At 45.2% G+C, this 144,179-nt stretch overlaps 2 protein-coding genes and 2 long non-coding RNA genes across 4 annotated transcripts; 2 read left to right on the top strand and 2 right to left on the bottom strand.

Annotated features, from left to right (window-relative positions):
* Positions 1-25,733: 25,733 nt before the first annotated feature.
* On the top strand, positions 25,734-29,900 carry LOC129826791 (uncharacterized). The gene is made up of 2 exons (XR_008755082.1): positions 25,734-28,209; positions 28,621-29,900. It is a non-coding gene; the product is annotated as an uncharacterized LOC129826791 (long non-coding RNA).
* Positions 29,901-65,631: 35,731 nt separating this feature from the next.
* On the bottom strand, positions 65,632-114,290 carry ndufs4 (NADH:ubiquinone oxidoreductase subunit S4). Its single transcript, XM_055887865.1, has 5 exons — positions 114,165-114,290; positions 102,409-102,487; positions 66,375-66,547; positions 66,106-66,179; positions 65,632-65,827 (listed from the first exon to the last, which is right to left on the bottom strand). The coding sequence occupies exons 1-5, from the start codon at positions 114,245-114,247 to the stop codon at positions 65,724-65,726; spliced, it is 513 nt and encodes a 170-aa protein (XP_055743840.1). The 5' UTR covers positions 114,248-114,290; the 3' UTR covers positions 65,632-65,723.
* Positions 104,525-108,241, top strand: LOC129826790 (uncharacterized). Its single transcript, XR_008755081.1, has 3 exons — positions 104,525-104,708; positions 105,508-105,608; positions 106,638-108,241. It is a non-coding gene; the product is annotated as an uncharacterized LOC129826790 (long non-coding RNA).
* An 11,909-nt stretch (positions 114,291-126,199) lies between the features above and the next one.
* On the bottom strand, positions 126,200-138,407 carry LOC129826788 (follistatin-A-like). The gene is made up of 6 exons (XM_055887864.1): positions 138,184-138,407; positions 136,766-136,957; positions 136,070-136,288; positions 135,149-135,373; positions 130,250-130,480; positions 126,200-127,804 (listed from the first exon to the last, which is right to left on the bottom strand). Exons 1-6 carry the CDS (start codon positions 138,275-138,277, stop codon positions 127,713-127,715), a joined length of 1,053 nt encoding a protein of 350 aa, XP_055743839.1. The 5' UTR covers positions 138,278-138,407; the 3' UTR covers positions 126,200-127,712.
* Positions 138,408-144,179: the final 5,772 nt, after the last annotated feature.

Raw genomic sequence — 144,179 nt, 5'->3', positions numbered from 1 at the left:
GATAGTTCTGATGTAGTAGTTCTGATGTAGTAGTTCTGATGTAGTAGTTCTGATGTAGTAGTTCTGATGTAGTAGTTCTGATAGTTCTGATGTAGTAGTTCTGGTGTAGTAGTTCTGATGTAGTAGTTCTGATAGTTCTGATGTAGTAGTTCTGGTGTAGTAGTTCTGATGTAGTAGTTCTGATGTAGTAGTTCTGATGTAGTAGTTCTGATAGTTCTGATGTAGTAGTTCTGGTGTAGTAGTTCTGATGTAGTAGTTCTGATGTAGTAGTTCTGATAGTTCTGATGTAGTAGTTCTGATGTAGTAGTTCTGATAGTTCTGATAGTTCTGATGTAGTAGTTCTGATGCAGTATTTCTGATAGTTCTGATGCAGTAGTTCTGATGTAGTAGTTCTGGTGTAGTAGTTCTGATGTAGTAGTTCTGATAGTTCTGATGTAGTAGTTCTGATAGTTCTGATGTAGTAGTTCTGATGTAGTAGTTCTGATAGTTCTGATAGTTCTGATGTAGTAGTTCTGATGTAGTAGTTCTGATGTAGTAGTTCTGATGTAGTAGTTCTGATGCAGTAGTTCTGATAGTTCTGATGTAGTAGTTCTGATGTAGTAGTTCTGATAGTTCTGATGCAGTAGTTCTGATAGTTCTGATGTAGTAGTTCTGATAGTTCTGATGTAGTAGTTCTGATGTAGTAGTTCTGGTGTAGTAGTTCTGATGTAGTAGTTCTGATAGTTCTGATGTAGTAGTTATGAAGTAGTAGTTCTGATGTAGTGGTTCTGATAGTTCTGATAGTTCTGATAGTTCTGATGTAGTAGTTCTGATGTAGTAGTTCTGATAGTTCTGATGCAGTAGTTCTGATGTAGTAGTTCTGATAACTCTGATGCAGTAGTTCTGATAGTTCTGATGCAGTAGTTCTGATGTAGTGGTTCTGATGTAGTAGTTCTGATGTAGTAGTTCTGATGTAGTAGTTCTGATGTAGTAGTTCTGATAGTTCTGATGTAGTAGTTCTGATAGTTCTGATGTAGTAGTTCTGATAGTTCTGATGCAGTAGTTCTGATAGTTCTGATGTAGTAGTTCTGATGTAGTAGTTCTGATGTAGTAGTTCTGATGTAGTAGTTCTGATAGTTCTGATGTAGTAGTTCTGATGCAGTAGTTCTGATGTAGTAGTTCTGATGTAGTAGTTCTGATGTAGTAGTTCTGATAGTTCTGATGTAGTAGTTCTGATAGTTCTGATGTAGTAGTTCTGATGTAGTAGTTCTGATAGTTCTGATGCAGTAGTTCTGATGTAGTAGTTCTGATACAGTAGTTCTGATGTAGTAGTTCTGATAGTTCTGATGTAGTAGTTCTGATGCAGTAGTTCTGATGTAGTAGTTCTGATGTAGTATTTCTGATGTAGTAGTTCTGATAGTTCTGATGCAGTAGTTATGATGTAGTAGTTCTGATAGTTCTGATGTAGTAGTTCTGATGCAGTAGTTCTGATAGTTCTGATGTAGTAGTTCTGATGTAGTAGTTCTGATAGTTCTGATGTAGTAGTTCTGATGTAGTAGTTCTGATAGTTCTGATGTAGTAGTTCTGATAGTTCTGATGTAGTAGTTCTGATGTAGTAGTTCTGATGTAGTAGTTCTGATAGTTCTGATGTAGTAGTTCTGATAGTTCTGATGTAGTAGTTCTGATGTAGTAGTTCTGATAGTTCTGATGTAGTAGTTCTGATAGTTCTGATAGTTCTGATGAAGTAGTTCTGATAGTTCTGATGTAGTAGTTCTGATGTAGTAGTTCTGATGCAGTAGTTCTGATGTAGTAGTTCTGATGTAGTAGTTCTGATAGTTCTGATGCAGTAGTTCTGATGCAGTAGTTCTGATGCAGTAGTTCTGATGTAGTAGTTCTGATAGTTCTGATAGTTCTGATGTAGTAGTTATGAAGTAGTAGTTCTGGTGTAGTAGTTCTGATGGTTCTGATGTAGTAGTTCTGATAGTTCTGGTGTAGTAGTTCTGATGTAGTAGTTCTGATGTAGTAGTTCTGATAGTTCTGGTGTAGTAGTTCTGATGTAGTAGTTCTGATAGTTCTGATGTAGTAGTTCTGATAGTTCTGGTGTAGTAGTTCTGATGTAGTAGTTCTGATAGTTCTGGTGTAGTAGTTCTGATGTAGTAGTTCTGATAGTTCTGATGTAGTAGTTCTGATGCAGTAGTTCTGATGCAGTAGTTCTGATGTAGTAGTTCTGATGCAGTAGTTCTGATAGTTCTGATGTAGTAGTTCTGATAGTTCTGATGCAGTAGTTCTGATGTAGTAGTTCTGATGCAGTAGTTCTGATGTAGTAGTTCTGATGTAGTAGTTCTGATAGTTCTGATGTAGTAGTTCTGATAGTTCTGATGCAGTAGTTCTGATGTAGTAGTTCTGATAGTTCTGGTGTAGTAGTTCTGATGTAGTAGTTCTGATAGTTCTGATGTAGGAGTTCTGATGCAGTAGTTCTGATAGTTCTGATGTAGTAGTTCTGATAGTTCTGATGTAGTAGTTATGATGTAGTAGTTCTGATGTAGTAGTTCTGATAGTTCTGGTGTAGTAGTTCTGATGTAGTAGTTCTGATAGTTCTGATGTAGTAGTTCTGATGCAGTAGTTCTGATAGTTCTGATGTAGTAGTTCTGATGTAGTAGTTCTGATAGTTCTGATGTAGTAGTTCTGATAGTTCTGATGTAGTAGTTCTGATAGTTCTGATGCAGTAGTTCTGATGTAGTAGTTCTGATGTAGTAGTTCTGATAGTTCTGATGTAGTAGTTCTGATAGTTCTGATGCAGTAGTTCTGATGTAGTAGTTCTGATGTAGTAGTTCTGATAGTTCTGATGTAGTAGTTCTGATAGTTCTGATGTAGTAGTTCTGATGCAGTATTTCTGATAGTTCTGATGCAGTAGTTCTGATGTAGTAGTTCTGATAGTTCTGATGTAGTAGTTCTGATGTAGTAGTTCTGATAGTTCTGATGTAGTAGTTCTGATAGTTCTGATGCAGTAGTTCTGATGTAGTAGTTCTGATGTAGTAGTTCTGATAGTTCTGATGTAGTAGTTCTGATAGTTCTGATGTAGTAGTTCTGATAGTTCTGATGTAGTAGTTCTGATAGTTCTGATGCAGTAGTTCTGATGTAGTAGTTCTGATGTAGTAGTTCTGATGTAGTAGTTCTGATAGTTCTGATGTAGTAGTTCTGATAGTTCTGATGTAGTAGTTCTGATGTAGTAGTTCTGATGTAGTAGTTCTGATGTAGTAGTTCTGATAGTTCTGATGTAGTAGTTCTGATAGTTCTGATGTAGTAGTTCTGATGTAGTAGTTCTGATGTAGTAGTTCTGATGTAGTAGTTCTGATGTAGTAGTTCTGATAGTTCTGATGTAGTAGTTCTGGTGTAGTAGTTCTGATGTAGTAGTTCTGATAGTTCTGATGTAGTAGTTCTGGTGTAGTAGTTCTGATGTAGTAGTTCTGATGTAGTAGTTCTGATGTAGTAGTTCTGATAGTTCTGATGTAGTAGTTCTGGTGTAGTAGTTCTGATGTAGTAGTTCTGATGTAGTAGTTCTGATAGTTCTGATGTAGTAGTTCTGATGTAGTAGTTCTGATAGTTCTGATAGTTCTGATGTAGTAGTTCTGATGCAGTATTTCTGATAGTTCTGATGCAGTAGTTCTGATGTAGTAGTTCTGGTGTAGTAGTTCTGATGTAGTAGTTCTGATAGTTCTGATGTAGTAGTTCTGATAGTTCTGATGTAGTAGTTCTGATGTAGTAGTTCTGATAGTTCTGATAGTTCTGATGTAGTAGTTCTGATGTAGTAGTTCTGATGTAGTAGTTCTGATGTAGTAGTTCTGATGCAGTAGTTCTGATAGTTCTGATGTAGTAGTTCTGATGTAGTAGTTCTGATAGTTCTGATGCAGTAGTTCTGATAGTTCTGATGTAGTAGTTCTGATAGTTCTGATGTAGTAGTTCTGATGTAGTAGTTCTGGTGTAGTAGTTCTGATGTAGTAGTTCTGATAGTTCTGATGTAGTAGTTATGAAGTAGTAGTTCTGATGTAGTGGTTCTGATAGTTCTGATAGTTCTGATAGTTCTGATGTAGTAGTTCTGATGTAGTAGTTCTGATAGTTCTGATGCAGTAGTTCTGATGTAGTAGTTCTGATAACTCTGATGCAGTAGTTCTGATAGTTCTGATGCAGTAGTTCTGATGTAGTGGTTCTGATGTAGTAGTTCTGATGTAGTAGTTCTGATGTAGTAGTTCTGATGTAGTAGTTCTGATAGTTCTGATGTAGTAGTTCTGATAGTTCTGATGTAGTAGTTCTGATAGTTCTGATGCAGTAGTTCTGATAGTTCTGATGTAGTAGTTCTGATGTAGTAGTTCTGATGTAGTAGTTCTGATGTAGTAGTTCTGATAGTTCTGATGTAGTAGTTCTGATGCAGTAGTTCTGATGTAGTAGTTCTGATGTAGTAGTTCTGATGTAGTAGTTCTGATGTAGTAGTTCTGATAGTTCTGATGTAGTAGTTCTGATAGTTCTGATGTAGTAGTTCTGATGCAGTAGTTCTGATAGTTCTGATGTAGTAGTTCTGATAGTTCTGATGCAGTAGTTCTGATAGTTCTGATGTAGTAGTTCTGATGTAGTAGTTCTGATGTAGTAGTTCTGATGTAGTAGTTCTGATAGTTCTGATGTAGTAGTTCTGATGCAGTAGTTCTGATGTAGTAGTTCTGATGTAGTAGTTCTGATGTAGTAGTTCTGATGTAGTAGTTCTGATAGTTCTGATGTAGTAGTTCTGATAGTTCTGATGTAGTAGTTCTGATAGTTCTGATGTAGTAGTTCTGATGTAGTAGTTCTGATGTAGTAGTTCTGATGTAGTAGTTCTGATGTAGTAGTTCTGATGTAGTAGTTCTGATAGTTCTGATGTAGTAGTTCTGATGCAGTAGTTCTGATGTAGTAGTTCTGATGTAGTAGTTCTGATGTAGTAGTTCTGATGTAGTAGTTCTGATAGTTCTGATGTAGTAGTTCTGATAGTTCTGATGTAGTAGTTCTGATAGTTCTGATGTAGTAGTTCTGATGTAGTAGTTCTGATGAAGTAGTTCTGATAGTTCTGATGTAGTAGTTCTGATAGTTCTGATGTAGTAGTTCTGATGTAGTAGTTCTGATGTAGTAGTTCTGATGTAGTAGTTCTGATGAAGTAGTTCTGATAGTTCTGATGTAGTAGTTCTGATAGTTCTGATGTAGTAGTTCTGATGTAGTAGTTCTGATGTAGTAGTTCTGATGTAGTAGTTCTGATAGTTCTGATGTAGTAGTTCTGATGCAGTAGTTCTGATAGTTCTGATGTAGTAGTTCTGATGAAGTAGTTCTGATAGTTCTGATGCAGTAGTTCTGATAGTTCTGATGTAGTAGTTCTGATAGTTCTGGTGTAGTAGTTCTGATGTAGTAGTTCTGATGTAGTAGTTCTGATAGTTCTGATGCAGTAGTTCTGATGTAGTAGTTCTGATAGTTCTGATGCAGTAGTTCTGATGTAGTAGTTCTGATAGTTCTGATGCAGTAGTTCTGATGTAGTAGTTCTGATGCAGTATTTCTGAAGTAGTAGTTCTTACTCTTCAAGAGGTGATCATATTAAACCCCAATAATTGTGACATTTATATATGTACCGGTACCCCCTGTATTTAACCTCATAATTGTTATTTAATTGTTACTTTCTTTTTCAATTAAGTAAATATTTTCTAAACTCTATTTTCTTAAAACTGCATTGTTGGTGAAGTATAAAGTATTAAGTAAGTATTGTTGTTGTAAGTTAGCATTTCACGGCGCTTGTGATAAATACAATTTGATTTGAATTTATTTGACAATCCCTTGAAAACCTCACATAGTTTTCAATGGTTTTAGCAGAACTTGTGGCAAATCAAACGTTCTGCACCGTTATTGTGATGTTCATGGATAAGATCCTCTTCTAGGCATTCAGTTACATAGCATTATTTAAATATTCCCTATTTTTATTTTTCAAATTTTATTTCACCTTTATTTAACCAGGTAGGCCAGTTGAAAACAAGTTCTCATTTACAACTGCGACCTGGCCAAGATAAAGCAAAGCAGTGTGACACAAACAGCAACACAGAGTTACACATGGAATAAACAAACATACAGGTCAATAATACAATATAAAAAGTCTATATACAGTGTGTACAAATGAGGTAAGATAAGGGAGGTAAGGCAATAAATATGTCACGATCTTTCAAGATCGAACCCAGAAGCAGACCAGGACAAGGAGCGTAGGAAGAAGGTGAGTATTTATTTACAATTAAATGTGAAAAGGTAGATATATCCAGATGGCGTAGCGGGCAGTGGTGGAGAATTGATGAGAGGAAATAGGTGAATCCAATGGAGTAGTTGAGTCAACCAGGCGGGAATGGAGAGAATGATCCAGGTGAGTAACTGAAGGCAAAACAAACAGAGGTAAGTTCAAGGCAAGCAATAAGTAAACGAAAACAACAAAACAAATACTATCCAACTGGAGTCTGATACTAAGGCACAACATACTGTTCATGGCTAACGATCCGGCAGGGAATGGAAGTCAGGTCAGAGCTTTTGAAGGGAAGAGATGATGATCAGGACAGGTGTGCAGATTACTGATGGGAAACAGGTGCGGGTGAACATCAATCTCCCAACGAGCTAATTCGCCCGGCAACCAGACAGGGTGCGTTCCAGGACACCTGAAACACACTCCAGGACAGACACACAGGCAAACCCAGACTCAGGAAGCGGGATTCGTGACAAAATAGGCCGGTGTGGTGAAATAATTACAATATAGCAATTTAACACTGGAGTGATAGATGTGCAGAAGATGAGTATGTAAGTAGAGATACTGGGGTGCAAAGGAGAGAAAAAAATTAAATAACAATATGGGGATGAGGTAGTTGGATGGGCTATTTACAGATGGGCTATGTACAGGTGCAGTGATCTGTGAGCTGCTCTGACAGCTGGTGCTTAAAGTTAGTGAGGGAGATATGAGTCTCCAGCTTCAGTGATTTTGCAGTTCGTTCCAGTCATTGGCAGCAGAGAACTGGAAGGAAAGGCGGCCAAAGTAGGAATTGGCTTTGGGGATGACCAGTGAGATATACCTGCTGGAGCGCGTGCTACGGGTGGGTGTTGCTATGGTGACCAGTGAGCTGAGATAAGGTGGGGCTTTACCTAGAAAATACTTATAGATGACCTGGAGCCAGTGGGTTTGGCGACGAATATGAAGCGAGGGCCAGCCAACGAGAGCATACAGGTCGCAGTGGTGGGTAGTATATGGGGCTTTGGTGACAAAACGGATGGCACTTTGATAGACTGCATCCAATTTGCTGAGTAGAGTGTTGAAGGCTATTTTGCAAATGCCATCGCCGAAGTCAAGGATCGGTAGGATAATCAGTTTTACGAGGGTATGTTTGGCAGTATTTTTTATTTTTATTTTTGCCAATTGGCCTGGACCCGTTTAGTACACGGAACCCTGCTGATCCATCACGACTGGTAACTGCACGAGGGGGCTACAACAGATTTCATCTCTCTCTCCTTTCTCTCTCACTCTCTCTCATCTGCATCTCTCCCTCTCTCCTCTCTCTCCTCTTCATCTCTCTCCTCTGTCTCTCTGTCCCTCTCCTCTCTCTCTCTCCCTCTCTCTCCTCTTCATCTCTCTCACTCTCTCTCATCTGCATCTCTCCCTCTCTCCTCTCTCCCTCTCTCTCCTCTTCATCTCTCTCCTCTGTCTCTCTGTCCCTCTCCTTTCTCTCTCTCCCTCTCTCTCTTCTGCATCTCTCTCCTCTGTCTCTCTGTCCCTCTCCTCTCTCTCTCTGTCCCTCTCCTCTCTCTCCTCTGTCTCTCTGTCCCTCTCCTCTCTCTCTCCTCTGTCTCTATGCCCCTCTCCTCTTTCTCCCTCTCTCTCTCTTCATCTCTCTCCTATATGGAAAGTCCATTATCGCGGCCTGAGGCCTTAAGTGCTGTAGCGTTGTTCCACGCCTTCAAACTTTTCGCAGCAGCTAGTGTCCCTGTGCCGTCAGTAGCTAGTGTCCCTGTGCCGTCAGTCAGCTAGTGTCCCTGTGCCGTCAGTCAGCTAGTGTTCCTGTGCCGTCAGTCAGCTAGTGTCCCTGTGCCGTCAGTCAGCTAGTGTCCCTGTGCCGTCAGTTAGCTAGTGTCCCTGTGCCGTCAGTTAGCTAGTGTCCCTGTGCCGTCAGTAGCTAGTGTCCCTGTGCCGTCAGTCAGCTAGTGTCCTTATGCCGTCAGTTAGCTAGTGTCCCTGTCCCATCAGTTAGCTAGTGTCCCTGTGCCGTCAGTTAGCTAGTGTCCCTGTGCCGTCAGTTAGCTAGTGTCCCTGTGCCGTCAGTTAGCTAGTGTCCCTGTGCCGTCAGTCAGCTAGTGTCCCTGTGCCGTCAGCAGCTAGTGTCCCTGTGCCGTCAGTTAGCTAGTGTCCCTGTGCCGTCAGTCAGCTAGTGTCCCTGTGCCGTCAGTCAGCTAGTGTCCCTGTGCCGTCAGTTAGCTAGTGTCCCTGTGCCGTCAGTCAGCTAGTGTCCCTGTGCCGTCAGTTAGCTAGTGTCCCTGTGCCGTCAGTTAGCTAGTGTCCCTGTGCCGTCAGTTAGCTAGTGTCCCTGTGCCGTCAGCAGCTAGTGTCCCTGTGCCGTCAGTTAGCTAGTGTCCCTGTGCCGTCAGTTAGCTAGTGTCCCTGTGCCGTCAGTTAGCTAGTGTCCCTGTGCCGTCATTCAGCTAGTGTCCCTGTGCCGTCAGTCAGCTAGTGTCCCTGTGCCGTCAGTTAGCTAGTGTCCCTGTGCCGTCAGTTAGCTAGTGTCCCTGTTCCGTCAGTTAGCTAGTGTCCCTGTGCCGTCAGTTAGCTAGTGTCCCTGTTCCGTCAGTTAGCTAGTGTCCCTGTGCCGTCAGTTAGCTAGTGTCCCTGTGCCGTCAGTTAGCTATTGTCCCTGTGCCGTCAGTTAGCAATTTATGATGCTGTTCTGGCCAGCACTCTGTTGACTAGCTTTGGAGGAGAGGCACGGAACAGTGTACAGACCAGAGAATCACTTTGAACCTGCACAGAGCTGGGGATTTGGGGAGCTCCGAACTCCCTTCAACGTTCCTCTCTCACTCCTCTTTCCCCCTCTGAGGCTGAGCATGACAGTAAATCTGAGATCTATAGGCAAAGGCGGTGGTGGGAGGGTGGCTCTGAAGTCTTCATTTTTTGGCTAGCACAGGTTCAGATTTTTCACCTAGTCGGCTCTGGGATTCGAACCAGCGACCTTTCAGTTACTGGCCCAACTCTCTTAACAGCTAGGCTTCCTGACTCCCCTTTGAATATACAGTACCAGTCAAAAGTTTAGACACACCTACTCATTCCAGGGTTTTTCTTTATTTTTCTATTTTCTACATTGTAGAATAATAGTGAAGACATCAGAACTATGAAATAACACATATGGAATCATGTAGTAACCAAACAAGTATTAAACAAATCAAAATATATTTTAGATTTTAGATTCTTCAAAGTAGCCACCTTTTGCCTTGATAACAGCTTTGCACACTCTTGGCATTCTCTCAACCAGCTTCATGAGGTAGTCACCTGGAATGAAACCAGCTTTGCACTGTAGGGTGCCATTTGGGGCACACACAATGTCTTCTGGGACCTCCGTTGGAAGTCCCTCTCTCTGGGACATCTAGGCCTATCATATCTTCTGGGACCTCCGTTGGAAGTCCCTCTCTCTGGGACATCTAGGCCTATCATATCTTCTGGGACCTCTAGGCCTCTCATATCTTCTAGGACCTCTGTTGGAAGTCCCTCTCTCTGGGACCTCTAGGCCTCTCATATCTTCTGGGACCTCTGTTGGAAGTCCCTCTCTCTGGGACCTCTAGGCCTCTCATATCTTCTGGGACCTATGTTGGAAGTCCCTCTCTCTGGGACCTCTAGGCCTCTCATATCTTCTAGGACCTCTGTTGGAAGTCCCTCTCTCTGGGACCTCTAGGCCTCTCATATCTTCTAGGACCTCTGTTGGAAGTCCCTCTCTCTGGGACCTCTAGGCCTCTCATATCTTCTAGGACCTCTGTTGGAAGTCCCCCTCTCTGGGACCTCTAGGCCTCTCATACCCCCACCCCCCCCCCCTTTGCTATTATAGCAGCAAAGTGGGAACCAACTCCATATTAATGCCCATGATTTTGGAATGAGATGTTCGACGAGGGAGGTGTCCACATAATCTGGTCCATGTAGTGTATCTATTATAGATAGGGTAAGTGCTCCTCTCATTACCCTGGGGCCACTTTACAGGCAACTGGTATGTTCACTACCTTGGCAAACAAGGCTAGGGGGACTCTGATATTTGAGGAGATGACTTTCCCGTGTTAGCTAACCTTAACGCCTTAATGCTTCCTTCCAGTGGGAGCGGGGTGGGACGGGATGCCCCTCCATCCCTTTCCACCGAACCCTAACCCCCGCTCCCTCTCTCTCTCTCTCTGTTGTCAGTGCAGTGAAGGGTGGCGTGTAAACCACCTCAAATGGGATATGGGGTTATGTGGTTGTGTGGGGTCATAAGACGGTGCTGAGAGAGAGAGAGAGAGAGAGAGAGAGACAGAGAGACAGAGAGACAGAGAGACAGAGAGAGACAGAGAGAGAGACACACATAGAGAGACAGAGAGAGAGAGAGAGAGAGAGAGAGAGAGAGAGAGAGAGAGAGAGAGAGACAGAGAGAGACAGAGAGAGACAGAGAGACAGAGAACACGTGTTTATTTATCCAGGTTGGTCTCAGTGAGATCAAAATGTATTTTTCAAGACAATACAGGTAACTGCCAGAATAAAGGAAACCCTTGAGTAAATGAGGGATACAAAGTATACTTAAAGCAGGTGCTTCCACACAGGTGTGGCACCTGAGTTAATTAAGCAATTAACATCCCATCATGCTTAGAATCATGCTGGGCAGGCCATTATTTCGGCTACCATGGTTATGCCCCCATAGGATGACAATGCTCCCATCCACAGGGCACGAGTGATCACGGAATGGTTTGATGAGCATGAAAACCATGTAAACCATATGCCCTGGGCCGTCTCAGTCACCAGATCTCAACCCAATTCAACACTTTACGGGGAGATTCTGGAGCGGCACTTGAGACAGCGTTGTCCACCATTATCAAGAAAACACAAAACAAAATGATGAAATTTCTCAAATAGAGTTCCAGACACCATAAGGTGCATTGAAGCTGTTCTGATTGGTGGAGGCCCAACGCCCTATTAATACACTTTATGTTGGTGTTTTTTCTTTTACTTTGTCACCGTATCGAGTTACCGTAGTTACCGGTATCTGACTAGTAATGCACCCTCGCCGTGGCCGGTTTCTCCCTAGCTGGTCACAGGTCAGTTCCTGCGTTACTCACTCAACAGCCAGTAGTTCTCTCCTTCTTCCCCAGCTACAAATGATCTGCCTGAAAGATTATGGAGAAAAAACTGGAGGAAAGAGAGACGCCTTGTTCTAATGAGTTGATTGAATAGAGCCGTTGTTATTCTGGAGTGTAGTTGTAATGTTAGCCTGGAGGTGGGAGGGCGATGGTGTTGGTGTAGTAAAATACTATAAAAATGAAAATTGCTCTTGACACTCTCTCGACCAATCAGAAGGACGCGAATGTATAAGGCAGAGATAAAACAGAGGACAAGGTGTTTTTCTCCATAATTTGCCAGCGACATCAACAACAACAGCAACAAAAAAAGTCTGATTTTCACCATAATACAACAGGTTGTTGTTTGTGAAAGGTTTTCGGATGAGTGTTTTATATTGGATCTGTGTCAGGTCTGGACTATTCACCGCAGGCCAAAACGACCCTCAGGCCACCGGGAAATGTCCCGGTGCTCCCGACAGCCAGGCCGCCATTGGATCCGTCTCAGGTCTTGTGGAAACTCTGTTAGGTGCATGCGTGTAATTGCTATTTGACGTGGGGACAACAGCAAACCACTGTCAGGGCAGCCAGGAGGGCTGAATGTACGGCGCCAGTAGGTCAACGCACCATTATAAAAACTACTTTCAAAACTTTGTTGTTTTATTAAATTAAGTCTTTCAAATGTCATAGTATATCCTTATAGGTAAAAAAAAAAATGTCACAAGGATAGTTTCATTTAATTTTACACAAATATTTTTCATTGTTAAATTAGGCCTATCCAAAAACGAACTCTCACTCAAATAATTAAATAATAACTTCCTTTTCTGACATCCGGATATTCGATTAACTGTGCCCATCTCTAGTGTGTGTGTGTGTGTGTGTAGGTGCGTGTGTGTGTGAGTACGAGAGGCCAACAGACGCTGCTTTTAGGAGTGTTTCGTCATATTCTGGCTGTGGGGCGGACTACTCAAGGGCAACGCTTCCTTCACCCACTTACATAATGTTTACATCTTATTGCCGAAACAGGAAGAGATTGTTAGCATTTTTTTTGATATTATTGAATTTACTTTGGATGTTTTTGTCAGACACTGTGAACCTGAAGGCTGGTTTAAAGTACCAGACTCGACAGAGACATGTACCTTCTAACAGAAACTGAGAATTGACAGCTCAGGTTATTGAATCTGTTTCTTTACGCTAGTGAACTGAATCTGTTTCTTTACGATAGTGATCTGAATCTGTTTCTTTACGACAGTGATATGAATCTGTTTCTTTACGATAGTGATATGAATCTGTTTCTTTACGATAGTGATCTGAATCTGTTTCTTTACGATAGTGATATGAATCTGTTTCTTTACGACAGTGATCTGAATCTGTTTCTTTACGACAGTGATCTGAATCTGTTTCTTTACGATAGTGATAGGAATCTGTTTCTTTACAGTAGTGATCTGAATCTGTTTCTTTACGATAGTGATAGGAATCTGTTTCTTTACGACAGTGATCTGAATCTGTTTCTTTACGATAATGATCTGAATCTGTTTCTTTACGACAGTGATCTGCTTCAGGAATATATCTGATATTGGTAACACTAGTCTTCTGTCTGGCTCTGCTTTTAACCTCCTGATAGAATGAGTCCCTGTTTAAGAACTCACTTGTATTTCCCAAAACATTCACAGTACGCAGCGCAGCAGAGTTCAACCGCAGCCTCCAAATCTGTGTGTGTGTGTGAGTGTGTGTATGCCAGCGCATGTGTGTGTGTGCGCACCAGCCTCTGTGTACACAATTTTTATGGGAAAGATAACCTATGGGAAAGATCCCTGGCATGGCCTGTTGACCCTGCAGCTGGCAGAGTGTGCCTGGCTCTCTGTCTGCCATACTGAGAACGAACGTGAACTTCGACCACACCACGGGAGGCTGGTGGCGCTTTAATTTGGGAGGACGGCTCATAGTAATGACTGGAACGGAATAAATGGAATGTTATTGAACTCATACAATTCCATTCCAGCCATTATTATGAGCTGTCTTCCCTTCACCAGCCTCCTGTGGCACATACACAAACACACACACATGAATGAGACTAAGATGAGGGCACACTTAAAAAAAAAAAAAAAATCCCTTAATTATTACTTTGTTTACTCAGAATGTAATGTTCTGACTGACAAACACGTCTGGATGCTGACTGTAATGTCCTTGCTGACAAACACTGTATCCTGAATGTACCTGAGCAGAAACCAGATTGCATACCAGAGAGAATACTATAGACATCAAGAAAGCCAGTCAGTTGATTATTGACAAGTATTTTTCCAACACTTTTGATAAACAGGGCAAAATAGAAATAGGCCTATAACAGTTAGGATCAACTTGATCTCCCCCTTTAAATAAAGGACCCATCGTGGCTGCCTTCCAAGCAATGGGAACCTCCCCAGAGAGGAGAGACAGGTTATAAAGGTCAGAGATATGCCCTGGTGATGATAGTGGCAGCAAACTTAAAGAAGAAAGGGTCTAAACCATCTGACCCGGATGTCTTTTTTAGGGTCAATTTTAAGGACTTATTTTAGCACATCAGACTCAGTGACGTCTGCAGGGAGAAGCGGGGCAGTGGGAAATAGAGAGAGGAGCATCATTAGAAAGAGGTTAGGAGATGAGGAAGTGTTGGATGGGCAAGGAGGCGTGGCCGAGTCAAGTAGGAATCCTGACTTATTGAAGTGGGTGATTAAAGAGCTCAGCCAATGCGCTCCTTGTCAGTGACAACCACATCATCATTAAGGGACATGGGCGGAGGGTTAATTCTCCAGGTCTTTCACTGTTTTTCCAGAACTTCTCAAAACTGACTTAATGGCCAAAATTATCCTTTTTACTCTTTGTAGTCAATTTTGACACTAGAATGAATGTTTCTGACCCCACATAGGCTGTTTCAAGGGTCAGTTGACCTTTAATTAGAACAAGCTACAACAAAAAATCAAATATAAAGATGAAATAATCTGAATAAGGAGCTGTCACCTGCTACGAAACCAAACTCTGGAACTAGAACGATCCCAGCAACACCTTGTCTTTATACCACAGCATCAAATTAAAAGCTCTGGAACTAGAACGATCCCAGCAACACCTTCTCTATATACCACAGCATCAAATTAAAAGCTCTGGAACTAGAACGATCCCAGCAACACCTTGTCTTTATACCACAGCATCAAATTAAAAGTCCTCCAATTACGGTCTAAGGTTTGTTTTTTTCGTAACAGTGTGGAGGTCTGGACGGGTCTGTCACAGCTGACAGCCTCTGAGCTAAAGCTTTAGGTTTCAGGAAGCTGTTCTGTTCTGGTTGTCTGGAGCTAAACAGCTTTTACCGTCAGGGGTCAGGTGAACCACCGAACACTCCTTTTAGTTGGTGGTCGGACAGGTAAAAGGTTTCTGTTTTGTAGGATTCGACTTCTACCCCCCCCCCCCCCCCCTTGAATGTTGGCAAACAGTTACATTTCATCAGCATACTTCCTTGAGTGCACTTTGCTCAGAGATTTCTACGCTCGGGTTTTCAAAAGGCTGAATTTGAAACGCTGACAACTTGACGCTGGTACAACAACACACAGGTGTTAATAAGGAAAGTGTTCAACAACACACAGGTGTTAATAAGGAAAGTGTTCAACAACACACAGGTGTTAATAAGGAAAGTGTTTTTTTAAATGTTAAAAGGCGGGAATAACAGAGATCATCATGGTGGCTGTGGTCTCACCGTTGGTGGCCTGTCACGTCATCCGTTGGCTTTCCTGTGCTTGGCCCAAGACGTCCTGTTTAAGGAACACCTTTGCAGGAGGCAACATGTCTTAAGGCCAAATGAATGAACCGTGCAATTAAAGAGTGGTCGTCCCTAAAGTAGAGATTTATTGTTTATATAAAGTAGATCTTTATTGTTTATATAAAGTAGAGCTTTATTGTTTATATAAAGTAGAGCTTTATTGTTTATATAAAGTAGAGCTTAATTGTTTATATAAAGTAGAGCTTTATTGTTTATATAAAGTAGAGCTTAAATGTTTATATAAAGTAGAGCTTTATTGTTTATATAAAGTAGAGCTTAATTGTTTATATAAAGTAGAGCTTTATTGTTCTGTAACGATTTACATGACATACAACTTGTATGTGTTGTTCATAAAGCACATCTAAACATGCCATACAGTTACAAAGAGCATTATTAAAGCCTGATAACATTTTACAGAACATTTTTACTTTGCTAATCAGTCTAATGTTAGCTAGCTAACATTGAACCTGGTTGGTTAGCTCCAAGCAGATTCATGCAAGCGTAGTAACGACATGATTTGGCACTATGTTCATTGTTGTTCAACTAGCTAGGTTCATTGGTTAGCTAGCTAGCTACATGTCTTAAGCTAAAGTGTACATCACGCGTTGAATATGGCCGGTGTCAGTAAACGTCGGCAAAAAAAAGCGGAATGTAATTGTTGCCAGCAGAGCTTGTTAGGCTGTTTTCATGTTATCCAGAGGTAAACAAATCATCAGCCAGAGCGTCAAATGTGCGTTCTGAACGCGCTGAGAGCGAAATGAGATGGGTGGGGCTAAAGCGTAAGAGGGTGGAGACAAAGAAGAGCTCTCCAGTAGGTACCAAAACGATTCGAAGGCCATTTTCTCAAAAGTGAGTTTACAAGTTGATTAACTTTCAAAGCAGAATTACTTTCCGATTGTTCCTCAAAAAATGCAGTGTATGATATACCATTTTGTAGCTCTTGGTCTCTACTTTTATCCACTGTAAAAATAAAAAAATATTCAAATGTTGCTACATAAGACCAAATCCAGGTCGCGAGTCATATTTTTGTTCAGTGCACATACATTAATCAAAGGGCAGTACAGATTCACAGAATACAGCCAATGTCAAAGCTAAACAAATCATTTTCTACCTTCAATCGTGTTTCTACTAAAGCTCCAGATCTAACTGGGTGATCAATAAATCATGGAATGTTTGTAAGTTGCTAGGTCTTAGCAGGTGAATGGTTCATTTTCTAATGGTTATGCTATCTATTTATGGCTCCATACAGAATCAAGCTAGCTAGCTAGCTAGCTTAAAAATAGCTTGCAAAATTATTTTACCTAGTCTATTTTGGTACTACAAATGATGTTCACAACTCATCAGTTACACGTTTGAGAATGTGTTTACAACTACAGATTATTCTTTCATGTTCACAACTCATCAGTTAGACACTTCCAATTTGTGTTTACAACTACAAATCTATTCTGCACGCTCAAATCATTGTTAATGATTTACCTTCATAGATGACATGTCCTCTGTTACTCCCCAACCATAGGGTAACGACTATCGTACTGCAGTGATCGTTATCTTAACCCTAAGGACACACTGTCATATTTGGTCTGTCTGTCTGTCTCTGTGTGTGTGTGTGTGTTTGTGTGTGTATGTGCGTGTGTGAGTAGACAGCCTTTGCTACAGACAACCCGACAGACAGACAGACAGACAGACAGACAGACAGACGAACAAACAGGCAAGACAGGCAGCCAGCCATGTCAGCAGGCCAGGGCTGGTGTGGAGGTTAGAACTGGGAGGGCTGAGCCAAGGCTGGTGTGGGGGTTAGAGCTGGAAGGGCTGGGCCAGGGCTGGTGTGGAGGTTAGAACTGGGAGGGCTGAGCCAAGGCTGGTGTGGGGGTTAGAGCTGGAAGGGCTGGGCCAGCGCTGGTGGGGAGGTTAGAGCTGGGAGGGCTGGGTCAAGGCTGGTGGGGAGGTTAGAGCTGGGAGGGCTGGGCCAAGGCTGGTGTGGGGGTTAGAGCTGGAAGGGCTGGGCCAGGGCTGGTGTGGAGGTTAGAACTGGGAGGGCTGGGCCAGGGCTGGGCCAGGGCTGGTGTGGAGGTTAGAGCTGGGAGGGCTGGGCCAGGGCTGGTGTGGAGGTTAGAACTGGAAGCGCTGGACCAAGGCTGGTGGGGAGGTTAGAGCTGGGAGGGCTGGGCCAGGGCTGGTGGGGAGGTTAGAGCTGGGAGGGCTGGGCCAGGGCTGGTGGGGAGATTAGAGCTGGGAGGGCTGGGCAAAGGCTGGTGTGGGGGTTAGAGCTGGAAGGGCTGGGCCAGGGCTGGTGGGGAGGTTAGAGCTGGAAGGGCTGGGCCAGGGCTGGTGGGGAGGTTAGAGCTGGGAGGGCTGGGCCAGGGCTGGTGTGGGGGTTAGAGCTGGGAGGGCTGGGCCAGGGCTGGTGGGGAGGTTAGAGCTGGGAGGGCTTGGAGTCTGGAGAGTCTGGCCCAATGCAGCTCAGGTCACCCCAGACTGATTTATTCACGGTGTTTGGGTCCGCTCGGCTTTCCACCCAGGCCCCGGGCCAGCCTGCCAGGCTGAGGAGAGCAGAGGAGAGGAGACTTAATGTGTTGTTAAACTAACGTTCTACTTGGACAGACTTGTCAACTCGGAGGACATAGACATAGACACAGACATAGACACAGACACAGTCACGGACACAGACTACCATTGACTTGGCAGGGTAGCAGGCACACAGACAGGCAGATAGACAGGAAGGCAGATCGACAGAGACAGGCAGACAGAGGCAGAGAGGGAGGCAGACACAGCAGGTAGACAGGCAGGCAGGTCGACAGAGACAGGCAGAGAGGGAGGCAGGCAGACAGAGGTAGAGAGGCAGGCAAACACAGCAGGAAGACAGGCAGGCAGACAGAGGGAGGCAGGCAGACAGAGGCAGAGAGGGAGGCAGCCAGAGGCAGACAGACAGAGGCAGAGAGGGAGGCAGACAGACAGAGGCAGAGAGGGAGGCATGCAGAGAGGGAGGCAGGCAGACAGAGGCAGAGAGGGAGGCAGAGAGGGAGGCAGACAGACAGACAATTGTTAAAAATTGACAGGTTTGTAATGATCCTGTTTCTCTTATTGTGGACATTTTTCTTCACAGTGATGTATCTATGTGATGAATGCTGGTTTTCCAGAAATCGTGGTTGAAAGATTATTGGAATTAGGAGGGAAATCCGGAAATTCTCCTACCGGGGTTTCTGGAAAAACTTGTAATTTTTGGAAAGTTACTAGAATTTTGCAACCCATGTACTGTATGTAATTTCCTCTTTAATATATCAGCTGCTGAACATAGCACCTGGTCTATGTCCTAACCAGGAGGAACAGCGTTGGTCAGGACCTCTCATTTGATTGAAATAGATACACTTTGATATATCAGCTGTTTGTTTTAGCAAATACAGAAGTGATAAGGAGACAGGACGGCTTCTCCAATCTCTTTTGCATAACTTCTATTTATACAGGTTTGTCTCACTGAGATAAACAAATCTTTTTGGAAGAGAGACCTGTTCAAAATAGCAGCAGTGGGCAGGAAGTGAGGAAATCTTTGTTGTGGCCAGGATGTTTTGAAGGTTGTGGCTAGATGGTGTACAGCTACGGACGGGAGTGACTTTTCATAGCAGGTTAGGACAGCATTTTAGCTAAGCCTAAACCCTTTTCCTAACCTTAACCTTTTACTGCAGTGGGCTAAATCAGGGTCACACAGGGTTTCTTGGTAGCCTTAAACAAATCTACTTTGAAACTAAAGTATACACCTCACACACACATGGTTATGGGCTTAAAAAAAGAAGACACCTGTACCATGTCAGATATAGAGTGGACATGCATTACATGTTGAGTTAGCATCCCAATTTTACACTTTATATACTTTATATACTTCACAGAAGCCTGAAATATATAAACCGTTTGACATAGGATCACAGGATTTTCGGTAGCTCTTTTAAAATAATGTTAATCAATTATGAAATTATGAAATTATGAAAAATATTATCATTCCACCCATGAGGACACTAGAGGGCGATTTGACCATTTGACTGAAGGAAAGGTGGGGGTAACCCAATTCTCCTAACCACTGTCCTAACCTTAGCCTCATTAACCTCATTCTCCACACCTGCTGCGTAAGTTCTCCTAACCTGCTACGAAAAGTAATTTCCGTCCATAGCTGTATACCATCTAGTCAAAACTATGTTTGAATGGCCATGCTTTAAGTAACACGTTATGTCCACAACATGATCATAACTAAACTATAAGTTATCAGAGAATACAAGTTTTTTTTTGCTGTTTGCTTTGAATCTATATCAGCAACATCTGTGGGATGGGATATTGTTCTATTCATGTCTCATCAAGGAACATTTCCCTCAGTAGATGAAGGGATAAGATGAAACAGTAGCTATTAGGTAGGTATTGTCGACAGACATGATCCATTTCTCTCCGATAACTGTTTTTCACAGTGGAATCTTTTGTCACAATGAAAGGTGTTTTATTGCATCCATATCAGGTAATTGCCTCAATAGTAAGAGGCAACAACAACAAAAAAATGTATTTTTTTTGTTTTGTTACGGAAGGGCAGATGAGGGAACTAGCTAGCAGATTCCAGTGGGCATTCATTACGCTACAAATCACTCGCACTACTGTAAGGTTGAAAACATCCACAATAACTAATAATGCAACTTCTCGTGCCTTCAGAAGGTTCAAGCATTGCCCCCCCCCCCTCACCCCCAAACACACACACACACACATATGATCCTGATAATCAAACATTACCAACAGCCAAGCCCACGCCAACAATCCGCATTACTAGTTTTCCCAGAGATCAGACTAACATATTTTCTTGGGGAACGCCTGGGTATGTGGCTTTGCGGCTGCTAAGCTTTTTGTTTTAGGCAGGACTTAAGCTGTTTGAGTTGACTTTGGTTTAATGCCTTTTCCCCCCCTTTTTCCCCCCCCCTCGTTCTGTCTTCCAGATAAAGAAATACTTTGAGCTGGAGCCTTTAGCCAGGGGGAAGCGTTGGATCCTGGAGGGCAGTACGACAAACAACATGGTGGCCGTGAAGGAGAACTTCATCCAGCTAATCAGACTACTGGAGGACACGGACACAGGGCTACCCGCAAGGATATGATGCTAATGCTACATTAGACACAGGGCTACCCGCAAGGATATGATGCTAATGCTACATTAGACACAGGGCTACCCGCAAGGATATGATGCTAATGCTACATTAGACACAGGGCTACCCGCAAGGATATGATGCTAATGCTACATTAGCATCTTATAGCAAAGGACATCACAGCTTACAATTCTAGGGAGAGAGAACGTTTTTGTAATGTTACCCGTAATGTTCCCATAATGTTTGAATGTCCAGTTTTCCGTTAGTTAGGGGAACATACTTTGTTAGCAAAAAAAACTTCTGAGAACCTTTTTAGCATGTCTTGTTGTTAAAGTTAGGAAAATATTCCCTTAATGTCAAGCAGAACTTATCTCGAACGTGGTCACAATGTTCTCAGAATATAGAACATTAATGTTCTAGACACGTTTTAAAGGACGTTGCAAGAACATTCCTGTGTACAGTTTTCTGAGGGTTAGGAGAATATTCTTGCAACGTTCCCATGAAACTTGTCTAGAACATTTATAATCTTATATTCTGAAAACATGGTAACCATGGTAACCATGGTAACCATGTTCTGGGTAAGGTCTACTTGACATTAAGGGAATGGTCTCTTGAAAACATTCCTTGCGCATCACGGGAACGTTCCTATGAAAACTCTAAAGGGAACATTCTCTAAAGTTGCGGGAACATTTGTTGTTAGCTGGGATGGTGATAATGATGGTGATATTAATATTAAAGCTAATGTTAGCATGTTGAGTCAAAGGATTGTATGATGTTAATGCTAACATTATTATGTTGAGTCGAAGGATGGTATGACATTAATGCTAATGTTAGCATGTTGAGTCAAAGGATGGTATGACATTAATGCTAACATTAGCATGTTGAGTCGAAGGATGGTATGATGTTAATGCTAACGTTAGCATGTTGAGTCGAAAGATGGTATGATGCTAATGCTAACGTTAGCATGTTGAGTCGAAAGATAGTATGATGCTAATGCTAACGTTAGCATGTTGTGTCGAAGGATGGTACGACGTTAATGCTAACGTTAGCATGTTGAGTCAAAGGATGCTATGACGTCAATGCTAATGTTAGCATGTTGAGTCAAAGGATGGTATGACGTTAATGCTAACGTTAGCATGTTGAGTCAAAGGATGGTATGATGCTAATGCTAACGTTAGCATGTTGAGTCGAAGGATGGTATGACGTCAATGTTAGCATGTGAGTGGAAGGACAACCACAGCAAGACCTGCCAGTGTCCACAGACACACAATAACATGTTGATGTAGTTGATTTTGAAAGTTGTGTTTTGTTCTCACAGACTCTTGTCTCGCCCAGTTTTGGAAGCGGGATTAAGTAAATGGGCGGCAGCACAGCACAGAACAGCTACCTACACAACAAATTCATCTGTAAGCATTCAACAGAGCAGCTACACAACACATCCTCCTATCCAAAAAAAAAACTCAGTTCCATTCAACCCCACCCACCCAACTGATGCAGTGGTTCTGTAATGAAGGAAACTCCTTGAACTTTCTCAGTAATGAAAGCTGCTTGTTTACTACTATGTAATGTGTGCCATGTTAAAGAACCCCCCCCCCGCGCCCGCAGCGTCATTCACAGCGTACGACATTCCTCGAGTCGTCATCATGAACACACTGCAGTGACTGCAGCTCATCTGTAAATATGTTTAACATTTGGGATAATTGCTTTACCGTATGTCCATCTGAGCAGCACATATGCCTGAAATTAGCCAGAAAAGTGCCAGTTGTTCAGTCCTGATAACTAACAATGTTCTGGGGTTCAAGGAAAGAGGTCTGAAGCCTTCTGTTGTGTGTTAACATACTTTTGTTACAGAGAAGTGGGTAGTTCAAACCACAGCCAGACAGGTAGGCAGGCAGACAGACAACATCCCCCTTTGAGTCTTAATGTCCCTAGGAAGGTCCCATACTAGTCTCTAGGTCCATAATAGGATATTATTATGCAGAATAATCTGTATGGCAAGAGAGAAGCACTGTAGAACATGGTATGAAGGGGTAGGGGTGGGGTGGAATACAAACTCTATCAATCGCCGTCGGCGACAGCTGCGTCTGACACGGTTTTGTCCTGCCTGCCAACCTAATGCCTTCCAACTGTCTGTCTGTGAAGACCCCTCCCTGTCTAACACCCTAGGACCCCCCAACACATCCCGTACGGGCTCGGGAGAGACGAAGGTCGAAAGCCATGCGTCCTCCGAAGCACAACCCAACCAGCCGTACTGCTTCTTAACACAGCGCGCCTCCAACCCGGAAGCCAGCCGCACCAATGTGTCGGAGCGCGAACCCAGAGACTCTGGTGGCGCAGTTAGCACTGCGATGCAGTGCCCTAGACCACTGCGCCACCCGGGAGGCCCTCGTTTTATGAACATTTGACAGAGGTTCCCAGGGATGTTGCTCTGAAATGGCTGTAATATTATAAACACAGTGGTGTAAAGTACTTCAGTAAAAATACTTTAAAGTACTACTTAAGTAGTTTTTAAAAAATATATCTTTACTTTACTATTTATATTTTGGAAAACTTTAACTTCACTACATTCCAAAAGAAAAGTATGTACTTTTTAACTGCAGACATTTTCCTTGACATCCAAAAGTACTAGTTACATTTCGAATGCTTAGCAGGACTGGAAATTGGTCCTATTCATCCCTACTGCTGATCTGGTGAAGTCACTAAACACAAATGCTTCATCTGTAAAGTATGTCTGAGTGTTGGAGTGTGCTTTGGAGTGTGCCTGGCTATCTGTAAAAAAGTAAAGAACATGAAAAGCATTTGGTCTGCTTTGCTTAATTTAAAAAATATTTAGATATTTTACCTTTATTTAACTTGGCAAGTCAGTTAAGAACAAATTCTTATTTACAATGACAGCCTAGGAACAGTGGGTTAACTGCCTTGTTCAGGGGGCAGAACGACAGATTTTTACCTTGTCAGCTCGGGGATTCGATCTAGCAACCTTTACGGTTACAGGCCCAACGCTCTAACCACTAGGCTACACGCCAGCCAATATATTCCTTAATATAAGGAATTAAAAATGATTTATTATTTTACTTTTGATACTTAAAAGTATATTTTAGCAATTACATTTACATTTTATACTTAAGTATATTTAAAACCAAATAGTTTTAGACTTTTACTTAAGTAGTATTTTACTGGGTGACTTTTACTTGAGTCATTTTCTATTAAGGTATCTTAACTTTTACTCAAGTATGACAATTGGGTACTTTTTCCACCACTGCAACCCCAGACTCCCCATTTGTACCCTACCCAAGCCCCCTACCCACCCCATCCCAGAACCCTAGTCCACTGCCATCTCCACTCCCTATTCCAGTACTTTCTAGGTGTGGTATTTACAATACCCCCCCCGCCCCCCTCCCGACACACCCCTCGTCCCAGGTGCAAATTTAGAAGTGGGCCCGGCAGAGATCACTGTAGCACGGTCTTCATTTTTCATGCCTCGAAAGGAAGCAGGAGGTCAGTTAGACAATTTGGGAATTAAAATATGTCTGTGTCCCGTAGATTAGGTTACATGGAAACAGTCGTCTTTCTGTTTTTTTTTGTAGACTAAGCATTAGCCAATCTATTGTATTAAAAGCAGCTCTTTGTCGTACCATTCACAAACTCGCATCATTCACTACTACTTTGTGTGTAAATAAATATTGATCAGCCATATTTGTCTCTGTCTGCAAATCGTCGCTCTCCTGTTAAGGTAGGCTATATTATTCAAAACAATAGCTCAAGGGGAGGTGCAAGTACCTGTTTTTTTGGGCTTCATGCTGTTCTCTGACAGAGCGTTCCCGACTGTAGGTTATGCTGTAGGTTAATGGGCTACATCCACAGATCATAGAAAGCGAATCTCATTTTAGTTCTGTGAGAGATACTGGTCTCACGCGGCCACACGTTGGGTCTCAAACATAGGTTAAAATTTTGCACAAACCATAAGTCCGGGTCGGCCCAACCCGAATCAACTCTTAGTATATCAGACCTGGGCTGAAAATCAACTTTTTCACATATTTTTTTTTTGGGGGGGGGGGGGGGGGGCAACTCAAATTAACTTTGATTTATTTTCTTAAAATGCTTACACTGTAAAAGGTTTGAATGGTTTTTCATGACAGGAGTGGTACCAGATCCGGTCAAATAGGTTCCGGAAAGAAACAGAGAGGTGACTCCTCCTCATAGATGGGCAGCCTCCCCATAGATCCCTCTCCTCGACCCTGATGGGGGCAGCCTCACCATAGACCCCTCTCCTCGACCCTGATGGGGGCAGCCTCCCCATAGACCCCTCTCCTTGACCCTGATGGGGGGGCAGCCTCCCCATAGACCCCTCTCCTCGACCCTGATGGGGGGGCAGCCTCCCCATAGACCACTCTCCTCGACCCTGATTGGGGGGCAGCCTCCCCAAAGATCCCTCTCCTCGACCCTGATGGGGGGACAGCCTCCCCATAGATCCCTCTCCTCGACCCTGATGGGGGGGCAGCCTCCCCATAGACCCCTCTCCTTGACCCTGATGGGGGGGCAGCCTCCCCATAGACCACTCTCCTCAACCCTGACGGGGCGCGGCCTCCCCATAGACCCCTCTCCTCGACCCTGTTGGGGGGCAGCCTCCCCATAGACCACTCTCCTCAACCCTGACGGGGCGCGGCCTCCCCATAGACCCCTCTCCTCGACCCTGTTGGGGGGGCAGCCTCCCCATAGACCACTCTCCTCAACCCTGACGGGGGGGCAGCCTCCCCATAGACCCCTCTCCTCGACCCTGATGGGGGGGCAGCCTCCCCATAGACCCCTCTCCTCGACCCTGATGGGGGCAGCCTCCCCATAGATCCCTCTCCTCAACCCTGATGGAGGCAGCCCCCCCATAGATCCCTCTCCTCAACCCTGATGGGGGCAGCCTCCCCATATATCCCTCTCCTCGACCCTGATGGGGGGGGCAGCCTCCCCATAGACCCCTCTCCTCGACCCTGATGGGGGGGCAGCCTCCCCATAGACCACTCTCCTCGACCCTGATGGGGGGGCAGCCTCCCCATAGATCCCTCTCCTCAACCCTGATGGGGGTCAGCCTCCCCATAGACCCCTCTCCTCGACCCTGATGGGGGGGCAGCCTCCCCATAGATCCCTCTCCTCCACCCTGATGGGGGGGGCAGCCTCCCCATAGACCACTCTCCTCAACCCTGATGGGGGGGCAGCCTCCCCATAGACCACTCTCCTCGACCCTGTTGGGGGGGCAGCCTCCCCATAGACCACTCTCCTCGACCCTGATGGGGGGGCAGCCTCCCCATAGACCACTCTCCTCAACCCTGTTGGGGGGGCAGCCTCCCCATAGACCACTCTCCTCGACCCTGATGGGGGGGCAGCCTCCCCATAGACCCCTCTCCTCGACCGTGATGGGGTGGCAGCCTCCCCATAGACCACTCTCCTTGACCCTGATGGGGGGGGCAGCCACCCCATAGACCCCTCTCCTCGACCCTGACGGGGGGGGGGGGGGGCAGCCTCCCCATAGACCCCTCTCCTCAACCCTGATGTCCCAGGAGGACATGCTCTCGGCGGGATTAAAGATAAACAGCGACTCGGCTTCCCCGAGAGGATACCATAAACACAAGCCCTGCGGTGACGCACCACAAACGCATCGGCAGGCCACCATACGACACCTATCAATTTCGACTGTTCTGTTGTTGTTGTCCCTGTGACGGGGTGATACCAGGAAACCAAGAGGAGAATTGTGGATAATGGGGAGGGGTTTCCTCTCTATGCATGTCAACACCCACCACCACCTTCCAACGCAAACAAACACACACACACACACACACACACACACACACACACACACACACACACACACACACACACACACACACACACACACACACACACACACACACACACACACACACACCCCTTTTGGAAAACAAACACAACGTAAACAGACCAGATAATTAGAGCTCAATTTCAGCCAAATGATTGTCCAAGCATTTCTCCACATGGCTAAGCTAAATAACACATTTAGATTGATGCTTTGATGCTCCATTTCAGGATAATGCCAGATGGGTTGGTCCATTTTTTACTTGGGATTTTTGTGCAAAATGATCATATCTGACTAATAACGGAGGCCTAAAGGAATAAAATGGGCCGTTCTGGGACTCTCAGGAAAACATTGGGTTGGTGTGTTAGAAATGCCAGATTCTGGTCCCAGTCCACCCCTGCTCCTAATATTGTATCTCTCCAACCCTAGCTCCACCCCTGCTCCTAATATTGTATCTCTCCATCCCTAGCTCCACCCCTGCTCCTAATATGGTATCTTTTCAACCCTAGCTCCACCCCTGCTCCTAATATTGTATCTCTCCATCCCTAGCTCCACCCCTGCTCCTAATATTGTATCTATCCAACCCTAGCTCCACCCCTGCTCCTAATATGGTATCTCCCCATCCCTAGCTCCACCCCTGCTCCTAATATTGTATCTATCCAACCCTAGCTCCACCCCTGCTCCTAATATGGTATCTCCCCATCCCTAGCTCCACCCCTGCTCCTAATATGGTATCTATCCATCCCTAGCTCCACCCCTTCTCTTAATACTGTATCTCTCCATCCCTAGCTCCACCCCTTCTCTTAATACTGTATCTATCCATCCCTAGCTCCACCCCTGCTCCTAATATGGTATCGCTCCAACCCTAGCTCCACCCCTGCTCCCAATATTGTATCTCTCTACCCCTAGCTCCACCCCTGCTCCTAATATGGTATCTATCCATCCCTAGCCCCACCCCTGCTCCTAATATTGTATCTCTCCACCCCTAGCCCCACCCCTGCTCCTAATATTGTATCTCTCCACCCCTAGCCCCACCCCTGCTCCTAATATTGTATCTCTCCATCCCTAGCTCCACCCCTGCTCCTAATATTGTATCTCTCCATCCCTAGCCCCACCCCTGCTCCTAATATTGTATCTCTCCATCCCTAGCCCCACCCCTGCTCCTAATATGGTATCTATCCATCCCTAGCTCCACCCCTGATCCTACTACTGTATCTCTCCATCCCTAGCTCCACCCCTGCTCCTAATATTGTATCTCTCCATCCCTAGCCCCACCCCTGCTCCTAATATGTTATCTATCCATCCCTAGCTCCACCCCTGCTCCTAATATTGTATCTCTCCAACCCTAGCTCCACCCCTAGCTCCACCCCTGCTCCTAATATAGTATCTATCCACCCCTAGCTCCACCCCTGTTTCAGGAAGACTCTTAGGCCAGACATGTCCAATTTGTAAGTCGCTCTGGATAAGAGCGTCTGCTAAATGACATAAATGTAAATGTAAATGTTATAGACGTGTTTAGAGAATCCCTAAATAGAAGATCAGTGATAGATGAGAAATGAGATCTAATGACGCATTTATTTACAGTACGGTTCCCAGCTCTGTTAACTGACACACACACACACACACACACACACACACACACACACACACACACACACACACACACACACACACACACACACACACACACACAGACAAAATAGAGAGATTCCATGAGCCTTGCATAAGTATCTTTCGAGGGGAGTTGTGATCGAGGTGTGAAGACAGAACGGCACATTCTTGAGTTCATCTTTATGAATTAGACCCTGCCAAACGATAAGGGCTTGAATCGCTTTGATGCGATGCACCAAATGATCTTGCTAATGATTGTGTGTGTGTGTGTGTGTGTGTGTGTTCTTTGAGTTCTTATCTTAACATATTTAATCCCATCGGTCACAATAGTGACCGTAAAAAACGTTTTCAGTTATAAGGCTCTAAAAATGTTACTGAATGATCTATCAATGTATTTCCAGCAAATATTGAAATAATAAAGGGTCTCAATGAAAGATGTGCAGTGTCACATGTTTAGTGTGAATTGTCACATGACCAGAGCTGTTTACTTCCTGGTTGCACCATGAGAAGAGGATGACTGCATCAAAGCTCCCAAACAAAAGGTTAGTAAAGTATGTTAACATAAAGTTAGGACAAATATTTTTGGTACACATCATCTTTAAGGTGTCTAGTATTGATACATTCATTTGCAATTACTCAACTTTGTTCAGTGTGGTCATAGAATGTGTAAACATGTTGACGGCAACAATAGTGACCGGCGGGATAACACAGTGCATCTAGGTATACACATAGTTATATACATTTACATTTAAGTCATTTAGCAGACGCTCTTATCCAGAGCGACTTACAAATTGGTGCATTCACCTTATGATATCCAGTGGAACAGCCACTTTACAATAGTGCATCTAAATCTTTTAAGGGGGGGGGGGGGGGGGGGGGGGGTTAGAAGGATTACTTTATATACACACATAGTTCTGGTTTTACGTAACTTTCTACTCTGTTCTTTCTTTTAGTTTCACTTTGAGTCAAGATCTGGACATGTTTGATCTAGGTGACTGCCCAGACAAGGCATGCAACATTGCAGTTATCCCTCAAAATGAGAAAGATGCTGTCCTCAGTGATTGTGATAGCGATGGGTCAGATATGGAGTATGGACCGGCCATTTGCCAGCCAGGCTGTTGAATGCATATCCTGAACATATGCAAACAGATCATGACAGGAACAACGTTATCAGTGATGATGACCTACCCCTCATCCCCCCCATCCACAACCTCCCCCACCCCCCTCCATTGTTGATAATGAAGAGCCAAGGGCCTCTACCCGCCAGAGGGTCCAGTCAGAAGAGCCAAGGGCCTCTACAAGCCATAGGGGTCAGCCAGAAGAGCCAAGGGAAAAGCTGCAGGTGGTCAAAAATAAAGATTGAGTGTTCAAACAATCGAAGAGGCCTGCCACTGATGTGATTCCAAAACACATAGTATACAACCCAAATATGCAAAAGTTTGGCACGAAACCACTGAGCCACGGAAGGAGATCTTTACTGACTGCTACTGTTGAAGATCAGGCAAGATATGACAAAACTTCTCACTGGCCAATCAAGACGATGCACCGGTTCCAGAGAAGTCGTCATTGTGACAAACGTACTACCTATGCATGTGAGAAATGCAAAACGCCACTGCACATTGAGTGCTTCAAGATATACCATGGACAGTAGAAAACGAGATAAGATCGAATGAAAAAGGGCTGAAAAAGACAACAAAAGAAAAATTGAAAAGTCGATAAAGGGTGAGGAGAAGCAGTACAACGGACTCTAGGAAGAAAAGAAAAGTCGACGAAAAAGACAATCAAAATGACTGAAATGTTTTTGGAAAAGGTCAATTGATTCAAGACATACTGTATGACAGTAGGAATAGTAGGAAAATAGTGATGCACAAACTAATTTTGCTCTTGGTTCTGAAGCCTAACTCTATGATATACTGTATATATATATAAGCACTCATTGTGCAGTGGTGCTTTTTAAATATATATATATATACATATAATTGTATTTTGTTCAGTGTAGGCCTCTACTTGAATGCATATTCTACAGGCTACCTCTATCCTAAATGTTACCTTTATGTTCAGTGGGAATGAATCACACGACTGCTATACATTTGTTAGTGAATGTTGCTCTAAAATGTCACAATGACAATGTTACAATGAATATTGCACTAAAGTACAAGTTCAAATGTTACAATAAAGTTACAATATTAATGTTTCAATACATGTTACAATAAAGTAACAATGTTGAAATACATCGATGGTTGTTTTTTTGTCTTTGCTCTCAGTATTCAAATCGATGTAGTGTAATGGTTTTTGATGTGTAAAACAGTCACACTAGAATGTGACGGGGCATTCTAGTGGCAATGCTGGGGACTGCTAGTGACAGAGTTTTAAATGTGTTAATAACTGGGTTGGGATATATAAGAACTTTGATAACTGCATAGGAGAAATATGTTAATTCAGTATACGTAACATTATCCCACCGGTCACAATTGTGACCGACCATAAAACACACTTTTTCACCTACTTTTCCATTAAAATTTCAAAAAATAATGATTGATTACTTCAAAGGGTTACTAATGGCACTTGATTTGGATATTTTCATGTCTGGGAAAAATTTGGGATTAAATGGGTTAATGTTTAAAACTGATTTACTTGATAAATTATACATGCAGCCATAAAGCCTTTTATAACAGCTAAATAACACATACCATTTGTCATTGTTATAGCATCTGGTATGTACTGTAGCATCTTATGTAGCATGTAATAGCATGTGTCATTGTTATAGCATCTGGTATGTACTGTAGAATATTATGTAGCATGTAATAACATTTGTCATTGTTATAGCATCTGGTATGTACTGTAGAATATTATGTAGCATGTAATAACATTTGTCATTGTTATAGCATCTGGTATGTACTGTAGCATCTTATGTAGCATGTAATAACATTTGTCATTGTTATAGCATCTTATGTAGCATGTAATAACATTTGTCATTGTTATAGCATCTGGTATGTACTGTAGAATATTATGTAGCATGTAATAACATGTGTCATTGTTATAGCATCTGGTATGTACTGTAGAATCTTATGTAGCATGTAATAACATGTGTCATTGTTATAGCATCTGGTATGTACTGTAGCATCTTATGTAGCATATAATAGCATTTGACATACGCTGTCATCCAGACTGTAATAGCAGTTGTTACTAACAGTTGACATATGACAACAGGATAAAAGTGTCTCATAACTATTTTAAAACTACTTATGACACATGTTTTAAGTGTTATATAACTGTTATAAAGGCTTTATGAATACAGTCATAAGGACACCTAGAGTAAACTGTTACCAGAAAAATCATAGATAGACTTTTATGTTTTTGTGTGAATCATTTTTAGCCCTTTGAGCGTATAATAAAAATGATGGTTATTTTCCTCTTTGCTCCTGAACGGAAAAGCACCTCTTCAAACATCTCAAAATGACTATTTTGAGGATCAAAAGTTTATACAAAGTCCACGTCCGTCAACGTGACACTGACACCTTCGTCCACCAACCTAGATTTCCTGTTGTTGTTGTCTCATGTTTGATTGAATGCCCTCTCTGTCCGTTGGTCTATTAGATTCCAGTAGACTGTCGTCCAGGGGGGGCTTACTGTTTTGCTCTCTCTTGCTCCCCCTAACCCCCCCCTGCAAGCTCTCAGTCTGTGATGTTGTTTCTCTTCGACCCCCACAACACCACAGTGTTGACTGACCCGAGCCCCTGTCTCCTCCCAAGTGGTCAACACATCACAAACATTAAGAAGACCAGCTCTCTGTTTCAGACAAACATCACTGACTCTTTTTGTTGTCCGAGGGACAGGGGGGAGACGGGGGAGGTGTGAGGGGGGGGGTCTCAGGGTTTATCTCTCGAAAATCTCCTCTCCCTATCGCCTTCCACTGCTCTATCCCACAACAGCGACAACAGAACATGTCAATCAAAATGATGGCTCAAAGTGTAGGAGAGATTGACTTCATCACTACTTATTTTTGTAAGAAGTGTTGACATGCTGAATGTATCCCATGCACCCATGCATAGCCCACAAAACATCTCTTCACAATCCCCAAGTCCAGAACAGACTATGGGAGGCGCACAGTACTACATAGAGCCATGACTACATGGAACTCTATTCCACATCAGGTAACTGATGCAGCAGTAGAATCAGATTAACAAAACAGATAAAAATGCATCTTATGGAATAGCGGGGACTGTGAAGAGACACAAACATTGGCACAGACACATACACATGAGAAGACACACTCTACACACACGTACATATGGATTTCGTATTGTAGATATGTGATAGTAGACTAGTGGCCTGAGGGAACACAGTTAATGTGTTGGGAAAAGTGTTATTAAATGTAATGTCATGTAATATTTGTAATTGTATATAACTGCCTTAATGATGCTGGACCCCAGGAAGAGTAGCTGCTGCCTTGGCAGGAACTAATGGAGATCCTTAATAAAAAAATAATAAAAAAATAAATAAAAAAAATTAACCTTTAACTAGGCAAGTCCGTTAAGAACAAATTCTCATTTACAATGACGGCCTACCCGGACGACGCTGGGCCAATTGTGAGCCGCCTTATGGGACTCCCAATCACGGCCGGTTGTGATACAGCCTGGAATCGAACCAGGGTGTCTGTAGTGACGCCTCTGAGATGCAGTGCCATTAGAGAACAATGTGCCACTCAGGAGCCCTCTATAAATACAAAATACATGTGAAAATGTTCAGCTCAGAGGTATCTATACACATCCTCTCTCTCTCTTTGTAATGTTGTGTCTCCCTTGTTGTGATGTGTGTTTTGTCCTATATTTATATTGTATTTATTTTTTTATTTTGCGTTTCGGTTACCGTCATTGTAAATAAGAATTTATTCTTAATAACTGGCTTGCCTAGTTAAATAAAGGTTTAAATAAATAAATATAAAAATAAATAGCTAGCTATCACACACGATGAACTTCACACACATCAGTGGATTCGCCCCCAAATAGCACCCTATTACCTATATAACTGCCCTACATTCGACCAGATACCTATGGGCCCCTGGTCAAAAGTAGTGCACTATATAGGGAACAGTGTGTCCGGTCCTTGTGAGTTATTTGACATGGCTCCTGATTCCCGATGTGATGCACATGATTCCTCTTGTTCTCTGTGGCCCCATGAGAAGTGGTACCGTGATAGCCAGCCCGGGTCGTAGTGTTATAGCCAGCCCGGGTCGTAGTGTTATAGCCAGCCCGGGTCGTAGTGTTATAGCCAGCCCGGGTCGTAGTGTTATAGCCAGCCCGGGTCGTAGTATTATAGCCAGCCCGGGTCGTAGTGTTATAGCCAGCCCGGGTCGTAGTGTTATAGCCAGCCCGGGTCGTAGTGTTATAGCCAGCCCGGGTGTAGTGTTATGGCCAGCCCGGGTCGTAGTGTTATAGCCAGCCCGGGTGTAGTGTTATGGCCAGCCCGGGTTGTAGTGTTATGGCCAGCCTGGGTCGTAGTGTTATAGCCAGCCCGGGTGTAGTGTTATGGCCAGCCCGGGTCGTAGTGTTATGGCCAGCCTGGGTCGTAGTGTTATAGCCAGCCCGGGTGTAGTGTTATGGCCAGCCCGGGTCGTAGTGTTATGGTACTCAAGTGTCTCGGTGTCTTTATTATAAAAAATGTCAAATGTAACCGGTCTTGGACAATTTAGACTCTTAAAACACTCATAATTATCAGCTCTCATTCAGTCAATAGATAAAACCTCTTTGTCAGGCCAAATATCCACACTCCTTTCGTGATACATTAATGTCTTATTGCCTATTGAACCCTGGGTTTCCCACTTTTACCCGTGACACATGTTACAGATGCTGTATCTTAATTTGATCATCCTGTTGTTGCAGAAATGTTCACAACACAACAGGAAATGCAAGCTTCTAGTTGATCCCTTCGAAACACCTGTAGTAAGGGGGAGACCGGGGAAGTTGTAACACATTTGGTATTTGTATCTATTAAAAAACAGAAAAAAATATGTATTTAAGTGAAAAGTAGGCATGGCTCTAAAACAGATTTTTTTTAAAACATTTACATGAGCACCACAATGCATACTCCACCAATGCTCAACCAAGGTTTTTCAGCACACAGCTTTGACCTACTACAGTAGCTATGTTGGTCTATTGAACGTCAAACAATGTGTAGGCAGGTTTCTTAGGATATAAAACTTATCAAACATCCTAATTCAAACTCTTAGAGGAAGTGCTTCCCCAATAATATGATATGTACCTCATACAAGGTAAAGTATTGGATTCTTCCACATTCTTTCACCACACGAAATCCCATTCCACTTCAAGCTTATTTCTTTGGGGGGGGGGGGTTGATATATGAAAACAAGCTTTTCTTTTATACTTAGAAAACCATCGTGCTTGATTGAGTGAGTTGTTTTGTCTTGCAGTAATCTGACTGTTTTTCCTTAAACGTTTTTATTTAGCAATACATGTCATTGAGAAAAATATTTTTTGGGGGGCGGGTCAGTAGGTGAACACAGTCACTCATACAGTGCCTTCAGAAAGTACTCATACCCCTTGTCCTATTATTCCACATTCTGTTGTGTTACAGCCTGTCACGCCCTGGCCTTAGTATTATTTGTTTTCTTTATTATTTTAGTTAGGTCAGGGTGTGACATGGGGAATGTTTGTGTTTTATAGGTTTTGGGTGGTTATATGGTAAAGGGGGTGTTGGGTGTAGTGTATGGGTTTGTGTTGAGTGCATGTGTCTAGCTGTGTCTATGTTGGTGTAGTTGTCTAGGAGAGTCTATGGTTGCCTGAATGGGTTCCCAATTAGAGACAGCTGATTTCTGTTGTCTCTGATTGGGAGCCATATTTAGGGTAGCCATAGGCTTTCATTTGATGTGGGTAATTGTCTATGTTATACGTTTGTAGCCTGTATGTGCACTACGTTATTAGCTTCACGGTCGTTTGTTTGTTTTGTTAGTTTTGTAAGTGTTTTGTTTTCGTTTTGCCGTCGTCATCAATAAAAGAGATGGCTTATTTTCCTACTGCTGCGTTTTGGTCCGTCAATCCTCCACACGACCGTGACAGAATTACCCACCAATACAGGACCAAGAGGCATGTAAAGCGGCAACAGGACCCACCTACACAGGATTCTTGGACATGGGAGGAGATACTGGATGGTAAGGGGCCGTGGGCACAACCGGGAGAATATCGCCTTCCTAGTGAAGAGCTGGAGGCAGCTAAAGCCGAGAGGAGGCGATATGAGGAGGCAGCACGGAGACAAGGCTGGAAGCCCGTGAGTACAACCCAAAAATTTCTTGGGGGGGGCCTTAAAGGGAGTGTGGCGAAGTCAGGTAGGAAACCTGCGCCTACTCCCTGTACCTACCGCCTACTCCCTGTACCTACCGTGGAGAGCGAGAGTACGGGCAGACACCGTGTTACACAGTAGAGCGCACGGTGTCTCCTGTACACGTGCATAGCCCGGTTCGGTACATTTCAGCTCCACGTATCGGCCGGGCTAGACTGAGCGTTGAGCCGTATGCCATGAAGCCGGCCCAACGCATCTGGTCACCAGTGCGTCTCCTCGGGCCGGCGTACATGGCACCAGCCTTACGCATGGTGTCCCCGGTTCGCCTACATAGCCCGGTGCGGGTTATTCCACCTCCCCGCACTGGTCAGGCGACGGGGAGCATACAACCAGGTAAGGTTGGGCAGGCTCGGCGCTCAAGGGAGCCAGTACGCATGCACGGTCCGGTATTTCCGGCGCCACCTCCCCGCCCCTACTCAGTACCACCAGTGCCTCCTCCACGCACTAGCCCTATGGTGCGTGTCTCCAGCCCTTTACCACCAGTGCATAAACCACGCACCAAGCCTCCTGTGTGTCCCCAGAGTCCTGTGCGTCCTGTTGCTGCTCCCCGCACTAGCCCTGAGATGCGTGTCCCCAGTCCGGTACCACCAGTTCCGGCACCACGCACTAGGCCTAATGTGCGCTCCCAGGGTCCAGTATGCCCTGTTCCTGCTCCCCGCACTAGCCCTGAGATGCGTGTCCCCAGCCCGGTACCACCAGTTCCGGCACCATGCACCAGGCCTACAGTGCGCATCAGCCGGCAAGAGTCTGTCGTCTGCACAGCGATGCCTGAACTGCCCGTCTGCCAAGCGCCATCTGAGCCATCCGTCTGCCCCGAGCCATTAGAGCCGCCCGTCTGTCCCGAGCCGTCAGAGCCGTTCGTCAGTCAGGAGCCGCTAGAGCCATTCGTCAGACAGGATCTGCCAGAGCCGCCAACCAGACAGGATCTGCCAGAGCCGCCAACCAGACAGGATCTGCCAGAGCCGCCAACCAGACAGGATCTGCCAGAGCCGCCAACCAGACAGGATCTACCAGATCCGCCAGCCAGCCATGAGCAGCCAGATCCGCCAGCCAGCCATGAGCAGCCAGATCCGTCAGCCAGCCATGAGCAGCCAGATCCGTCAGCCAGCCATGAGCAGCCAGATCCGTCAGCCAGCCATGAGCAGCCAGATCCGTCAGCCAGCCATGAGCAGCCAGATCCGTCAGCCAGCCATGAGCAGCCAGATCCGTCAGCCAGCCATGAGCAGCCAGATCCGTCAGCCAGCCATGAGCAGCCAGATCCGTCAGCCAGCCATGAGCAGCCAGATCCGTCAGCCAGCCATGAGCAGCCAGATCCGTCAGCCAGCCATGAGCAGCCAGATCCGTCAGCCAGCCATGAGCAGCCAGATCCGTCAGCCAGCCATGAGCAGCCAGATCCGTCAGCCAGCCATGAGCAGCCAGATCCGTCAGCCAGCCATGAGCAGCCAGATCCGTCAGCCCGGAGCTGCCGTTCCTCAGCCCGGAGCTGCCGTTCCTCAGTCCGGAGCTGCCGTTCCTCAGTCCGGAGCTGCCGTTCCTCAGTCCGGAGCTGCCGTTCCTCAGTCCGGAGCTGCCGTTCCTCAGTCCGGAGCTGCCGTTCCTCAGTCCGGAGCTGCCGTTCCTCAGTCCGGAGCTGCCCCTTATCCTGGTGCTCTCCCTTAGTCCGGAGCTGCCCCTTAGTCCGGAGCTGCCCCTTATCCTGGTGCTCTCCCTTAGTCCGGAGCTGCCCCTTAGTCCGGAGCTGCCCCTTATCCTGGTGCTCTCCCTTAGTCCGGAGCTGCCCCTTAGTCCGGAGCTGCCCCTTAGTCCGGAGCTGCCCCTTAGTCCGGAGCTGCCCCTTAGTCCGGAGCTGCCCCTTAGTCCGGAGCTGCCCCTTAGTCCGGAGCTGCCCCTTAGTCCGGAGCTGCCCCTTAATTCAGGGGGGTTAATGTGGAGGGGGGTCATTTGGAGGAAGCTAAGGAGGCGGTTAGTGACTGTGGTGGGGTGGGGACCACGACCAGTGCCGGAGCCGCCACCGTGGAAGGAAGCCCACCCAGACCCTCCCCTAGACTGTGTAGTGGTGCGCCCGGAGTTCGCACCTTAAGGGGGGGGTTATGTCACGCCCTGGCCTTAGTATTATTTGTTTTCTTTATTTTAGTTAGGTCAGGGTGTGACATGGGGAATGTTTGTGTTTTATAGGTTTTGGGTGGTTATATGATAAAGGGTTGGGTATGGGTTTGTGTTGAGTGCATGTGTCTAGCTGTGTCTATGTTGGTGTAGTTGTCTAGGAGAGTCTATGGTTGCCTGAATGGGTTCCCAATTAGAGACAGCTGATTTCTGTTGTCTCTGATTGGGAGCCATATTTAGGGTAGCCATAGGCTTTCATTTGATGTGGGTAATTGTCTATGTTATACGTTTGTAGCCTGTATGTGCACTACGTTATTAGCTTCACGGTCGTTTGTTTGTTTTGTAAGTGTTTTGTTTTCGTTTTGCCGTCGTCATCAATAAAAGAGATGGCTTATTTTCCTACTGCTGCGTTTTGGTCCGTCAATCCTCCACACGACCGTGACACAGCCTGAATTCAAAAGGGATTAAATCCTTACTTTTTTATCTCACCCATCTACACACCATACCCCATAATAATAAAGTGAAATCATGTTTTTTAAACATTTTTGCAAATGTATTGAAAATAAAATAAAGAAATCTCTCATTTACTTAAAGTATTCGTACCTATGAGTCAATACAATTTACAGTCACCTTTGGAAGTGATTACAGCTGTGAGTCTTTCTGGGTAAGTCTCTAAGAGCTGTGAGTCTTTCTGGGTAAGTCTCTAAGAGCTTGTACACCTGGATTGTACAATATTTACACATTATTATTTTTAGAATTCTTCAAGTTCTGTCAAGCTGGTTGATGATCATTGCTAGACAACCATTTTCAAGTCTTGCCATAGATTTTCAAGACGATTTAAGTCAAAACTATAACAAGGCCATTCAGGAACATTCAATGCCGTCTTGGTAAGCAACTCCAATGGATATTTTGCCTCATGTTTTAAGTTATTGTCCTGCTGAAAGGTGAATGTATCTCCCAGTGTTTGTTGGAAAGCAGAATGAACCAGGTTGCCTGTGCTTAGCTCTATTCCATTTATTTATATCCTAAAAAACTCCCTAGTCGTTAACGATGACAAGCATACCCATAACATGGCGCTGCCATCACTATGCTTGAAAATATGAAGAGTGGTACTCAGGGATGTGTCGTGTTAGATTTGCCCCAAACATAACGCTTTGTATTTAGGACATAAATTACATTTCTTTCTGATATTTTCAGTTTTACTTTAGTGCCTTATAGCAAACAGGATGCATTTTTTGAATATTTGTATTCTGTACATGCTTCCTTTTCATTATGTCAATCAAATCAAATTGTATTTGTCACATGTACCAAATACAGCAGGTGCAGACCTTACAGTGAAATGCTTACTTATAAGCCCTTAACAAACAATGCAGTTCAAGAAATAGTTCAGAAAATATTTATGTAAATTTAAGTAAAAAATAAGTAAAAAGTAAAAAATTATAAAAAGTAACACAATCAAATAACAATAACGAGGCTATATACGTATATGTACCGTTACCGAGTCAGTGTGCGGGGGTACGGGTTAGTTGAGGTAATTTGTACATGTAGGTAGGGGTAAGGTGACGATGCATAGATAAAAAACAACGAGTAGTAGCAGCAGTGTAAAAAGCTAATTGGGGGGGGGGGGGGGCAATGTAAATAGTCCCGGTGGCCATTTGATTAATTGTTCAGCAGTCTTATGGCTTGGGGGGTAGAAGCTGTTAAGGAGCCTTTGGACACACCTACTCAGGCAAGGGTTTTTCTTTATTTTTACTATTTTCTACATTGTAGAATAATAGTGAAGACATAACTATGAAATAAAACAGTGAATCATGTAGTAAGCAAAAAAGTGTTAAACAAATCAAAATATATTTGAGATTTGAGATTCTTAGCCACCTTGATGACAGCTTTGCACACTCTTGGCATTCTCTCAACCAGCTTCATGATGTAGTACCCTGAAATGCATTTCAATTAACAGGTGTGCCTTGTTAAAAGTTAATTTCCTTCTTTATGTGTTTGAGCCAATCAGTTGTGTTGTTACAAGGTAGGGATTGTAAACAGAAGTTAGCCCTATTTGGTAAAATACCTAGTCCATAAATTTACATACACCTTAGCCAAATACATTTAAACTCCGTTTTTCACAATTCCTGACTTTTAATCTATGTAACAATTCCCTGTCTTAGGTCAGTTAGGATCGCCACCTTATTTTAAGAATGTGAAATGTCAGAATAATATTAAAGCAAATTATTTATTTCATCTTTTATTTCTTTCATCACATTCCCAGTGGGTCAGACGTTTACATACACTCAATTAGTATTTGGTTGCATTGCCTTTAAATTGTTTAACTTGGGTCAAACGTTTCGGGTAGACTTCCACAAGCTTCCCACAATAAATTGGGTGAATTTTGGCCCATTCCTCCAGACAGAGCTGGTGTAACTGAGTCAGGTTTGTAGGCCTCCTTGCTCGCACACGCTTTTTCAGTTCTGCTCAGAAATGTTCTATAGGGGTGAGGTCAGGACTTTGTGATGGCCACTCCAATTCCTTGTTGTCCTTAAGCCATTTTGCCACAACTTTGGAAGTATGCTTGGGGTCATTGTCCATTTGGAAGACCCATTTGCGACCAAGTTTTAATTTCCTGACTGATGTCTTTAGATGTTGCTTCAATATATCCACAAATGTTCTATTCCTCATGATGCCATCTATTTTGTGAAGTGCACCAGTCCCTCCTGCAGCAAAGCACCCCCACAACATGATGCTGCCACCCCGTGCTTCACGGTTGGGATGGTATTCTTCGGCTTGCTAGCCTCCCCCTTTTTCCTCCAAACATAACGATGGTCATTATGGCCAAAGTACGATCTTTGTCCCCATGTGCAGTTGCAAACCGTAGCCTGGCTTTTTTTAATGGCAGTTTTGGAGCAGTGGCTTCTTCCTTGCTGAGCGGCCGTTCAGGTTTTCGCTATAGGACTCGTTTGACTGTGGATATAGATACCTTTGTACTTGTTTCTTCCAGCATCTTCACACGGTCCTTTGCTGTTGTTCTGGGATTGATTTTCACTTCTTGCACCAAAGTACGTTCATCTCTAGGAGACAGAACGCATCTCCTTCCTGAGTGGTTTGACGGCTGCGTGGCCCCATGGTGTTTATACTTGCGTACTATTGTTTGTACAGTTGAACGTGGGACCTTCAGGCTTTTGGAAATTTCTCCCAAGGATGAACTAAACTTGTGGAGGTCTACAATTTTTTCTGAGGTCTTGGCTGATTTCTTTAGATTTTCCCACGATGTCAAGAAAAGAGGCACTGAATTTGAAGGTAGGCCTTGAAATACATCCACAGGTACACCTCCAATTGACTCAAATGATGTCAATTATCAGAAGCTTCTAAAGCCATGACATCATTTTCTGGAATTTTCCAAGCTGTTTAAAGCAGTCAACTTGGTGTATGTAAACTTCTGACCCACTGGAATTGTGATACAGTGAAATAATCTGTCTGTAAACAATTGTTGGAAAAATGACCTGTGTCATGCACAAAGTAGATGTTCTAACCGACTTGCCAAAACTATAGTTTGTTAACAAGAAATTTGTGGAGTGGTTGAACGTGGTCTATGGAGTGGTGGTCTATTCTTAGCGACAACCATGGGTACGCCTGACGCACCAGAGGCTTGCTGTCGATTGACTCTCCAGCAGACAAACTGGCGACCACAGAGAGAGACAACAAGACATACACTCGTAAATATGTAAATTGTAATTTATTTTCGAATGAGCAGTCGTTCATGTAAAGTATTAGCATTTTCTATGAGTTTCCCGCACTTTTCTCACCCTTTTCTTTGTCTACCAAGCCATCATATCGGTTTCGTCTGCTAGGAACTTTTATCATGTATCATGTATCATGTAATACTCAATGAAGAACTAATTGTGTGTGTGTTTCTCATGTGTTTCTGTGATTTGATTAGTTATTTAGAAAATAAGTAATTAAGACAATTTGTATAATTGCTGATTCATAATTTATGCTAGGGTTCGTGCAGATATCCAACGGTTTGCGACGTTCAGAATATGACTGATGAGGTAATAATAATTATACAAAGACTGTACACGATAAGATATGAAAATAACTGAAGAGTTATCGTCAGGAATTAAATCTCTTATAAACAAAAATCTTTCCGTGGTGCCCCGACTACTTAGTTAAATATACATGATTAGTTTAATCGCATAAATAAATGACACATAGAGAATTGATTTGATAAGATACAGGTCTTCACATTTAATGATAGTTAAACGACACGACAATGGCTACCGAAGAGCATGGAAGAGGAGGTGTGATGGTGTGTTGGTGCTGTGCTTTTGTGAAACTGTCAGTGATTTATTTAGAATTCAAGGCACACTTAACCAGCATGGCTACCGCAGAATTCTGCAGCGATAGGCCATTCCATCTGGTTTGCGCTTAGTGGGACTATCATTTGTTTTTCAACAGGACAACAACCCAACACACCTCCAGACTGTGTAAGGGCTATTTGACCAAGAAGGAGAGTGATGGAGTGCTGCATCAGATGACCTGGCCTCCACAATCACCCGACCTCAACCCAATTGAGATGGTTTGGGATGAATTGGACCTCAGAGTGAAGGAAAAAGCAGCCAACAAGTGCTTGACTGAGGGACCTTACATATGTGTTTGTGGGAGATGAGGTCGTAATATATATATATATATATATTTTTTTAAATCACATTAAAACACTATTATAGCACACCAGTGGCAGTTAGTGCCATTTAAGATGGAGTAAAAGTGTTTAGCTTGTCTGGCAGACGTCGGTGTCTGCGACGAGGCTGGTTTTCCTTTTGTAGTCCGTGGCAACTGCTCTGCATCTGACCGTAAGGCACTACAGAGGGTAGTGCGTACAGCCCAGTACTTCATTGGGGCCAAGCTCCCTGCCATCCAGGACCATTATACTAGGTGGCATCAGAGGAAAGCCATGGAGAATAAGAGCAAACCCTGCCACATGCATCTCGTGTCAGCCGTTGAAGCGCGACTCCACTTTGTCTCGATATTGACATTTTGCCTGTTTGATTGTCTTGGGTAGGGAATGACTACTCTGTTTGTATTCTGCCATATTCCCAGTCACCTTGCCGTGGTTAAATGCGGTGGTTCGTGATTTTAATTTTACGCGAATGCCGCCATCTATCCACGGTTTCTGATTAGGGTAGGTTTTAATAGTCACAGTGGATACAACATCTCCTATACACTTCTGGATAAACTCAGTGACCGTTTCGGTGTACTGTCGTGGCCAAAAGTTTTGAGAATGACACAAATATACATTTTCACAAAGTCTGCTGCCTCAGTTTGTATGATGGCAATTTGCATATACTCTAGAATGTTATGAAGAGTGATCAGATGAATTGCAATTAATTGCAAAGTCCCTCTTTGCCATGCAAATGAACTGAATCCCCCAAAAAACATTTCCACTGCAGTTCGAATAACAGACTGGAAGCTTCAAAAGGAGGGTGGTGCTTGGAATCATTGTTCTTCCTCTGTCAACAATGGTTACATGCAAGGAAACACGTGCCGTCATCATTGCTTTGCACAAAAAAGGGCTTCACAGGCAAGGATATTGCTGCCAGTAAGATTGCACCTAAATCAACCCTTTATCAGATCATCAAGAGGTTCAATTGTTGTGAAGAAGGCTTCAGAGCGCCCAAGAAAGTCCAGCAAGCGACAGGACCGTCTCCTAAAGTTGATTCAGCTGTGGGATCGGGACACCAACAGTACAGCGCTTGCTCAGGAATGGCAGCAGGCAGGTGTGAGTGCATCTGCACGCACAGTGAGGCGAAGACTTTTGGTGGATGGCCTGGTGTCAAGAAGGGCAGCAAAGAAGCCACTTATCTCCAGGAAAAACATCAGAGACAGACTGATATTGTGCAAAAGGTACAGGGATTGGACTGCTGAGAATGGTACCAACACATCCTCCGAGAGCAACTTCTCCCAACCATCCAGGAACAGTTTGGTGACGAACAATGCCTTTTCCAGCATGATGGAGCACCTTGCCATAAGGCAAAAGTGATAACTAAGTGGCTCGGGGAACAAAACATGATTATTTTGGGTCCATGGCCAGGAAACCCCAGACCTTAATCCCATTGAGAACTTGTGGTCAATCCTCAAGAGACAGGGGGACAAACAGAAACCCACGAGTTCTGACAAACTCCAAGCATTGAATATGCAAGAATGGGCTGCCATCAGTCAGGATGTGGCCCAGAAGTTAATTGAGAGCATGCCAGGGCGGATTGCAGAGGTCTTGAAAAAGAAGGGTCAACACTGCAAATATTGACTCTTTGCGTCAACTTCATGTAATTGTCAATAAAAGCCTTTGACACTTATGAAATGCTTGTAATTGTACTTCAGTTCTCCATAGTAACATCTGACAAAAATATCTAAAGACACTGAAGCAGCAAACTTTGTGGAAATTAATATTTGTGTCATTCTCAAAACTTTTGGCCACAACTGTACACGCCCATATTATTCTTCAGGAAGCTACCCGGGAACATATCCCAGTCCGCGTGATCAAAACAATCTTGAAGCGTGGATTCCGATTGGTCAGACCAGTGTTGAATAGTCCTTAGCACGGGTGCTTTCTGTTTGAGTTTCTGCCTATAGGAAGGGAGGAGCAAAATGGAGTCGTGGTTAGATTAGACCACTGACACAAAATCCAATTTGAATCCATTTTGAAATCTGCCTGTCTCCTCCTTTAACCGATCTCCTCCTTTTACCAGTCTCCTCCTTTAACCGATCTCCTCCTTTAACCGGTCTCCTCCTTTAACCGATCTCCTCCTTTTACCAGTCTCCTCCTTTAACCCGTCTCCTCCTTTAACCCGTCTCCTCCTTTAACCCGGCTCCTCCTTTAACCGGGCTCCTCCTTTAACCGGTCTCCTCCTTTAACCGGGCTCCTCCTTTAACCGGTCTCCTCCTTTAACCGGGCTCCTCCTTTAACCGGTCTCCTCCTTTAACCGGTCTCCTCCTTTAACCGGTCTCCTCCTTTAACCAGTCTCCTCCTTTAACCAGTCTCCTCCTTTAACCAGTCTCCTCCTTTAACCAGTCTCCTCCTTTAACCAGTCTCCTCCTTTAACCAGTCTCCTCCTTTAACCATTATCCTCCTTTAACCATTATCCTCCTTTAACCATTATCCTCCTTTAACCGGTCTCCTACTTTAACCTGGAGTTCCTCTGTAAGTGAACATAATAAGACCAGTTGTGATACAAATGAAACAATGAGTTTGGTGATGCCTTTATTTTCATAACAATTCTCTCTTTCTCTCTGCCTCTCCAACCATAGGTAATGAATTAATTGTTTATGTGGCTGTAAATCTTTAATTGTGCCATTAAATCTCCCTCTAAACCAGAGTAGTGTGTTGTGTTTGATGTTGCTGTGTCGGCGTGAGGCCAGACTCTGTAGGTGGATTAGTTCATTGAATCCAAACAGTTTACAGCGGAAAGCAACTCTGATGACGACACTGTGTGGGGCAGCTTGCAGTGCTCAGAACACAAACGTATCGTGTGAAAGAGAACGAGAGAAATAGCAACTGGTTCACAGTCACCTTCTAGTAAACAAATGGGTTTTCCTTAGAGAGAACACACCTGCTATTTACAAAACACATTTTCAGTTCAGCCATCGAACAGGGGTTTGGTTTAGAGGACGGACGTCTGGACCATATTTAGTTAACAGCCGGAGACGGTTATAGCTGAATATAAAAATTCTGAATCACGAGAGCGAAATCTGTCCATTTATTTTCTACCTCGACTAGAACAATTCATACCATGGTGCCATGTGACACTGAATTAAATAAGAAATAAACCAATGATAAATACTCAAATTAAATACAGGGTAATATTTGACATTCCACGACCTCTTATTTATTGAACCGTTATATAAATAGGCAAGTCAGTTAACAACAAAATCTTATTTACAAATGACGGCCTACCTCCGGCCAAACCCGGGCGACGCTGGGAATATTGCGCACCGCCCTATGGAACTCCCAATCACGGTCGGTTGTGATACAGCCTGGAATCGAACCAGGGTCTGTAGCAACGCCTCTAGCACTGAGATGCAGTGCCTTAGACCACTGCACCACTCGGCAGCTACTAGGCAACTAGTACTGCAACTACTCATTGTTTTGAAACAGCTGTTCAACTCGTCTTCAGGAATGAAGCCTCGTTAGCACACCTGGTGCTAACATGCATCCTTGGTCCTGATCTTGTCCACATTTTGACAATGCCCATATTTGTGTTTGTGTTTCTTATTCCTCCATTGCATTTGCATTGTGACCAGTTTCCTGGCCCCTCCTCTGTATGCTCATTATTTGATAGATTGTCTTCCAAGCTTTAGTGTGTTGTTCATGGTGAGGTGGTCCATTTGAAAAAACCCTACTCTACTGGTGAGCGTAGCTATGTTCCAGGGACTGGGTTAAGGTACTGTATACACAGTGTACAAAACATTAGGAACACCTATACAGAATGGCGTTGTCTGCGTAGAAGTGGATCAGAGAATCACCAGCAGCAAGAGCGACATCATTGATGTATACAGAGAAGCGAATCAGCCCGTAGAGACTGTCAGAGGTCCGGACAACAGGACCTCCGATTTGACACACTGAACTCTCTCTGAGATGTAGCTGGTGAACCAGGCAAGGCAGTCATTAGAGAAATCAAGGCTGTTGAGTCTGCCGATAAGAATACAGAGTCGAAAGCCTTGGCCAGGTCGATGAAGACGGCTGCACAGTACTGTCTTTTATCGATGGCGGTTATGATATCGTTTCGGACCTTGAGCATGGCTGAGGTGCACCCATGACCAGCTCTGAAACCAGATTGCATAGTGGAGAAGGTACGGTGGGATTCGAAATGGTCGGTAATCTGTTTGTTAACTTGGCTTTCAAAAACTTTAGAAAAGGCAGGGCAGGATGGATATAGGTCTATAACAGTTTGGGTCTAGTGTCACCCCCTTTGAAGAGGGGGATGATCACTGCAGCTTTCCAATATTTTGGGATCTTAGACGATACGAAAGAGAGGTTGAACAGGCTAGTAATAGGGGTTGCAACAATTGGCCTGGGTAGTGGTAGCCAGGTGGAAAGCATGGCCAGCCATAGAAAAAAACGTATTGAAATTCTCGGTTATCGTGGATTTATCGGTGGTGACAGTGTTTCCTAGCCTCAGTGCAGTGGGTAGCTGGGAGGAGGTGCTCTTATTCTCCATGGCTTTCCTCTGATACCACCTAGTACATAGGTCCTGGATGGCAAGAAGCTTGGCCCCAGTGATGTACTGGGCCGTACGCACTACCCTCTGTAGCGCCTTATGGTCAGATGCCGAGCGGTTGCCATACCAGGCGGTGATGCAACCGGTCAGGATGCTCTTGATGGTGCAGCTGTAAAACCTTTTGAGGATCTGTGGACCCATGCCAAATCTTTTCAGTCTCCTTATAGGGAGAAGATGTTGTCGTGCCCTGGTGTGTTTGGACTATGATATTCGTTGGACACCAAGGAACTTAAAACTCTCAACCTGCCCCACTACAGCCCCGTCGATGTGAATGGGGGCGTGCTGTGGTGTCGAGGCTGTGGTCAGGATCTAAGGTGGGCTGTTCTACTGTGGTTTCGAGGCTGTGGTCAGGAACTAAGGTGGGCTGTTCTGCTGTGGTGTCGAGGCTGTGGTCAGGAACTAGGGTGGGCTGTTCTGCTGTGGTGTCGAGGCTGTGGTCAGGAACTAGGGTGGGCTGTTCTGCTGTGGTGTCGAGGCTGTGGTCAGGATCTAAGGTGGGCTGTTCTGCTGTGGTGTCGAGGCTGTGGTCAGGAACTAAGGTGGGCTGTTCTGCTGTGGTGTCGAGGCTGTGGTCAGGATCTAAGGTGGGCTGTTCTGCTGTGGTGTCGAGGCTGTGGTCAGGAACAAGGGTGGGCTGTTCTGCTGTGGTCAGGAACTAGGGTGGGCTGTTCTGCTGTGGTGTCGAGGCTGTGGTCAGGAACTAAGGTGGGCTGTTCTGCTGTGGTTTCGAGGCTGTGGTCAGGAACTAGGGTGGGCTGTTCTGCTGTGGTGTCGAGGCTGTGGTCAGGAACTAGGGTGGGCTGTTCTGCTGTGGTGTCGAGGCTGTGGTCAGGGTCTGGAATGGGCTGTTCTGCTGCGGTGTCGAGGCTGTGGTCAGGATCTAAGGTGGGCTGTTCTGCTGTGGTGTCGAGGCTGTGGTCAGGAACTAAGGTGGGCTGTTCTGCTGTGGTTTCGAGGCTGTGGTCAGGAACTAGGGTGGGCTGTTCTGCTGTGGTGTCGAGGCTGTGGTCAGGATCTAGGGTGGGCTGTTCTGCTGTGGTGTCGAGGCTGTGGTCAGGAACTAGGGTGGGCTGTTCTGCTGTGGTGTCGAGGCTGTGGTAAGGGTCTAGAATGGGCTGTTCTGCTGTGGTGTCGAGGCTGTGGTCAGGATCTAAGGTGGGCTGTTCTGCTGTGGTGTCGAGGCTGTGGTCAGGAACTAGGGTGGGCTGTTCTGCTGTGGTGTCGAGGCTGTGGTCAGGGTCTAGAATGGGCTGTTCTGCTGTGGTGTCGAGGCTGTGGTCAGGAACTAAGGTGGGCTGTTATGCTGTGGTGTCGAGGCTGTGGTCAGGGTCTAGAATGGGCTGTTCTGCTGTGGTGTCGAGGCTGTGGTCAGGAACTAAGGTGGGCTGTTCTGCTGTGGTCAGGAACTAGGGTGGGCTGTTCTGCTGTGGTGTCGAGGCTGTGGTCAGGATCTAAGGTGGGCTGTTCTGCTGTGGTGTCGAGGCTGTGGTCAGGAACTAGGGTGGGCTGTTCTGCTGTGGTGTCGAGGCTGTGGTCAGGAACTAGGGTGGGCTGTTCTGCTGTGGTGTCGAGGCTGTGGTCAGGAACTAGGGTGGGCTGTTCTGCTGTGGTGTCGAGGCTGTGGTCAGGATCTAGGGTGGGCTGTTCTGCTGTGGTGTCGAGGCTGTGGTAAGGAACTAAGGTGGGCTGTTCTGCTGTGGTATCGAGGCTGTTGTCAGGAACTAGGGTGGGCTGTTCTGCTGTGGTGTCGAGGCTGTGGTCAGGAACAAGGGTGGGCTGTTCTGCTGTGGTGTCGAGGCTGTGGTCAGGAACTAAGGTGGGCCGTTATGCTTTCCTGGTGGAGTGGCCAGCTCTTTCATGGGTTTTTCTGTGTCGCATCTCACCGCCTCCATCAGCTTTATCTGATCTTCCTTTAGTGCTGTACTTTTCTCCTTCAGCCTTCTCTCTTCCACCATCTAGCACTCTCATCTTCTCCTGCCGCTGGGCCTCCTCCTTTCATTCCTTCTCTTTGTCCCGTTGGTGTTGTCTCACCAGAGTCCAGACACGTCCCTCTCCCTTTCCAGTTCTCTCGATCTAGTTGAGGGGGTGTTGACGTGCTGGACTGTTGTCTAGTTCTAGTTGAGGGGGTGTTATTGTGCTGGACTGTTGTCTAGTTCTAGTTGAGGGGGTGTTGTTGTGCTGGACTGTTGTCTAGTTCGAGTTGAGGGGGTGTTGATGTGCTGGACTGTTGTCTAGTACTAGTTGAGGGGGTGTTATTGTGCTGGACTGTTGTCTAGTTCGAGTTGAGGGGGTGTTATTGTGCTGGACTGTTGTCTAGTTCTAGTTGAGGGGGTGTTGTTGTGCTGGACTGTTGTCTAGTTCTAGTTGAGGGGGTGTTGACGTGCTGGACTGTTGTCTAGTACTAGTTGAGGGGGTGTTATTGTGCTGGACTGTTGTCTAGTTCTAGTTGAGGGGGTGTTGTTGTGCTGGACTGTTGTCTAGTTCTAGTTGAGGGGGTGTTGACGTGCTGGACTGTTGTCTAGTACTAGTTGAGGGGGTGTTATTGTGCTGGACTGTTGTCTAGTTCTAGTTGAGGGGGTGTTATTGTGCTGGACTGTTGTCTAGTTCTAGTTGAGGGGGTGTTGATGTGCTGGACTGTTGTCTAGTACTAGTTGAGGGGGTGTTATTGTGCTGGACTGTTGTCTAGTTCGAGTTGAGGGGGTGTTGACGTGCTGGACTGTTGTCTAGTACTAGTTGAGGGGGTGTTATTGTGCTGGACTGTTGTCTAGTACTAGTTGAGGGGGTGTTATTGTGCTGGACTGTTGTCTAGTACTAGTTGAGGGGGTGTTATTGTGCTGGACTGTTGTCTAGTTCGAGTTGAGGGGGTGTTGATGTGCTGGACTGTTGTCTAGTACTAGTTGAGGGGGTGTTATTGTGCTGGACTGTTGTCTAGTTCTAGTTGAGGGGGTGTTGATGTGCTGGACTGTTGTCTAGTACTAGTTGAGGGGGTGTTATTGTGCTGGACTGTTGTCTAGTTCGAGTTGAGGGGGTGTTGACGTGCTGGACTGTTGTCTAGTACTAGTTGAGGGGGTGTTATTGTGCTGGACTGTTGTCTAGTACTAGTTGAGGGGGTGTTATTGTGCTGGACTGTTGTCTAGTACTAGTTGAGGGGGTGTTGACGTGCTGGACTGTTGTCTAGTACTAGTTGAGGGGGTGTTATTGTGCTGGACTGTTGTCTAGTACTAGTTGAGGGGGTGTTATTGTGCTGGACTGTTGTCTAGTACTAGTTGAGGGGGTGTTGACGTGCTGGACTGTTGTCTAGTACTAGTTGAGGGGGTGTTATTGTGCTGGACTGTTGTCTAGTACTAGTTGAGGGGGTGTTATTGTGCTGGACTGTTGTCTAGTACTAGTTGAGGGGGTGTTGACGTGCTGGACTGTTGTCTAGTACTAGTTGAGGGGGTGTTATTGTGCTGGACTGTTGTCTAGTACTAGTTGAGGGGGTGTTATTGTGCTGGACTGTTGTCTAGTACTAGTTGAGGGGGTGTTATTGTGCTGGACTGTTGTCTAGTACTAGTTGAGGGGGTGTTATTGTGCTGGACTGTTGTCTAGTACTAGTTGAGGGGGTGTTGACGTGCTGGACTGTTGTCTAGTACTAGTTGAGGGGGTGTTATTGTGCTGGACTGTTGTCTAGTACTAGTTGAGGGGGTGTTATTGTGCTGGACTGTTGTCTAGTACTAGTTGAGGGGGTGTTATTGTGCTGGACTGTTGTCTAGTACTAGTTGAGGGGGTGTTGACGTGCTGGACTGTTGTCTAGTACTAGTTGAGGGGGTGTTATTGTGCTGGACTGTTGTCTAGTACTAGTTGAGGGGGTGTTATTGTGCTGGACTGTTGTCTAGTACTAGTTGAGGGGGTGTTGTTGTGCTGGACTGTTGCCTGTGTCTGTGCTGACTGGTATGTTTTGACCTGCTGTTCCAGCTCCACCTGCCTTACCACCAGCTGGGTGAATTTATCCCTCATTTCAAAGAGAGAGTAGTGCTCTGCTCTGTGTTAGGGAAGGGTAGTCGTCACCAAGAGAGAGCTTGTCCTGCGGTGCTCTCTCTTTGATTTAGTAAAAGTCCTGTTAGAAGTTACGCTGCACCACCACTGTTCCGAATTGACAGAGGCCTCAGACCCTCTGCCCCACGGCGGTCTCAGTCTCAGGGTTCTCGTATAGAAGCCATGTGGCAGAGGGCCTCAGACCCTCTGCCCCACGGCGGTCTCAGTCTCAGGGTTCTCGTATAGAAGCCATGTGGCAGAGGGCCTCAGACCCTCTGCCCCACGGCGGTCTCAGTCTCAGGGTTCTCGTATAGAAGCCATGTGGCAGAGGGTCTCAAGAGGCCTCTACATATGGGTGGTAGAGGTTGCGATTCTCTTTTCCCAGTATTGGGTTCAAGGGCTTTCACACGTCTCACTACACACAATTAAAAGCTGGAGATGGGAAGTCTGTCCAAAATATATTGAGATTATTGTAAAGCCTTTTACTTGTTGGCTTTAAAAAATAGTTTCAGATTGAACATTACTCACTCGGTTTCAGGTTGGATGGTATTTTTGGTGGCAAGAATCTTTCTGGATACTTGTGTCCAAAACACAGCTTGTAGGTTTAGAGTTTTGATTAGGAGTGAAGGTTATGTTATAGAGCAGGCCTGGGCAAATATTTTCCATGGAGGCCCACATTAGAATATGGTTTTGCCATTGCAGGCCAGAATCATATTACAGGATTATACATAATGTGCGTTGACAGATATATCTACTGTAAATCATGTCCAGATATGCTACTTATTTTACTTGATTTTACGATGTCCTCAAAACACTGTTCGTCTTGACAGGGAAACATTTTCAAACAGCTCTTTTTTTTTTTGTTCGGGGGCAAAGTATTGCTTCAGAGTCAAATAAAAATTCTTTAATGAATTCGCCCTCAGCGAATGGCTTGTTTAGCGATTTCGTGGGACGGCACATCGCTAGCTCTCGCAATTCCATCGTTTGCTGAATGCAGTTTTGTGAGAAGTCCTTGCTGCTTTTGCAACTGAGAAAGCAACTCTTTCGATGCACTCTGCCCTCTGCTCAGAAGACATATTCCTATATTTCTCTGCGTGGATCGTCTGGAAGTGTCGGGACAAGTTGTAGTCTTTCAAGACAAGCGATCCTCTCTTTGCACACTAAGCACACAGCGTTCCCTTATACCTCAATAAATAAATATTTCAATGTCCTCTCTTGCTGTAACATCCAGGCCTGTCGTAGGAGGTAGTATCCTTTATAGGTCTTTGTGAAAAAGTCTTAGTTTATCTAACTCTAAATCTAGCATTTTGCAAAAAAGTTCAGGAAAAGTTCATGAGCTCATGACCTCTCTGATCTCTCTCCTCCTCCTCCTCTGTCTCTCTCCTCCTCCTCCTCTGTCTCTCTCCTCCTCCTCTGTCTCTCCTCCTCCTCCTCCTCTGTCTCTCTCCTCCTCCTCCTCTGTCTCTCTCCTCCTCCTCCTCTGTCTCTCTCCTCCTCCTCCTCTGTCTCTCTCCTCCTCCTCTTCTGTCTCTCTCCTCCTCCTCTTCTGTCTCTCTCCTCCTCCTCCTCTGTCTCTCTCCTCCTCCTCCTCTGTCTCTCTCCTCCTCCTCCTCCTCTGTCTCTCTCCTCCTCCTCCTCTGTCTCTCTCCTCCTCCTCCTCTGTCTCTCTGCTCCTCCTCCTCCTCTGTCTCTGCTCCTCCTCCTGTCTCCTCCTCCTCCTGTCTCTCCTCCTCCTCCTCCTGTCTCTCCTCCTCCTCCTCCTGTCTCTCCTCCTCCTCCTCCTGTCTCTCCTCCTCCTCCTCCTGTCTCTCTCCTCCTCCGTCTGTCTGCTCCTCCGTCTGTCTGCTCCTCCGTCTGTCTGCTCCTCCGTCTGTCTGCTCCTCTGTCTCTCTCCTCCTCCTCCTTTGTCTCTCCTCCTCCTCCTCTGTCTCTCTCCTCCTCCTCCTCTGTCTCTCCTCCTCCTCCTCCTCTGTCTCTCCTCCTCCTCCTCCTCTGTCTCTCTCCTCCTCCTCCGTCTCTGCTCCTCCTCCTCCGTCTCTGCGCCTCCTCCTCCTCTGTCTCTCTGCTCCTCCTCCTCTGTCTCTCTGCTCCTCCTCCTCTGTCTCTCTGCTCCTCCTCCTCTGTCTCTCTGCTCCTCTTGCTCTGTCTCTCTCCTCCTCCGTCTCTCTCCTCCTCCGTCTCTCTCCTCCTCCGTCTCTCTCCTCCTCCGTCTCTCTCCTCCTCCGTCTCTCTCCTCCTCCGTCTCTCTCCTCCTCCGTCTCTCTCCTCCTCCGTCTCTCTCCTCCTCCGTCTCTCTCCTCCTCCTCCTCTGTCTCTGCTCCTCCTCCTCCTCTGTCTCTGCTCCTCCTCCTCCTCTGTCTCTGCTCCTCCTCCTGTCTCTCTGCTCCTCCTCCTGTCTCTCTGCTCCTCTTCCTCTGTCTCTCTCCTCCTCTTCCTCTGTCTCTCTCCTCCTCCGTCTCTCTCCTCCTCCGTCTCTCTCCTCCTCCGTCTCTGTCTCTCTCCTCCTCCGTCTCTCTCCTCCTCCGTCTCTCTCCTCCTCCGTCTCTCTCCTCCTCCGTCTCTCTCCTCCTCCGTCTCTCTCCTCCTCCGTCTCTCTCCTCCTCCGTCTCTCTCCTCCTCCTGTCTCTGCTCCTCCTCCTGTCTCTGCTCCTCCTCCTGTCTCTGCTCCTCCTCCTGTCTCTCTCCTCCTCCTGTCTCTCTCCTCCTCCTGTCTCTCTCCTCCTCCATCTCTCTCCTCCTCCTGTCTCTCTCCTCCTCCTGTCTCTCTCCTCCTCCTGTCTCTCTCCTCCTCCGTCTCTCTCCTCCTCCGTCTCTCTCCTCCTCCGTCTCTCTCCTCCTCCGTCTCTCTCCTCCTCCTCCTCTGTCTCTCTGCTCCTCCTCCTCTGTCTCTCTGCTCCTCTGTCTCTGTCTCTCTCCTCCTCCTCTGTCTCTGTCTCTCTGCCTCTCTGGTTGATGTCTATACAGTGGTGGACAGACAGACAACCAGCCCGGCCGGCCTCTCCCAGTGTGGCTGTTTCACGTACACAAGATTAAGTAGCAAAAGTGACATCCAAAACCAAAATCGGGCCACCCAGGAGAGGCAGGGCCAGTGGAAGACCTGTCAGTGGAAGACCCCCCTCCCCCTCCCCATTAATCTTCAAGCCTCTTCGTCCCTGCCAACTCAAATCTCCTTCAAATGGGACAACCAGGCAGAGAGAAGCAAAGTTACTCTCTCCTCCTCCTCCTCCTCTCTCCCTCTCCGTTTTCTCCTTTCACAATCCGTCCAACCTATCGATGAACTCTTAGGGGGACAATTCATCGTCACGGCGTCTCCCCTTGTGCGCCGAGACCTTTAAAGAAACAACGTGGTAGTGTTCTGTGTCTGTTCTGTGGCTCTGTTGGTTTGGTTTAGGGATGTGACAAAAAAACATTTTCTTAATGATTTAACTGAAATTGTTTTTACAGTTTAAACCAGGAATTTCCCCCAAACTCGGCCCTCAGGACAAGTTTTGGTTTTTGCCCTAGCATTACGCAGTGCATTGAAATCATCAAGCTTTGATCATTTACCGCTTGCAACCGCTTGCTATAGACCACCTTCTGCCCCCAGCTGTGCCCTGGACACCATATGTGAACTGATTGCCCCCCATCTATCTTCTAAGCTCGTGCTGCTAGGTGACCTAAACTGGGACATGCTTAACACCCCGGCCATCCTACAATCTAAGCTTGATGCCCTCAATCTCACACAAATTATCAATGAACCTACCAGGTACAACCCCAAATCCGTAAACACGGGCACCCTCATAGATATCATCCTATCCAACCTGCCCTCCAGATACACCTCCGCTGTCTTCAACCAGGATCTCAGCGATCACTGCCTCATTGCCTGTGTCCGTAATGGGTCTGCAGGCAAACGCTCCCAAAACCACTTTAGCGAGCAGGCCTTTCTAATCGACCTGGCCCGGGTATCCTAGAAGGATATTGATTTAATTCCATCAGTAGAGGATGCCATCAGTAGAGGATGCCTTATTCTTTAAAAGTGCTTTCCTCACCATCTTAAATAAGGAAGCCCAATTCAAAAAATGTAGAACCAGGAACAGATATAGCCCTTGGTTCTCTCCAGACCTGACTGCCCTTGACCAGCACAAAAACATCCTGTGGCTTACTGCATTAGCATCGAATAGCCCCCGCGATATGCAACTTTTCAGGGAAGTTAGGAACCAATACAGACAGGCAGTTTGGAAAGCTAAGGCTAGCTTTTTCAAACAGACATTTGCATCCTGTAGCACAAACTCCAAAAAGTTCTGGGACACTAAAGTCCATGGAGAATAAGAGCACCTCCTCCCAGCTGCCCACTGCACTGAGGCTAGGAAACACGGTCACCACCAATAAATCCGCGATAATTGAGAATTTCAATAAGCATTTTTTTTGCTTATTTCTTTGCTTTCAACCTGGCTACCCCTACCCCGGTCCAGAGCCCTGCACCCCACACAGCAACTTGCCCAAGCCTCCCCCAAATTCCAGATAGCTGATGTTCTGAAAGAGCGGCAAAATCTGGACCCCTACAAATCAGCCGGGCGAGACAATCTGGACCCTCTCTTTCTAAAATGATCTGCCGAAATGGTTGCAACCCCTATTACTAGCCTGTTCAACCTCTCTTTCGTATCGTCTGAGACCCCCAAAGATTGGAAAGCTGCCGCGGTCACTCCCCTCTTCAAAGGGGAAGACACTCTAGACCCAAACTGTTACAGGCCCATATCCATCCTGCCCTGCCTTTCTAAAGTCTTCGAAAGCCAAGTGAACAAACAGATCACCGACCATTTCGAATCCCACCGTACCTTCTCTGCTATGCAATTTGGTTTTAAGCTGGTCATGGGTGCACCTCAGCCACGTTCAAGGTCCTAAACGATATCTTAACCGCCATCGATAAGAAACAATACTGTGCAGCCGTATTCATCGACCTGGCCAAGGCTTTCGACTCTGTCAATCACCACATCCTCATCGGCAGAGTCAACAGCCTTGGTTTCTCAAATGATTGCCTAGCCTGGTTCACCAACTACTTCTCTGATAGAGTTCAGTGTGTCAAATCGGAGGGCCTGTTGTCCGGACCTCTGGCAGTCTCTATGGGGGTGCCACAGGGTTCAATTCCTGGGCCTACTCTCTTCTCTGTATATATCAATGATGTCGCTCTTGCGGCTGGTGATTCTCTGATCCACCTCTATGCAGACAACACCATTCTGTATGGTTCTGGCCTTTCTTTTGACACTGTGTTAACTAACCTCCAGACGAGCTTCAATGCCATACAACTCTCCTTCCGTGGCCTCCAACTGCTCTTAAATGCAAGTAAAACTAAATGCATGCTCTTCAACTGATCGCTGCCCGCACCTGCCCGACCGTCCAGCATCACTACTCTGGACGGTTCTGAATATGTGGACAACTACAAATACCTAGGTGTCTGGCTAGACGGTAAACTCTCCTTCCAGAATCACATTAAGCATCCCCAATCCAAAATTAAATCTATAATCAGCTTCCTATTTTGCAACAAAGCATCCTTCACTAATGCTGCCAAACATACCCTCATAAAACTGACTATCCTACCAATCCTTCGGCGATGTCATTTACAAAATCGCCTCCAACACTCTACTCAGCAAATTGGATGCAGTCTGTCACAGAGCCATAAGTTTTGTCACCAAAGCCCCATATACTACCCACCACTGCGACCTGTATGCTCTCGTTGTCTGGCCCGGGCTTCATATATGTTGCCAAACACACTGGCTATAGGTCATCTATAGTCTTTGCTAGGTAAAGCCCCGCCTTATCTCAGCTCACTGGTCACCATAGCGGCACCCCCCCGTAGCACGCGCTCCAGCAGGTATATCTCACTGGTCGCCCCCAAAGCCAATTCCTCCTTCGGCCGCCTTTCCTTCCAGTTCTCCGCTGCCAATGACTGGAACGAACTGCAAAAATCACTGAAGCTGGAGAATCATATCTCCCTCATTAGCTTTAAGCACCAGCTTGTCAGAGCAGCTCACAGACCATTGCACCTGTACACAGCCCATCTGTAAATAGCCCATCCAACTACCTCATCCCCATACTGTTATTTATTTTGCTCCTTTGCACCCCAGTATCTCTACTTGCACATTCATCTTCTGAACATCTATCACTCCAGTGTTTAATTGTTAAATTGTACTTATTTCGCCACACCGGCCTATTTATTGCCTTACCTCCCTTATCTTACCTCATTTTTTGCCAGCAGCATACCACCCTGCATACCACTGCTGGCTTGCTTCTGAAGCTAAGCAGGGTTGGTCCTGGTCAGTCCCTGGATGGGAGACCAGATGCTGCTGGAAGTGGTGTTGGAGTGCCAGTAGGAGGCACTCTTTCCTCTGGTCTAAAAAATATCCCAATGCCCCAGGGCAGTGATTGGGGACACTGCCCTGTGTAGGGTGCCGTCTTTCGGATGGGACGTTAAACGGGTGTCCTGACTCTCTGAGGTCATTAAAGATCCCATGGCACTTATCGTAAGAGTAGTTGCGTTAACCCCGGTGTCCTGGCTAAATTCCCAATCTGGCCCTCAAACCATCATGGTCACCTAATAATCCCCAGTTTACAATTGGCTCATTCATCCCCCTCCTCTCCCCTGTAACTATTCCCCAGGTCGTTGCTGCAAATGAGAACGTGTTCTCAGTCAACTTACCTGGTAAAATAAATAAAATAAAAAATTTGTACACACTGTATATAGAGATATTGTATTATTAACTGTATGTTAGTTTATTCCATGTGTAACTCTGTGTTGTTTGTGTCGCACTGCTTTGCTTTATCTTGGCCAGGTCACAGTTGTAAATGAGAACTTGTTAACCTACCTGGTTAAATAAAGGTGAAAAAAAATTATATTTAAATCGGGGGGGGGGGAATGTGCACCCCTCGGGGTTCTGGGAAATGCTCGGGTGTTTGAGCTCACACTTGGTACTTGTAGTACTTTACATTGTACAATCTCTCCATCCGGCTCGTCGTGTTCTTTTCCAACATGTCAGTGAAGCCAACATCATTTACCATTGCAGAGCAGCTCATAGATTACTGCACCTGTACATATCCCATCTATAATTTAGCCCAAACAACTACCTCTTTACCTACTGTATTTATTTATTTTGCTCCTTTGCACCCCATTATTTCTGTCTCTACTTTGCACTTTCTTCCAATGCAAACCAACCATTCCAGTGTTTTTTTAGTTTTTATTTTACTTGCTCTGTTGTACTCACTTCGCCTCCATGGCCTTTTTATATTTTATTTATTTATACATATATCTGTTTGCCTTCACCTCCCTTATCTCACCTCACTTGCTCACATTGTATATAGACTTATTTTTTTTCACTGTATTATTGACTGTATGTTTGTTTTACTCCATGTGTAACTATGTGTTGTTGTATGTGTCGAACTGCTTTGCTTTATCTTGGCCAGGTCGCAATTGTAAATGAGAACGTGTTCTCAATTTGCCTACCTGGTTAAATAAAGGTTAAATAAAATAAAATAAAAAATAAAAAATTTGACATGTCATCTTGTAGTCTGGTTCTAGTCATGCCATCAGGGCCGTCACGTTGTTTTGACATGGCATCTTGTAGTCTGGTTCTAGTCATGCCATCAGGGCCGTCACGTTGTTTTGACATGGCATCTTGTAGTCTGGTTCTAGTCATGCCATCAGGGCCGTCACGTTGTTTTGACATGGCATCTTGTAGTCTGGTTCTAGATATGCCATCAGGGCAGTGAAGCCAACATCATTTACCATTGACATGGCATCTTGTAGTCTGGTTCTAGATATCCATTCAGGGCAGTGAAGCCAACATCATTTACCATTGATAATGGCTGCATATCAACTGCAATGGTTTCTGTAAATCAGCACTGTGATTTTCTCACACATCCTTCAATGCACCTATTTGGTGTGACGATCCTGTCTAATGTCTGCTGTAAGATCTGTCTAATGTCTGCTGTAAGATCTGTCTAATGTCTGCTGTAAGATCTGTCTTATGTCTGCTGTAAGATCTGTCTTATGTCTGCTGTTGGGGACCTGCGCTGCTGCCAGCAACAGTTTAGGTCTCACGGTGCCTCTCCTTCAGATGGTGATGCATTTCACCTGTACTCAATTCCACCTTTTCAAACTATTACTACGCTGCTGTCGCTTCCCTGTCTCACTCTGTCATTTTTTACAACCGTTAACGACGATGATATTCGTGGCAAATCATTTGAAAGATGCATATATCTCCTACTAACATTACAGCATTGTTCTGATAGGTATTTGTTAAATTAGTATATTTTCCTTTATGATAATGAACGGGACCTGTTATTGGTAGTTTTGTGATAACCGCACTGTGATTAAAAGTTTGAAAAAATAAATAATTCAGTTATGGATTTATTTATTTTTTGTTGAAGATGCACCATGCAGAAATCACTTCATTTCCTGGTTGCCAAAACTCTAATAGTTTGCCTAATTTCAGTTTGTGACAAAAAAAAAACCAGTATAGTGTAGAGAATCATTGTACCATCTAAACCACTGAAATCTATTTTCCATAACCAAAAATATTGTATTTTCAGCTGGTGTACAAAACCAAAAGACGCAAAAACAAAACTTAAGTGAAGCACAGAAATAGCACACACAGAACAGATCTACCGCATCTTAGACGTGCTTTTAATGAGAATGACAGATCTATTACTCACTTTTCTATGTGAATTTGGTCAGGTCCCCCCGAAAGTGCCATATTGCAGCTTTAACGATCCCAACTTAGTTTAAAACGTTCACACCCCTTGTTTGGTTGGTTCTTCAGTGACTTAGTAGGCTAGAACTCCATCCATCCCCTTCAGGTTGGCTCTTATCACTTGAAGGATTTTAAAATAAAAATGTATTTATTTTAAATGTATTGAAAAAGTTAACAATTGCAATATACACAAATGTTTTAATAAATTAAGAATAAAAGCTCTAATATTTCCACACCTTCTCAAACCAATCCTAAAAGGTCCCACAGTTGACAGCGCATGTCAGAGCAAAAAAACAAGCCATGAGGTCAAAGGAATTGTCCGTAGAGCTCCGAGACAGAATTGTGTCGAGACACAGATCTGGGGAAGGGCACGAAAAACATGTCTGAAGAATTGAAGGTTCGGAAGAAAAAAGTGGCCTCCATCATTCTGAAATGGAAGAAGTTTGGAACCACCAAGACTCTTCCTAGAGCTGGTCGCCTGGCCAAACTGAGCAACCGGGGGAGAAGGGCCTTGGTCAGGGAGGTGACCAAGAACCCGATGGTCACTCTAACAGAGCTCCTCAGTGGAGATGGGAGAACCTTCCAGAAGGACAACCATCTCTACAGCACTCCACCAATCAGGCCTTTACGTTAGAGTGGCCAGACGGAAGCCACTCCTCAGTAAAAAGGCACATGACAGCCCGCTTGGAGTTTGCCAAAAGACACCTAAAGACTCTCAGACCATGAGAAACAAGATTCTCTGGTTGGATGAAACCACGATTGAAAACTTTGGCCTGAATGCCAAGCATCACGTCTGGAGGAAACCTGGCACCATCCCTACGGTGAAGCATAGTGGTGGCAGCATCATGCTGTGGGGATGTTTTTTCAGCGGCAGGGATTGGGAGACTAGTCAGGATCGAGGGAAAGTTGAACAGAGCAAAGCACAGAGAGATCCTTGAGGACGATCAGGACCTCAGACTGGGGTGAAGGGTTGTAGTCCTTCAAAACAGGACAACAACCCTAAGCACATGGCCAAGACAAAGCAGGAGTGGCTTCGGGACAAGTCTCTGAATGTCCTTGAATGGCCTACCCAGAGCCCGGACATGAACCTGATCAAACATCTCTGGAGAGACCTGAAAATAGCTGTGCAGCGACACTCCCCATCCAACCTGACAGAGCTTGAGAGGATCTGCTGAGAAGAATGGGAGAAACTGCCCAAATACAGGTGTGCCAAGCTTGGAGCATCATCCCAAGAAGATTTGAGGCTGTAATCACTGCCAAAGTTGCTTGAACAGTCCTGAGTAAAGGGTCTAAATACTACATAAATGTGATATTTCAAGTTTAAAAATATTTATGCATTTGCAAAAATGTCTAAAAACCCGTTTTTACTTTCTCATTATGGCGTATTGTGTGTAGATTGATGAGGGGGAAAAAACGATTTAAATCAATTTTAGAACAAGGCTGTAATGTAACAAAATGTGGAAAATGTCAAGGGGTCTGAATACTTTCCGAATGCACTGTGTATTCCAACTCATGGAAATATATGGATGCATGACATTCATCAAGCATAGCTCTGATCTAACCACCTCATTTTTACAAGGTGTTGGTTGGTGGACTGTTTGGTGTAGAGTACAGTGGATCTGAAGGTATATCACACTGGATCAGCCCCAAATGGTACCCTAGTGCACTACTATAGACTAGAGCCCTATTCCCTATATAGTGAACTACTTTAGACCAGAGCCCTATTCCCTATATAGTGCACTACTTTTGACATCGAGCCCTATTCCCTATATAGTGCACTACTTTTGACATCGAGCCCTATTCCCTATATAGTGCACTACTTTAGACCAAAGCCCTACTCCCTATATATAGTGCACTACTTTAGACCAGAGCCCTATTCCCTATATAGTGCACTACTGTTGACCAGAGCCCTATTCCCTATATAGTGCACTACTGTTGACCAGAGCCCTATTCCCTATATAGTGCACTACTGTTGACCAGAGCCCTATTCCCTATAGTGCACTACTGTTGACCAGAGCCCTATTCCCTATATAGTGCACTACTGTTGACCAGAGCCCTATTCCCTATATAGTGCACTACTTTTGACTAGAGCCCTATTCCCTATATAGTGCACTTCTTTTGACCAGAGCCCTATTCCCTATACAGTGCACTACTTTTGACCAGAGCCCTTTTCCCTATATAGTGTACTACTTTAGACCAGAGCCCTATTCCCTATATAGTGCACTACTTTTGACTAGAGCCCTATTCCCTATATAGTGCACTTCTTTTGACCAGAGCCCTATTCCCTATATAGTGTACTACTTTAGACCAGAGCCCTATTCCCTATATAGTGCACTACTTTTGACTAGAGCCCTATTCCCTACATAGTGAACGACTTTTGACGAGGGTGCAATTTGGAAGGCAACCAATGCTAAGTTATGGGAATTGAGGTTTATAGTTGAAAATACAGTGGAATCACCAGATGGTCACATGAAATAGGTCTCTATAAAACTGAATCAAAGTACTGTGGTTTGACCTATTCCACCTGATCCAAGATTCCCCATCATCGTGACTTGTTATTCCCTAACTAATTCCACTGAAGTCATTGTTGGAACGCGTTCAACCTTTATTGTTCCAGTTCAGTATTGACAGTACAACATGTGTCAACTATGCAGCAGTCCCCCCCCCCCCCCCCCCCTCCCACCCTTATCTCAAAGTGAGACATTTAAAAGCAACAAATGCTACCCCGTTTGTCCTGTATAAAAACACAGCCCCGTGTCTTGTGTTCGGTCAGAATATTACGCTCATATCGGAGTGGGTCTTTTGATGTGTTGGGCGCATTGGGTCTAAATAAAGAGGCGAGAGACTGAAGGATTTGCAATGCGTTAATTAGTGCTGGGTTATACCAATGAAGTGGTTTGTTGTGCGAAGAAGACGGAAAGGCACAGTCACGCAGCTAGAGGCCTACTGGAAAGCAACACTATTGTTTACTGAAACACAAAGACCGACTGTAAAGAAACCTTGGTTGTTGTCGTACCCTTTTCACACTATCGTGCCAACAGATGTTTCGTGCTGGGTCCTGCAAAGCCTTCCGTGTTAAAAGGGGTATTGGAGAGGTCTCAGAATTGATTAAAAAAAAACGTATGGAACCCACACTATAAATACCTAGCCACAAGCGCATTAGTGAGGTCGGGAACTGATGTTGGGTAATTAGGCCGGGCTCACAGTCGGCGCTCCAATTCATCCCAAAGGTGTTCGATGAGGTTGAGGTCAGGGCTCTGTGCATGCCAGTCAAGTTCATCCACACCGAACGACAAACCATTTCTGTATGGACCTCACTTTGTGCACGGGGGCATTGTCATGCTGAAACAGGAAAGGGTCTTCCCCAAACTGTTGCCACAAAGTTGGAAGCACAGAATCGTCTAGAATGTCATTGTATGCTGTAGTGTTAAGATTTCCCTTCACTGGAACTAAGGGGCCCGAACCATGAAAAACAGCCCCAGACCATTATTCCTCCTCCACCAAACTTTACAGTTAGCACTATGCATTGAGGCAGGTAGCATTCTCTTGGCATCCGCCAAACCCAGACTCGTCCGTCAGCCAGATGGTGAAGCGTGACTCATCACTCCAGAGAACGTGTTTCCACTGCTCAAGAGTTCAATGGCGTCGAGCATTACACCACTCCAGCCGACGCTTGCACATGGTGATCTTAGGCTTGTTTGTGGCTGCTCGGCCATGGAAACCCATTTCATGAAGCTCCCGACGAACAGTAACTGTGCCGATGTTGCTTCCAGAGGCAGTTTGGAACTCGTTAGTGAGTGTTGCAACCGAGGACAACCACGCTACGTGCTTCAGCGGTCCCGTTTTGAGCTTGTGTGGCCTACCACTTCGAGGCTGATCTGTTGTTGCTCCTAGACATTTCCACTTCACAATAGCAGCACTTACAGTTGGTCGGGGGCAGTTCTAGCAGAGCAGAAATTTGATGAACTGACTTATTGGAAAGGTGGCATCCTATGAAGGTACCACGTTAAAAGTCACGGAAGACTTCAGTAAGGCTATTCTACTGCCAATGTTTGTCTATGGAGATTGCATGGCGGTGTGCTCAATTCTATACACCCATCAGCAACGGGTGTGGCTGGAATAGCCGAATTTGAAGGGGTGTCCACATATGTATATACACACACACACACAAAAGTATCTCATTGCTCGTCCTATATAGGGCTTTATACTGTGACCTCTCCATGTCCCTCTAATCTATACTTTCCATAGTTTAACTAAATGGCTAATTAACAAGTCTTCCCATCTCCATTACCTGTACTCCAGACGGAACCCTATTGCAGACGGAACCCTGTTGCAGACGGAACCCTGTTGCAGACGGAACCCTGTTGCAGACGGAACCCTATTGCAGACGGAACCCTATTGCAGACGGAACCCTATTGCAGACGTAGCGGACTACATAGGGAACAGGGTGGTGTTTTGGATACATCCTATACTTTCCAGTTTAACTCGATGGTAAATTAACAAGACTTCCCTTCTTTATATGATGGGATTAGTTTTCCCTGCTTGTCCAGAGAAGCTCTACCCAGGTAATGGGATGAGTTTTCCCTGCTTGTCCAGAGAAGCTCTACCCAGGTAATGGGATGAGTTTTCCCTGCTTGTCCAGAGAAGCTCTACCCAGGTAATGGGATGAGTTTTCCCTGCTTGTCCAGAGAAGCTCTACCCAGGTAATGGGATGAGTTTTCCCTGCTTGTCCAGAGAAGCTCTACCCAGGTAATGGGATGAGTTTTCCCTGCTTGTCCAGAGAAGCTCTACCCAGGTAATGGGATGAGTTTTCCCTGCTTGTCCAGAGAAGCTCTACCCAGGTAATGGGATGAGTTTTCCCTGCTTGTCCAGAGAAGCTCTACCCAGGTAATGGGATGAGTTTTCCCTGCTTGTCCAGAGAAGCTCTACCCAGGTAATGGGATGAGTTTTCCCTGCTTGTCCAGAGAAGCTCTACCCAGGTAATGGGATGAGTTTTCCCTGCTTGTCCAGAGAAGCTCTACCCAGGTAATGGGATGAGTTTTCCCTGCTTGTCCAGAGAAGCTCTACCCAGGTAATGGGATGAGTTTTCCCTGCTTGTCCAGAGAAGCTCTACCCAGGTAATGGGATGAGTTTTCCCTGCTTGTCCAGAGAAGCTCTACCCAGGTAATGGGATGAGTTTTCCCTGCTTGTCCAGAGAAGCTCTACCCAGGTAATGGGATGAGTTTTCCCTGCTTGTCCAGAGAAGCTCTACCCAGGTAATGGGATGAGTTTTCCCTGCTTGTCCAGAGAAGCTCTACCCAGGTAATGGGATGAGTTTTCCCTGCTTGTCCAGAGAAGCTCTACCCAGGTAATGGGATGAGTTTTCCCTGCTTGTCCAGAGAAGCTCTACCCAGGTAATGGGATGAGTTTTCCCTGCTTGTCCAGAGAAGCTCTACCCAGGTAATGGGATGAGTTTTCCCTGCTTGTCCAGAGAAGCTCTACCCAGGTAATGGGATGAGTTTTCCCTGCTTGTCCAGAGAAGCTCTACCCAGGTAATGGGATGAGTTTTCCCTGCTTGTCCAGAGAAGCTCTACCCAGGTAATGGGATGAGTTTTCCCTGCTTGTCCAGAGAAGCTCTACCCAGGTAATGGGATGAGTTTTCCCTGCTTGTCCAGAGAAGCTCTACCCAGGTAATGGGATGAGTTTTCCCTGCTTGTCCAGAGAAGCTCTACCCAGGTAATGGGATGAGTTTTCCCTGCTTGTCCAGAGAAGCTCTACCCAGGTAATGGGATGAGTTTTCCCTGCTTGTCCAGAGAAGCTCTACCCAGGTAATGGGATGAGTTTTCCCTGCTTGTCCAGAGAAGCTCTACCCAGGTAATGGGATGAGTTTTCCCTGCTTGTCCAGAGAAGCTCTACCCAGGTAATGGGATGAGTTTTCCCTGCTTGTCCAGAGAAGCTCTACCCAGGTAATGGGATGAGTTTTCCCTGCTTGTCCAGAGAAGCTCTACCCAGGTAATGGGATGAGTTTTCCCTGCTTGTCCAGAGAAGCGATGAGTTAGATTCCTTCAGTTTTCTGTTGATGTCGTCCAACTTGATTTAAATAGGGTATTAGTGGTCCGTTAGAGGGACGGCCCAACAGATAATAGGTATTGCATGAACCTGGGAGATTACAATGTCTTATTTGAAATGGAGTGTGATGGCGATGGGTTAAAATCCAAGATGGGACTCGTGTGTAAACATTCATTCATTTGGCTGTGTGGTTGTTATGGTGACGGTTACAGTACAATCCCACTACAATAGAATTTAGTTCAACTGTAATTAGTCAAAACGAGAAGTTAAACTTTGAGCTCATTAATTCTTAACAAATAGCTCTCCCCTGACAGCAAGCAATTTCAGGATTTTAGCATTTTTTTTGTCTTAAACTACAGCGAAAAAAAGGGAGGGAGAAAGCAACAAACATAAAAGTACACAAACGTAATACTTGCAATACTGAAAACAGGACAGAAAATCCCTTTGAACACATAAATATCCCTGTATTATTTAATCAGGTAGAGAGTAATTATGGTACAAGCAACAACAGGCGTGTGTCTTCAGACCAGAGAGTCAGGACAGTCCAGTTTACTTAGCAGACCTCCTAGTCCTTTTGTCCCAGGAGAAGTTGGCTCCGTACGACTTCACTCTGGGCTTCTTCTCCATCTTCTCCGTGATGTCGTAACTCCAACCTGAGATAATAAACAGCTCAGATGAATGAAATGAAGCCACGGGGCCAAGAACAGCTTGTGTATTCCTCTTGGATCCATTCCCGTTCACAATTTTAAAAAAGTGGAGGCATAAACACTTGTCGTCAGAAAGCTGTGTGTAGACAGAACCGCACTAATCTCTATCCTGCTGTGATAAACAAAACACGTCTCCTCGAGCTAGTGTGTTAGCGTCACCCTCAACCAACGACTAGCGGAGGAAGAGGGATCTATGGGAGTCAACGGTGTGTGTGGGCGTTTACCGTTTTTCTCTGCAAATGCGACAGCGTCGTCCTTGGAGGTGAACGTTAGGTTCATGTTGGACATGGGGTCACCCCTGAGAGAACAGATAGAAAGCCGCGTGATAACATAATCATTAAAAAACTAGCTTGAACGTGACATTTCAGTCAAATTTTTTAAAAAATACACCAATTGTTATCACATATCACAACCCCAGTGACGTTTTTTTGGGGGGGGTTTTAGGGTTCTGACTGGAAGCAGGTATTTAATATATATGTCTGTGTTGTCTTACGTGGAGGCCCATCCCATCAGAGGGTTTTCCCAGCGTTCCCGGGTGTCAAAGTCCATCTTCCACTTCTTGGTTCCGTGGGCTCCTGACTGCATGGCCGTGCGGGCCGGCACAAAGATGTGCACCTTGCGGGTCTTTATGTGTTCGTCGGGAACCCCGGTCAGAGTGGAGATGTCCTGAGGGTGAGAACCAGAAACACACACGCATTAGTAGGGGGGGGGGGGGGGGGGGGGGGGGGGGGGTGTGTGACAATACATCATATTCATCAAAACATCAAAAAACCTAAATAATACGTCTATAGGCTATAACTATGCTGTGTTGTATGCCTCAAGTAAATCTGAGCTGATAACACGTCATGCTATTCCGTTAAAACTATGTGCACGTTGTAATCAAAATTAAAATCTTTTAAAAAATTGGTGCATTTCAAAATGTCCTTTTGTCAGGCGCAGCTGGGAGCTAGTTCTATACGATGGAGAGTGGTGGGGTTGGATAAACCAGGACTGGGAACATTATTTTGGCTTCCCAACGGCGACAGACAGAGAGTTGTGGATAAATACATGATGTCGCCACGCTCAACATTTACACCGACGTCAACCCAGTACACCGGAGCAAGACGGAAACCGCAAAGTAACTACACAACATAATCTCCTGTCTGCTGATTCCTGTCTCCTGTCTGCTGATTCCTGTCTCCTGTCTGCTGATTCCTGTCTCCTGTCTGCTGATTCCTGTCTCCTGTCTGCTGATTCCTGTCTCCTGTCTGCTGATTCCTGTCTCCTGTCTGCTGATTCCTGTCTCCTGTCTGCTGATTCCTGTCTCCTGTCTGCTGATTCCTGTCTCCTGTCTGCTGATTCCTGTCTCCTGTCTGCTGATTCCTGTCTCCTGTCTGCTGATTCCTGTCTCCTGTCTGCTGATTCCTGTCTCCTGTCTGCTGATTCCTGTCTCCTGTCTGCTGATTCCTGTCTCCTGTCTGCTGCCCTCGGCAGCTGATTCTGACCGGGACAAAGACATTACAAGTGATCGATTAGTAGGCTGTGTTTATATTTTTTTTAACAGTCATTGGTTTATAGCTGCAGATATTTCGTCCATTCGAGGTGGGTTTCAGCAACTCATGAAAGTGCTTTAGCAATGTTAAACTTACCCCTTTGCACCCATTATAGCAAAACAGGTAGTTTAGACAAGGGAGCACTTAGAGATGGTCATTGTCACGTCTTCATGAAATGCATAGAACGTTTGGGGAATAATGTTGAGTAAGGGATGTGAAACTTTTATAGCAACAGAGTGGAAAAAGGGCCATGTGTTTGGACAATGAAGACGCTGCAGACCGGTACAGCCAATAAGAGCCACATTAGGCCTATATGCAAATAAGTAATTTCCCTACACAGGCCTTCCACCATTCACTTTGAACTGGACTGTGTGTTTACAGGAAGTTGGGCCTGCCATAATTCACTTTGAACTGGACTGTGTGTTTACAGGAAGTTGGGCCTGCCACCATTCACTTTGAACTGGACTGTGTGTTTACAGGAAGTTGGGCCTGCCATCATTCACTTTGAACTGGACTATGTGTTTACAGGAAGTTGGGCCTGCCATCATTCTCTTTGAACTGGATTGTGTGTTTACAGGAAGTTGGGCCTGCCATCATTCTCTTTGAACTGGATTGTGTGTTTACAGGAAGTAGGGCCTGCCACCATTCTCTTTGAACTGGACTGTGTGTTTACAGGAAGTTGGGCCTGCCACCATTCACTTTGAACTGGACTGTGTGTTTACAGGAAGTTGGGCCTGCCATAATTCACTTTGAACTGGACTGTGTGTTTACAGGAAGTTGGGCCTGCCACCATTCACTTTGAACTGGACTGTGTGTTTACAGGAAGTTGGGCCTGCCATCATTCACTTTGAACTGGACTATGTGTTTACAGGAAGTTGGGCCTGCCATCATTCTCTTTGAACTGGATTGTGTGTTTACAGGAAGTTGGGCCTGCCATCATTCTCTTTGAACTGGATTGTGTGTTTACAGGAAGTAGGGCCTGCCACCATTCTCTTTGAACTGGACTGTGTGTTTACAGGAAGTTGGGCCTGCCATCATTCTCTTTGAACTGGATTGTGTGTTTACAGGAAGTAGCAACAGCGTGACTTTAGATCATTAGAACACATTCACCTGAATGGATTTCTGTAAATATGTAAAACACCACAGGAAGTCCTCTTCCATCTGGGAACTTTACAGTCCTATTGATCAAACAACCATAAAAAAAAGGTATGCTCTCTCTCTCTCCCTCAGTTACGCACCTCAACAAGATCAACAACTAATAGCCAGAGCAAGATGTGCTCAAATCTAACGAGGGAACATCAGATAAACCCTCTCCCAACCTTTTCAGCTGGTCCTAAACAATCTGTACATATTAGTAAAGACTAGATTACATTGAGAATAGCCTGAGGGGTGCGCAGCCTGAGGCAAGAGACAGAACGCAAGATTTTCCTCCTCCTCCCCCCCAAGACTTTTACAAATAGTTCATAAGTGGCATCATGCAGCCCAGATACGTTTTGATTTAAGACATTAAAAGGTTTGTATCATTCACAACTACATTTGTTAACTGGTAAATTCCCATCTCCCACATGGTCAGAGACCGTAGCAGAGTGGAAACTGGAGAGACCCAACATAACAATCCTGTCACAACAGACAATGCCAAGAACATTGTGAATGATGTCACAACAGACAATGCCAAGAACATTGTGAATGCTGAATATTGTAAATGGCATGTCATTTTCCCGGTGTACCGAAACCTAACAGTGACCCCCAAAAACCACAACACGTACCGAACATTGGATTTGGTGATCTGTTACACCCCAACGCATTAGGGTTGTATTCATTAGTGAAAACCGTATCAAATTGTTTTGCAACAGAAAAACCGAACAAGTACCTATCCGTTTGGTGCCTAATTAATAAGGACTAGAATTATATGGATATACAAGATCTGTGTGGTTGGGATAATTAAAATTTAGGCCTAAATCGTAAATAATGTAAATGGATGACTGAATATCACTTATTTTAGTGGTTATAACATTTCAAAAATGTTATCTAATGCAGTTTAAAACGTTGACCAACACTTCACTTTATGACCGACGAGTATGACAACTGAAAAGAATGTGGATGTAAAAAAATATTTAAAAATAAAAAAGCAAGATATATATTCATATTTGTTTACATATTACAGAGTTCATGACATGCACATTTTATAACAATATTCAATTAATTAATCAGCTTCATTTCCCCATTTGTGTTTTTTCTCCCGTTTCCCAGACGGCGTTTTAAAGAGCCCCTTGGCTGCTAACTGCCGTCAGGATCCTGTCTGGGGAGTTCCTTTGAACGGATTCTGTCAAGTCGACCAACAACCAGATTTCCATCCAAACTTTTTTATGTGAGTAAAGTACATATAAAAAAAAATATGTAATGATGGAAACAGAAAACTTCTCAGTCAACTTTCCAAATGTCAACAAAAACAAAATACGCGAGACCAAGTGGGGATCTTTTTGTGTCTGTAAAATGTATTTATGCAGGAAATAGGGGTGGAAAGCGCTAATAAATATTGATATAATAACCATTATGTCGAAGTAAACTTGGGAGTCACGGGATATGTTCTGCGGTCCTCCCTCTACGACTCATGAAAGCATGCAGTTTACGAGGCTACAGATGAAATAAGTTATGAACTTCAGAGGGTGGTGAAAGTGCACGGTGAGGAGCTTGATTCTCCTTTTCCAATTAATATTGACTGGTTTTATTCTGGTGACATGATCAATGCCATTTGACAAATACAAACAGTGTTGCTGTCCTGTCTATAATAATCTCATCGAGGAGGCTATACCCGCATTGTATCTGAAAACTGTCGGCTAGAGCGCACGTGCCAATACAACCGAGTTAACGAAACATTAAGAACACCTTCCTAATATTGAGTTTTGCCCTCAGAACAGTCTCAATTCGTCGGGGGGGGGGGGGGGGCATGGGACTCTACAAGGTGTTGAAAGCGTTCTACAGGGATGCTGGCTCATGTTGACTCCAATGCTTCTCACCAGTTTTGTTAAATTGGCTGGATGTCCTTTGGGTGGTGGACCATTCTTGATACACACAGGAAACGGTTGAGGGTGGAAAAACCCAGCAGCGTTGCAGTTCTTGACACAAACTGGTGTGCCTGGCACCTACTACCATCAACCGTTCAAAGGCACTTAAATCTTTTGTCTTGCCCCATTCACCCTCTGAATGGCACACATACACAATCCATGTCTCAGGCGTCTCAAGGCTTTAAAAAAGTCCTTCTATAACCGGTCTCTTCCCCTTCATCTGCACTGAAGTGGATTTAACAGGTGACATCAATAAGGGATCAGAACTCTGGATTCACCTGGTCGGTGTCATGGAAAGAGAAGGTGTATTTCATGTTTTATACACTCCGTGTATTTAAAAAAAACATTTCTGTGAAAAAAAAACATCAGTAGATGGAAAACCAATTAACTTAAAATGTTTTATTTGGTACGTGGGAATTTAACCGCAAAAGGTATTTTTATGTGATTACGTAAAACACAACTTTATGAACACGTCAATTTGATGGAAACATGTTTCTGGTGGGAAAATGCACATATTGTTCATATGCAGATGTTAGAAAACGTGCATGAAAATCTTTTGCCAATTGGATGGAAACCCCTAGCCACTGAACCCTTAGCTATTGAACCCCCAAGCTATTGAACCCCCAAGCTATTGAACCCCCAGCTATTGAACCCCCAGCTATTGAACCCCCAGCTATTGAACCCCCAGCTATTGAACCCCCAGCTATTGAACCCCCAGCTATTGAACCCCCAGCTATTGAACCCCCAGCTATTGAACCCCCAGCTATTGAACCCCCAGCTATTGAACCCCCAGCTATTGAACCCCCAGCTATTGAACCCCCAGCTATTGAACCCCCAGCTATTGAACCCCCAGCTATTGAACCCCCAGCTATTGAACCCCCAGCTATTGAACCCCCAGCTATTGAACCCCCAGCTATTGAACCCCTAGCTATTGAACCCTTAGCTATTGAACCCTTAGCTATTGAACCCTTAGCTATTGAACCCTTAGCTATTGAACCCTTAGCTATTGAACCCTTAGCTATTGAACCCTTAGCTATTGAACCCTTAGCTATTGAACCCTTAGCTATTGAACCCTTAGCTATTGAACCCTTAGCTATTGAACCCTTAGCTATTGAACCCTTAGCTATTGAACCCTTAGCTATTGAACCCTTAGCTATTGAACCCTTAGCTATTGAACCCTTAGCTATTGAACCCTTAGCTATTGAACCCTTAGCTATTGAACCCTTAGCTATTGAACCCTTAGCTATTGAACCCTTAGCTATTGAACCCTTAGCTATTGAACCCTTAGCTATTGAACCCTTAGCTATTGAACCCTTAGCTATTGAACCCTTAGCTATTGAACCCTTAGCTATTGAACCCTTAGCTATTGAACCCTTAGCTATTGAACCCCTAGGGGTTCAGTAGCTAGGGGTTCAGTAGCTAGGGGCTAAGGGTTCAATAGCTAAGGGCTAAAGGGTCAGTAGTTAGGGGGTCAGTAGCTATATATATATATAAAGAAAGATGGGGAAGAGAGAGAAAAGAGAGATGGGAAGAGAGAGAAGAGAGAGAAAAGAGAGAAGAAAGAGAGAGCTACAGAGGGAAAGCGACAGAAGAGAGAACAAAGCACACCACAGACGCCACAAATACTTCCCAATTATGCCTCACTATAATAGTCTTTCCTGAACGTATGATGAACAAAAACATAACTAATTGACCCAGTTGTAGTAAATGAGTGTCTGATCCCCCTCCTCCACCACTGGCGTTTGATTCTGCAGCTCCACCATGTTTTTCTAATGTCACCAGTGAACTAATTCAAAGCATGACTGACTGGACTGACTGCTTGTCTGTCCGTCTGAGGCTTCAGGTTGGGTCTGTGTGCATCAGACCGTATCGGCGGGCCACAAACCCCATCACCAAAACAACAGCATGGACTAGGGCCAAACTGTGGGACGGGACCCTAAAGTGGGTCACTGCAGAGATTCAGGTGGGTCACAGTTGGAATTTTTTGTCCATTGATACAAAAAATTACATTATACAGTCAATTCCCTAAAATTGGCAACCATAGCTCATGTTCAAATTTTTAAAAAGTCCCAAACGATCATTCTGATTCCCATGTAAAATAGCCTTTTTGACTGGCTAAAATAAATCCCCCATAATATTTTTTGGGAGATAGGACATTTTGTAAAAAATGTTGAAGATTTCTTTCTCTCATGGATAACTAGCAGGAAGTTTAGAAAAGACAGGTTGAGTGGACAGGAAGTTTAGAAAAGACAGGTTGAGTGGACAGGAAGTTTAGAAAAGACAGGTTGAGTGGACAGGAAGTTTAGAAAAGACAGGTTGAGTGGACAGGAAGTTAGAAAAGACAGGTTGAGTGGACAGGAAGTTAGAAAAGACAGGTTGAGTGGACAGGAAGTTAGAAAAGACAGGTTGAGTGGACAGGAAGTTAGAAAAGACAGGTTGAGTGGACAGGAAGTTAGAAAAGACAGGTTGAGTGGACAGGAAGTTAGAAAAGACAGGTTGAGTGGACAGGAAGTTAGAAAAGACAGGTTGAGTGGACAGGAAGTTAGAAAAGACAGGTTGAGTGGACAGGAAGTTAGAAAAGACAGGTTGAGTGGACAGGAAGTTAGAAAAGACAGGTTGAGTGGACAGGAAGTTAGAAAAGACAGGTTGAGTGGACAGGAAGTTAGAAAAGACAGGTTGAGTGGACAGGAAGTTAGAAAAGACAGGTTGAGTGGACAGGAAGTTAGAAAAGACAGGTTGAGTGGACAGGAAGTTAGAAAAGACAGGTTGAGTGGACAGGAAGTTAGAAAAGACAGGTTGAGTGGACAGGAAGTTAGAAAAGACAGGTTGAGTGGACAGGAAGTTAGAAAAGACAGGTTGAGTGGACAGGAAGTTAGAAAAGACAGGTTGAGTGGACAGGAAGTTAGAAAAGACAGGTTGAGTGGACAGGAAGTTAGAAAAGACAGGTTGAGTGGACAGGAAGTTAGAAAAGACAGGTTGAGTGGACAGGAAGTTAGAAAAGACAGGTTGAGTGGACAGGAAGTTAGAAAAGACAGGTTGAGTGGACAGGAAGTTAGAAAAGACAGGTTGAGTGGACAGGAAGTTAGAAAAGACAGGTTGAGTGGACAGGAAGTTAGAAAAGACAGGTTGAGTGGACAGGAAGTTAGAAAAGACAGGTTGAGTGGACAGGAAGTTAGAAAAGACAGGTTGAGTGGACAGGAAGTTAGAAAAGACAGGTTGAGTGGACAGGAAGTTAGAAAAGACAGGTTGAGTGGACAGGAAGTTAGAAAAGACAGGTTGAGTGGACAGGAAGTTAGAAAAGACAGGTTGAGTGGACAGGAAGTTAGAAAAGACAGGTTGAGTGGACAGGAAGTTAGAAAAGACAGGTTGAGTGGACAGGAAGTTAGAAAAGACAGGTTGAGTGGACAGGAAGTTAGAAAAGACAGGTTGAGTGGACAGGAAGTTAGAAAAGACAGGTTGAGTGGACAGGAAGTTAGAAAAGACAGGTTGAGTGGACAGGAAGTTAGAAAAGACAGGTTGAGTGGACAGGAAGTTAGAAAAGACAGGTTGAGTGGACAGGAAGTTAGAAAAGACAGGTTGAGTGGACAGGAAGTTAGAAAAGACAGGTTGAGTGGACAGGAAGTTAGAAAAGACAGGTTGAGTGGACAGGAAGTTAGAAAAGACAGGTTGAGTGGACAGGAAGTTAGAAAAGACAGGTTGAGTGGACAGGAAGTTAGAAAAGACAGGTTGAGTGGACAGGAAGTTAGAAAAGACAGGTTGAGTGGACAGGAAGTTAGAAAAGACAGGTTGAGTGGACAGGAAGTTAGAAAAGACAGGTTGAGTGGACAGGAAGTTAGAAAAGACAGGTTGAGTGGACAGGAAGTTAGAAAAGACAGGTTGAGTGGACAGGAAGTTAGAAAAGACAGGTTGAGTGGACAGGAAGTTAGAAAAGACAGGTTGAGTGGACAGGAAGTTAGAAAAGACAGGTTGAGTGGACAGGAAGTTAGAAAAGACAGGTTGAGTGGACAGGAAGTTAGAAAAGACAGGTTGAGTGGACAGGAAGTTAGAAAAGACAGGTTGAGTGGACAGGAAGTTAGAAAAGACAGGTTGAGTGGACAGGAAGTTAGAAAAGACAGGTTGAGTGGACAGGAAGTTAGAAAAGACAGGTTGAGTGGACAGGAAGTTAGAAAAGACAGGTTGAGTGGACAGGAAGTTAGAAAAGACAGGTTGAGTGGACAGGAAGTTAGAAAAGACAGGTTGAGTGGACAGGAAGTTAGAAAAGACAGGTTGAGTGGACAGGAAGTTAGAAAAGACAGGTTGAGTGGACAGGAAGTTAGAAAAGACAGGTTGAGTGGACAGGAAGTTAGAAAAGACAGGTTGAGTGGACAGGAAGTTAGAAAAGACAGGTTGAGTGGACAGGAAGTTAGAAAAGACAGGTTGAGTGGACAGGAAGTTAGAAAAGACAGGTTGAGTGGACAGGAAGTTAGAAAAGACAGGTTGAGTGGACAGGAAGTTAGAAAAGACAGGTTGAGTGGACAGGAAGTTAGAAAAGACAGGTTGAGTGGACAGGAAGTTAGAAAAGACAGGTTGAGTGGACAGGAAGTTAGAAAAGACAGGTTGAGTGGACAGGAAGTTAGAAAAGACAGGTTGAGTGGACAGGAAGTTAGAAAAGACAGGTTGAGTGGACAGGAAGTTAGAAAAGACAGGTTGAGTGGACAGGAAGTTAGAAAAGACAGGTTGAGTGGACAGGAAGTTAGAAAAGACAGGTTGAGTGGACAGGAAGTTAGAAAAGACAGGTTGAGTGGACAGGAAGTTAGAAAAGACAGGTTGAGTGGACAGGAAGTTAGAAAAGACAGGTTGAGTGGACAGGAAGTTAGAAAAGACAGGTTGAGTGGACAGGAAGTTAGAAAAGACAGGTTGAGTGGACAGGAAGTTAGAAAAGACAGGTTGAGTGGACAGGAAGTTAGAAAAGACAGGTTGAGTGGACAGGAAGTTAGAAAAGACAGGTTGAGTGGACAGGAAGTTAGAAAAGACAGGTTGAGTGGACAGGAAGTTAGAAAAGACAGGTTGAGTGGACAGGAAGTTAGAAAAGACAGGTTGAGTGGACAGGAAGTTAGAAAAGACAGGTTGAGTGGACAGGAAGTTAGAAAAGACAGGTTGAGTGGACAGGAAGTTAGAAAAGACAGGTTGAGTGGACAGGAAGTTAGAAAAGACAGGTTGAGTGGACAGGAAGTTAGAAAAGACAGGTTGAGTGGACAGGAAGTTAGAAAAGACAGGTTGAGTGGACAGGAAGTTTATATCCATGACCTCGCCTTGACTGACAGCTGAAACGTCAACGTCAAGAAACACGGGTTTGCAGTGCTGCAGTAAAATCTTAAAGCAAATTTGGTGAAACACAAAACAAAACATTGAAATTGCATCAATGATATATATATATATATATATATATATATATATATATAAATAAAAAATTATACGTCACACGTTTGTGGCGGTTCACAGCAGTACAGACGGATGTGTTGACATGACAACTGCTTCAAGAGTTTTGACCGAACCATCCACCGTTTTCGTTCCATGCTGGCTGAACACCTAGCTAGCCAGTAACTAGCTAACGCCAGACACAGATGAAATGGGGGAAACAAGTATCTCTGCAATAGATAAATAGTGTAAACTTGTCATAAACCATGTCCATCTGCAAAACACACACCGACTCCGATGACGGTTACAAGGCGGGTCCTCATTTAAATGAGGTAAGAGAATATCATGTTACCATTGGTGTATTCAAATGAGAGTTGGGGTGATGTCACCCTATACCCTTAAAAGGAAAATTCCACCCCAAAACTATCTTACGGCATTTGTTTCATTAGTCCATTGTTGACATAGTCCCAAAATGTTTTCCTTGACAGAAATCAAAGTTTTCAAGATGTTTAACTTTCAAAATACAGAAGTCATCCGCCGTTATGATGCATTTTGCGTCATATGTGAATGACTTATATCTTAAACATATATCTCTTAAACATACATCTTAAAAAGTTGATTGTTGACAAGTAAAACATGTTGGAACTGTGTCAACCATGGACTAATGAAACAAATACCAAAAGATGGTTTTGGGGTGGAATTGAAATCAGTAACTTTATGATTAAACTTCATCGATGAAGAAGCAACGGCCATTTTTTATACGTTGATCTGGTTTAATCAAAATATCATCACATTTCATGAAAAAAAAAACATGATTTTGACTATTCATGACATTTAATAAAGTTTGATGTTTTGAAGTAATGGGTATTTATTAAAACGATATTTTTCGTATTCTTTGGGTGGGCAAAGTTTTTTTCCCCCCACCAAGTAAGACACCTCAATTAGTGGGTCACCAAGCAGAACGCTTTGAGGACCTCTGGACTAGGATACTCCCCTCCGGGAGACTGGGTTAAATAGTGTGACTGGATGCTTCGTTCCTGTATTTTCCATTGGAAGATTAGGGTAGGTGAGCAAGCCGACAAAACACTTTAGTCTTGCTGCATAATGGAAATAACTTGAAAACAGACTTTACTGAAATAGTTAACTACTTGCGAAAAATGAATCACTTTGTGCTTACATTTTTTTTTGTAAATAAAACTGGCATCCGTCATATATTTCAGAACTGAACAGCATGAAGACCAAATATGTCACTTTTAAAAACAGACTTCCAACTCTTGTTGAGACTTTGATTCCTCAAACCTCTGAAACGCTTGGCAACAAAACGTTACGTTAGAATTATGATCCTATCAGGAACACAGCCAATGGCTCCCAGCACGGCCCAAGTTACAAAAACATTATTCAACAAGAAATAGTACCTCCCTGTTTCAATCACTTTTCAGATCATTTGTATTTATTTATGTTCATTTGAAAATGAAACATAAATACCCCAGAGGTGAACAAACTTATGCAAAATATGCAAATGTATGTTGCTTAGCTCAAAATGGATAAAATAAATTAAAATAGATAACTTAGCCTAGTCAATAAACCTTGACCTAAATGGAACACAAAGACCTGGAGCACCACTAGCCTGGTCCCTGGTGGTGCAGGAGATGAGGAAAAAAGGAGGAAAACCCCAACCTTTGGTTATATAATATATGCATATTCCTGGTTCAACTGAAGCCCATTCAGAGCCCTATAGAGAACCTGGTCCAATTCTTCTGGGAATTAGCAAACAAGCGATGGGGAAGTCTGCGACAAAACCCAGACCAACCTCCGAGCACGCCCGGCCACAGCCACCCAAGACTGGAGGGCTTTCCAAGGCGCTCCCCTTTCAATACATAGATTTCACACATTTTAATGGGCATTACAACTTCAAAAGAATCACATTTTCATCATTGTCTGTCATCTGCCAGTTGATTTGTATAAAAAGGCGGTCTTTTGCATGAACTCCACACAAAAGAAAGCAGCAGAGCTATGCTAACTGGCCCGCCCGCACAGGGCCCACTCGCACAGGGCCCACTGGCCCGCCCGCACAGGGCCCACTGGCCCGCATGCATGCACAGGGCCCGCTGGCCCGCACAGGGCCCACTCGCACAGGGCCCACTGGCCCGCACGCACAGGGCCAACTGGCCCGCCCGCACGCACAGGGCCAACTGGCCCGCCCGCACGCACAGGGCCAACTGACCCGCCCGCACGCACAGGGCCAACTGACCCACTGGCCCACTCGCACAGGGCCCACTGGCCCGCCCGCACAGGGCCAACTGGCCCGCACAGGGCCCACTCGCACAGGGCCCACTGGCCCGCCCGCACGCACAGGGCCCACTGGCCCGCACAGGGCCTACTCGCACAGGGCCCACTGGCCCGCACAGGGCCCACTCGCACAGGGCCCACTGGCCCGCACGCACGCACGCACAGGGCCCACTGGCCCGCATGCACGCACAGGGCCCACACGCACAGGGCCAACTGGCCCGCCTGCCCGCACAGGGCCAACTGGCCCGCCCGCCTGCCCGCACAGGGCCAACAGGCCCGCCCGCCTGCCCGCACAGGGCCAACAGGCCCGCCCGCCTGCCCGCACAGGGCCAACAGGCCCGCCTGCCCGCACAGGGCCAACAGGCCCGCCTGCCCGCACAGGGCCAACTGGCCAAAGCCAAAGACTATCAATTATATTGACAAGATATTAGAGTAACCGCTCTAACAACGGAGTACATGGTCCTCAAGGATGGGAGGCAGGTGAGACCATTCTAATGTGGAAACAAGGAACAACTGAGGACAGACAGAACAGATGGTTTAGAAATCCAGGATATATATATATATATATATAAATAAATAAATAAATAAATATATATATATACAAACAAACAAACAAATATATATATATACACACAAATATATTTTTTAAAAACTGTACATATAGTTGAGTGAAGACGGATCAATTACAGGTCGACTTAAAATGGTACACTACACTCTTTATAGTGCACTACTTTTGACCAGGGATATAGGGGAATAGGGTGCCTTTTTGGACACATCCTCAGGCTGTGGTTGGACAGGGACACTGGCCGGGTTGTTCTGTGGTCTCTTTGCGCGTCAAAGTGGAGAAAGGAATGAGCCCTGGTCCACATGGTGTTCATACACTGCTCAAAAAAATAAAGGGAACACTTAAACAACACAATGTAACTCCAAGTCAATCACACTTCTGTGAAATCAAACTGTCCACTTAGGAAGCAACACTGATTGACAATAAACTCCACATGCTGTTGTTCAAATGGAATAGACAAAAGGTGGAAATTATAGGCAATTAGCAAGACACCCCCAATAAAGGAGTGGTTCTGCAGGTGGTGACCACAGACCACTTCTCAGTTCCTATGCTTCCTGGCTGATGTTTTGGTCACTTTTGAATGCTGGCGGTGCTTTCACTCTAGTGGTAGCATGAGACGGAGTCTACAACCCACACAAGTGGCTCAGGTAGTGCAGCTCATCCAGGATGGCACATCAATGCGAGCTGTGGCAAGAAGGTTTGCTGTGTCTGTCAGCGTAGTGTCCAGAGCATGGAGGCGCTACCATGAGACAGGCCAGTACATCAGGAGACGTGGAGGAGGCCGTAGGAGGGCAACAATCCAGCAGCAGGACCGCTACCTCCGCCTTTGTGCAAGGGGGAGCAGGAGGAGCACTGCCAGAGCCCTGCAAAATGACCTCCAGCAGGCCACAAATGTGCATGTGTCTGCTTAAACGGTCAGAAACAGACTCCATGAGGGTGGTATGAGGGCCCGACGTCCACAGGTGGGGGTTGTTCTTACAGCCCAACACCGTGCAGGACGTTTGGCATTTGCCAGAGAACACCAAGATTGGCAAATTCGCCACTGGTGCCCTGTGCTCTTCACAGCTGAAAGCAGGTTCACACGCACATGTGACAGACATGACAGAGTCTGGAGACGCCGTGGAGAACGTTCTGCTGCCTGCAACATCCTCCAGCATGACCGGTTTGGCGGTGGGTCAGTCATGGTGTGGGGTGGCATTTCTTTGGGGGGCCGCACAGCCCTCCATGTGCTCGCCAGAGGTAGCCTGACTGCCATTAGGTACCGAGATGAGATCCTCAGACCCCTTGTGAGACCATATGCTGGTGTGGTTGGCCCTGGGTTCCTCCTAATGCAAGACAATGCTAGACCTCATGTGGCTGGAGTGTGTCAGCAGTTCCTGCAAGAGGAAGGCATTGATGCTATGGACTGGCCCGCCCGTTCCCCAGACCTGAATCCAATTGAGCACATCTGGGACATCATGTCTCGCTCCATCCACCAACGCCACGTTGCACCACAGACTGTCCAGGAGTTGGCGGATGCTTTAGTCCAGGTCTGGGAGGAGATCCCTCAGGAGACCATCCGCCACCTCATCAGGAGCATGCCCAGGCGTTGTAGGGAGGTCATATAGGCACGTGGAGGCCACACACTACTGAGCCTCCTTTTGACTTGTTTTAAGGACATTACATCAAAGTTGGATCAGCCTGTAATGCGTTTTTCCACTTTCATTTTGAGTGTGACTCCAAATCCAGACCTCCATGGGTTGATAAATTTGATTTCCATTGATAATTTGTGTGTGATTTTGTTGTCAGCACATTCAACAATGTAAAGAAAAAAGTATTTAATAAGAATATTTCATTCATTCAGATCTAGGATGTGTTATTTTAGTGTTCCCTTTATTTTTTTGAGCAGTGTATTTAAAAGTTGAGTGGAGACATCAATTACAGCTGTGGTTGGACCGGGGGGGGGGGGGGGGGCTGTATTCAAAAAACCAAACAGAAGCAAACAGGGAGTAAACGGTTTGTTGCAAAAATGACCCCAGGACACTGATCTAACAGTGGTTGTTGTACGGTTGTTGTTGTGGCCCAAGAGGAGGAGAGGGGAAGTGCTCCTGGTCCAGCCGACAAAACATCACCCTCAGAGGTGAACGCATGACGATCAGTCTCCCAGACACGTTGCAACTTTCACAAAATTCTATGGTTTCCCAGAAATCGCAGTTGGAAGATTCTTGCATTTCCTTGTCATTCCAGGAATGTCTTTGAGTAGCCCAGCTAATGTGATATTTCAGTTATTTTTTTCTTCTAAAAAACAGTTTTTACTGTCATTGTGGGTAGATTGATGAGGGGGGAAAATAACTATTTCAATCCATTTGAGTAATTATTTTAATTTTACTCGGCAAGTCAGTTCAGAACAAATTCTTATTTTCAATGACGGCATAGGAACGGTGGGTGAACTGCCTTGTTCAGGGGCAGAACGAAAGATTTTTTACCTTGTCAGCTCGGGGATTCGATCTTGCAACCTTTCGGTTACTAGTTCAACACTCTAACCACTAGGCTACCTGCTTGTTACTAGCCCAACGCTCTAACCACTAGGCTACCTGCTGGCTACTAGTCCAACACCCTAACCACTAGGCTACCTGCTGGTTACTGGCCCAACGCTCTAACCACTAGGCTACCTGCTGGTTACTAGTCCAAAACTCTAACCACTAGGCTACCTGCTGGTTACTAGTCCAACACTCTAACCACTAGGCTACCTGCTTGTTACTAGCCCAACGCTCTAACCACTAGGCTACCTGCTGGCTACTAGTCCAACACCCTAACCACTAGGCTACCTGCTGGTTACTGGCCCAACGCTCTAACCACTAGGCTACCTGCTGGTTACTAGTCCAACACTCTAACCACTAGGCTACCTGCTGGTTACTAGTCCAACACTAACCACTAGGCTACCTGCTGGTTACTAGTCCAACACTCTAACCACTAGGCTACCTGCTGGTTACTAGTCCAACACTCTAACCACTAGGCTACCTGCTGGTTACTGGCCCAACGCTCTAACCACTAGGCTACCTGCTGGCTACTAGTCCAACACTCTAACCACTAGGCTACCTGCTGGTTACTGGCCACCCTAACCACTCTAACCACCCTTGTTAAATGGATGACATGGGAATGTGCAGGACTGTAATAACAAACTTATTTTGGCCCGAACTGAGCTAATTCGAACAATTTATCCCCGATCTAACATCACAGCAGCATCTGCATAGTAGACCTAATTGAAGACATTGCAAGGAGTTTTGATCACAGCTGACAGCGGTACTGGGTAAAGATGACCACCAGCGGTACTGGGTAAAGATGACCACCAGCGGTACTGGGTAAAGATGACCACCAGCGGTACTGGGTAAAGATGACCACCAGCGGTACTGGGTAAAGATGACCACCAGCGGTACTGGGTAAAGATGACCACCAGCGGTACCGGGTAAAGATGACCACCAGTGGTACTGGGTAAAGATGACCACCAGCGGTACTGGGTAAAGATGACCACCAGCTGACAGCGGTACCGGGTAAAGATGACCACCAGCTGACAGCGGTACTGGGTAAAGATGACCACCAGCGGTACCGGGTAAAGATGACCACCAGCGGTACCGGGTAAAGATGACCACCAGCTGACAGCGGTACTGGGTAAAGATGACCACCAGCGGTACCGGGTAAAGATGACCACCAGCGGTACCGGGTAAAGATGACCACCAGCGGTACCGGGTAAAGATGACCACCAGCGGTACTGGGTAAAGATGACCACCAGCGGTACTGGGTAAAGATGACCACCAGCGGTACTGGGTAAAGATGACCACCAGCGGTACTGGGTAAAGATGACCACCAGCGGTACCGGGTAAAGATGACCACCAGCTGACAGCGGTACTGGGTAAAGATGACCACCAGCGGTACCGGGTAAAGATGACCACCAGCGGTACTGGGTAAAGACGACCACCAGCTGACAGCGGTACCGGGTAAAGATGACCACCAGCTGACAGCGGTACTGGGTAAAGATGACCACCAGCGGTACCGGGTAAAGATGACCACCAGCGGTACCGGGTAAAGATGACCACCAGCGGTACTGGGTAAAGATGACCACCAGCGGTACCGGGTAAAGATGACCACCAGCGGTACTGGGTAAAGATGACCACCAGCTGACAGCGGTACCGGGTAAAGATGACCACCAGCTGACAGCGGTACTGGGTAAAGATGACCACCAGCTGACAGCGGTACTGGGTAAAGATGACCACCAGCGGTACCGGGTAAAGATGACCACCAGCTGACAGCGGTACCGGGTAAAGATGACCACCAGCGGTACCGGGTAAAGATGACCACCAGCTGACAGCGGTACTGGGTAAAGATGACCACCAGCGGTACTGGGTAAAGATGACCACCAGCTGACAGCGGTACCGGGTAAAGATGACCACCAGCGGTACCGGGTAAAGATGACCACCAGTGGTACCGGGTAAAGATGACCACCAGCGGTACCGGGTAAAGATGACCACCAGCGGTACCGGGTAAAGATGACCACCAGCGGTACCGGGTAAAGATGACCACCAGCGGTACTGGGTAAAGATGACCACCAGCTGACAGCGGTACCGGGTAAAGATGACCACCAGCGGTACTGGGTAAAGATGACCACCAGCGGTACTGGGTAAAGATGACCACCAGCGGTACTGGGTAAAGATGACCACCAGCGGTACTGGGTAAAGATGACCACCAGCGGTACTGGGTAAAGATGACCACCAGCGGTACTGGGTAAAGATGACCACCAGCTGACAGCGGTACTGGGTAAAGATGACCACCAGCGGTACCGGGTAAAGATGACCACCAGCGGTACTGGGTAAAGATGACCACCAGCGGTACCGGGTAAAGATGACCACCAGCTGTACTGGGTAAAGATGACCACCAGCTGACAGCGGTACCGGGTAAAGATGACCACCAGCGGTACCGGGTAAAGATGACCACCAGCTGACAGCGGTACCGGGTAAAGATGACCACCAGCGGTACCGGGTAAAGACGACCACCAGCTGACAGCGGTACCGGGTAAAGATGACCACCAGCGGTACTGGGTAAAGATGACCACCAGCTGACAGCGGTACCGGGTAAAGATGACCACCAGCGGTACCGGGTAAAGACGACCACCAGCTGACAGCGGTACCGGGTAAAGATGACCACCAGCTGACAGCGGTACCGGGTAAAGATGACCACCAGCTGACAGCGGTACTGGGTAAAGATGACCACCAGCTGACAGCGGTACCGGGTAAAGATGACCACCAGCGGTACCGGGTAAAGATGACCACCAGCTGACAGCGGTACCGGGTAAAGATGACCACCAGCTGACAGCGGTACTGGGTAAAGATGACCACCAGCTGACAGCGGTACCGGGTAAAGACGACCACCAGCTGACAGCGGTACCGGGTAAAGACGACCACCAGCTGACAGCGGTACCGGGTAAAGACGACCACCAGCTGACAGCGGTACCGGGTAAAGACGACCACCAGCTGACAGCGGTACCGGGTAAAGACGACCACCAGCTGACAGCGGTACCGGGTAAAGACGACCACCAGCTGACAGCGGTACTGGGTAAAGATGACCACCAGCTGACAGCGGTACCGGGTAAAGACGACCACCAGCGGTACTGGGTAAAGACGACCACCAGCTGACAGCGGTACCGGGTAAAGACGACCACCAGCTGACAGCGGTACTGGGTAAAGACGACCACAGACAACATGCTGATTTAAGTCTACAGTCGTGTCCAAAAGTTTTGAGAATGACAAAAATATTAATTTTCACAAATTCTGCTGCCTCAGTTTATATGATGGCAATTTGCATATACTCCAGAATGTTATGAAGAGTGATCAGATGAATTGCAATTAATTGCCAAGTCCCTCTTTGCCAAGCAAATGAACTGAATCTGAGAGCAACTTCTCCAACCATCCAGGAACAGTTTGGTGACATTTACATTACATTTAAGTCATTTAGCAGACGCTCTTATCCAGAGCGACTTACAAATTGGACGAACAATGCCTTTTCCAGCATGATGGAGCACCTTGCCATAAGGCAAAAGTGATAACTGAGTGGCTCGGGGAACAAAACATCGATATTTTGGGTCCATGGCCAGGAAACTCCCCAGACCTTAATCCCATTGAGAACTTGTGGTCAATCCTCAAGAGGTGGGTGGACAAACAAAAACCCACGAATTCTGACAAACTCCAAGCATTGATTATGCAAGAATGGGCTGCCATCAGTCAGGATGTGGCCCAGAAGTTAATTGACAGCATGCCAGAGCGGATTGCAGAGGTCTTGAAAAAGAAGGGTCAACACTGCAAATATTGACTCTTTGCATCAACTTCATGTAATTGTCAATAAAAGCCTTTGCCACTTATGAAATGCTTGTAATTATACTTCAGTTCTTCATAGTAACATCTGACAAAAATATCCAAAGACACTGAAGCAGCAAACTTTGTGGAAATTAATATATGTGTCCTTCTCAAAACTTTTGGCCACTCCTGTACACCATCACTAATTGTATCAGGCTGTATAACTAATTATGTTTGCTCCGACTCAGTACATTTATTAGCTAGCTACCTAGCGATTAGCATTACCGGCTAACAAGATTTAGGCCCAACTTGCTCAGAAAAGACAAACTAGCTGTTTGCAGATGTAAGAAACACAAAACTAAATTGTGTACTTATAGAACACTACTGGATTTATATGAAGAAGCAAAGTGATAACAGCATTGTTGTCATCAACATTGTTACATGTGCTGCATTGACCATGTTGACTCAACGCAAGTGTCTCATGGACGAGGAACAACAAATGGCTCCTTGAGTGACGGGGGCGGGGGGCTAGGTCTGTGTGGAAAGCGAGGTGGAGAGAGAGAGAGAGAGAGAGAGAGAGCTGAGAGAGATGACTCAAATAGCGAACTATAAAAATTGACGTTAAACACAGCGTATCACATTTAACCAAACATTCAAATACCGTTTATAGAAGGTAAAGTGAAAACCCAAACCAGTCCATGCATCAATAGCGGTATATCGTAAAATACGGTTTACCGCCCAGCCCTAGTTTGAATACTTTCCGGAATGCACTGTATGCATCAAACCGTATGAGCAGACTTGAACTGGTACAGAAATAGTTTCAAAAAGTTAAAATAATTGTTGCACACATATCAAGAAACCATTTTGGATTACATAATGGAAAAAAAAAAAAATTTGACTGCAGAATTTTTTTAAAGCAGCATTGACGCAACAACTCTGTCGCTCTGATGGAGGCGTTAGCCCTCCAGGCTCCGGTATGCTATCCCCCCCCCTGGTCCTCCAGTAGCCCCAACAGGGGTCCTCCAGTGGCCCCAACAGGGGTCCTCCAGTGGCCCCAACAGGGGTCCTCCAGTGGCCCCAACAGGGGTCCTCCAGTAGCCCCAACAGGGGTCCTCCAGTAGCCCCAACAGGGGTCCTCCAGTAGCCCCAACAGGGGTCCTCCAGTGGCCCCAACAGGGGTCCTCCAGTATCCCCAACAGGGGTCCTCCAGTAGCCCCATCCCTGGTTCTCCAGTAGCCCCATCCCTGGTTCTCCAGTAGCCCCATCCCTGGTTCTCCAGTGGCCCCATCCCTGGTTCTCCAGTAGCCCCATCCCTGGTTCTCCAGTAGCCCCATCCCTGGTTCTCCAGTGGCCCCAACAGGGGTCCTCCAGTAGCCCCATCCCTGGTTCTCCAGTAGCCTAGGCCAAGCTAGAGACAAGCATTCACTCCAAATGTTCTGCTTTAGGGCATAAGGGTAGTATCCCGTCATTGAATGAAGGACTACCGTAAAAAATATATATATAAAAAAAACTTATCTTCCTGATCCAAGTCCATTATCTAGGAAACCTAATATTGCCTTCCATTCTCAGGTTCCAATGACAATATCATCTGAAGGGCTTTCAGGACAAGGTCTGAATGACTGACGAGGAGAACATGAAAAGCAACAAGTAGAAACTAAAGACCTCTTCTCCACTGCATGCGGATTCACTCACTGGAGAGAAGACCATTATAGCGAATCACTTTTAGGCATAATGCTTAATATTCTTAAATAATTGGACCCCCTCCCCCAATCTCCACAGACTGATCCTCAGTGATGGGGAAACCAGTATCATATATATGATACTGGTTTCCCCATCACTGAGGATCAGTCTGTGGAGATTGGGGGAGGGGGGGGGGTCCAATTATTTAAGAATATTAAGCATTATGCCTAAAAGTGATTCGCTATAATGGTCTTCTATATATATATCTCCTATAGCCTGCAATATATATATATCCTATAGCCTGCAGGGAGCTTGTCTATATCACAGAGCCTTCAAGGTGGCGGATAGCAGGATGTTATGGCTGGGGGGGCTGGTTTGTCAGGCCGTAGACCCGGTGACAAACGTACTGACTGAGAGGCCCGTGGACAGGATACACTATAGCTTCACATGTGTACGACAAGACCCGGACTTCCCTATGCCATATCACTACTACCACAACTCAGCAGCTCCAAGGAGGTCAGCAGGTCAGCCAAAACAAGGCCGATCACAGCGAACCGCCTTGGGCAGGGAGGAGAAATATGTCCCCCTTAACCTCCAGAGGGATGGTGGGTATTCCTCAGTCCAAACCAGGCCCCCCCCCGTGTCTGGACCAGGGCAGCTGGCCTCACTTATCACTCTGACGGGTAGGCTTCAGCTTTGAAGTGTAAAAGAGGAGTCTCGTGCTAATTATGGAGTGGAATTAGATGGCGTCCGTCACTAATAGCAACAAATACTGTGCGCTTGCGTGTGTGGTTTTAGAGGGCGGAAAGGTGAGGAGCAGCTGGTGCTAAGGGTCGTCTTAGTTCTCCGGTTACCACAGCGACAGTGTCCGTTGCACATCCGATTGGCCAGGACATCATATACAATTACTCATCATTTGGTGGGTGATAATCTTTGTCCTGTTACACACACATATTTAGAAGTGGGTATTGTGTGAATTGGACATTTTTATTTTTTACATATCCCAACTTCCCCTGAAACACCCTGGGAGAGTGGGGTCACAGCCACGGTCGGCCATTATCAACGACAATGCTGGAACAATTAGGTTTAAGTACCTTGTTCAAGAGCACGTCGACAGATTTCACCTTGTCGGCTCAGGGGTTCGAACTAACGACCTTTCGGTTACTGGCCTAACTACCTGTAGCCCCAGAAATCGTGACAGGCTTTGTTTATATATATATATATGTGCCCCTCTACAACTGTTACTATGACGATACAGTTACAGTCTGCTGAGATACAGGTCTTCTTCACCCCAAAGGTAGATTGAAAATACCCGCTGGCCATTTAGGGGACACATGCCAAAACAACACTCAAATGTCACTTCATGATATTGTTAGGACTCAGCTGAAGTCTACAACATCGAGCTAGTGAAGTATCACATCCGGAAGGAGAAAGCATTTGTTTAATTAAAAATGAAATTGTGTCATGTGGAATGGACCGATTTTACACACAAACCTAAAAAAAAAAAAGTCTCAAAATCTCAGAGCCAAAGAAAACCTGCAAAGACAGGAGGAGACAACAGACAGCCTGGCTATGTGACTACTACCACAGACGAGGGGAGACTAGTCCTACCACAGACGAGGGGAGACTAGTCCTACCACAGACAAGGGGAGACTAGTCCTACCACAGACAGAGGAGACAGACAGCCTGGCTATGTGACTACTACCACAGACGAGGGGAGACTAGTCCTACCACAGACAAGGGGAGACTAGTCCTACCACAGACAGAGGAGACAGACAGCCTGGCTATGTGACTACTACCACAGACGAGGGGAGACTAGTCCTACCACAGACAGGGGGAGACAACAGACAGCCTGGCTATGTGACTACTACCACAGACGAGGGGAGACTAGTCCTACCACAGACAAGGGGAGACTAGTCCTACCACAGACAAGGGGAGACTAGTCCTACCACAGACAGGGGGAGACTAGTCCTACCACAGACAGGGGGAGACTAGTCCTACCACAGACGAGGGGTTGGGGAGACGGAGAGGAAAAACGGATTCCCTGTTTTCCACAGATCAGACCGTATGCTCCAGCGAGCCACGGCCTGTCATTTCCTTCAACCCTTCACAGCTCAGACAACACTCCTCTCTCTGTGTAGAAGAAGTGTGTTAACTAAATGAAATCCTTATTTAGTGGAGCATACATAAAATCTCTTGTCTGGGGCCCCATCAAAGAGGCCTCTCCTTTGACCTGCTAGGCTACTCTACACAGCAGCCGGTAGATTCCCACACACACACACACACACTACAAGGGAGGCAACCAGACAAAACAGACACTTGATATGTCTAGAGAGAGAGAAAGCGAGAGGGAGAGAGGGGAGGATCAATGCAGTATGCTCCAGTGCATGTCATCCTACCCCCGAGCGAGGCAGGCTAGGCAGGCTCTGGCCGGCTTAGAGAATTCAAACCCTGGTACTGTAGATCTTAACTCCTCACTCTAAAAATACCCTGGACAGGACAGTGTTCCTCTCTGGTAGTCACGCTTCTATGTCCACATTGTCAGTCACACACACAGAGAGACACACAGAGAAACAGACAGACAGAGACAGAGAGAGAGCGAAGACCGTTGTGTTATTGTCTTCATAACTGCAGAGAGGCTTTAGAGCTCAGACTCATCCACTTCATTAAGTTCTGAGAAATGGTTACTAGCATGTTATGAAGATGAAAATGCCATAACACTTGGTTAACGGTTAGGGCAATAAACCTCACCTTCTTGCTGACACCGCTGAGCGGACATTGCGGACACTGCAGAGCGGACATTGCGGACACTGCTGAGCGGACACTGCTGAGCGGACACTGCTGAGCGGATACTGCTGAGCGGATACTGCTGAGCGGATACTGCTGAGGACACTGTGGACATTGCTGAGTGGACACTGTGGACACTGCTGAGTGGATACTGTGGACACTGCTGAGTGGATACTGCTGAGTGGATACTGCTGAGTGGATACTGCTGAGTGGATACTGCTGAGTGGATACTGCTGAGTGGATACTGCTGAGTGGATACTGCTGAGTGGACACTGTGGACATTGCTGAGTGGACACTGCTGAGTGGACACTGCTGAGTGGACACTGCTGAGTGGACACTGCTGAGTGGACACTGCTGAGTGGACACTGCTGAGTGGACACTGCTGAGTGGACACTGCTGAGTGGACACTGTGGACACTGCTGAGTGGATACTGTGGACACTGCTGAGTGGATACTGCTGAGTGGATACTGCTGAGTGGATACTGCTGAGTGGACACTGCTGAGTGGACACTGTGGACACTGCTGAGTGGACACTGCTGAGTGGACACTGCTGAGTGGACACTGCTGAGTGGACACTGCTGAGTGGACACTGTGGACATTGCTGAGTGGACACTGCTGAGCGGACACTGCTGAGCGGACACTGCTGAGCGGACACTGCTGAGCGGACACTGCTGAGCGGACACTGCTGAGCGGACACTGCTGAGCGGACACTGCTGAGCGGACACTGCTGAGCGGACACTGCTGAGCGGACACTGCTGAGCGGACACTGCTGAGCGGACACTGTGGACATTGCTGAGTGGATACTGCTGAGTGGACACTGCTGAGCGGATACTGTGGACACTGCTGAGTGGACACTGTGGACACTGCTGAGTGGACACTGTGGACATTGCTGAGCGGACACTGCTGAGTGGACACTGCTGAGCGGACACTGCTGAGCGGACACTGCTGAGCGGACACTGTGGACACTGCTGAGTGGATACTGCTGAGTGGACACTGCTGAGTGGACACTGTGGACACTGCTGAGCGGACACTGCTGAGCGGACACTGCTGAGCGGACACTGCTGAGCGGACACTGCTGAGCGGACACTGCTGAGCGGACACTGCTGAGCGGACACTGCTGAGCGGACACTGCTGAGCGGACACTGCTGAGCGGACACTGCTGAGCGGACACTGTGGACATTGCTGAGTGGATACTGCTGAGTGGACACTGCTGAGCGGATACTGTGGACACTGCTGAGTGGACACTGTGGACACTGCTGAGTGGACACTGTGGACATTGCTGAGTGGATACTGCTGAGTGGACACTGCTGAGTGGATACTGCTGAGTGGATACTGCTGAGTGGACACTGCTGAGTGGATACTGCTGAGGACACTGCTGAGGACACTGCTGAGGACACTGTGGACACTGCTGAGTGGACACTGCTGAGTGGACACTGCTGAGTGGACACTGTGGACATTGCTGAGTGGACACTGCTGAGTGGACACTGCTGAGTGGACATTGCTGAGTGGACATTGCTGAGTGGACATTGCTGAGTGGACACTGCCGAGTGGACACTGCCGAGTGGACACTGCCGAGTGGACACTGCCGAGTGGACACTGCCGAGTGGACACTGCCGAGTGGACACTGCCGAGTGGACACTGCCGAGTGGACACTGCCGAGTGGACACTGCCGAGTGGACATCGCCGAGTGGACATCGCTAAAAAGGTAGGTATTGAGCCATAAATTAACAGAAACAAGAGCAGAGCAGCAGTACAGAGGCTGCAGTACCAGAGGCTGCAGTACCAGAGGCTGCAGTACCAGAGGCTGCAGTACCAGAGGCTGCAGTACCAGAGGCTGCAGTACCAGAGGCTGCAGTACCAGAGGCTGCAGTACCAGAGGCTGCAGTACCAGAGGCTGCAGACGAGAGACACTCTGCTCTCTGGAGACATTTTACTCAGTATTGTCAGTACTGAGATGGGTGGGACATTTTACTTATCCTGTCAGTACTGAGATGGGGGGACATTTTACTCCTCCTGTCAGTACTGAGATGGGGAGACATTTTACTCCTCCTGTCAGTACTGAGATGGGGAGACATTTTACTCCTCCTGTCAGTACTGAGATGGGGGAGACATTTTACTCTCCTCCTGTCAGTGCTGAGATGGGGGACACATTTTACTCTCCTCCTGTCAGTACTGAGATGGGGGGGACATTTTACTCTCCTCCTGTCAGTACTGAGATGGGGAGACATTTTACTCTCCTCCTGTCAGTACTGAGATGGGGGGGACATTTTACTCTCCTCCTGTCAGTACTGAGATGGGGGACATTTTACTCTCCTCCTGTCAGTACTGAGATGGGGGGACATTTTACTCTCCTCCTGTCAGTACTGAGATGGGGGGACATTTTACTCTCCTCCTGTCAGTACTGAGATGGGGGGGCCATTTTACTCTCCTCCTGTCAGTACTGAGATGGGGGGACATTTTACTCTCCTCCTGTCAGTACTGAGATGGGGGCCATTTTACTCTCCTACTGTCAGTACTGAGATGGGGGGGACATTTTACTCTCCTCCTGTCAGTACTGAGATGGGGGACATTTTAGTCCTACTGTCAGTACTGATATGGGGGAGACATTTTACTCCTGTCAGTGCTGAGATGGGGGACACATTTTACTCTCCTCCTGTCAGTACTGAGATGAGAGTAAAATGTCCCCCCCCTCCTGTCAGTACTGAGATGGGGGGGACATTTTACTCTCCTCCTGTCAGTACTGAGATGGGGGGGACATTTTACTCTCCTCCTGTCAGTACTGAGATGGGGGACACATTTTACTCTCCTCCTGTCAGTACTGAGATGGGGGGGCCATTTTACACTCCTCCTGTCAGTACTGAGATGGGGGGGACATTTTACTCTCCTCCTGTCAGTACTGAGATGGGGGGGACATTTTACTCTCCTCCTGTCAGTACTGAGATGGGGGGGACATTTTACTCTCCTCCTGTCAGTACTGAGATGGGGGGGACATTTTACTCTCCTCCTGTCAGTACTGAGATTGGGGAGAGATTTTAGTCCTCCTGTCAGTACTGAGATGGGGGAGACATTTTACTCCTCCTGTCAGTACTGAGATGGGGGAGACATTTTACTCCTCCTGTCAGTGCTGAGATGGGGGAGACATTTTACTCCTCCTGTCAGTGCTGAGATGGGGGAGACATTTTACTCCTCCTGTCAGTGCTGAGATGGGGGAGACATTTTACTCCTCCTGTCAGTGCTGAGATGGGGGAGACATTTTACTCCTCCTGTCAGTACTGAGATGGGGGAGACATTTTACTCCTCCTGTCAGTACTGAGATGGGGGAGACATTTTACTCTCCTCCTGTCAGTGCTGAGATGGGGGATACATTTTACTTTCCTCCTGTCATTGCTGAGATGGGGGGGACATTTTACTCCTGTCAATGCTGAGATGGGGGGGGGGGACATAGTGTTATTTTACAGGGTCAGTCATAGTAGTATGATAGGTGTTGTTATACAGGGTCAGTCATAGTAGTATGATAGGTGTTGTTTTACAGGGTCAGTCATAGTAGTATGATAGGTGTTGTTTTACAGGGTCAGTCATAGTATGATAGGTGTTGTTTTACAGGGTCAGTCATAGTATGATAGGTGTTGTTTTACAGGGTCAGTCATAGTAGTATGATAGGTGTTGTTTTACAGGGTCAGCCATAGTAGTATGATAGGTGTTGTTTTACAGGGTCAGCCATAGTAGTATGATAGGTGTTGTTTTACAGGGTCAGTCATAGTAGTATGATAGGTGTTGTTTTACAGGGTCAGTCATAGTAGTATGATAGGTGTTGTTTTACAGGGTCAGTCATAGTAGTATGATAGGTGTTGTTATACAGGGTCAGTCATAGTAGTATGATAGGTGTTGTTATACAGGGTCAGTCATAGTAGTATGATAGGTGTTGTTTTACAGGGTCAGTCATAGTAGTATGATAGGTGCAGTGTAATTTTACAGGGTCACCAATCGTAATACGGCACACCTGGAGCAAATTAGGGTTAAGTGCATTGCTCAAGGGCACATCGACAATTTAACCTTGTCGACTCAGCTATTCGAACCAGCAACATTTTGGTTACTGGCCCAACACTCTAACCACTACAGCCTAACCTGCTGTCTACGTAAATCATCATCATCATCATCATATTTTGGACAATGTTAAAAGGGATGAAATCAGCTCTAGTCTCTCCAAAGATAACCGGATGAAATAACGAGAGAAAATGGCACCAAACAAACAGGACACTCGTCACTGCTGCCATATTGATGCCAAACAAACCAGCTGGAACTGAAGGACCATGTCCTAAATACCTAGTCAATGCTACACCCTCCTCTCCTCTCCCACAATCGTCCCCCCCTCCTCTCCCACAATCGTCCCCCCCTCCTCTCCCACAATCGTCCCCCCCTCCTCTCCCACAATCGTCCCCCCCTCCTCTCCCACAATCCTCCTCTCCCCCTCCCACAATCCTCCTCTCCCCCTCCCACAATCCTCTCCCCCTCCCACAATCCTCTCCCCCTCCCACAATCCTCTCCCCCTCCCACAATCCTCTCCCCCTCCCACAATCCTCTCCCCCTCCCACAATCCTCTCCCCCTCCCACAATCCTCTCCCCCTCCCACAATCCTCTCCCCCTCCCACAATCCTCTCCCCCTCCCACAATCCTCTCCCCCTCCCACAATCCTCTCCCCCTCCCACAATCCTCTCCCCCTCCCACAATCCTCTCCCCCTCCCACAATCCTCTCCCCCTCCCACAAAACCATAGTTTACTTTAGAAGACTAGAACAAAGCTTCACAAGCGCTTTAAGGTGATTGGTTTGTCTTTCTGTGAACGGGGAAGGGAGAGGAGGGTTCTAGCTCGCTAACAGAGACAGAGAAAGAGAGAGAGATCAAGCAGAGTACTTCTGCCTCTCCTTTACGCCTAGCCGAGCTGACCAGTCCTGTCTCAGTGTCTGTAATGTACTAGCTGGTTGAGTGTGGGGGGGGGGGGGGGGGGGGGGGGGGTGGGGGGGGCTGCAGGGCCAGTCAGCCTGCTTGTAGAGAGAGCAGACATTTCATGTCAAGCTGTGTATCAGTGGCCAGCCTGTCAGCCGGGTCCTGGAGTACCACAGCATGCTAAATCAAACAGTAATTACTAACAAAAGTGGGTCGGCGGAGGGCAGAGCAGGGGAAGGTAGGGCAGGGCAAGGGGGCAGAGAGCAGGATGCTAATTCTCCCTCCCTCTGCCTAAACAGATTTTTGAGAGAGGGGGGGGGAAATGGAACCGGTTTGATTTATTTTTTTAACTTGACCTGTAACGGTATTTCAATGTTTGGTTTGTTAAAAATGTGATACGCCACTCCGGGGAGTATAGATCACTTCTTATAGGTTGAACTCCATTTGCTACTTGAGTCATTTCTGTCCCTCTCCTGCTGCATGCCTCTAAAATCACACCAAGCCCTGTGCTCTGTCACTGAAGGAGAGAGCGGTGAGTCCACCACGGAGTCATGAACCTTTTTCTTACCGTTCACTCTTCATGGTCAGACGGACGCAACAATGTGGGTGAGATGATGCTCTGCACTAGCGTTCTGTAATGTAACGTAACATCTAGTTAGGGTCACCTGGAAACACTGAAACACTTTTGGTTCCTACCCTGCGTTGTCATGTTAAACAACGTATTCAAAGTGCTATCCACTATATTCCAACTATAGAGTTATAATAATCATTATATTAACAGTTCAATTAACTAGTCCCAGTAAGGCCTACTGTCTGTCTAACTAGGCCCACTATAGTCTCCTGTCTGTCAGTCTGTCTAACTAGTCCCACTATAGTCTCCTGTCTGTCAGTCTGTCTGTCTAACTAGTCCCACTTTAGTCTCCTGTCTGTCAGTCTGTCTGTCTAACTAGTCCCACTTTAGTCTCCTGTCTGTCAGTCTGTCTGTCTAACTAGTCCCACTATAGTCTCCTGTCTGTCAGTCTGTCTGTCTAACTAGTCCCACTATAGTCTCCTGTCTGTCAGTCTGTCTGTCTAACTAGTCCCACTTTAGTCTCCTGTCTGTCTGTCTGTCGGGCCAGTCCCAGTAAGGCCTCCTGTCTGTCTAACCAGTCCCACTATAGCCTCCTGTCTGTCAGTCTGTCTGTCTAACCAGTCCCACTATAGCCTCCTGTCTGTCAGTCTGTCTGTCTAACCAGTCCCACTATAGCCTCCTGTCTGTCAGTCTGTCTGTCTAACCAGTCCCACTATAGCCTCCTGTCTGTCAGTCTGTCTGTCTAACCAGTCCCACTATAGCCTCCTGTCTGTCTGTCTAACCAGTCCCAGTAAGGCCTCCTGTCTGTCTAACCAGTCCCACTATAGCCTCCTGTCTGTCTGTCTAACCAGTCCCACTATAGCCTCCTGTCTGTCTGTCTAACCAGTCCCACTATAGCCTCCTGTCTGTCTGTCTAACCAGTCCCACTATAGCCTCCTGTCTGTCTGTCTAACCAGTCCCACTATAGCCTCCTGTCTGTCTGTCTAACCAGTCCCACTATAGCCTCCTGTCTGTCTAACCAGTCCCACTATAGCCTCCTGTCTGTCTGGCCAGTCCCACTATAGTCTCCTGTCTGTCTGGCCAGTCCCACTATAGCCTCCTGTCTGTCTGTCTAACCAGTCCCAGTAAGGCCTCCTGTCTGTCTGTCTGTAGGGCCAGTCCCAGTATAGTCTGCTGTCTGTCTGTCTGGCCAGTCCCACTATAGCCTCCTGTCTGTCTGTCTGTCTAACCAGTCCCAGTAAGGCCTCCTGTCTGTCTGTCTGTAGGGCCAGTCCCAGTATAGTCTGCTGTCTGTCTGTCTGTGGGGCCAGTCCCAGTATAGAGTATAGCCTCCTGTCTGTCTGTCTAACCAGTCCCAGTATAGAGTATAGCCTCCTGTCTGTCTGTCTAACCAGTCCCAGTATAGAGTATAGCCTCCTGTCTGTCTGTCTAACCAGTCCCAGTATAGAGTATAGCCTCCTGTCTGTCTGTCTAACCAGTCCCAGTATAGAGTATAGCCTCCTGTCTGTCTGTCTAACCAGTCCCAGTATAGAGTATAGCCTCCTGTCTGTCTGTCTAACCAGTCCCAGTATAGAGTATAGCCTCCTGTCTGTCTGTCTAACCAGTCCCAGTATAGAGTATAGCCTCCTGTCTGTCTGTCTAACCAGTCCCAGTATAGAGTATAGCCTCCTGTCTGTCTGTCTAACCAGTCCCAGTATAGAGTATAGCCTCCTGTCTGTCTGTCTAACCAGTCCCAGTATAGAGTATAGCCTCCTGTCTGTCTGTCTAACCAGTCCCAGTATAGAGTATAGCCTCCTGTCTGTCTGTCTAACCAGTCCCAGTATAGAGTATAGCCTCCTGTCTGTCTGTCTAACCAGTCCCAGTATAGAGTATAGCCTCCTGTCTGTCTGTCTAACCAGTCCCAGTATAGAGTATAGCCTCCTGTCTGTCTGTCTAACCAGTCCCAGTATAGAGTATAGCCTCCTGTCTGTCTGTCTAACCAGTCCCAGTATAGAGTATAGCCTCCTGTCTGTCTGTCTAACCAGTCCCAGTATAGAGTATAGCCTCCTGTCTGTCTGTCTAACCAGTCCCAGTATAGAGTATAGCCTCCTGTCTGTCTGTCTGTCTAACCAGTCCCAGTATAGAGTATAGCCTCCTGTCTGTCTGTCTGTCTGTCTAACCAGTCCCAGTATAGAGTATAGCCTCCTGTCTGTCTGTCTGTCTAACCAGTCCCAGTATAGAGTATAGCCTCCTGTCTGTCTGTCTAACCAGTCCCAGTATAGAGTATAGCCTCCTGTCTGTCTGTCTAACCAGTCCCAGTATAGAATATAGCCTCCTGTCTGTCTGTCTAACCAGTCCCAGTATAGAGTATAGCCTCCTGTCTGTCTGTCTAACCAGTCCCAGTATAGAGTATAGCCTCCTGTCTGTCTGTCTAACCAGTCCCAGTATAGAGTATAGCTTCCTGTCTGTCTGTCTAACCAGTCCCAGTATAGAGTATAGCCTCCTGTCTGTCTGTCTAACCAGTCCCAGTATAGAGTATAGCCTCCTGTCTGTCTGTCTAACCAGTCCCAGTATAGAGTATAGCCTCCTGTCTGTCTGTCTAACCAGTCCCAGTATAGAGTATAGCCTCCTGTCTGTCTGTCTAACCAGTCCCAGTATAGAGTATAGCCTCCTGTCTGTCTGTCTAACCAGTCCCAGTATAGAGTATAGCCTCCTGTCTGTCTGTCTAACCAGTCCCAGTATAGAGTATAGCCTCCTGTCTGTCTGTCTAACCAGTCCCAGTATAGAGTATAGCCTCCTGTCTGTCTGTCTAACCAGTCCCAGTATAGAGTATAGCCTCCTGTCTGTCTGTCTAACCAGTCCCAGTATAGAGTATAGCTTCCTGTCTGTCTAACCAGTCCCAGTATAGAGTATAGCCTCCTGTCTGTCTGTCTAACCAGTCCCAGTATAGAGTATAGCCTCCTGTCTGTCTGTCTAACCAGTCCCAGTATAGAGTATAGCCTCCTGTCTGTCTGTCTAACCAGTCCCAGTATAGAGTATAGCCTCCTGTCTGTCTGTCTAACCAGTCCCAGTATAGAGTATAGCCTCCTGTCTGTCTGTCTAACCAGTCCCAGTATAGAGTATAGCCTCCTGTCTGTCTGTCTAACCAGTCCCAGTATAGAGTATAGCCTCCTGTCTGTCTGTCTAACCAGTCCCACTATAGCCTCCTGTCTGTCTGTCTAACCAGTCCCAGTAAGGCCTCCTGTCTGTCTGTCTAACCAGTCCCAGTATAGAGTATAGCCTCCTGTCTGTCTGTCTAACCAGTCCCAGTATAGAGTATAGCCTCCTGTCTGTCTGTCTGTCTGTCTGTCTGTCTGTCTAACCAGTCCCAGTACAGAGTATAGCCTCCTGTCTGTCTAATCCAGTCCCAGTATAGCCTCCTGTCTGTCTGGGAGGTGTGCACTTCACCTCTGCTAGGCAACTGGCAAATAGTGTTTTCTCAGCGGTAGCTGTAAGCGGCATTCGTTGTCAGTGGCGGTCTCGTTGGAAAAACAAAGACGGTTCAGCCCAGTTGGAAGGAAAGAGAGAAAGGTTCCACTCTCACTTCATTATCTTACCTAGTTATTTACAGATTCTCATTTTGATCTTTTTCCGCTTTGGCAACCTGTTCACTCCTGTCCCCGTAGGCTTCACAGACGCTCCCCACCCCTTGGCTGCAACCCTTATAATTTAGTGTACCCTGAGCGCACAACAATGTGGAATTCCTGGTCTCTGGCAGCGCTCGGGAACTGCTGATCTGCGTTTAACACCGCAGAGTTCATCTCAGCCTACGCTGACCTTCAGTCCCTAGACTTTTTGGCCCTGAAGGAGACATGGATCACCCCAGAGGATACGGTTACTCCAGCTGCTCTCTCTTCATCTGACTACGTTTTCTCTCATAGTCCGAGAGCATCTGGTCGTCGCCGGCGGTGGCACAGTGGCTACTCATTTCTCCTAACTGGAGATTCTCTCTTCTCCCTCTCTCTCTCTCACCTGTCCATCTCCTCATTTGAATTCCATGCTGTCACTGTCACTTGTCCACTCAAGCTTAACATTGTTGTCATCTATCGCCCACCAGGTGCCCTTAGAGAGTTCCTCAATGAACTCGACACCTTGAAAAGCTAATTTCCTGACGGTGGCTCAGCGCTCTTCGTACTTGGCGACTTCAAAACGCCCGACGTCTGCCTTTCAATTCACTTCTTTCTCGCTGTCCCGTCCTTGACCTCACCGTTTCCAAATCCCCTCCAACACTCAAGGCAATACGCTTGACCTCTTTACTGTAAACGAAAGGTCGCTCATCTTTACTGTAACCGAAAGGTCGCTCATCCTGTAACCGAAAGGTTGCTAGATCGAATCCCCCCTGAGCTGACAAGGTAAAAATACATCGTTCTGCCCCTGAACAAGGCAGTTAACCCAGTGTTCCCTGGTAGGCCGCCATTGTAAATAAGAACGTGTTCTTACCAGACTTAGTTACATAAAGGTTCAATAAATCCTCCCCCTCTCTCTCTCCAGATGAAATCCTGTGACTAGTGAGGTGTGGCTGCCCGACAACCTGCCCACTCGACCCCATTCCCTCCTCCAGACCATCTCTGGAGACCCTTTCTTTTCTTTCCAAAACACTTGGAGCACGCCGTCTCTCTCTCAGAACGATCTTGACCCAGTTAGGTTTCAAAAACGGATCACTCAACCGAGACTGCTCTTCTCTGTGTCACGGAGGCTCTCCGCACTGCCAAAGCTGACTCTCTCTCTCCCCTCGGTTCTTGTCCTCCTAGATCTATCCTCTGCCTTCAGACACCGTGAACCATCAGATCCTCCTCTCCACTCTCTCAGGGCTGGGCGTCTCAGGCCCTGCACACTCTTGGATTGCAACCTACCTGGCAGGACGCTCTTACTAGGTGACGTGGAAAGGATCTGAGTCTGCACCACGTACTCTCACTACTGGTGTCCCCCAGGGCTCGGTTCTAGGCCCTCTCCTCTTCTCTCTATACACCAAGTCACTCAGCTCCGTCATATCCTCACATGGTCTCTCCTATCACTGCTATGAGGATGGACCTCTACTCTTCTCTCTATACACCAAGTCACTCAGCTCTGTCATATCCTCACATGGTCTCTCCTATCATTGCTATGAGGATGGACCTCTACTCTTCTCTCTATACACCAAGTCACTCAGCTCTGTCATATCCTCACATGGTCTCTCCTATTACTGCTATGAGGATGATACTCAACTATTTTTCTCCTTACTTCAATCTGACACCCAGGTGGCGACACGCATCTCTGCGTACCTGGCAGGTATATCAACTTGTATGTCTGCCCACCACCTCAAGTTCAAAAACACGGAGCTGCTCTTCCTCCCGGGGAAGGCCTGCCCGCTCAAAGCCCTCTCCGTCACGGTTGACAACTCCACAGTGTCACCCTCCGAGAGTACAAAGAACCTTGGGAGTGACCCTGGACAACACCCCCAATCCGAGCACTCCGTTCTGCCACCTCAGGTGTCTAGGCCCTCCCACCCCTACGGGAGGGCAGCTCCCGCTCAGCCCAATCAGAGCTCTTCTCTATCCTGGCACCCCAATCCGAGCACTCCGTTCTGCCACCTCAGGTGTCTAGGCCCTCCCACCCTTACGGGAGGGAAGCTCCCGCTCAGCCCAATCAGAGCTCTTCTCTATCCTGGCACCCCAATCGTGGAACCATCTTCCCCCTGAAACTAGGACAGCAGAGTCCCTGTCCATCTTCCTGAAAATATATGAAAACCTACCTCTAAGTGTTTTTTAAATAATACCCCTCTTTACCTATACACCCCCCCCCCCCCCCCCCCAAAAAAAGATAGATATTTAAAAACTTTCCCGAACAAACACTTGCAGTTGACCCCCCCCTCCCCGCCCCTCAAAAGATAGATATTTAAAAACTTTCCTGAACAAACACTTGCACTTGAACCCCCCCCCCCGCCCCTTACCTTTCTTGGCCTGACTTCGCTGATAAGCAACTTTATTGAAAGGTGTATTTACTATGCCTGTAATGTGGTTGTCCCACCTAGCTATCTTAAGACGAATGAACTAACTGTAAGTCACTCTACATGAGAGCATCTGCTAAATGACTGAAATGTAAACATTTTCATGTCTGATTGGCCAGTCCCATTATATCCTCCTGTCCTCTCTCTGGCCAGTCTGAGCATTAAAAGGGTCAATCTGCAGTTTCTACAACAATGTCCTGACTTGTAAAAATGAATGAAATCTACCAAATGATTCTTAAAAAGAACATAACTTAAACAAATGCATCATGATCTTAGTTCAACTGTCGCATCCCATCATAACCCAAATGATAAACTTGTTTTATTCCAATGTTTGTAAACAAATTAAACGTAAACAAACATTCTATAGCCTCAAAACATAGTTGAAACTATAATGTTGATATAGTCTATGAATTTGAGAGTGGTTACATTTCTCTAGCCTCATCCCTCAGCTTTTCTTTTTGAAACAGTGTTGGGGGGGGGGACATTTTTTTTATCCGCGGATTTCCCCTTTAAGCTTCTCTCTCCACCACAATGGAAAATCTCTGTTGCCCACAATGCTGAAGCGCCGTCTTCTGCGTGAGAATGAATGCAAGTGGCTGGAGTGCCTCATTCATTCTTTGGTCCCCTTTTCTCCTCAATGTGTCTCCTGCTGTGAGGACTGAGGAGAGACAGACAGACAGAGAGGGGCTGCTTCTCTAAATGGTACCCAATTCCTTATATAATGCACTACCTTTGACCAGGGGCCATAGGGAACAAGGTACCATTTGGATGTAGCCAGACCTTGAGCCGGGCCAAAGGCTTTTGTCTGTCTGTGCCAGGGTGGCCAGCTCAGGGTCTGGGAAGGACACAAGATCCATCCACTTACACCACCTCCCATCTTATCTCCCCATTACTTCACCTGCAGTGCTAAATAAAATGTTCTTATAAAACACAGCCAGCCTTGGTACAGTATGTTCAAAGCACGCCTAAGGCGGCTTATCAATGTTTATGTTATACAACAGATGAGAAGGACGACTGTGAAGACCTTGGATTTCTAGAAACATGAAAATAGCCTTTGACTTGAGAGCTCTGTACGATCTAATGTGTTGGGAGAGACAACCTTCGGGGGGGGGGGAAGGAGATTGTTCAAACAGGCTGTGATATTTCTAATCTGTTTGATGACATTTACAATTATATTTATAAAACAACTTATCGGTTCCATTCATGTGTGGGGTAGAGGCATACAGCTGAAACTAGGCTAACACTCAACTGATGTCGTGAGACGTGGATGGCGTGACACACGGAGGTGGGGGACACCCGCGAGATACTGTCATGTGACCGATAGATACGTTGAGCAGGAAGTGTGTGTGTGTGTGTGTAGCCTATTACTCACCAACTTCTCGTCCACGGTGATCAGTTGCGTCTCTTGTCCTGGTTTCTCTGCCAGCCTCCATCCTGTCAGGCTCACCGACCTGCAATGGCAACGCAGGAAGTTAGAACAGGGTGTTCACGGCAAAGAATCAGAGACACACACACACACCGGGCACAACATTACGTAAACAAGTTAGGAACTTCCATGACAATTAACTGTCTTGAAGGACTCAGCGGAGGAGAAGAAAGGAGGGAAGGAAACAGTGAAAGGAGACAGACGAGGGGGGAATTATTTTCCTCCCCCATTAGTTCTGTCTGGTGAGTTTCTGGCTCCTGCTTGCCTGTTAACCAGACGGACCTGCTGGATTCAACCCATATTTGACATATTTCAAAACACAGCATTTGCCCCAGCCTGCCAGGAATGCCAAATGAGAGGGGGTTGGGCTGTTCAAATGATTCAATTGTTTCCATTGCACCATCAAATCAAGCCAAGCAGAAGTATCTGAACAATGTCAAATAATCCAGAACCCAGGTCTGCTGATGAGTTGACGACAGACCACACTTTATGTTGGCTCGCCGTCCAACTGTCCCCGGCTCACCGCCACCGAGTGCCTAAAGGAAGGACTGGGATGGCTCTGTGTGGAGTAGTGAACACGCTGGCTTGTCATGAAACAACCAGGAAGTCTAGCCAGTCCTGGTCAAACCATGGCGACTGAGTCAGTGGGGCAAGAACTGGGGGGCGGTTCTGTGAGAAATGAACAACAAAGGTGGCCTACTGGCTATTAGCTTGTCACAAAAACAGCAATGTGCCCCAGTGCCCAGCCAGGGACTGGAGCAAGCCAGGGAGGGAGATTGCCCGTCTGTGTTAGTCCATGGAAGGCCAGCCCGCTGATAGCCAGGTTAAATAAGACTAGTGAACGGGTCATATTCATTAGTGCACACCCTAGCAAAGACGTTTTGTTTACGGAAAAAATCAAATAGGTTATTGGACAAATTCAGGTAGGTCCCTTGCCATTTCAGCCTGTTTGCTTCCTAGTGAATACGGCCCAGCTGAAGTGGCATGGAACGTTCCCAAAATCTAGGGACAACATACAGGCTGTAGGCTACAGATAACCAATCAGACATGGATAATCATAATACGGGTTCTTTGACCTTTTTTTTTTTTTTTCTCTCTGAGTTTAGAGAATAGGCCTAGCATAAAATGTTTTTACAGGTATGTTTCCATGGCAAAGCTAGACATGAATCACCCTTTTCATATGTAGAGTGAAACGGGAAACATTTGAGTACGTTTACATGCACATTAATAACTAGATAAACTGATTATGACAGTAGGCAGATGGAGATCACACCTCTGGAGTCACACCCCCTCTAACTGACCACTCTCAAGAGGAAAGTCACATGGTCGGACCTGCTGGTTGACGACCTACACAACCTGGGACGGAATAGGACGCCACAGAGATCCAGATGTCACAGCGTTGCACTCCAAGGAGAAGGCGGAGACCAGTGAGACTATAACACGATCAAGTTAACTAGCTTAAGGTTTTGCTGAGTTGTTAAGTTAAAAGGCCTTGTTTCACTTTAACCCCCCTGCACATCAAATCAAGTTTATTTTATATAGCCCTTCGTACATCAGCTAATATCTCGAAGTGCTGTACAGAAACCCAGCCTAAAACCCCAAACAGCAAGCAATGCAGGTGTAGAAGCACGGTGGCTAGGAAAAACTCCCTAGAAAGGCCAAAACCTAGGAAGAAACCTAGAGAGGAACCAGGCTATGAGGGGTGGCCAGTCCTCTTCTGGCTGTGCCGGGTGGAGATAACAGAACATGGCCAAGATGTTCAAAATGTTCATAAGTGACAAGCATGGTCAAATAATAAATCAGGAATAAATGTCAGTTGGCTTTTCATAGCCGATCATTAAGAGTGTGGACCACATGTGGACAATAATGAATAGTCCACATGTGCGAATCTGATCCATCACTTTATTTATCCAACATTGTAAAATTGGAGATATCATAGATTATATACACTTCTGGGCTGCAGGCGCACTATATATATATATATATGGGACGGACCTTTTTATATATATATATATTAAAAAAAAATGAAATAGAACGTTGTCCAGGCTTGACGTAGAATCAAGTGAACACTATTGGAACGCTGAGCCATTGACTGCACCAGACGGTAATATGCTAGTGGGTTTCTTTTGACAATGAAGCACAGGACTACAGACGTATCGTTTTAAACCTAGAAGACCTATAGACGGGAGTAGGCAAGAAGGACTAGTAACGTTTAGTGGGTCAGAGAAGTATGGCAAGGAGCCACGGTGAGTGTCTTTGGTAACTAGCTAACCAACCAGGCAGCTGCATTTTACACTTTAGCCTAAGTTAGATAATTATCATAAAGCATTATTACCTAGCTAGCTACAGTAGCTAAATATCTGGCAGATGTAAAGTGAGCAGGATCGTGAGTCGTCAGAAACAACGCTTATTGGCTAGCTAGCTAGCTCACGTTAGCGATTAATGCCTACAGATGTAACTCGGGAAGTGAAGCCTACATCCTGAATTAAGCAATCGTTAACACTTCCAGAATTAACACGGTTATCATTTAGCTAGCTAGCCGCCTAGGCTAATCACCCTATTTGAAGCAGTTTGGCTGCAACATTAGCCCGGCCTCACAGGCTGCAGCTGGCTAAACTAGCAGCTAACTAGTGAAATAAGGAGCACGTTGTCATGATGGAATAAGTCGAGGTGGTAATTGTTAGTGAAATTATACGTGGTGCCTTCATATAAATAATAGCTATAAAATGTACATGGATGCCATGTAATTTGTCATAACCTTTATCACAAAATGTTGTGCATATTAAAAAAATTAATTAAAGTTAGCAGCGCTGTTGAGTAATTAGTTACTACAGCCACAAAGTAAAAATTGGCCAATTCGTAAAAATCCATGGGAAAAAAATATGCTTTTGGTCTTAATTTAAAAGGTTCAGTATAAGGTTAGTCTAAACGTTTTTTAAATCAGATTCTAAGTAGAGAAAAAATAGAAAAGGGGGGGGGGGGGGGGGGGGAGTATGAATTTGTGGCTGTGGTAACTAGTGATGACAGCTCTGACGTCATTTACAGGCATGAATCACGCATCCAGGTCAAGGCTTGCAATATCAGAAGGAACATAAAGCACTCCGTGCTATCAGCAGGTCAGCAGGAACATGGACCACTCCGTGCCAGTAAGTCATGATATAATTGTTTCCTTCACATTGCATTACCCAGGCTGTATCACAACCGGACGTGATTGAGAGTCCTTTAGGGCGGCCCAGTGTCGTCTGGGTTTGGCGGTCATAAGAATTTGTCGTCATCTGACCTGCCTAGTTAAATAAATAAATATACAGTTTCAAGAGTTAATACTACACTCATAAGGAGTGGAGAAGCCCTAGGCCCCATACAACATTGTACTCCTGGAGTAAATTCCTGTCAGAGAGACCGATTAGAGGGTTAGTCGGGAGGCCCTGGGCCAGTGGAGACCAATTAGAGGGTTAGTCGGGAGGCCCTGGGTCAGTGGAGACCAATTAGAGGGTTAGTCAGGAGGCCCTGGGCCAGTGGAGACCGATTAGAGGGTTAGTCAGGAGGCCCTGAGCCAGTGGAGACCAATTAGAGGGGTAGTCGGGAGGCCCTGAGCCAGTGGAGACCAATTAGAGGGTTAGTCGGGAGGCCCTGAGCCAGTGGAGACCAATTAGAGGGTTAGTCGGGAGGCCCTGGGCCAGTGGAGACCAAATAGAGGGTTAGTCGGGAGGCCCTGGGCCAGTGGAGACCGATTAGAGGGTTAGCCAGGAGGCCCTGGGCCAGTGGGAGGTCAGGGGTGAGAGCTCTCTTTCAAGCACACCCATTACCTCTATCCATCTCTCCCCAGGTACTAGAGAGAAAGAGACCTCTAGAGCCTTCTGACCCACCGATCTCTCCAGAGCACAGAGACGTAAGCTCCACTCATAATAGTAAACCTCCTCCGCCACCGCGTAAACCTCCTCCGCCACCGCGTAAACCTCCTCCGCCACCGCGTAAACCTCCTCCGCCACCGCGTAAACCTCCTCCGCCACCGCGTAAACCTCCACTATGGCAGTCTGCTTGTGTGATGCCAGCATATTATCCAGGGTCAATGGTTAGACAGGATTCACTGTACTCACTCCATCTCATGCTCTCTCCTCCCTGTAATAAGTTCAAGACTTATGAAATCTAACATGTGTCCATCCCTCTGTCCCCAGGTGAGTTTGCTGGGTTATGGAACTCCAGAGCAGCACATTAACAAACCTGCCACACGGTTGTCACCTATCCACAGACCTTCAACTGACACATTTTGGGGATGACCAAATGCAATTGTTTTTTTCTTCATATAAACAACTAATATAAGTCCATGTGACAGCATGCAGTGGTCTGATTGGGAGATTAAAATAGATGCATTATGCACCTTTCATCACTGCACATGTTGCTGAACAAAATCAACCCGTTTGTTTGGGTCATTGATATGGGAAATTTACATACGAATAGTCAGTTCATAAGCATTGAGTGTAACAGAGAGACTGCTGCTGTTCTCCCAGGTAAGGACCTTGCTTCCGTACAATTGGTCCAGCATCGTCCGGGTTAGGGGAGGGTTTGGCCGAGGGGTAGGCCGTCATTGTAAATAAGATTTTGTTCTTTAACTGACTTGCCTAGTTAAATAAAGGTTTCAATAAAATAACTCCAGGGTCCTGTAGTGAAAGACGGCTATGTAATATTGATCTAGGAACAGCTCCCTCTTTGTCAATGGAATCATTCATTGTGATATAAAAGAAAAAGGCTAAACTGATCCTAAATCAGTACACCCTACTCTGAGAGGCCCTGGTCTGTCTGCATTGCTGCTTTTCTAGTGATTTAACTCCCATTGAATCACCACCAAAAACACTAAGAATTATCCTAGTCAGTAACTTGGCTGACTAAAAAAAACGTAGTTTTCCCATCTACGTAACATTGCAAAAAAAAAATGTTTTTAAATCAACTTTGTCCAAAAAAAAATGATGCAGAAAAGTTCAAACATGTTTTTGATCACTTCTAGATTAGACTACTGCCATGCACTATTCGTCGACTACCCGGATAAAGCACAAAATAAACTTCAGTTAGTGCTAAACACGGTAGAATCTTGACTAGAACCCCCCTCCAAAATAATGTGATCATATTACTCCAGTGCTAGCCTCTACACTGGCTTCCCATTATGGTGTAATGGCAAGTCTACAAAGCATTACATGGACTTGCTCCTATCTATCTTTCTGATTTGGTCCTGCCGTACATACCTACACGTACGCTACGTTCACAAGACACAGGCCTCCTTACTGTCCCTAGAATTTCTACGTTTTCTCTTATAGAGCTGCATTTTTATGAAATGGTCTGCCTATCCATGTGAGAGATGCAGACTCGGTCTTGACCTTTAAGTCTTCACTCAAGACTCATCTCTTCGGTAGGTCCTATGATTGAGTGTAGTCTGGTCGAGGGGTGTGAAGGTGAAAGGAAAGGCACTGGAGCAACGAACCGTCCTTGCTGTCTCTGCCTGGCCGGGTTCCCTCCTCTCCAGCGGGATTCTCTGCCTCTAACCCTACTACGAGGGCTGAGTCACCGCCAATGTCTTCACTAGTTGAACATGTTATTAATCCAACTACGTGAAAGTCCTTAGGTGTGTTTGAATACTAACTACCCTAACATACAATTTGCAACAGAAATGTAATATGTAGTATACAAGCAGTGGACAGTATTTGCGTACTTTTAGGGACCATAATGCAATTCTTCCGAAAATGGGCTTGGCTTCACTACATTTTCAAATTTGAAGAAAATATGCAGCCGAAGTCTGATACAAATTCATTGCTTTAACTGATTATGACAAATGTTGAGCAATGTAATAATGTAATGACTTTTCAGATAAGTTACATGTTATGTTGGCTGACAATTTGTTAGCTACGGTATCCTTACGACTGGCATAGCATTACAGCAGTATGTACCGGTATGCTAGCTACGCTATCCTTACGACTGGCATAGCATTACAGCAGTATGTACCGGTATGTTAGCTACGCTATCCTTACGACTGGCATAGCATTACAGCAGTATGTGCCGGTATGCTAGCTAGCTACCTAACGTTAGTTGGCTAATAATACATTAAACTTGCCAGTATATTAACTATATGCTAACTACCCAAAGTATATTGAATTGATTCTTCACGTCATTCTTAGCTTAGCGGCATAGTCGTAATGCATTTGTAAATTCGCTCTGGCTATCTACACCGATTTCAGAGCACTCTCATCTGAGTGTGCCAGAGAGAAGAATAACAAATGAATTTACGAGCGCTCAACACCCATTGAATATGGCCGGTGTCAGTAAATATCGGCAAAAAAAAGCGTAATTAAATTGTTGCCAAAGTCACCAATAGGGTTGCAAAAGGTCGGAAACTGTTAAATGTACGTAATTTTTCTGAAAATTTCCATGGGAAGTTAAGCCCTGGAATTTGGGGAATTTCGCTTAAATTTGTAAAAAAAAGTTTGCTTATTAAAGTGAACCTTTTGTGTGGGATACACATAAGGCAATTCTAGATCTTGTGGCATATTTTGGTTAAACTATCCAATTCCATGGAATTGCAACCCTCTGCAAGCACAGTGCGTTCTTCCATCACATGTACAGCTGCTTCTCAAGATCTTGCACACTAATGAGATGCTATTGAGCCCACACTACTACACTGTCTGAGCCAAGGACTACATGCTTTCTGGTAAGTTTTGATTACAATAATGGGTGGGGTGAAGATATTTTATATGACATACATTATTTTGTGTTAACTAGTAAATAGCGGCCTACAGCAAAGTGTTTTTAAATCATTTCTAATTTGTTAACAATTTCTGCTAGTTAGTTTTTGCTATCATGTGGGTTTTAGCTTGCTTGAGCCTGCTAACTGGAGGAGTGTTAATTCACCTGTTTGCATACACGTTTCATTTTAAAACATTTACAGTTGAAGTCGTAAATTTACATACACCTTACCCAAATACATTTAAACTCAGTTTCACAATTCCTGACATTTAATCCTAGTAAAAATTCCATGTCTTAGGTCAGTTAGGATCACCACTTTATTTTAAGAATGTGAAATGTCAGAATAATAGTAAAGAGAATGATTTGTTTCAGCTTTTATTTCTTTCATCACAATCCCAGTGGGTCAGATGTTTACATACACTCAATTAGGATTTGGTAACATTGCCTTTAAATTGTTTAACTTGAGACAAATGTTTCGGGTAGCCTTCCGCAACCTTCCCACAATAAGTTGAGTGAATTTTGGCCCATTCCTCCTGACAGAGCTGGTATAAATGAATCAGGTTTGTAGGCCTCCTTGCTTGCACAGGCTTTTTCAGTTGTGTCCACACATTTTCTATAGGTCAGGGCTTTGTGATGGCCACTCCAATACCTTGAATTTGTTGTCCTTAAGCCATTTTGCCGCAACTTTGGAAGTATGCTTGGGGTCATTGTCCACTTGCAAGACCCATTCGCGACCAAGGTTTAACTTCCTGATTGATGTCTTGAGATGTTGCTTCAATATATCCACAATTTTAATCCCTCATGCCATCTATTTTGTGAAGTTCACCAGTCCCTCCAGTAGCAAAGCACAACATGATGCTGCCACCCCCGTGCTTCACAGTTGGGATGGTATTCTTCAGCTTGGAAGCCTCCCCCTTTTTCCTCCAAACATAACGATGGTCGTTATGGCCAAACAGAGGACATTTCTCCAAAAAGTACAATCTTTGTCCCTATGTGCAGTTGCAAACCTTAGTCTGGCTTTTTTATGGCGTTTTTGGAGCAGTGGCTTCTTCCTTGCTGAGCGGCCTTTCAGGTTATGTTGGTATAGGACTCGTTTTACTGTGGATATAGATACTTTTGTACCCGTTTCCTCCAGCATCTTCACAAGATCCTTTGCTGTTGTTCTGGGATTGATTTGCACTTTTCACAGCAAAGTACGTTCATCTCTAGGAGACAGAACCAGTCTCCTTCCTGAGCGGTATGACAGCTGCGTGGTCCCATGGTGTTTATACGTGTGTACTATTGTTTGTACAGATTAATGTGGTACCTTCAGGTGTTTGAAAATTGCTCCCATGGATAAACCTGATTTGTGTAAGTCAAAAAAAAAAGAGGTCTTGGCTGATTTCCTCATGATGTCAAGCTAAGAGGCACTGCATTTGAAGGTAGGCCTTGAAATACATCCACAGGTACACCTCCAATTGACTCAAATGATGTCAATTAGCCTATTAGAAGCCTTGACATCATTTTCTGGAATCTTCCAAGCTGTTTAAAAGCACAGTCAACTTAGTGTATGTAAACTTTTGACCCACTGGAATTGTGATACAGTGAGTTATAAGTGAAATAATCTGTCTGTAAACAATTGTTGGAAAAAGTACTTGTGTCATGCACAAAGTAGATGTCCTAACCGACTTGCCAAAACTATAGTTGGTTAACAAGAAATTTGAGGAGTGGTTGAAAAACGAGTTTTAATGACTCCAACCTAAGTGTATGTAAACTTCAACTGTATTTTACAAAGGAGTTGTTTAATCTAACTGCTTAACTATTTATCTGTACATGGAATTGTATTTCGTTTTTTTTACTCATCTTTACAGAAAATGCCACGGGCACTATCTGATGTGTGGAGACATTTCACTGCAGCAAATGTAGAAGGAAAAGCTGTGTATATTTGCAAATACTGTGCCAAATCATATGTGAAGAACGCAACAAAGATGCGGAATCATCTGGCCAAGTGCATAAAGTTCCCTCAGCGATCACAACAAGCAACCTCTGACAAAAGTCTATTTAAGGTGAAAATGATGAATCAGACATCTTATCGATAGCAACAGCTCATGGTCTTCCTGGAATCAGAAGTTTTTTTGACTGAATGGAGGAACATAGTCAGAGAAATGCTGATGAATGTCTTGCTCGAGCTGTGTATGCAACTGGTTCACCTCTGATGCTCACAGTCAATGTGTATTGGAAGAGATTTCTGAATGTTCTTTGCCCAGCATACACCCCTCCAACCAGACATGCTTTATCTACTCATTTGCTGGATGCAGAGTTCAACAGAGCTCAAGTGAAGGTCCACAAATCATAGAGAAAGCAGACTGTATTGCAATCATCTCTGATGGGTGGTCGAATGTTCGTGGGCAAGGAATAATTAACTACATCTCCTCCCCTCAACCAGTATTCTACAAGAGCACAGACACAAGGGACAACAGACACACCGGTCTCTACATTGCAGATGAGCTGAAGGCAGTCATCAATGACCTTGGACCACAGAAGGTATTTGCACTGCTGACAGACAATGCTGCGAACATGAAGGCTGCTTGGTCTAAAGTGGAGGAGTCCTAGCCTCACATCACACCCATTGGCTGTGCTGCTCATGCATTGAATCTGCTCCTCAAGGACATCATGGCACTGAAAACAATGGATACACTCTACAAGAGAGCCAAGGAAATGGTTAGGTATGTGAAGGGTCATCAAGTTATAGCAGCAATCTACCTCACTAAGCAAAGTGAGAAGAATAAGAGCACCACATTAAAGCTGCGCACAACACCCATTGGGGTGGTGTTGTCATGTTTAGTCTCCTGGAGGGGAAGGAGTCTCTCCAAGAAATGGCCATATCACAGTCTGCCGATATGGACAGCAACATCAAGAGGATCCTCCAGGATGATGTATTTTGGGAGAGCGTGGTAAGCAGCCTGAAACTCCTGAAACCTATAACAGTAGCCATTGCACGGATTGAGGGAGACAATGCCATCCTGTCTGATGTTCATACTCTGCTTGCAGATGTTAGAGAATAAATCCATACAGCCCTGACCACTTCACTGTTGCTCCAAGCAGAGGAAACTGCAGTTCTGAAATACATCAAAAAGTGTGAAGACTTCCGCCTGAAGCCCATACACGCCGCAGCGTACATGTTGGACCCCAAGCATGCTGGCAAGAGCATCCTGTCTGGTGCAGAGATCAACAATGCCTATTGTGTCATCGCTACCGTGTCTCATAAATTTGAGGCTTTTTGAGCCTGACAACGAGCCATCCTCAACAAGGTTGGAAAGTGAGTGAAGATGAGGCCTCAGAGTCTGATGTTCAAGAGGTGGATATTGTGGTGTCCAGGGAGAAGACATGGAATCCTGAGAGTAAGACAACCAAAGCATTAGTTTCTAAACCATCATTTTACAGATGTTGAAAAGGTTTTTGGGAGATGCGATGGATCATTGGGTATCACTCAATATTTCCTTTTGTTGTTCAGTGAAATCATCCCATGTGTAGAGTCAACTCAATTAAAGTTAAATTTGTAATAATTGTTTTAAAATTTATATTGGAAGGATTTAATCATTTGCAATTATGTCTACTTATGATAAGGTAAAATGTTTATGTTTGTTTCCATATTATAAATATATCCAATGTAAAAAAAAATATACATTTAAATGGTATTCATATTAATTCCCATATATTCCCGTTAATTCCAACGGAAAGTTTCCACCTCTGAATATTCCCCAAAATGTGCAACCCTAGTCACCAACGCTCTGGATAACATGTAAACAGCCTAGTCAGCTCTGCTAGGGCGAGTAAAATGGTCAGAGTGAGGTGTTCTCTCATTTGTGTCTGGAAGTAGCTAGCAAGTTAGCTTGGGTGCTTGACTGTCGTTGTGAGGTCAGAACGGCGATAGCGAAACGCTCTCTGAATTTACCAACGGACGATCTGACAATTTATGAACACCCAGAGCGCACTCTGTCACTCCAGATTGAATTGACAAACACACAAAGTCATAAAATGTCTAGCTATTAATTTGCTATGCTAACAAGCGGTTGCATAGCAACAGCATCAACTTCCAGTAGACAGGCGAAGTGCTTAGGACACTCAACTGAAAGAATACCGTTCATTTACAGTATACTAAAATTAACTAATAGTATAAAGTACGTAGCATACAGTATGACATTATGGGTATTCGAACGCAGCTCTTGTGAAAGTGACACGTTTTCATTTTCGTCAAACTAATTTGGGTGCTTTCAAGACAACTGGGAAGTCGGAAAAATAAGAGGTAAAATAATGACTTCCGGTAAGAAAGTAGGAGCTATATAAAGATGCCCGAGTTGGATGACAATTCAAAGCAATTTTTCCCAGTCGGAGCTCGTTTATATTTTGAGTTCCCAGTTGTCTTGAACCCACTGAAGTAAGAAGTTGGACATTCCGAGTTCAGTTGTTTTGAACGCTGCATTTCTATCTAACGAGTGACATTGATTTGACGGCCTGCACAGGCGCAGTTCGGTGCGAGCCGACCGTTAGACCAGATTACCTTATTCTGCGTATAAATTTAGCTAGCCAACGACGACATGACATCGCATACAAACATGATCGCTGATTTTTTAATAGGTGAAGCAATTTCTACCCATCTTCATACTGTACTGTCTTTGCTGCTAACTAGCTAGTTAACACATTTAAAGGACACACGCAGCTAGCTAACGTTAACACTAGCTATTAACTCCTAACTAACTATGCCTTACTTACACTGCCTTTCACAAAACCAATACATCCATCCATACTCATCACTGTAAATATCCCAAGAACGTAACTTGTGTTGTTGTTTGTGCTGAGCTAAATAGCTAGCTAGCAAAAGTAAACCAATGACACATGCACAAACTAGCTAACAATGGCATGTTATGACGGTTAGGAGGTTAGAACCTCGTTGTGCGACAGAAATATGACTAACAAAATGAAAACATAATTACCTGACGGGATGCAGGAACACTTTAGTGGCTGTATTTAGCAGGGAACCCCGTCCCAAACCTAGAAGTGACATTGAGGACGCCATGATTCTGTCAACAGCTAATATGTACGGAGTCCGGGAAGGTAAAAAAATATATAGAGCCGCTGCTGCTGGGCTTCTTCTTTAAGTTTTATTGGCGAATTGCAACCAACAAACGTATACATCGCCACCTACTGTTCTGGAGTATTGGACCGGTCGCGACCTATCTATACCACTATATTGTATTTTTTATTTTATTTAACCAGGCCAGTCAGTTAAGAACAAATTCTTATTGAACTGAACTGCCTAGGTCAGGGGCAGGATGATTCGATCTAGCAACTTTTTGGTTACTGACCCAATGCTCTAACCACTAGGAGACCTGCCGCCCCTATTAACTAACCCTGAATTTCAAATCAAATAATTCCCATCCAACCTCTCTGACCCTGTCAAACAACCTCTCCCTTTTTACACCATACATTTCACAAGATAATAATGTTCAACCGTTTCCTCTACCATACATCCATTACACATTCCAGTGCCATGTTTCCCTATCAATTTCAAAGATGAATTCGATCCCGTATGCACTAACCTTATCATACACAACATAACCTCCTCCCTTCAGTTCCCATTATATGACATTATCTCCTGTACAGATTTCCTTGTACTATAAAAAAAATATCTGCCCTTACTACAGTACTTTCTTCCCATCGTCTCTGCCAGCAATCTAACCCATTTTTACCGAATCAATGTTTTAATTTCCCATCTACCCAACTCCACGTGTATATCCATAATATAATTTTTCACTGCTCTTTTTGCTATTATATCTACTATATAATGTCCATTAGCTCCTGTATGAGCTGGAATCCAACATAACTGAGTTTCAATACCATGTCTTTGTAACCCCAAGAACAGCATCATTATTTCTACCCATAAATCCTCACTCCTCTGATTTTCCAGATCTTAAACTACACAAAACTGATGCAGAGTCTGAACATATTACTACTCTTCATGGTTGCTCCTCCTCTATCCATTGCAATCCAACAATTATCACAACCATTTCTGTTGAATGTGCAGATAAATCATTAGTCACTCTTATGCATAGATTAACATCAAACTCAGGAATAAACACACCTTGCTCCTGTCTTCCCATTCATGGGATCCTTTGAACAGTCTGTATACACTGCAAGACAAGAATACAACTGATTACTAATATATTGATCCACTATTGTTTCTACATGATCTTCTTCACACCACTGTTTGTTATCTTCTGTCAGGCTATGACCAACATGTGGTCTTGTATAAAACCACAGTGGCACATTTCCTATTGCCACAGATGGCCCAATAACAATATCTCTGAGTACATATTCATCAACCTTTCATCCAAACTCTCGCCCAAAACACTTCTTTTGATATCGTTTATATTCCCAACAGTCTTCCAGTACTGTCAGTGTAAGATGATCCACCGTACTACCCTTCAGTCTTTCACAGTATGCCAGGGCTAGCTTAACTCATCTAAGGGATAGAGGCATTTCCCCAGTATACACTTATAAATCCTCTACCGGTGTCGTTTTAAATGCGTCATCGCACATCCTGAGTGACCTTGCTTGCATCCTATCAAGGCGCAACAACGATGTAAAAGCCGCAGAACCATTTACAAAGCACTTATAATCTATGGACGATCTTATCAAAGTACGATAAAATATTCAGTAAAGATTGCCTATCTGCCCCCCCCCCCCAATCATGACCAACTATTGTCCTCATAAGATGTAATACTTTCTTACATTCAGTCTCAATAAATGTAAATATGTCTCCAGCTTTTCATCAAACCATAGGCCCCAAATACTTACAATTCTGTTACCCTTTCCAGTCGTTCTTCATTTAATTGAACACTGACATCTTCCTTAATCTTTTTGTTCGTGAACAACATATGGCAATATTTAACTAAAGATAACTTGAAACCCCATGTTAAGGATAATTCCTCTACTGCTACAACAGTACCTTGCGATTTCTCTAGTAAATAAGGAATATTCCTTCCCCTTTTCCAAATGGCACCATCATCGGCATATAACTCCGCCCCTATACCATGTCCGATATCCCCAAAGATATCATCACTCATCAACGTGAATAAGATGGGACTAATAGCACTACCCTGTGGAGTTCCATTTTCCACCTCATATTCTCTTGATAACTCCAATCCCACACTTACCTGGAAGGTTTGGTCAAACAAGAAATCCATAATCCATTTATACATTCTCCCACTAATACCCATTCCATTCAATTTAATCAGTAGACCTTCTTGCCACATTGTATCACATGCTTTTTCAATATCAAAATATACTATTGACATCACTTACTTCATTGTCAAAGCTCTGGTCACCTCAGCATTCCAGGTGAAGCTGGTTGAGAGAATGTCAAGAGTGTGCAAAGCTGTCATCAAGGCAAAAGGTGGCTACTTTGAAGAATCTAAAATCTATTCTGATTTGTTTAACACTTTTTTGGTTACTACATGATTCCATATGTGTTATTTCATAGTTTTGATGTCTTCGCTATTATTCTACAATGTAGAAAATAGTAAAAAAAACATTTTTTTACTGGAATGAGCAGCTGTGTCCAAACTTTTGACTGGTACTGTACGTTGGTACATGAATGGGAAATAATCACTACCTATCGTGGATTATATTTTCCCATCCCACTCACATAGACCGGCAACGGAGGAGGACAGCAATGTAAGATCTAAACATGACGATGTACCTCTAGTCACATTTACCCGTGTCCCCCAACCATCATTTATACAAACTAGTCCCCTCCGCTCCATAAAGTCTTCAGCCACTAAACCATTGGCATCTGTGGTATTGCTGCCCCCACAGGCTGTTATGCGCATTGATATGTCAAATCAAATCAAATTTTATTTGTCACACACATGGTTAGCAGATGTTAATTCGAGTGTAGCGAAATTCTTGTGCTTCTAGTTCCGTCCGTGCAGTAATATCTAACAAGTAATCTAACCTAACAATTTCACAACTACCTTATACACACAAGTGTAAAGGAATGACAATATATGAATGAGTGATGGCCGAACGGCATAGGCAAGATGCAGTAGATGGTATAGAGTACAGTATATACATATGAGATGAGTAATGTAGGGTATGTAAACATTATATAAAGTGGCGTTGTTTAAAGTGACTAGTGATACATTTATTACATCAATATTTACATTATTAAAGTGGCTAGAGATTTGAGTCAGTATATTGGCAGCAGCCACTCAATGTTAGTGATGGCTGTTTAACAGTCTTAATGGCCATGAGATAGAAGCTGTTTTTCAGTCTCTCGGTCCACACCATATCTCCTTATCACCTGAACAGGATCTTGGAACTATGTCTAATTCAGATACAGAGATGGGCTTACAAGGACTATAGTAATCAAACAATGTGATATTACACCCCCCCCCCTCTCCCCCTTCTCTACAAATCTCCACTACCACACATTCATGTTCTTTGAATTCATGAATCTCTCTATGTGCTACACCTTCTTTGATAAATATAGCACACCCCATCACCCCGAACACTCCCTTCTATCACTTCTCACAGAGATAAACCCAGGTATAATATAATCCATCTGAGGTTTTAAACCATGTTTCTTGTATACACGCCACGTCCGGTAAAACATCTAAATCATGTGTAAACTTCTTACATTCTTGTCCATTGGCTATCAAACTCCTCGCATTCCATTGGACAACAAGGAACACCATGATAGTATTTATTATCCTGATCATCATTTGAATTCTGGTTCAGCATCCGATGTACACTGTATATCTGATCAATTTGATGTTATTTTAATGGACATTGAATGGGTTTGGGGTCAATTAGAAATGTCCTTGTTTTTGAAAGAAAACCAACTTTTTTTGTGTATATTAAAATAACATCAAATTGATCAGAAATACAGATTCATGGTAATTTAACATTCCCTGTATGGGAGTTTACTTTTCTTTTGTAAATGTTTTACCCCCCCCCCCCCCCCCCCCCCCCCCCGTCCAGTTCCATCTGGCGACAATACACCTTTTAAGTGTAGTTCACCATAAAACTCAAAAAATAAGAAGAAAGTACAGAAAGTGTTGCATGCTGAAGCAAAGAGAGTGATAGAGGAAGATGGAAACAGGGTGAGGGATCGTGAGAGGATTCCTGTGAGTAGGCAGAGACCAGAGAGAGTGATAGAGGAAGATGGACACCGGGTGAGGGATCATGAGAGGATCCCTGTGAGTAGGCAGAGACCAGAGAGAGTGGTAGAGGAAGATGGATCATGAGAGGATCCCTGTGAGTAGGCAGAGACCAGAGAAGGAAGATGGATCATGAGAGGATCCCTGTGAGTAGGCAGAGACCAGAGAGAGTGATAGAGGAAGATGGATCATGAGAGGATCCCTGTGAGTAGGCAGAGACCAGAGAGAGTGATAGAGGAAGATGGATACAGGGTGATGGATCGTGAGAGGATCCCTGTGAGTAGGCAGAGACCAGAGAGAGTGATAGAGGAAGATGGATACAGGGTGATGGATCGTGAGAGGATCCCTGTGAGTAGGCAGAGACCAGAGAGAGTGATAGAGGAAGATGGATACAGGGTGAGGGATCGTGAGAGGATCCCTGTGAGTAGGCAGAGACCAGAGAGAGTGATAGAGGAAGATGGATACAGGGTGAGGGATCGTGAGAGGATTCCTGTGAGTAGGCAGAGACCAGAGAGAGTGATAGAAGAAGATGGATACCGGGTGACGGATCGTGAGAGGATTCCTGTGAGTAGGCAGAGACCAGAGAGAGTGATAGAGGAAGATGGATACAGGGTGATGGATCGTGAGAGGATTCCTGTGAGTAGGCAGAGACCAGAGAGAGTGATAGAGGAAGATGGATACAGGGTGATGGATCGTGAGAGGATCCCTGTGAGTAGGCAGAGACCAGAGAGAGTGATAGAGGAAGATGGATACAGGGTGAGGGATCGTGAGAGGATCCCTGTGAGTAGGCAGAGACCAGAGAGAGTGATAGAGGAAGATGGATACAGGGTGAGGGATCGTGAGAGGATTCCTGTGAGTAGGCAGAGACCAGAGAGAGTGATAGAAGAAGATGGATACAGGGTGAGGGATCGTGAGAGGATCCCTGTGAGTAGGCAGAGACCAGAGAGAGTGATAGAGGAAGATGGATACCGGGTGACGGATCGTGAGAGGATTCCTGTGAGTAGGCATAGACCAGAGAGAGTGATAGAGGAAGATGGATACAGGGTGATGGATCATGAGAGGATCCCTGTGAGTAGGCATAGACCAGAGAGAGTGATAGAGGAAGATGGATACAGGGTGATGGATCATGAGAGGATCCCTGTGAGTAGGCAGAGACCAGAGAGAGTGTTAGGAAGAATGTGTGCTTCAGTAAGGTGGGATTTTTAGCATTTATAGCCATGGTTGTCAATTATACTGCCGAAATGGATTGGAATTGAAAGAAAGTAGAGGTTGTGATGGAAGCGGCAGAGAAGTACTTTTTTAAAACTTTATTTACTGATTCCGGGGATTTACTGCAGAACAGTTGCAGAGGTGTTGAGTGGTAGTGTCCTGTCCTCTCGGACCGTTGGTCTGGAGTAGAATTAGACAGGGTTAAATAGTGGACAAGGTGGTGTGTTTTTTTTTAGAGGGTTAATAGTTGACAAGGAAATGTTCCTTTTCCCTTTTCTCAGTTTTGTATTACCGTATCCAGAATGTAATGTAGTTAGGCCGTGAATGGCCTCACACACCAGTACAGTAGGTGGCGGTGTATGCACCTAAAAGTTGGATGTGATCCACCAAAACAAATCCTAAAGAAGAAGAAGACGACGACTACGAAGCCCAGTAGTAGTCGGTGGTGGTCGAAAAGTTGGGAACAAGCTGTTTTGTTTGTTGCACAATTGTACTGTGAGGGGGTCGGCATGACGGACAATTCAGATGGCAGCATTCGGACACTTGATAACGATAACGATGACGAAACCAGTGATGATCAGCTATTTACACCTGTTGTAAAATAGGAGGATCAGGACTAAGATAAATCACAACGAGGGATGAATACTGCTGGGGAAACAACGAGTAGTACTGAGAGTATACTTTTAAAAAGACTACCCTAGACACACTGGTCAGAGTAGAAGGTTATAAAGTTATGGTAGTGTTCCCAGAGCCAGCAAGAAAGTACTTCAGCCCTTTCCTTTAAAAAACAAAACAATTAGGAAGGTCCTGACAACGGGAAGGTCCTGATCTTTGCAAATAGTAAAATCCAGCATAAGAAAGTTTTTGAAATTGAACACTCAATGGGGGGGGGGGGGGAATGTCACATTCCCGGGGCTATGTCTAAACGGAGAGGATGCCAGTGGAAATTACAATGGAAGAAGTTAAGGCTTCTCTGAAAGGAGGAAAAGCAGAAAGACTACAACTGTCCCGTTACAATTTGAAGGGAATCTGCCGAATGGGGTGCAGTTAGGATCACTCAGTTATCCTGTTAGAGAGTATGTGCCGCCTCTACTTCGGTGCTTCAGGTGCCAACGGATGAGGCATGTTGCTCATGTGTCCAAAGGTAAAAATGAGATGTGCAAAGTGTGGTGGGGAATCAACGAGAAATGTATGCTAAAGGTAAATGTTGTAACTGTGACGGAGAACATAGTGCAGCATGTGGAGGATGTGAAGTACAACAGAAAGCCATGGGAACGCAGAGGTATAAAACAAATGACAAACAATGTATCCTATGTTGAGGCTGTTCAGAATAACAAAACTGGTGCTCAAAATGCTCCAGATACAATAGAACAGGACACCAGTGGAACCTCGGCAGAATGTTAATACAACAGATAATGGCCGCTCCGAGGACACTGGTGGAACCTCGGCAGAATGTTAATACAACAGATAATGGCCGCTCCGAGGACACCAGTGGAACCTCGGCAGAATGTTAATACAACTGATAATGGCCGCTCCGAGGACACCGGTGTTGGCCCATTCCTCCTGACAGAGCTGGTGTAACTGAGTCAGGTTTGTAGGCCTCCTTGCTCGCACATGCTTTTTCTGTTCTGCCCAAAAACTTTCCACAGGATTGAGGTCAGGGCTTTGTGATGGCCACTCCGATACCTTGACTTTGTTGTCCTTAAGCCATTTTGCCACAACTTTGGAAGTATGCTTGTCCATTTGGAAGACCCATTTGCAACCAAGCTTTAACTTCCTGAACGATGTCTTGACATGTTGCTTCAATATATCCACATCATTTTTCTATTCCTCATGATACCATCTATTTTGTGAAGTGCACCAGTCCCTCCTGCAGCAAAGCACCCCCACAACATGATGCTGCCACCCCTGTGCTTCACGGTTGGGATGGTGTTCTTCGGCTTGCAAGCATCCCCGTTTTTTCTCCAAACATAATTATGGTCATTATGGCCAAACAATTATATTTTTATTTCATCAGACAGGAGGACATTTCTCCAAAAAGTACAATCTTTGTCCCAATGTGCAGTTGCAAACCGTAGTCGGGCTTTTTTTATGGCGGTTTTGGAGCAGTGGCTTCTTCCTTGCTGAGCGGCCTTTCAGGTTATGTCAATATTGGACTCGTTTTACTGTGGATATAGATACTTTTGTACCCGTTTCCTCAAGCAACTTCACAAGGTCCTTTGCTGCTGTTCTGGGATTGATTTGCACTTTTTGCACGAAAGTACGTCTCCAGGAGACAGAAAGCGTCTCCTTCCTGAGCGGTATGATGGCTGCGTGGTCCCATGATGTTTATACTTGCGTACTATTGTTTGTACAGATGAACGTGTTACCTTCGGGCGTTTAGAAATTGCTCCCAAGGATGAACCAGACTTGTGGAGGTCTACAATTTTTTTTCTGAGGTCTTGGCTGATTTCTTTTGATTTTCCAATGATATCAAGCAAAGAGGCACTGAGTTTGAAGGTATGCCCTAAAATACATCCACAGGTACACCTGAAATTGACTCAAATTATGTCAATTAGCCTATCAGAAGCTTCTAAAGCCTTGACATCATTTTCTGGAATTTTCCAAGCCGTTTAAAAGCACAGTCATCTTAGTGTATGTAAACTTCTGACCCACTGGAATTGTGATAGCGAATTGTAAGTGAAATAGACTGTTTGTAAACAGTTGTTGAAAAAATGACTTGTGTCATGCACAATGTAGATGTCCTAACCGACTTGCCAAAACTTAGGTTTGTTAACAAGAAATTTGTGGAGTGGTTGAAAAACGTGTTTTAAATTACTCCAACCTAAGTGTATGTGAACTTCCGCTTTCAACTGTATATAATACCCAACAACAATAATTGTAACTCTTGAACCGTTCAAGCTAGACACACCAAACCAACTTTCATATTTTTTATTTATTACGAATTCCTTGGCAGCTGCTACTAGGGTCCAAAAAAGATTCATTACAAAATATAACAGCACATCACACAACACATATCTACAATACAACACGTTATTACACTCTACCACAACATATCTACAATATAACACATTATTACACTCTACCACAATAACCACAGTGGTTGTAGAGGGTAAAACAGGTCAGCACCTCAGGAGTAAATGTCAGTTGGCTTTTCATAGACGAGGATTCAGAGTTAAAGACAGCAGGTGCGGTAGAGAGAGAGTTGAAAAACAGGAGGTCTGGGACGGGTAGCACGTCCGGTGAACAGGTCAGGGTTCCATAGCCGCAGGCAGAACAGTTGAAACTGGAGCAGCAGCACGACCAGGTGGACTGGGGACAGCAAGGAGTCATCAGGCCAGGTAGTCCTGAGGCATGGTCCTAGGGCTCAGGTCCTCCGGGAGGGGAGGAGAGGGAGAGAGAATTAAAGGGAGCATACTTAAATTCACACAGGATAAGACAGGAGAAATACTCCAGATTGACAGACTGACCCTAGCCCCCCGACACAAACTATTGCAGCATAAATACTGGAGGCTGAGACAGGAGGGGTCGGGAGACCAACCAGACAGGATATAAACCCACCCACTTTGCCAAAGCACAGCCCCCACACCACTAGAGGGATATATTCAAACCACCAATTTACTACCCTGAGACAAGGCAGAGTATAGCCCACGAAGATCTCCCCCAGGCGCACAAACCCAAGGGGGGCGACCAACCCGGACAGGAAGACCACGTCAGTGACTCAACCCACTCAAGTGACGCACCCCTCCTAGGGACGGCATGGAAGAGCACCAGTAAGCCAGTGACTCAGCCCCTGTAATAAGGTTAGAGGCAGAGAATCCCAGTGGAGAGAGGGGAACCGGCAGGCAGAGACAGCAAGGTTGGTTCGTTGCTCCAGTGCCTTTCCGTTCACCTTCACACCCCTGGGCCAGACTACACTCAATCACAGGACCTACTGAAGAGATGAGTCTTCAATAAAGACTTGAAGGTCGAGACCAAGTCTGTGTCTCTCACATGGAGAGGCAGACCATTCCATAAAAATGTAGCTCTATAGGAGAAAGCCCTGCCTCCAGCTGTTTGCTTAGAAATTCTAGGGACAATAAGGAGGCCTGTGTCTTGTGACCGTAGCGCACGTGTTGGAATGTACAGCAGGACCAAGGTAGGAGGAAGCCCATGTGACGCTTTGTAGGTTAGCAGTAAAAGGACCAACCTCATGATTCAGCTGGCTAGGACCAAACCCCATGATTCAGCTGGCTAGGACTAAGCCCATGATTCAGCTGGCTAGGACCAACCCCATGATTCAGCTGGCTAGGACTGACCCCATGATTCAGCTGGCTAGGACCAAACCCCATGATTCAGCTGGCTAGGACCAAACCCCATGATTCAGCTGGCTAGGACCAACCCCCATGATTCAGCTGGCTAGGACCAACCCCATGATTCAGCTGGCTAGGACAAACCCCATGATTCAGCTGGCTAGGACAAACCCCATGATTCAGCTGGCTAGGACCAAACCCCATGATTCAGCTGGCTAGGACCAACCCCCATGATTCAGCTGGCTAGGACCAAACCCCATGATTCAGCTGGCTAGGACCAACCCCATGATTCAGCTGGCTAGGACCAACCCCCATAATTCAGCTGGCTAGGACCAAACCCCATGATTCAGCTGGCTAGGACCAAACCCCATGATTCAGCTGGCTAGGACCAAACCCCATGATTCAGCTGGCTAGGACTAACCCCATGATTCAGCTGGCTAGGACCAAACCCCATGATTCAGCTGGCTAGGACCAACCCCATGATTCAGCTGGCTAGGACCAACCCCATGATTCAGCTGGCTAGGACCAACCCCATGATTCAGCTGTCTAGGACCGACCCCATGATTCAGCTGGCTAGGACTGACCCCATGATTCAGCTGGCTAGGACCAACCCCCATGATTCAGCTGGCTAGGACCAACCCCATGATTCAGCTGGCTAGGACCAACCCCATGATTCAGCTGGCTAGGACCAACCCCCATGATTCAGCTGGCTAGGACCAAACCCCATGATTCAGCTGGCTAGGACCAAACCCCATGATTCAGCTGGCTAGGACCAACCCCCATGATTCAGCTGGCTAGGACCAAACCCCATGATTCAGCTGGCTAGGACCAAACCCCATGATTCAGCTGGCTAGGACCAAACCCCATGATTCAGCTGGCTAGGACCAACCCCATGATTCAGCTGGCTAGGACCAACCCCATGATTCAGCTGGCTAGGACCAAACCCCATGATTCAGCTGGCTAGGACCAACCCCATGATTCAGCTGGCTAGGACCGACCCCATGATTCAGCTGGCTAGGACTGACCCCATGATTCAGCTGGCTAGGACCAACCCCCATGATTCAGCTGGCTAGGACCAAACCCCATGATTCAGCTGGCTAGGACCAAACCCCATGATTCAGCTGGCTAGGACCAAACCCCATGATTCAGCTGACTAGGACAAACCCCATGATTCAGCTGGCTAGGACTGACCCCATGATTCAGCTGGCTAGGACCAAACCCCATGATTCAGCTGGCTAGGACCAACCCCCATGATTCAGCTGGCTAGGACCAAACCCCATGATTCAGCTGGCTAGGATCAACCCCATGATTCAGCTGGCTAGGACCAACCCCATGATTCAGCTGGCTAGGACCAACCCCCATGATTCAGCTGGCTAGGACCAAACCCCATGATTCAGCTGTCTAGGACCAACCCCCATGATTCAGCTGGCTAGGACCAACCCCCATGATTCAGCTGGCTAGGACCAACCCCCATGATTCAGCTGGCTAGGACTAAGCCCATGATTCAGCTGGCTAGGACCAACCCCCATGATTCAGCTGGCTAGGACCAACCCCCATGATTCAGCTGGCTAGGACCAACCCCCATGATTCAGCTGGCTAGGACCAACCCCCATGATTCAGCTGGCTAGGACCAACCCCCATGATTCAGCTGGCTAGGACCAACCCCCATGATTCAGCTGGCTAAGACCAACCCCCATGATTCAGCTGGCTAGGACCAACCCCCATGATTCAGCTGGCTAGGACCAAACCCCATGATTCAGCTGGCTAGGATCAACCCCATGATTCAGCTGGCTAGGATCAACCCCATGAATTTGCTAGCTAGGACCAACCTCTTATAGACACACCTCTTAGTATAATATAAACAACAAAGCACGCCACAAAGCGTCTCATAGTACGTTTGATCTAGGCACATGTATCAGAGTAGATAGGAGTGCTGATCTAGGATCAGCCCATACGATCGTATTAGGTATGATTTTAACATTATAAACTGATCTCAGATCAGCACTCTTACTTGAGGTCATTCTGCCTTAAATAGCATTACTGTACCAATAAACAACAGACAATACTCTGGAATCAGCTGTTGTTACTCAATACTTCTATGGGGACACATTTCATAGGGCTTGTAGTTAATGTCATTTCTTAATGGCCCAAGATATGGAGCAATGTATACTGCAGTGTTGAATTCTTTGGTGAAATATTTTTGGGGTGTTTTGGTGTCAGTGATTTTTTTTAAATATCTAATACGTTTGTATATCAAAGACAGTGAGATTTCAGTCTCCTTACGGGTCAGAAACTACAAACATGTAACGGGAAGAAAAAAAACGTTTTATTTTTTATTTTTTACTCTTCATATCTGTACAAATACCATCAGACTTTGTACATATGAAATTTACATTTAAAAAAAATAAAAAAAATACTGAACTATATACTTATAACAGAATTTTTGTATTTCTCTTGTGATTTTTTTTGAAAATGAAAATGCATTCTGACAAGAACAACAACGGTACGAGAAAAGCAAAGTGATGAGGTTTAATAATACAGTGTGTATATACGTGTGTAGCATTCTAGTCAGGTGAGCTACAGTATGTATATACGTGTGTAGCATTCTAGTCAGGTGAGCTACAGTGTGTATATACGTGTGTAGGATTCTAGTCAGGTGAGCTCTGCAACAGCTACATGGAGCACAATATTGGCAGCACACAAATGTTCATGGCACAGAAATCAAGCGTCGCCCCCCCCCCCCAAAAAACAAAACATATCTGTTATTAAAACATGTAAAATAAAAAAATACTGCTACTGGGCGATGTTCTGTTCGGGTTAGACAGACATCTCCATTGGGGAAACACATTGTAGGGGAGTAACTAATGCGGCGTCCATAACCAAGCGGGAATTCAATTCCATTTCAATTCCATTTCAATTCAGGAAGTACACTGAAATTCCAATTCTCTTCAATGAGGAACATTTGGAATTGGGTTTTACTTCCTGAATCGACTGGTAATTAAAATAGATCCGACCCTAACAACTGTCCCTTTAGCGAGTTATAATGATGGGGTTTAAACAACAGAAAAAAGCAGAAACATTTCTGTACATAAATGATTGACAGATAAGATTCCCTCCCCCTCCATAAATAAACACAAAGTAGGCTAAACATGTATTCACGTGTGAATGATAAACATCTCTGTAATTGAGATATCTAACAGTGAGAACATAAGCAGGTCAGTACAGCTCAGGGAAGCATGAACGCCAATTACAGATTACAGAATGGAGATGGATATTTTATTCAATAAATAACACCGCTTCTCTTTGGAGAAATATATTTTTCTTCATTATAAAAAATAAAAAATATATTTTTTAAAAATGAAGGAAAAAAAATAAACAGGACGACGAAACCAATAGAAACAAGTGGTAACAATAACATGGTAACATAGTAATCCTGAACATTGTAAATGTATAAATTATTTTAAAAAACAAACACAAAACACAGTATAAATAAAACATCTAGCAGAACTGAACAATATGTATAAATACACATATACATATGTACTGTACAGTATGGACAACATGAGACCTGGCCCAAGGACTGTTCCCTTCTTGGAGACCAGGCAGCCTATCCAACCAATAAGGAGAGCATGTGGATATGATAGACAGCCTATCCAACCAATAAGGAGAGCATGTGGATATGATAGACAGCCTATCCAACCAATAAGGAGAGCATGTGGATATGATAGACAGCTTATCCAACCAATAATGAGAGCATGCGGATATGATAGACAGCCTATCCATCCAATAAGGAGGTCAGGTGGATATGATAGACAGTCTATTCATCCAATAAGGGGGACAGATGGATGCGAACCATGTAGTCCTGATCTTCTTGCTCCTCCTCCTCTTCCTCACGGTCTTCTGTTATGGCTAGATGGGAGAATATATGATAGCCGGTGTATGAATCAGGAGCACACCAGCAACACAGCAGAACAATATTCAGTGAAGGTTCTCAAAAGCCCCCCCCCACTCCCTGCACAAAGCCACAGAAAAAGCGAGGTGGTGTTGGCATGTTTCAGGGAAGAGAGGGGACTTGGCAGTCTACGATGCACTGAGGCATCCATGCCATACTTACAGGGGGGGGTATGAGGTATTCAATGGCTTTCTCATTTTTTTAAAGTCTCCTTTTGTCTCAGACACAGTACAGTGGCTGCCATTGGGCGGAGTGTTTCTCTGGGGTCACAGCAGTTTGACCTATGACCCCTATCAAGCAGGACATGAGCCAGGCCAACCACACAGCTTTTGATTTTTGGAAATGTAAAAGGCAAGAGAGACAAACAGGCAGTACCTCGTCAAATCCAAAAGGGATTTGTTTTTATATATACATATATTCTGATAGACAACATTCATTACAATCAGCACACACAGCAGTCAGGATAGATGGATAGAACACATGTTAATTTTCTACAAGTAGAAAGAGATACTGAGGAGAAATAAGAGAACATTTTTCTACAAGCTGCTACTTCTGCTTTATAGGGTAAATGCTTCTTTCATGAGGTGATCGTGGCAAAGGTCCTTTTAGAGAAGTTGTAATCTACATGTACCTTAATAAGGCACGTTTACATTAAAGTAGTCAGTCGAACATCATATATAATCATGTAGTTTAGTGGAAGAAATGTAGTCAGTCGGACATCATATATAATCATGTGGTTTAGTGGAAGAAATGTAGTCAGTCGAACATCATATATAATCATGTAGTTTAGTGGAAGAAATGTAGTCAGTCGAACATCATATATAATCATGTGGTTTAGTGGAAGAAATGTAGTCAGTCGAACATCATATATAATCATGTAGTTTAGTGGAAGAAATGTAGTCAGTCGAACATCATATATAATCATGTAGTTTAGTGGAAGAAATGTAGTCAGTCGAACATCATATATAATCATGTAGTTTAGTGGAAGAAATGTAGTCAGTCGAACATCATATATAATCATGTAGTTTAGTGGAAGAAATGTAGTCAGTCGAACATCATATATAATCATGTAGTTTAGTGGAAGAAATGTAGTCAGTCGAACATCATATCATATCATGTAAGATAGTGGAAGATATCCAGATTTATTCATCATGATGAAAATGAAATGATTTCATCAGACATTCTTTGACATATAGCGACTTAGAATGTAACTTCTATCATTTCTTTGAGGCTGTTTTGGGACAATTTGAAGGCAGGTAGAGCCCCAGTTTAGTGAGCAGGTAGAATCTTGGTAGAAAAACGTAGTCTATATGTGTTGAGGTTCAACTTAAATAATCTTAGATAAATCGGCCCCAATTTTACAATCACCATATGCACTTATATGAATATATGCAACTGGTGTGTGTTTTCACTCTGACTCTATATTACATGTTAACAGAGCGGTGTGTGTTTTCACTCTGACTCTATATTACATGTTAACAGAGCGGTGTGTGTTTCACTCTGACTCTATATTACATGTTAACAGAGCGGTTTGTGTTTTCACTCTGACTCTATATTACATGTTAACAGAGCGGTGTGTGTTTTCACTCTGACTCTATATTACATGTTAACAGAGCGGTGTGTGTTTTCACTCTGACTCTATATTACATGTTAACAGAGCGGTGTGTGTTTCACTCTGACTCTATATTACATGTTAACAGAGCGGTGTGTGTTTCACTCTGACTCTATATTACATGTTAACAGAGCGGTGTATGCCGTTACAGACATAGTCTATTTTGAATTTATTGATTACACCCCAAAAGAAAAAACGATGCATTATTAACATAAAATTAGCAATGTGACCATGGAATGTTGAAGCTGTAAAGATATTACCATTATCTGTCTGTCTAGATGAAAAATAAAATAATAACTATGACAATTAAAAAAAAAATTAAAAAAAATGCACGGAAGTGAAATGTAACAGATTACTATGAGATTATGACCACAAACTAGATGTTAAATACTGAACATTTCACTGTTCTAATTGTAAAAGTCTCTTGTTAGTTTCATGGAGTTAGTATCTCGACCCCCCCCCCCCCCCCAAAAAAAAAATGTGTTATCTTTTGAACTGTCCTTAACCTGTTGATATATATATATATATATATTTTTTTTACTTTTTCGTTTGTTTTTGCAGATTTGTTGTTTTTTGTTAGAGAAGCCAGCAACACAGACAACATCATGCAAGTTCTCCCATTCTCAAGTCCTTTCAGATGCGTTAAGCTGAGCTGAGCTGTGCCGGATGGGTGGGTGGACGGGGGGGGGCGGAGTAGGAGTTTGCAGGGGCGGGGGCTCAAGACGAGACGAGGGAGGGATTATTGTTGGGAAAGATCATGGAATTGTCTTTTGCTGTGGCGATTACTTACAGTTGCAAGATCCTGAATGCTTAACCTCAAGGAGCGTCCCCAGAGAGCAGGCAGTCTGCTTCATAACACACTCTGACGGGTAGGTGGTGTTGTCGCTGGCGCACACCGCCTCGTCCATCCGGCTCTCCGGACACGCCTCCTCACAGAGAGAGCAGCGGCCTCGACTCATCCTGGCATCCCATAGACACTTCTTCCCCGCGCTGCACTGGATGTCCTCGCACGACTTGGCCTCTGGAGCCAGAGAGAGAGGAGAGGAGAAGAACGACAGAACTGATCAGACGGACGCCTCGTTGGTGCTGCTTGGCACATCACCATGTAACCGTAGTGGGTCGTATGGAGTCAAATAACCATGTAACCGTAGTGGGTCATAGTGAGTCAAATAACCATGTAACCGTAGTGGGTCATAGTGAGTCAAATAACCATGTAACCCTAGTGGGTCGCAGCGGGTCGTATTGAGTCACATCACCATGTAACCGTAGTGGGTCATATTGAGTCATGTAACCATAGTGGGTCGTATGGAGTCAAATAACCATGTAACCGTAGTGGGTCATAGTGAGTCAAATAACCATGTAACCGTAGTGGGTCATAGTGAGTCAAATAACCATGTAACCGTAGTGGGTCGCAGCGGGTCGTATTGAGTCACATCACCATGTAACCGTAGTGGGTCGTATTGAGTCATATAACCATGTAACCGCAGTGGGTCATATTGAGTCAAATAACCATGTAACCGTAGTGGGTCGCAGCGGGTCGTATTGAGTCACATCACCATGTAACAGTAGTGGGTCATATTGAGTCATGTAACCATAGTGGGTCGTATGGAGTCAAATAACCATGTAACCGTAGTGGGTCATAGTGAGTCAAATAACCATGTAACCGTAGTGGGTCATAGTGAGTCAAATAACCATGTAACCGTAGTGGGTCGCAGCGGGTCGTATTGAGTCACATCACCATGTAACCGTAGTGGGTCATATTGAGTCAAATAACCATGTAACCGTAGTGGGTCGTATTGAGTCATATAACCATGTAACCGCAGTGGGTCATATTGAGTCAAATAACCATGTAACCGTAGTGGGTCGCAGCGGGTCGTATTGAGTCACATCACCATGTAACAGTAGTGGGTCGTATTGAGTCAAATAACCATGTAACAGTAGTGGGTCATATTGAGTCATATAACCATGTAACCATAGTGGGTCATATTGAGTCAAATAACCATGTAACCGTAGTGGGTCGCAGCGGGTCGTATTGAGTCACATCACCATGTAACAGTAGTGGGTCGTATTGAGTCAAATAACCATGTAACAGTAGTGGGTCATTTTGAGTCATATAACCATGTAACCATAGTGGATCACAGCGGGTTGTATTGAGTCAAATAACCATGTAACCGTAGTGGGTTGTATTGAGTCAAATAACCATGTAAACATAGTGGGTCATATTGAGTCAAATAACCATGTAACCGTAGTGGGTCGTAGTGAGTCATGTCCTATGTTAGGTCATGTGTGGTCAAGTATCATTGTAGTAGGGAGGAAAAACGTCCTCAGCTGTGTTGTGGGTAATGTTGTCAACTTCAGGAAACAATCAGACGTCCATCATATTCTAAACAGTAACAAGTACAAAGTAGTCCCAGGTATACTGAACTGGACATCCACAGCTTCAATGGCTCTGCTTGGAGAATGTTGGCAGAGTGGACTAAAAAGAACTAAAATGTTGCAGCCTACGAGGTACAGGCCATAGAAATAGAATGTATAGAATGAATACCCATGAATTTACCAGTCAGATTGCCAGGGTTAGGGGCTCTAAGTCCCTTCTATAGATTACATTTCTATGGTAAAGCCTACATTCAGACTATATTGTAAGTACTGTACAGCATGGTTAAGAACTGAAATCATTTTCCAATCGTTTCCTTCGGGAACAGAACCCGTATTTTTTTTTTCATTCTGTTCCACTGTTCCGACCAGCATAATAAAATTCTAGTTCGAACAAAATAAAAGTACTGGTTTAAATCGTTCCTTTCAGTTCCTTTTTTAACCTGTGATATATATATATATATGTATATTAAACATTTAGCTCCAGAGCGGGCAAGCTAGTTGTTTACATGTGTGATGGACAAGTGTAAGGCGCGAGATGCGACAGAAATGTTAAGGGTTGGGAGATAGCGAGAGAGGGTGCAGGAGGAGGCTTGAAGCCCTGGGCAGTGGTGGTACAACAGGTTGGGAGATAGCGAGAGAGGATGCAGGAGGAGGCTTGAAGTCCTGGGCAGTGGTGGTACAACAGGTTGGGAGATAGCGAGAGAGGGTGCAGGAGGAGGCTTGAAGTCCTGGGCAGTGGTGGTACAACAGGTTGGGAGATAGCGAGAGAGGGTGCAGGAGGAGGCTTGAAGCCCTGGGCAGTGGTGGTACAACAGGTTGGGAGATAGCGAGAGAGGTTGCAGGAGGAGGCTTGAAGTCCTGGGCAGTGGTGGTACAACAGGTTGGGAGATAGCGATAGAGGGTGCAGGAGGAAGCTTGAAGCCCTGGGCAGTGGTGGTGCAACAGGTTGGGAGATAGCGAGAGAGGGTGCAGGAGGAAGCTTGAAGCCCTGGGCAGTGGTGGTACAACAGGTTGGGAGATAGCGAGAGAGGGTGCAGGAGGAGGCTTGAAGCCCTGGGCAGTGGTGGTGCAACAGGTTGGGAGATAGCGAGAGAGGGTGCAGGAGGAGGCTTGAAGCCCTGGGCAGTGGTGGTACAACAGGTTGGGAGATAGCGAGAGAGGATGCAGGAGGAAGCTTGAAGCCCTGGGCAGTGGTGGTACAACAGGTTGGGAGATAGCGAGAGAGGGTGCAGGAGGATCTTGAAGCCCTGGGCAGTGGTGGTACAACAGGCTGGGAGATAGCGAGAGAGGATGCAGGAGGATGCAGGAGGAGGCTTGAAGCCCTGGGCAGTGGTGGTACAACGGGTTGGGAGATAGCGAGAGAGGATGCAGGAGGAGGCTTGAAGCCCTGGGCAGTGGTGGTACAACAGGTTGGGAGATAGCGAGAGAGGATGCAGGAGGATCTTGAAGCCCTGGGCAGTGGTGGTACAACAGGTTGGGAGATAGTGAGAGAGGATGCAGGAGGATCTTGAAGCCCTGGGCAGTGGTGGTACAACAGGTTGGGAGATAGCGAGAGAGGATGCAGGAGGAAGCTTGAAGCCCTGGGCAGTGGTGGTACAACAGGTTGGGAGATAGCGAGAGAGGATGCAGGAGGATCTTGAAGCCCTGGGCAGTGGTGGTACAACAGGTTGGGAGATAGTGAGAGAGGATGCAGGAGGATCTTGAAGCCCTGGGCAGTGGTGGTACAACAGGTTCAAAAGTTGGTTTATGTCTTTTCTGGGGCCTGGAGTTTTTTTCTGATCTCATGATCTGGTCAGGTAAAACTCTGGGCTATGACAGGGTTCAATATTAACTTGGTGTCGGACATGGTGTTGTTTTTAAATGCATTGGGGTCATGCAGAGACTATAGGTCGGCAGGCTTTCTCTTTATTTTCAACTATTAATAAGCTACGTTTTGTTATTATGATGTGTATTAAAAAAGCAGTTTCATATAATTTAGCAATGTAACTCATTTTAATGTTGTAAAATAGGACCCTGCCCCTTTAAGACAATTGCGTTCCAAAAGAGATATGGACCTGGCTACAGTAAGTTAGTCAAGACTAACGATAAAGAGTGTTTTGTAGCTTTCAAATAGCAGACTAGCAACAGTAGCCTGCGTATTGCTAGTCTGTTCACTTATTGAAGGTTTACTTTTGTAAGTCACTTTCCCTGAAATACATAAGCTCAGCGACTAGATAGATGGGCGCTTCTTTTAGCTCTGGACAGCTTTGCGTGTGCTGTGTGAACGTAGCTATCAACTGCTGTACTGCTCGAGAAGTTGTGATTCGCTGGAGCCGATGAACAGAACATCGTATTGCTTAAATACAAAATAGCACAACATTTCTTGAGTTTAGTCATCAACGGTTTTTAAATGATACGACTGCAACGGAGCAGGTAAGTGTCGGAACTGGGACGATATCGGTTACATTTCTGTTCCTCAAAAAATAAAAAATAAAAGAAGAAAGTTTTTTTTGGTTCTGTTCCCTGAACCGGTTCTGTTCCCTGACCCGTTTCCAACCCCTGGTGTACAGTGTGGGTTGGGACGGATTTGAGTGTCCAAGAGAGACTACAGTATGTAGCCCATGTCCAGAAATAACCCCCTAGCTTCCTCTAGAAACTCTTATGCTGCATTTACACAGGCAGCACAATTCTGATATTTTGCCCAATTATTGGCAAAAGATCTGATCTGATTGGTCAAAAGACCAATTAGTGGCGAAAGATCTGATCTGATTGGTCAAAAGACCAATTAGTGGTGAAAGATCTGATCTGATTGGTCAAAAGACCAATTAGTAGTGAAAGATCTGAATTTGGATGCCTGTGTAAATGCAGCCTTAGAGAAAAGGACATGTGTAAACCACATGGTCACATGTCTAGAGGGTAGGGGCTAAAGTTTGTATATAATAAGCTGTATTATATACTGTTGTGTCAAAAGCTTAGGCCTACTGACGGATGCATTTCCCCGTGATATGCTACTCCTATGCATGTTCCCAGGAGACACTACGGACTGATGCAGTTCCCCTTGATATGCTACTCCTATGCATGTTCCCAGGAGACACTACTTACTGATGCATTTCCCCTTGATATGCTACCCCTATGCATGTTCCCAGGAGACACTACGGACTGATGCAGTTCCCCTTGATATGCTACTCCTATGCATGTTCCCAGGAGACACTACTTACTGATGCATTTCCCCTTGATATGCTACCCCTATGCATGTTCCCAGGAGACACTACGGACTGATGCAGTTCCCCTTGATATGCTACTCCTATGCATGTTCCCAGGAGACACTACTTACTGATGCATTTCCCCTGGTATGCTACTCCTATGGATGTTCCCAGGAGACATGTGGCCCTCCTCAGATGGCACGCGCTGGTGTATATGATCCCGTCGTTGCCACACAGGAACTGCTCCGGTGACGTCTGTTCGGGGCAGATCCGATTACAGGTCACACAGTACGCGTTGTTTGTCTGGTCCACGACGCACGTGGAGCTTCCCGAGCATAAGACGTCACGGCAGGTCTCTGTCAGAACGAAAGGGAGGCAAATGAATACGGTGGTTCATATCAGTAGAGTAACAAGCCAACCAGATGTATACTCAAGATGTCCCTTAATTAAACACCGGTGAATCGACCGCTACTCACTGTGATCAAATAAAATGCAATCAGACTGAATCCCATTGGCTGCCTTTAGACAGGCATCCCATTGGCTGCCTTTAGACAGGCCTCCCTTTGGCTGCCTTTAGACAGGCCTGACATTGGCTGCCTTTAGACAGGCCCTCCATTGGCTGCCTTTAGACAGGCCTCCCATTGGCTGCCTTTAGACAGGCCTGACATTGGCTGCCTTTAGACAGGCCTGACATTGGCTGCCTTTAGACAGGCCTTCCATTGGCTGCCTTTAGACAGGCCTCCCATTGGCTGCCTTTAGACAGGCCTTCCATTGGCTGCCTTTAGACAGGCCTCCCATTGGCTGCCTTTAGACAGGCCTCCCATTGGCTGCCTTTAGACAGGCCTCCCATTGGCTGCCTTTAGACAGGCTGCCCAATTCTGATATTTGTTTCACTAATTGGTCTTTTGACCAATTAGATCTGATGTGAAAAGATCTGATGTGATTGGTCAAAAGACCAATTATAATGGGAAAAGGTTCCAAAGACTTGGATATGAATAAGTAGCTGATGTTATTTTTTTATGCATTGGGCCTTGCTTGCCAGGTGGACTTACTCTTGCATTTGCCCTGGTACTGCACATCCAGGTCCAGGTGTACTTTACATTTGGACTTGAGCAACGCACACTCGTCTCTGTACGTCTTTCCATCCGACCCGCAGACAGGTCCTTTCCAAGTCACGTTAGAGCAGTCAGGAGCGCAGACGCAGCGCGGCTTGCTTCTCCTGTTCATCTTGCATCTCTTTCCAGGTCCACAGTCCACGTCGTCACACGTTTCTGGAGTAGAAGAGATATCAAGTTTATTAAATGATATGAAATACAATTATTGGAGAGCAGACAATGTTTAAGACGCAACGACATCAATAACTTAATAAACGTGTCGACAAATTTGTCGAATTGAGTTTCCACTTTAAATATAAATGAAGTTGCACATTGTTTTATACACAAGTCACAGCTGTTGCTACCAGACTTTTTAATGTCTAAATACACCTCCATTTAAACAATTTCCGCCAATCCCCCTTCCCCAAAACACGTGTAAATATTGGACTATAAATGGTGCCTTCATGTATTATACTAATGCTAAAATGTTTACTAAATTCAATGAGACATTTACTTTATGTTCCCTATTCTTAAATTGTATTAGTTCTTATTGCTGTTGCATTGTGGAGAATGAACCTGCAAGAAAGCATTTCGTTAGACAGTGTCTACTGTATAACATGTGTATCCAATACATACGACTAATAAAGCTTGAACCTTTGCAGAGTATGCAGTTGGGGGCTCCGCCGTTAAAGATCATCCACCGGAACAAGGTGCTGTTGGGTACATCCTCCTCGGTCCATGACGTCCCCAGCCTCCCGCTTCTACAGCACTCCTCTCGGCTCATCCCCGGCACGTAGAGCACCTGACACCTCCCGTTCTTCCCTTGCTGTAACCAGCAGTTACCAGCTGGAAACAAACATGAAGACGTCTCAGTCTTATTAAAGTCTGAAGCCAAGGCGCTGAGTTACTGATCCAGACACAACACGTGTCTGGGTCAGGTTTTTTTTCCCCATCGTAATGAAAATCTTTTAACACTTGGTTATCCCGTCACCAATGTTCAATACTGACAGCCGGTATGATAGAACTATACACAAAGTACTGCGTTATCCATGTTCAAAATGCAGACAGTGGAGCAATCTACTTATATTGCCTATCCATTCTGTGTCCGAGTATAACAGTCCAGAACAACTGTATCCTATTATTGACATTCTTGAACGTTGATGCTCGAACTATACGCATGAACTTTTTACGCATGGTTGTGTAAACTTTGTTCCAAATATATTTGAGCAATTCGCATCCGTGGACGCAGATCACACCGAGACCAGCATTTTACGAATAGCTACCAAAACAACACTTTGCCCAAAGACACATATGGACACTAACTAATACGAGTAATCTGTAACTTTTTTTTTTTTTAGGGTGCATTTAAAACGGTTTACATTGTTGACGTTAATTTCAACGGCAAGGGACAATTTCTGTCATGATGTAATTTATGAGCATCATTATTAGCAACTGTATTCAATCATTATCAATGTAACAATAATAAAGATAATACCGATCTCCACGTGGCAAATAGATCGGAAATGGGTTGGCTGCACATAAACGACATTCTATAGGTCAAATAATATGTGCTCACAAATTTCAAGCATTTTTCTCTGCCATGCACCGTCTCCAACTCTATCTCAGTTTGAGGTAAATGTGTATACAGCCACATCACACTGCTGCGTCCCATCATACTGACCGTTTTGGACTGGTGAATATGGCAATCCGTCAAACTAACAAAAAATTCCAAGTATTACAGACTTGTAGAGCAAGTGGGGAGAAGAAAAAAAAAGCGATCTAAAAATGTAATTCCATGTGCCTTGATCGCGTTGGCGAGAAAAGTTGCAATAACATCTCGTTGAAACGACCCGAATGGCACCTGTTTAGTACAGTCAATCTGATAGTGAGCCAAACCGAATGGAAAGAACGTAGAACTTTTTTTGAAACGTTTGCAACACTGTAAATTCTGTCACCGTTACAATTCACATCAAGACGCAGGCAGAATAGGATACACTTTGCAGTAAAAGTTTTTTTTTGTTGAGGAGGGGGGGGGGGGTCGAAAAGATTTGTAAAATATAATAATAATATACCTTGTACTTTTTGATCTTCCATGAAATGACAGAGCCATATCAATAATAGAATCATCCCTGGCTGGAGCCGGAGTTTCTGTAGCATCCTGAGCATGGTGCTGGAGACGAAGTGAAGTGAGCAAGGTATCGGGTATCGGGACACTAGCAGCTAAGCGAACAGAGTACATCGGTTTAAAGGTGGCAGTGAGTGCTGAATGAATGTCAGTCTGAGAATGCAGCGTCTCTTTTTAAAATCTATAAGGGGTCATCTGTGGTGGGCGGTCTTCTGGTCCGTGGGGGTAGGGAGAAGGAGAGAGGGATTTCTCCCCCCCCCCCCAACAAAAATGTTTTCTTTCAATCCTAATCAGGTGACATCTATAGTCGCACTTTTCTCTGTCTGACCAAAATAGTGTCATAAAAGTGCACTTGATAGCAGATTACTTGCTTATTGGCGTGTTCTAAATCAAGAAAAATGACAAATTACAAAACAACAGAGGAGCAACAAGACACAGAGCAACAATAAGGAGACTAGCAGGACCAGCATCTACCAGCTGTTAATGTATATGACCTGGTGTATTTCAGTGTGACCTCAATTAATTAAATACATTCCAATCATCCCTACTTTGATGGCAAAATAAAAGTATAGACCGCTACTATGGTAACCATAAACTATTTATACTAGGCCTACTGAATCTAGCACTACTAACACCAATAGGTTTAATTATAGTAGTAATAACACCTACTGTAATTATAATGTTAAAGAATTGCCACGCTAATATTAATATAACCTTTATGTAACCTATCAATATTTCATCCACATAAAACAGACAAAATGCATATCAAGTCTCCAGGCCGGCAATTCCCCAACTTCAGATGACTCGGTTATAAAGGATTCCCCCCCGACAACTGCAGATAAATGTGTTAATCTTTTAATATGACTAGTCTATTGGAATGACCTGTCCATGCTGCCTACAATAATAGATTTCAGAGTACATGCAGGAAGGGATGATAATATTAGATGAGACAGTTGTTTGGGTTTCTCTGTCAGGTCAAGCTGATAAATATAACTAACCCTGTTTCCCAATAGTCTTCAGTGTGAAGGAGAGTATTACATTAAAAACTATCTATGTAGGCTAGAACATCAGCTGTCCTCCATGGAACACGGAAAGGTCTGCACTGAGGTCCGCTGGCGACCTCTTCTGGAGACTGTTGGTTATACAACTGGCTTGTCAAGACAAGTGCACCGAGGGATGTTTGTAACGACGCTAATTATGTAACTACTCTATGTTGTAGCCAGTAAGTCTTTTTCCGAAAACCACCGACAAAACACCGCTTTTGCCCGAAAACCACCGATAAATAACGCAATAAAGCCTATTCTCCCTCGTCTCCAAACACTCGTCAAGCGTTGACATGGATGCCGAATATTAGGACTGTCAGGCAAAACACTAATTTACAGATTTAAAAAAAGACATTTAAACTAATAAAAATATAAAATAAAAAAATTGAAAAACGTGACTAGTTCACTCAGGGACAATAATATGTTTCGTCATTATGCACACGGTTTAAAATGTATTCATTTCGTCATTTGAATATATCTATGGTATTTAAATTATTGGAATACTTGACATTGACTCATCGAAATGCATTTTTCAGCAATCGTATTGACTGTGTCTATACAGTAAGCAGTACATATTTGGATTCAGGTAGGCCTACATTTAACTATTCAATAACATATCCCACTGGGAAAATCACCTTTGTTTCCATGTCATTTCAACCAAACAAATCAGCGTGATGACGTCAAATCAACGTGGAAACCTGATTGGATTTGGAAAAAGCAATCAATGTAGGGGCGGGGCGTTGTCCTTTTTTTTCACCCAACTTTTAACCTTAAATCCAATCTCATGGTGAAAGGTTGATTTGATGTTGAATTCAACATTGGTTGAAAACTCAAAACTCAAATAAATCATAACATCCTAGTAGGATGTTTTCAAGCTGGTGAAGAAATCAGAATTGCATTAATTTACCAGAAAATAACAGAATCAAATGATGTTAAAATCTGTTGAGATAAAGTTAGACTACAAGACCAGGGTTTGAAGTTAAATTACATCCACATATCCTTCTCTAAACACAAATCAGATACTTTTGGCTAACGTGCTTTTGACAACACAAACTCAAATTTCACAGTAAATCTTTTAATTTATTGCCTGGGTTCACTAAACTATTTAAGACACACTTTGGCGAAGCACAAAAAAGGGGAGGCATCTTTTCTCAAACTCTGCACACATTGAGATGGTGTAATGGGGATGGTTTGACTATCAGTAGCAACACATGGTGTGGTATTGTTTTGTTATATGTTGCCTATAGCTATGATGTTCCCAATACGATGCTGCCATCTGGTGTTTAAACAGCATCACCACCTCAAACACTAAAGTCATTTTTTCGTCAGTCCTACAAACGTTGTATGTAAATTGTGCTTGTATTGTATTAATTTCTGATTATATTTTTTGAGAATATTTTTGTAATTATTCTAAAGGTTTATTCTTAACTGTGAGTTGATTTGTGTTATAATTTGAGCCGCCACACAAACGGACCCAAATAGCCAGCAGGAAATTATTGTATAAGAAGCCTCGTAATGAGATCTCTTTCATGTTTCATTTGAATAAAATAAAAAATGGGGGAAAAAAGAAAAAAAATCTTACAAACATTTTCCCTGCGCAATAAATTATAACTTATTCTGTTCAGAAACGGTTTATTGTCCCCAACAAAGAGTGTTATTGCATTTCATGGGTTGATAAAATAAACCCCATTGCATACACTACAATTCAGTGCATTACAGCTAAACTGCTGCTGTTACAATCCCAGAGAGCACATATCAAACACAACTAAATCAAAACAATCTCTCAACTGGATGTCAGCAGTTTAGTCCAGGACTATCAGCTTATACATCAAAACATTCTCTCAACTGGCTGTTAGCAGTTTAGTCCAGGACTATCAGCTTAATCTTTGTCTGGTAAAGCAAATAGTCCTGCAAATGGGCACATCCACATCTCATGTGTCTCATTGTGATAAACAGTATGATAAATGTCATTTTCTTTAGTGTGATATGGACAAGGACGAGCTGTCCCCTGTGTCATCTGTCTTCTCTGTTTGTTTGTCTGTCTGTCCATCTCATGGCCTGTTCTCCTGAGGTGCCTGGCTGGTTCGTCTCATGGCCTGTTCTCCTGAGGTGCCTGGCTAGTTCGTCTCATGGCCTGTTCTCCTTTGGTGCCTGGCTGGTTCGTCTCATGGCCTGTTCTCCTGAGGTGCCTGGCTGGTTCGTCTCATGGCCTGTTCTCCTGAGGTGCCTGGCTGGTTCGTCTCATGGCCTGTTCTCCTGAGGTGCCTGGCTGCCTCATCTCATGGCCTGTTCTCTTGAAGGGCCTGGCTGGTTTGTCTCATGGCCTGTTCTCCTTAGGGGCCTGGCTGGTTTGTCTCATGGCCTGTTCTCCTGAGGTGCCTGGCTGGTTCGTCTCATGGTCTGTTCTTCTGAGGAGCCTGGCTGGTTCATCTCATGACCTGTTCTCCTGAGGTGTCTGGCTGGTTCGTCACATGGCCTGTTCTCCTGAGGGGCCTGGCTGGTTTGTCTCATATCTGGTTCTCCTGAGGGGCCTTGCAACATCATTAAACCAAAAACATATAAACCCTCCCCCAAAAATCTATGACTTTTAAAAAAACAAATTAAGATTAGAAGTGCTTATCTAGGATCATGTCCCCCTCCCCCCCGTCCATATCATCTTATTCAGTATGATCTAAAAGGCAAACCTAATCCTTGATCTGCACTCCGACTCTGACACCGTGCCCAGAACGGACACACGCGTGCACCATCGTGCACAAATTGATTTTGTCCCCCCCACACCAAACGCGATCACGACACGCAAGTTGAAATATCAAAACAAACTCTGAACCAATTATATTCATTTGGGGATAGCTCGAAAAGCGTTAAACATTTATGGCAATTTAGATAGCTAGCTTGCAGTTGTTAGCTAATTTGTCCTATTTAGCTAGCTTGCTGTTGGTAGCTAATTTGCCACGGGATATACATTTTGAGTTGTTGTTTTACCTGAAATGCACAAGGTCCTCTACTCCGACAATTAATCCACACATAAAACGGTCAACCGAATCGTTTCTAGTCATCTCTTCTGCTTCCAGGCTTTTTCTTCTTCGGACTTTATATGGCGATTAGCATCTAACTTTCATAGTATTACCACGACCGACCGACCTCAGTTCATTTTTCAATCACCCACGTGGGTAATACCAATGAGGAGATGGTACGTTGGGTACCTGTTTCTATAAACCAATAAGGAGATGAGAGAGGCAGGACTTGCACCGTGTTCATCGTCACTAATAGAACTGACTTCTATTTTAGTGCTTGGCAACGCAGACGCCCGTTGGCGTGCGCGAGCAGTGTGGGTGCAATGATTGAATAACATGTATGTGTAAATGTATTATGCAACGTATATGCAAGCGACGTGAGCGGTGTGGTCAGCATGTGAGACAGTAGGAGCAGACCTCCGATCTCACTGTCCACGATCACTCCCACAGGTGCATCTGTAAGTGTAACGGATGTGAAATGGCTAGCTAGTTAGCGGGTACGCGCTAATAGCGTTTCAATCAGTTACGTCACTTGCTCTGAAACCTAGAAGCGTCGTTACCCATCGCTCCACAAAAGCCGCAGCTTTTTCTAAACTAATTCTAGGTTTCAGAGCAAGTGACGTAACTGATTGAAACGCTATTAGCGCGTACCTGCTAACTAGCTAGCCATTTCACATCCGTTACACATCTAATGTCTCCCCTGGCTTACTGACTGTTACAACAGACATCTACAGTACTGTCTCCCCTGGCTTACTGACTGTTACAACAGACATCTACAGTCCTGTCTCCCCTGGCTTGCTGACTGTTACAACAGACATCTACAGTACTGTCTCCCCTGGCTTACTGATTGTTACAACAGACAACAGACATCTGCTGTTTTTCTTGGCTTACTGACCATTACAACAGACAACAGACATCTACGGTCTCCCATGTCTTACTGACTGTTACAACAGACATCTACAAAATAAGTTACAAATAGCAGGAGCCATTCTTGTATGTCACAGAACCATCATGGTGTCACAGAACCGACGCCAACACGACCTCTTTGCCTGACAGGTAGTTCTCCTCACCAGAGCCTGGGCCTGTTTATACTGAATCAGACGGACAGATAGTTCTCCTCACCAGGGCCTGTTTATACTGAATCAGACCGACAGATAGTTCTCCTCACCAGGGCCTGTTTATACTGAATCAGACTGACAGATAGTTCTCCTCACCAGGGCCTGTTTATACTGAATCAGACTGACAGATAGTTCTCCTCACCAGGACCTGTTTATACTGAATCAGACTGACAGATAGTTCTCCTCACCAGGGCCTGGGCCTGTTTATACTGAATCAGACTGACGGATAGTTCTCCTCACCAGGGCCTGTTTATACTGAATCAGACTGACGGATAGTTCTCCTCACCAGGGCCTGGGCCTGTTTATACTGAATCAGACTGACAGATAGTTCTCCTCACCAGGGCCTGTTTATACTGAATCAGACTGACAGATAGTTCTCCTCACCAGGGCTTGTTTATACTGAATCAGACTGACGGATAGTTCTCCTCACCAGGGCCTGGGCCTGTTTATACTGAATCAGACTGACAGATAGTTCTCCTCACCAGAGCCTGGGCCTGTTTATACTGAATCAGACTGACGGATAGTTCTCCTCACCAGGGCCTGGGCCTGTTTATACTGAATCAGACTGACAGATAGTTCTCCTCACCAGGGCCTGAGCCTGTTTATACTGAATCAGACTGACAGATAGTTCTCCTCACCAGGGCCTGGGCCTGTTTATACTGAATCAGACTGACAGATAGTTCTCCTCACCAGGGCCTGGGCCTGTTTATACTGAATCAGACTGATAGATAGTTCTCTTCACCAGGGCCTGGGCCTGTTTATACTGAA

The sequence above is a fragment of the Salvelinus fontinalis genome, chromosome 28 (genome assembly GCF_029448725.1).
Source record: "Salvelinus fontinalis isolate EN_2023a chromosome 28, ASM2944872v1, whole genome shotgun sequence".
In the NCBI taxonomy this organism is placed as follows: domain Eukaryota; kingdom Metazoa; phylum Chordata; class Actinopteri; order Salmoniformes; family Salmonidae; genus Salvelinus; species Salvelinus fontinalis.
This window is presented reverse-complemented; position numbering and strand designations above follow the sequence as displayed.

Bases quoted from the DNA above. Each gene is read 5' to 3' on its own strand.
- ndufs4 (XM_055887865.1), bottom strand. From the start codon at position 114,247: ATGGCGTCCTCAATGTCACTTCTAGGTTTGGGACGGGGTTCCCTGCTA. The intron at 102,488-114,164 runs GTAATTATGTTT...TTGCCATTGCAG, and splicing joins GTGTTCCTGCATCCCGTCAG to GTCGGTGAGCCTGACAGGAT. The intron at 66,548-102,408 runs GTGAGTAATAGG...TCTCACCCTCAG, and splicing joins TCACCGTGGACGAGAAGTTG to GACATCTCCACTCTGACCGG.
- LOC129826788 (XM_055887864.1), bottom strand. From the start codon at position 138,277: ATGCTCAGGATGCTACAGAAACTCCGGCTCCAGCCAGGGATGATTCTA. The intron at 130,481-135,148 runs GTAAGTAGTGTC...CTCTGGCTCCAG, and splicing joins ATACCAGGGGAAATGCATCA to AGGCCAAGTCGTGCGAGGAC. The intron at 127,805-130,249 runs GTAAGTAATCGC...TCTCCCATCTAG, and splicing joins GCATTCAGGATCTTGCAACT to CCATAACAGAAGACCGTGAG.